The following is a 121,896-nucleotide window of genomic DNA, read 5'->3' as shown; positions in this document are numbered from 1 at the left end:
AAAACAGTTCACAAGTTTTGTTTCATTGATAGGCTAATAACTAACTGCAGTTTGTCTGCAAACGAGTTTGCTTACAGAATTCTTGTACAGACCATAATTTAATGCTTCTCGTGTGTACAGGGCCCATATTATACTGATATGACAGAGTATATTGAACTTATACAATAAAGGGAAGTACAAAATGTTTGAAGCTCATGTGACAAGTATGAGAGTTTAATGAAGTTGTTGAAGGTCTTAATAACAGACAGGATAGAAATATATCATAATTTCCACGATAACTCTCTTAGGCAACTCCGACAAGCTGGTTCCGGAGCTGAACTTATGAATAATCTGAAGTCCCCTTGGCGTAGATCCTGTAGGCACATATATCGTGAAAATAAAATTAGGTGTATGGGCAGAGATTTTCAGGTGCAGTATCTGTAAATATAATGGACAGAAACCTTAAATATTTATATAATAAAAATAAATCCTTGGCTAAACTGTAGAAACACTGAGGCAAAATAAAATAAAAATTCGTACATAACTCTATTACTTTTAATACTTTATAGTGATTATACTATATATTATACTATAGAAGTAGAAAGTATTTCTTGCTGTATCTATATATTGTTTGGTAGCGTTTCAGTCATTATACTTATTATAGTTTTAGAATAATAGAGAATGCATGAATTCACGAGAGTGAAAATGCTAATAGGCAACCTTTGTTTGATTCAAGGGCACGAAATGGTCTATCTTTGTAGCTGTTTTATTCTTTCATGAATGACTTTATCAGTAGCCTTTGTTTACAGAAATGAATTAACGTATATATAAATGTTTAGCAAGAACATTGGTAACTGACACCAGTCGTAGCTTTATCACCTTTGATTGACGTACTGCCGTGTATTGTACGTATAATATCTTTGCGCGTAATGTTTTGTTTCGTGATTGTCAAGTGGGAGGTGTTTGTAAGTGAACCAAAGAGTGTCGGTATTAATGTTGTACAAACAATTGTACACTTTTGGTGGTGAAGGAAGCTTATTGGCTTTTAGTTGAATGAAACGAATACGTTATCAAGAAAACTGTGTTAATTCGTTAATGTTACTGTTACGAAAATTGAAGTATGCTGCTTCATGAAGCAAATGTTCTACAGCCTTGAACTATTGAAAAACTACACGATAGAACTCGCCGTGCCTTAGTTCTCCAACTGAACCACAGCTTTTAAAGCTGTACAGTCTGTATGGTTAGCGAATCCCTGTAAATTTGTTCATTCACACCCTGTCTCTTGTAAGTTAAAGTTTGTGGAGGATCATATTTGAAGAAATTAGAAGGGTACCATTGACAGGTGATGCGTTTGTTTTGTGATTTCTTATTTGGCAACGCCCATATGTGGTAATTATGAAACATTAACAATAATTTGTATTTGTCACTTAGCTGGTGTGTCATTTTGCAGTATGTCGCCGGGAGTTTCAACGAAGGATTTATACAACATTCTCAATCCATTAGAAAGACCTGCCAGAAACGTAAGAATGGATGAATCGGACGGTTATACGGAGCATGCAGACGTCCCTCAGAATATGTTAACTCTTGGAGCTTCAGGCCCACAGAATCACCTTCACTCAAATTCTGCGGAACGAGACAGTTCTCCATGCAATGTAAACGGTTTTTCTGCATGTGCAAGGCATGGCAGTGTCAATAGTAACGGTAGCGCATCAAATGGAATGTCAGTAGCACAAAGCCTAACGAATACGTCGGCCCACAGTTCAAATAGTCATACTGTTTACAATTGGCAGGCAACGAAAACAACTGTGAAAGAGCGATTTGCTTTTATGTTTAATAATGAAATTCTTTGTGATGTCCACTTTATAGTTGGACGTGATATACAGCAACAGCGTATCCCTGCGCACAAATTCGTTCTTTCTGTGGGAAGTGCTGTGTTCGATGCCATGTTCAATGGTACATTGGCCACAAAAGCTGATGAGATTGAATTACCTGATGTGGAGCCTGCGGCTTTCCTTGCCTTGTTGAAGTGAGTATGATGAACCTTACAGCCTGAATGTAAGATAAAAGTTTGTGTACAGAATGTTCAATTTACAGTAGTTTTTAAACTCCTATTAACATTTTTTAAGCTTGTTATGTATTTGTGCAATAGAATCTTTGAATCACATTAAGTATGTTATGAATGAATTCTTGTTTTGTGGATATGTCAGATATTTGTACTGCTGTTCGTGATGAGGGAATCAAATTGTCAACAGTTGTACTTTTGGATTGTGCAGAGTGAGATTTAGTGGTGCTTAACTTAATAATGTTGTATTTAAATATCCTACGGGTTACTGTGAAATCATATTTAATACTTATCAGCAAGTATGATTGTTTGGTATGATAGACCTAAATACAGTTTTCTAAACGTAGAGCAAAACCACACTTTTACATTGCCATGTGTATTTACTGCTTTCTCCTCTGTGACTACATATCGTCATTTGATGTGATTGGTTTAAAGCACTAGGATTGTGTTTGGGAGGGTGCATTTAATATCCTTGTTTGGCAATCCAATTTCTTTGCCATATCCCTTAAGGCACAAGTAAGATTTTCTCCTTTGAAAAGCTAGATAGTTGATTTCCCTCCCAGTTCTGACCTATTGAGCTCATGCTAAGTTTGTAATAACCTTGTTAAATTCTAGTCTCACTTTTTTTCCATACATATTTTCTGCTTCTGGGAGAAGGATAGTGAACTGCTGTTTGCCATCATGTACATACGTAATTTAACTACAAACCGTGGCTTTACGCCTTTACCCTTCCAAAGATGTCATTGCATTACATGGCCATTTTACACTCTTATAAAGGACTACTGTGAGTAGAAGTATGGATTGTTTTGTTTGTGGATTTCAAAAATCAAAACAGCGTAAGTTATTTGAAAGTTAAGGATAGTTTTAGATAAAGTCCACAAAATTACACAAGAGATTCAGACTTCTTAACTTTTATGGTTTTGTTAAATACAATTTCACCCTACTCTAGACAGGGGTATGAAATACCATGGATGTTCAGTACTGTTCTTTATCATCAGGAGCCATGATCTCATGGGGATTTTCAGTACATAAGGGATTACAGGAGCATCTGATACCACCTGTCTGCTTTGACCCGTGACGTCATCAGTATGGCAGAAATGACTATTCTTAGCATCTCCAATATGGCGCCTTAGACATCACTATAGAACACGACAACAAACATGAAAATACATGTAAGTACAATATCATGTCCTTCCAAAAATATAATGAAACTAATGGGACAAGCACGTTAGGAATTGGGAGTTTTAGGATGAGAACGAGCTAAATATAAACATAAAAAAACACATACCACAATCCTAAACCACACAAAATGATGACATAAAAAACCCACACAAAAAATACCCACTTTCCGCTACACCTACAAAATCCACAGGATTTTCCCCTCACCTATATAGCTCAACTGCTAGTGTCAATACCACACACACACACACACACACACACACACACACACACACACACACACACAAAAACCTAAAAATACAAAAATTGGGATCTGAGACTTCCCTTGATGTATATACGAGGGTCACTCCGAAAGAAATGCACACTATTTTTGTAAAAATGCAGTTTTCATTCTGCATCTATGAAAGTTTTGCAGTGTGTAGATACATCCTGCCTGCTTGTTTTCAAACTTAGTTCAACCTGTTCCCTTGAGTGGCGCCGTTACAGCATGTCCTCAAGATGGCTGCTACACTTGACGTTAGTCAGAAGCAATGTGCTGTCATAGAATTCCTGTGCTGTGAAAACGAGACAGTGGGAAACATCCACAAAAGGTTGAAAAAGGTGTATGGAGATGGTGCTGCCAATCGCAGTACTGTTAGTCAGTGGGCAAGCAGGTTATGTGATGAAAGTGGGCACGGCAATGTGGAGGATTGTCCTCGCAGCGGCAGGAATCGTACTGCACACACTCCAGACAGTGTGCAGAGAGTTAATGAATTGGTGACTGCTGACAGACGCATCACAGTGAACAAATTGTCACACTAAGTTGGGATAGGGGAAGGATGTGTTTGCAGAATACTGAAAGTGTTGGCGTTAAAAAAGGTTTGTGCCAGGTAGGTTCCCAGGATGTTGACAGTGGCTCACAAAGAAACAAGAAAACTGGTTTGCAGCGAACTTTTGGAAAAGTACGAGAATGGTGGAGATTAATTTCTTGGAAGAATTGTGACAGGTGATGAAACATGGCGCCATCATTTTTCACCAGAGACGAAGAGGCAATCAGTGGAGTGGCATCATGCAAGTTCACGCAGGGGGGGGGGGGGGGGGGGGAGATCAAAACCACACCTTTTGCTGAAAAAGTTATGGCTACGGTGTTTTTCGATTTCGAAGGACTCTTGCTTGTGCACATCACGCCAAGTTGAACCACCATAAATTCTGATGCATATGTGACGACACTGAAGAAACTTCAAGCTCAACTGAGTCATGTTTGACCACATCAGCAAAAGCAGGATGTTTTGCTGTTGCACGACAATGCATGGCCACATGTCAGTCAAAAAACCATGGAAGCAATCACAAAACTCGGATGGACAACAGTGAAACACCCGCCTTACAGTCCTGACCTGGCTCCATGTGACTATCATCTCTTTGGGAAACTGAAAGACCCTCTTCGTGGATCAAGGTTTGAAGATGATGACTCCTTTGTGCACGCTGCCAAACAATGGCTCCAACAGGTTGGTCCAGAATTTTACCATGCGGGTATACAGGCGCTGGTTCCAAGATAGTGTAAGGCAGTTGAGAGGGATGGAAATTATGTGGAGAAATGAAAATGTTGCTCCTAAAGGATCTATCTACACACTGTAAAACTTTCAAACATGTAAAATAAAAGATGGATTTAAAAAAAAAAAAGTGTGTGCATTTCTCTTGGAGTGACCCTCTTAGCTCAACCGCAACCATTGATACCACAAGCCCAACACCTAAAACAACAAAAATTGGAATCGGGCACTTCCCTTAACCTATATAGGTCAGCTACAGCTGATGACACCAAAACATGAACACCTACAACTGAAACAGTCAGAACAGTGCCTCTTCCTCCTCCCTATGACTCATTAAACCGCCCTCCAAAGCCCTGTATTGTATTAGTACAAGCTCCAGTTTCGTAATTTTTAAACTCTAAACTATGGTTTACAACTAAATCATCATAACCCCTCTTCCCCAAACTCCTGTATGACGAAAAAGCGCCTGAAACTACAGTATTCCCCTCCTCAGTATACTCTTCAATTAACCCCACCAATTCGCTCTCTCCTCCAAATCCCTGAAAACACTATCAGCATACACAACCCCCGAAATAGCAACCCCCCACACCCATAAACCAACCGGAGACTCACCCCTCCCATAACGTCCTCTTCCCAATCCGTGATTCGTATGTCTCAACCATCATCCCCGACCCGCCCAACTTATCCCTATACTTAACATACTCAGAACACACTTCCCTACAAAAAGAAATCCAATCTAACACCGTCCTCTCACTCACTCCAGTCTCATGTTCACATAAACTAATAGAGGACATATAACAAAAATAGTAAGTCATCAAAACAGTCTCTCTCATGGCCAATCTAGTTTCTCAAACCAGGTACCGTGTCTAATGCAGCACCAGAGGTTGTCCTTTAGACACTGCCACATGTACTTGTTCCTGGTATGAGACACCAGAACTCTTGCCAACCTCATATTTTCTCGGCAGACACTACATTTGACGATCTTTGCTATCAATCCAAACATCTGCAGGAACTTAATCGAGGACATTATGTCCGCCCGCAACCTCGCGCTATTGAACTTTATCATCATATCCATATCCTTGGATCAGGTATGGGGTCTCATATTGGTGTGCTTCCTTTTGACTCTATCAGTAGGTGGGACTGTACTAGGCATGGCCTTCACGTCAGCAGGAAAGGGGAGCAAAAACTGTCGGGGCTAACAGCAAATAATTTAAATGGGGCACTATCACAAGTGTTAAAGTATCTGTGGTTACAATAGTGGTTTTTTGGGGTAGGGAGGGCAGAAACAAAAGATCTTCAGAGACAGGCTGAAAATGACATTCACACTGATAAAACAGGCAGCCAGAAAGCAAATTTTGATGTACACAAAAAAAAAATAAAAAATTATGCAGACAGCCTCTGATTGAAACTGGGGGTGTTCAAAAATTGACAGAAAAATTAGTTTCATCCAGTTATAATTCAGCCAGTACACAAAATCGGTATTGCATCAGAATATCCAAGGACTAAGGGGTAAGTTTAACGAGTTGCTTATTTTTGTTGAAGAATTAGATTTGAGCAAAACAGTTAATATAATCAACTTAAGTGAACATCATGTGAGCACTGGTATAGATATGCAAAATGTTACAGGATTCGAGTTGGCTTCTGTAGAGAATACATGCAGAAAGGAGTTGTCACATTTGTCACAATCTGTTTTCATTTCAAGAATATTAATAAATTTTGCTCAGAGCAGCACTTACAAGCTTGTGCAACAGTAGTAGTATTTCACAATAAGTCCTTTATAATGGTAAATATATACAGAGCACAACTTTAACCTCTTCATAAAAAATCTGGAAGCTTTGCTGTCCTACCTCACTGTAGAAAACAAGGAAATAGTGGTTGCTGGTGATTTTAATGTAGATTTATTGAAAATTTCTGCCAGTGAACAATTACTGAATGAGTAATTCTGCCATTCAATTTAATTCCTACTGTGAACTTCGCAACTTTTCTCAAGTCATCAGTCTTTTGACTAGTTTGATGTGGCCCACCCCCAATTCTTCTCCTGTGCAATCCTCTTCATCTCCCAGTAGCACTTGCAAACTATATCCTCAACTATTTGCTGTATGTATTCCAATCTGTATCTTCCTTTACAGCTTTTGCCCTCTACAGTTCCCTCGAATACCATGGAAGTCATTCCCTGATGTCATAACATGTTCTATCATCCTATCTCTTCTCCTTGTCATTGTTTTCTGCATATTCCTTTCCTCCCCAATTCTGCAGAGAAGTGCGTATTCCTTTCCTCCCCAATTCTGCACATAAGCACCTCATTCCTTATTTTATCAGTCCACATAATATTCAACATTCGTCTGTAACACTGCATCTCAAATGCTTCTGTTCCATTTTTCCCACAGTCCATGTTTCACTACCGTATGATGCTGTGCTCCACTACCGTATGATGCTGTGCTCCAAATGTACATTCTCAGAAATTTCTTCCTCAAATTAAGGCCTCTGTTTGATACCAGTAGTCTTGGCCAGGAAAGCCCTTTTTGCCAGTGGTAGTCTGCTTTTGATGTCCTCCTCCATCCGTCTGTCATTCATTATTTTTCTGCCTAAGTAGTTTAATTCCTAACTTCGTCTACTTCATGACCATCAATCCTGATGTTAAGTTTCTTACTGTTCTCGTGTCTGCTACTTCTCATTACTTTAGTTTTTCTTTTATTTACTCTCAGTCCGACTGTTCATTCCATTCAGCAGATCATGTAGTTCTTCCTCACTTTCACTCAGGATAGCAATGTCGTCAGTGCGTCATATCATCAGTATCCTTTCCCCTTGAATTTTAATTCCTCTCCTGAACCTTTCCTTTATTTCTATCATTTCTTCTTCAGTGTACAGATTGAACAGTATTGGCGAAATACTACATCCTGGTCTTATACCCTTTTTAATCCAAACATTTTGTTCTTGGTCATCCACTCTTATTATTCCCTCTTGGCTCTTGTACATATTGTGTATGATCCCTCTCTCCTTATAGCTTAACCCTATTTTTCTCAGAATTTTGAGCATCTTGCACCATTTTTCATTGTTGAATGCTTTTTCTGGTTCTATAAATCTTGTGAACGTGTCTTGATTTTTGTTTAGTCTTGCTTCCATTATCAACCGCAACGTCAGAGCTGTCTTTTGCATGTCTTTACCTTTTCTAAAGCCAAACTGATCGTCATCTAGCACATCCTCAATTCTTCTGTATATTGTTTTTGTAAGCAACTTGGATGCATGAGCTATTAAGCTGATTGTGCGATAATTCTTGTACTTGTCAGCTTTTGCAGTCTTTGGGATGTGTGGGTGATATTTTTCCGAAAACTGATGGTATGTTGCCAACCTCGTATATTCTACACACCACTGCGAATAGTTATTTTGTTACCATTTCCCTCAATGGTTGTAGAAATTCTGTTGGAATGTTATCTATTCCTTCTGCCTCATTGATATTAAGTCCTTCAGAGCTTTTTTAAATTCCGATTCTAATACTGAATCCCCCATCTCTTCTTCTATCACATCAGACAAATCCTTCCCTTCATAGAGGCCTTCAGTGTACTCTTCCCACCTATCTGCTCTCTCCTCAGCATTTAACAGTGGAATTCCCATTGCGCTCTTAATATTACCACCCTTGCTTTTAATTTCACCAAAGGCTGTTTTGATTTTCCTATTGGCTGAGTCAGTCCTTCTGACAGTCATTCCTATTTCGATTTCTCTACCTTTTCCCTGCACTTCCTATTTAGTTCATTCCTCAGTGACTTGTACTTCTCTATTCCTAAGTTTACCTTCTTTCATTGATTAACTGAAGTATTTCTTTTGTTACCCATAGTTACTTCGCAGTTACCTTCTTTGTGCCTATGTTTTTCTTTCAATCTTCTGTGATTGCCCCATTTTAGAGATGTCCATTCCTCCTCAACCATACTACCTACTGAACTGTTCCTTATTGCTGTATCTATAGCCCTAGAGAACTTCAAGTGCATCTCGTCATTCCTTAGTACTTACGTATCCCACTTCTTTGTGTTCTGATTCTTCCTGACTAATCTCTTAAACTTCAGCCTACTCTTCATCACTACTACATTGTGAACTGGGTCTATATCTGCTCCTGGGTACGCCTTACAATCCGGTATCTGATTTCAGAATCTCTGTCTGACCATGACGTAATCCAACTGAAATCTTCCTGTATCACGTGGCCTTATCCATGTATAACTCATGCTCTTGTGATTCTTGAACAGATTATTCACTATTACTAGCTGAAATTTATTACAGGACTCAATTAGTCATTCTCCTCTCTTGTTCCTTGTCCGAAGCCCATACTCTCCTGTAACTTTTTCTTCTACTCCTTCCCTTACAGCTGCATTCCAGTTCCCCATGACTGTTAGATTTTCATCTCCATTTGTGTACTGTATTACCCTTTCAATATCCTCATATACTTTCTCTTCTTTTCATCTTGAGCATGCAATGTCTGCATGTGTACTTGAACTATCATTGTCAATGTTGGTTTGCTGTCGATTCTGATAAGAGAAACCCTGTCACTGAACCATTCTCCGTAAAAAACACTCTGCCCTTTCTTCCTATTTGTAATGAATCCTATGCCCATTATACCATTTTCTGCTACTATTGATATTACCCTATGCTCGTATGACCAGAAATCCTTGTCTTCTTTCCATTTCGCTTCACTGACCCCTACTGTATCTGGATTGAGCCTTTGCATTTCCATTTTCACATTTTATAGCTTCTGTACTACATTCAAGCTTCTGACATTCCTTGCCCCAACTTGTAATACGTTATCCTTTCATCGGTTATTCAGTCTTTTACTCATTGGCCGTCCCCTGCCAGAGATCCAAATGGGGGACTATGCTGTAATCTTTTGCCAGTGGAGAGATCATCATGACACTTTTTCAGTTACAAGCCACAAGTCCTGTGGAGACATGTTACGTGTCGTTAATGCAGTGGTTTCCACTACCCTCTGCATTCTCATGTCATTGACCATTGGTGATTCTTCCACCTTTAGGGGCAGTTTCTCACCCAAAGGACAAGTGTGTGTGCCCCGAACCCCTGTCCGCTCCTCCATCCTCTTTGCAACTGGGATATGTAAATACTCAGAGACTGCTATTGATAATATTGTTGTAGACAAATCTAGGAAAAAAATCATGTCACAAAACTAGCGGTAAATGGATTATCTGATTTTGACATGCACCATCTTGTGTTAAATGTTGAAACTTGTCAGGATTAAAAAAAAAAAAAATCTATTAAATCTGAGTATAGGAGGGCAATAAACCAGTAAAAAATTGAAAATTTTAGAGATTGTTCAATGATATGAACTGGATAGATGTTTACAATACTTCTGACTCAAATGGAAAATACAAAGCATTCATTAGTAAAGTTGCTTCCTCTTTTGAAAATTGTTTTCACCTAAAGGTAACTCAAATCAAACAGAAGCCTAAAAGTAAACCATGGATTACACAAGGAATAAATATATCCTGTGGGACAAAAAGGAGACTGTATCTACTATGTAGGAACATCTCTGATGTTAGCATTGTAATGCATTACAAAGAATACTGCAAAATATTGAAGCAAGTAATCCAGAAGGCTAAGCAGCTTTGATATGAGAAAAGAATATTAACATCAGGCAACAAAATAAAAGCTATATGGAATTTAGTGAAGACAGAGACAGATAGGGCCAAAAAGGAAGAAGAACAGGTACAGTAGCTCTAAAAATAAATGAGACATTGGTAACAAGTGCATGTAGTGTTGCAAACCTCTTAAACAAGTTTTTGCTTCTAGTACTGACAGCTTGGGGTTATCAGGTTTGGGCCACGCAGGGTAGCCTCATGGATTGAGGCGTCTTGTCACAGCTCGCGCAGATCCTCCTGGCGGAGGCTCGAGTCCTCCCTTGGGCATGGGTGTGTGTGTGTTGTCCTTAGCATAAGTTAGATTAAGTAGTATGTAAGCTTAGAGACCGATGACCTCAGCAGTTTGGTCCCATAAGATCTTACACAAATTTCCAATTTTATCAGGTTTGGTAAACAGTGCAGTGGAGTACCTGAGGCCAGTCTTTACAGTTAACTTCAGTAAAAAGGAAATAACACTCATGTCTCCCAAAGAAGTAGCATCCATCATAAACTCCTTAAAATCTAAATATCCTATTTATTGGTTATGATAAAATATCAACAGCATTGATTAAAGAGTGCTCACAAGAGTTGAGTTCTGTCTTAATGTATTTGTTTAATGAATCTCTTAGTGGGGGGGATGTGGGAGATTTGAACGTGGATCTCTCCCATCGCAGTTCAGTACTGCGACCACATAACCACAATGCTGTGGCTAGCACTCTTGAGCTTGGACTGTTCATTGTTTCTATTTCGCTTCTTTTTCCATAGTTCAGTACGCCTTCTACCTGTTTTTGTGCTTAATTTGTGTTCAGTTTTTAATTAACTAACCAGTGGGTGGGCCATATTACCATTAAATCGGAAGGGGGGGGGGGGGAGATGGGGAGTTTCCCTTGTGAGGATCTATCTGTTGACTTTACATGTGGCAAAAACATCCTAAGATTTCCTAACAGATCTTTTTTTTGTACCATCTAACTGCAAACTATTGTAGGCTACATCCGTAGCCTTTCTCATAGAAGAATGAGATACTATGAAGTTTTCTTTATCAATTTCTCTACAGTCATTGTTTTACCAACATTCTTAGAAAAGCGTCATTAAAGCCAGGGTGGACCTGTGCCATCTTATGTTACATTGGTAGTATTTTGTATATATGGGTGAACAACAGCTGTGAATTTCTTGAGGGAAGTCATTTACCTGTGTGGGCTATTGTTTTATTTTTAAGTAACCACTTTATTTCATAAGGTGACACTTAGGATTTACTAACTCACAACTCTACTTAGAAAAATGGTAGATGTCGAGTATGTAGCCATATTTTCATATTAATGTGTAATTTGATTGTAAAATGACTCATTCCACATAATTTTACTAATTATACAAATGAAACATGCTGCATGAAACTGACTATCAAACACTTACATGGATTTTATAGCTACACTTCGCTACACTGCATTACATTACATTACAATAACATATTTTAATGTGTTGAATGCTGGCACAGTGACAAAAGCCCATATAAGGGTTGCATTTTACTTATGGATTTCATGTCTAATATATTAGTTTGATAATGTCCAAGTTGGAAAAATTAGCTAATCATTAAATTATGAAATAAAGTAGTTGTTTCAAAATAAAACTGCAGCCTACACAGGAAAATGACATCCCTCAAGAAATTTAATTAATTCACTTTATATGTAGTGACTGCTTACAGCTTGATTTACTCCAGAAGCGTTTTAAAGCACTTCAAACCTTATTCATCATCTTATTACAGAATAGTCTTGCTTAATAGTCTGTATCTCTTAAAGGTATCAGTTCAACCATGTGACAAATGAAACTTACATGAAAAACTTTTTTGCATATTTAGTAATTTGCTGTCATAATGTGCATCTGTGCTGACTGAACTTCCCCATGTTTTGGCAAAGGTAAAGTGTGCTGTATATGCATACCAAATTTCATGGAAAACTAAAATATAAGCTTTTATTAGCAAAAGATTATGATCTTTTGTCAGCTGCTTATATTTCTAAAGTAAACCTAGTGTTTCATTTTTTTGTAGGTTCCTGTACTCAGATGAAGTGCAAATTGGACCTGAAACTGTTATGACCACTCTTTATACTGCCAAGAAGTATGCTGTACCTGCACTCGAACGCCACTGTGTTGACTTCTTGAAACGGAATTTAGGTAGTGATAATGCATTTATGTTACTCACTCAAGCACGCCTCTTTGATGAACCACAGTTGACTGCTCTCTGCTTAGAGATGATTGACAAAAATACAGCAGAGGCTTTAGCCGCTGATGGTTTTACAGATATTGATCTTGACACACTCAGTGTTGTTCTCGAAAGAGACACACTTCGCATTCGGGAAGCTAAACTGTTCCAACATGTAGTCAGGTACGTAAAACAGTTCAGTTCAGTTTTTTACAGCTGGTTTGTACTGTATTAGTACCTATCAACCACTTTATTTTTTACAGTTTTATTTTATATTTTCTGTCAAATTATAAGGGTGGAATGGGCCAGATTATTCCAAATACGGGAAAATTAGGGACAGTATGCTCAGAACCTTATGCACTATTTGGAACGTGAGATTTTCCTTTTTAAATAGTTTCTCTATCCTCTCTTCGCCCGCCTCCCTTCTCTTTTCTCTGACATATGCAAATGGATTACTTAAAAAAACAACAATAATTAATATCCAGACACTGTCTGGTAATACAAGATAGTAGACAATAATTAGTATCTGGACACTGACTGGTAATACAAGGTTGTAGATACTACAGTTTTAACAATTTTCAAATAGGTGGTCTTGCGTCATGGGTTACATTTTTTGCAAATAATCTGCTATTTTCAGCACTGCTTTCTTTTGCTTTTGCATTCTGTAGAAGTGACTGTAATACAGTAACAAGATTTTGAAAATAGTGATGTAATAAGTGATGCTATTTTTGAAAATTTTATATTGTAAAAAAATTAAAGAAAGTGCATTTTTAAATACAAGCATTTTATTTCTTTGCACTTAGGGTGAGCTTCATATCAGTTCTTAACACAAAATTGTATTGTTTGTGTTGTGGATGTTGAAAAACATGTCTTTAATACACTAAGCAAAACCTCATTGCTGTCATTGATATTGTATCTTTAAGAGCCATGAGAAGCATACTTTCAGTTATGGATTATACATGTTGCAGACAGTGCATCTGTGTTCATATTACGACAGTTTTAAATTTTACAGTTCTACTAGTTACTTGTTGCACATCATTTTCAGTGGATGATGTCAAATTAACACCTTTCAGCCCTCAAATTTCAACCTTATTTTATTAAGCAACCCATTTCAGTATTTTATTACACCATCTTCAGGCCCCTGACTGATATGTAGGAATAATCTACCTCACTTGTGATTGAAGTAGGGGCCAGCAATACTGGTATTAGTAGAAATATACTTGCTATAGTGATCACTTCAAACATCACCCGCAGGTCGGCACATTACATACTTTGTTACATATAAACAACAAATAAGTATACATAATAGAATATTAACAAAGAACACAGGAGTTCTTTTTGTGTAAATGGGAATCACCATATTTTCATCCAAATACAAAAAACCTCCACCCGAGGAAAAAAACTAAAGCAGTGCTACAAATGTACAGTGTAAAGTGACCACTCTTCAGTTTAGACTATTTACAAATAAATTCACATCACTCTGCTGGTGATGCCCTCAAACAATTTCCATGCTAAGACAGACTGTATACGCATGAAGTACTTGTCATATAGTTTTTTTGAAGAATTGGAAATTGAAAACATAGTTTGGTGATCTCAGAATCCTTACCATGTGTTCATTATATTAATTAAAACTGCATTTGTGCCTCAGATTGAATATTATGTGCATTAGTACAGTAACTTTGAACCTCTTAATCGTGGTAATGGATAGTGGTTTTGAAAAAAGGTTCAGGGTTCCCTGAGATCATCTTTAAGAGAATACAGCAAAAATTTTGACGATTTACCATGAATATAAATTAAAAATTTGGCTATATCCACAATTTTTTGTGATTTTCTCAGAAACTGCCCATGAACAAAAGGTGCCTAAGGTCCAACTTAGACCATACCCAACGCAGAAGAACCAAGTGATTTGCTCAGTTTGCCTGGAGCAAGTGTGTAATGTTTAAATTGTGATCCTGTACTTTAGGGTAGCTGCAGTATGCCCATTCTTCCAGTCAGTATGCAAATAGTCACAAGGCTAAGGGCTATCAAATACTCTTGATCCCTTATATCTGTGACCAATAGAAGCCAAGATATGACCCCCTGAAAAATTTTGCTTGGCTTTTTGGAACATAATGGTACCATGCACTGTTTGCATGGACTGATTTAATAATTGAAGTGGCTTTAGCACAACTATCTTCATTTATTTGTTCCAAATGACACATTTTACCTTCTGGGTAATGAATGTGAAATATTATTGTTACTCCGTTTCATTGCCAACACATTGATATTACATCTTTAGATGATTTCATGTTTTTTCATGTTAGTTAACTAAATGTTTGGAGATTGATCTTAATCTGCTTACAGTACCTGCAGCTTAGGTTCCGTCTTGAGCTATATGCTTGAAGAAATGTGAAGTTGGCTGAAATCTGGCGTTTTTTTTTTTTTAAAAAATGCTCCATGTGTGTGCTGTCGTTCATAATGTCCAGCAAGTAAAATATTTTGGTGGTCAGACATGTCACCATCATCAGGTGGGCTGAAGATCTGAGCTCCTGGGGGCATTCAGCCGATGTGTATCCCCTCCCACTGCAAGTCATTCCCTACATTGTCCATGCCAAGGGTGCTTGTTGGCAACCATGGAGGCGATCGATCCAGTGCCTGAGGTAGTGTAGGTGTAGTTACTCTGTCCACACTGGCCACCAGATCATTCTGTTTGCTGAATGACTTCTTAATTGGACGCAGTGCTGGCTCCCAAGACTTGTTGAGATTATGGCCACAGTCCCAGTTGATGAGATTGGCCCTGGTGTGAATTTTGATGGCTTGTCTACCAACGCTGTCCCAGTATTTTGAAGTATATGCTAAAATCATGGTACATTCGCATTCCATCACATTTCTTGGAGAAACAGTTCTCTGCAGCTGGTGGCTTGTTGGGGTACATTAGTTGAGTGTGCTGCTGGTATTTTTGGCATTGATTTTCAATGGTGATCACTGTTTGTCCAATGTATCTCTTGGCACATTGGCTTGGAATCTGATATACCCTGGCCTTTTACAAACAGAGGTCATCTTTAATGCTGTCCGATAATGCATTTTTCCAAATAGTGCACAAATGTACTGTGTGTAAAAGCAGTGGTTACCTCTTCCTCTGTCACTACTTCCATCTCCATAGTGATGGAACAGAGAGCATGCCTAATCTGCCATTCTGAGTAACCAATTTTTTTTCCCCGGAACAATTTTCTGAGGTGTTCCAGCTCCTGGGGCAGACACTTTGCATCAGAGATGGTGTGCACTCTGTGTAGAATGCCAGTCTTCTGTGCAGGATTGTGACAGTTGTCTGCCTGCAAATACAGGTCAGTTTTCTTCCAATATACACTGTGGCCTAGGTTGCCATTAACTCCTCTCTTGACCATAACATTCGTGGATGGTAATCTTCCTTCTGCTTCAGTCTCTCTTGTGAATTTGATGTTGGGATGTGTGGTATTCAGATGTGCAAAAAATTCAAGAAGTTTGTCTCGTCCATGGGGCCAGATGACATATATGTCATCCACATAATGGAAAAAGCAGTTGGATTTCCATTTGGATGACATCAGGGTTTCTTCATCGAGCACAATCACAGTTGAGAGTGGGCTGCCCATTACTCTGTTCATAGTATTCTACAGCAAATAGAAAATACATGGAGGTTAGGACATGCTTGAAAGGGCTGGTGTCTTCCTGTCAAATTTCTGGCCAATGAATTGTAGTGACTCTTATTAAGGCATCATGGTGAATAATGAAATGACATTAAAGCTCACAAGGATATCTTCGAGTCCTTCAGCCTAAAGTTTGAGGTGATTCACAAAATCAACAGGATTGCAGATGATATGTGGCCATTTACCCACAAGAGGGCTTAGTATTTCTGTTGGGTGTTTCGCCAGCAAATATGTGGAAGCTCTGATGTTGCTGACATTGGGGCATAATAGTACTCCATCTTTGTGGATCTTAGGGAGTCCATAAAATCATGGTGGAATGGCTTCTTTGGGTAACAATTGCTTGACGATCTTCTCTGATAAATCCAAGTTCATGAGACGTGGTCACGTCCTGTTCTCCATCTTCTTGGTGGTGTCAGCACTTATCTTCCTGTAAGAGTCATTTAGCAGGCACTGGATCCTCTCAGCGTAGTCCTTGTGGGAGAGAACATCAGTAGCATTGTCTTTGTCAACAGTTCTGACAACAAACTCGGGTCCCTCTTTCTGTAGTAATGTTTGACTTTGTAGGCTTAGTTCTCATCAGAACATGACAAGTTTCACAACACACTTCTTTAGCAGCTTTAGGTGGTAATTGTGCTGCAATCTTCTCAGCTACACTGGTGATATCTGCGATGGCTGGGAAGTCTCCTCCCCAGAACACAGAGTAAATGCACCTATACTACTACAGAGAGACAGACATCATCATCTCTGCAGCTGCTGATTTGTGTCCTCAGGTTTGGATTTTGTAGGGAATGGCTTGTGGATGGAGGGGTTCTAAGTCTGCCGTGTGCCCACATGAGCTCAGTTCATCAGTGTACATGTTGATGTCTGATTGCATAAATATTGTCCCCACTGAGCACTATAGATTGGCAGTACACTTGTGGACTGTTTGATCAAAAAATATGCAGGGAGAAGCTGAAGAATCAGTATGAAGAATTGGTATGACTGTTCAGCAGTTTATGGGCAGATACCAGCCTCACAACAATTTATCAGGCATTGTTTGAGAACCTCCTTTGACTCGTGCCTCAAAATTTATTACATAGTCACTACTTAGTCCAGTACAGTGTGCAGCCTTATCATGTTTATGTGGTCTTTTCACAAAATCTTGCATGGTCATCCATGGACATATTTCTTCATTTATTGTATTTTCAGAAGGATGGTATGTCAAAATACACTTCTCTATGAGACTATTGTAACAGGTGTAATCTCCCATCTTCCTTCCTTCCTTCTTCCTGCTATTGTCCACATTAAGCAATGCCCAGTCCGAGTCATTAATAAGCAAAGTCTTTTATGAAGATTTGAGAGGAGTCAAGACTACAGTAAACTTTCAAGTTAATTTAGCTTGTTTGGTTGACCTAGGGGTCTGATTCTTGAAGCTGAAAATCTAACATCAGGTCCTCATGGTTGGTTTGAACTAAATAAATTGGAAGATTGTTGTTGTGAAATTTTTTATGTAGATTTTCCATTGATTTTCTCACATTTTAGTATATCTTACAGTATTTTGATTTTTTCACATTAACTAAGCTGAAATTACATTCTTCACATCTATTACACAAAAGTACATCTGATCACATCAGAGGCAAGCTTAAGACTCTCACACTTCACAGAAATGTCAATATTCCAGAGGATTTACAATTTTTCTTAACAAATGAATTCCTACTAGTTTTCATTATATTATTAATTTCAATTATTATTTCATAAATGAATCCAGAAATAAGCATAGTTAACAGTACATGATTGTGTAATAGAAGATTTAAGTGTGCAAATAATTTGTAATTCCAGATATTTAAAAAAAAATTGAACTGTACATTCAGAACTAGTACTTATCAATTACAACATTGAAACTAAAATATTTTATAAAGTAATTCCTTTTCATAAGTTTTAGCCGTCAGGTGGCTTGCGGAGTATGGATGTAGATGTGTAAAATTATATATTGATCTGTCCAAAATTTGAAAAGTAACACTGATATCGACAACTACTGTTGAGGAAAAGTAATGCTAGAGGAGCATGTCCCATTACACATGGAACACTTTGAAAAATGAATGAAACTCTTCACTTGTTGTTTTTTGTCTAAAAATGTCAAGATCAGATTATCGTAGTATAGTTCAAACACCTCTTATCTACTGAACAGAAATTACTCATCATGGGATTAGTGCTCCAGTGATCATCAGTTATTGTCCTACTTGGGATGGGTCAAAAATTATTCCCAAGAGACTTCAAATACTGACTCCATGTACTCAATGATTATTGAGATTTTAGTTTGTTTTACTATTTTGTTATTATTTGTGACACACACAGCTTTATTTGGCTCTTTTCTCTAATGTCTTAATTTGTTTATAAAGAACTTTTATGTAAACCAGTACTGAACTAATGAATTGATGCTTGTGAAAATCTCTCTCTGCTTTGTGTTGATGAGCGGAAGATCCAACTCATAAACCCCAAATGTCAGGTTCCACAACTGAAGTGGCAGACTGTGCATATTATAACAATGAAAATAATCAATTTTTGACAGTATAATTGGATAGATAAAAAAACCTACTCACCAAGTGGTGGTAGGACATCACACACACAAAAATATTTTACTTACACAAGGTTTTTGAGCCAGTGGCTCCTTCTTCCAGCATAAGGGTTGAAGAGGGGTGAAGAGAAAGGAACAGGAGAGGTTTAAGAAAAGGTGTAGAGTTTGGAAAAGTCACCCCAAACCCCGGATCATGGGAGACTTTACCGCATGGGATGAGAAGGAAAGTCTTATCTCCAACAATTAGTCTTTCCTTCTTCTCCCGTCCGGTAAGTCTCCCATGACCTGGGGTTCTGGGTGATTTTTCTGAACTCTACCCCTTTTCCAAAAACTCTGCAGTTCTTTCCCTTCACCCTTCTTCCTTCCCCTTCAACTATTCTGCCGGAAGGAGGGCCACTGGCTCCAAAACCTTGCATAAGTAAAACCTTTTTTATGTGTGTTTTGTCCTGCCGCCATTTGGTGAGTAGATATTTTTATGTATCCAATTAAATTAGACTGTGCATTTTGATATCTGTGATCTGTACTTATAATATTTGTGTTGTTCAATAGGAACTGTGATGCTGCTGAAAGCAAGGGGAAACTAATCATGTATTTTATGAAGACATGGAGGTCTAAACTGCGAGTAATGAAATGTAGTCAGATTAATTTTGAAATCCTAAGTGAATTATATCGGGATGCAACACTTAAATTAGTAGATGAGTTTTGCTATTAGGGAGCAAAATAATTGACAGTAGCTGAAGTAGAGAAGATTTAAAATGCAGACATTTAGTTGCAAGAAAAGCTTTTAAAAAAGGAATAGGTTAACATTGAATATAAATTTAAACATTTCGGTATCTTGTATGAAAGTATTTGTCTGCACATCTGTGCACTTTTAATGATTAATATAACTATTATACCCTTGCAGTTATTTGCTTATGGCAGTTCAGTTATTTATGTGAACAGTGTTTCATGCAAGTGCTCATTTAGTATATAAACCTGCAAAGTATGTCACTGATGTGTGGAGTGAGAGAGTGGAACAAGGAATGTGGAAGGGATGGAGGGAATTGAAGTATGATGCCGGGGAGGCAGTGTCAGCAAGGAATGAGACTAGAATGGGACATTGGTGTTTCTACCCAGTCACAAAATGCGGGGGAAGTTGGGTATGGAACTTGAAGTAGAGGAATGAGTTTGGAAGGTTGGAGGAGAAAGGTGGAACAGAGGACAAGAAAGACTTCAGAGGGAATAGTGTGACTGGGTTAATCAAGTGACTTGGGAGGCATGGTGACAGGGCTGGAGTTGGATGTAAGACGTACCTCCCTCTTCACTCCTTTAAATGGTAATACTTTCCTTTCTGCTGTCTCCGTAGTCTTGTGCTGTCGTGTCCTCCTGCCCCTACCAAACCCACTATTTTACATTGTGTTCCCTTCCTTTCCTATTGTTTCCCTTGGTGTCTCTGCCTTCAGCTGTAAACTAAAGAGTTGGTGTGTGGAAGAGGGATGTTGTGGATGCTGTAGGTGGTGCTAGAGCTGAAACTTAATAAAACATTGTCATGTTGCTCTGGTGGTATCATCTGGTAATGGTGCAGTTGGAAGATAGTCATCAGTTGCATTGGAAATGGTGATTTCGTTTGCAGGTGTGATAGTGACAGCAGAGTGACAATGATTGGTGGTCATGGCAGCCAACATCAATAACGTCATTATTACCAACTTCTATCCTGGCATACAGTAGTTTACAGAATTATTTTAGGTGTATTTTTTGTAGTAACTGCAGTTCTCTATTAACAACAATACAGAAGTGAGCTGAGCACAGCACTACACAAGCAACAGAGAACATTAATTGCAGAATACAAGTCCAAGATCACGTGCTATGTCATCCTATAATGACAGGTAACTTCCCCAGTCTGTGAGATGACCCTTCACCTAGCACAGCTGTTGCACAAGAATGAAGCCTGCACTGCCGGTTTGCCACCGGGAACACTCATCACATGAAACAGGCACCCTCGTGTTGCCGCTTTGTGTGCAGCACCTAATATGAGTCGTCTGGTCAAGGTGTCTGTGGGCTGATCCTTCGGGGTGGGAGAAGAGAGAGAGAGAGGAGGGAGGGAGAGAGAGAGAGAGAGAGAGAGAGAGAGAGAGAGCGCATTTTCCTTAGTAGCACAATGTCTCCAACTTGTTGAAGCTTAACAGCATTCTCCCATGTAAAGTACACATATATTTATTGTTCTGTTGTAGCAGCACACTTGAACACTTGAACTTCTCTTCATGAATTCTGTAGAGACTCTTCCATAGTGCCATGAGACTAGCACCTTGAAGGGAAATTATGAAGGGGTTTCCAGCTTATGCACAACAGAATTGAAGTAATTCTTAGTACACTGGCTGAAAAAGGCTGTAATCTGGATGGAATGCCAACTTGGCATACAGTTTTCATGTGCCACATTGTGAAGGTCCTAAATCATCGCACATAAAGATATTTGTTTTTAGTCAAACCTGTCATTATCTACTTTATTAAATTATCAGTCATGGGAATATGAATCTTTTAATTAATGTAGTTGAGAGAGGTGGTGGCGGCATTGTAATGCACCCAGTGGTCTTGTTATAACATGCAATTGAAGAGAGAGAGGTGATGTAACTAAATAGCCTTTGTAATGATTCAGTTGAGCTATAATATTTGTGCACTGGTCTGGAGGAATAACACAGAGTACTAAATTGTATGAAAATGCAAATGAACAGGCACATACATGGATCAGAATAACACGGTGATTGACAGGTAGTTGTTAACAAAAGAGTTACTGTAACAATGACCAACCAGAGAATGAGATGGTCACAGCTTCAGTTTTGTTTGCCATTGTCAGATCACTCTGCAGACAATAATTACAACCATCAGCATAACCCTTGTGATTTGTTTTCATTATGCTTTGTTTCATTGTGCTGATTTATTATAATACACTAAGAATGTTTGCAAATTACAGCAAAAGTAAGTACCAAAGTGTTAAGGTTCTATGGCCCTGCAAGGGGACCTCTGTACTGTGCTGGTTAACCAAAAACATACAAAGGAATTTAATTAATTATTTATGTATTTATCTGCCTTCACTCATCCAGTCATCATTTCACAATGATACAGGGATTAGTAATGAAAGGGCATAATTACAGTACCCTGTCGCATTTCAATACATGATGACAGTTTACTGCTTTCTCTGAAACCTCTAAGTAAACTTCAATTGTGTAGTGTGCATTGGTTATGAAGAATGTTTTAGCTCCCTTTTTTTAACAGATGTATATTTTTCATTCCCTTTGGATGTTTGTTCATAATTTTGTTCTACGGTAGAAAATGCTGTTTAGAGTTTTTTTTTTTTTTCCTAGGTAAGTCCACACTGTCTCTTGTTCCATCATTATATATAGAACTATTAGTTAAATAATTGGTAAGATTTTTTCTGCTGTGTACCACAGACTGGAGGGTGCAATAACTTGGTGCAACAAGTCTGCCCAATTTTTTAAACAGCTATTTACAGTGAGTCCAAGTACAACTTCTAGTTATTATTCATATGGTTCTTTTACGCAGTTCTAAAACTGTGTCCATGTTTCGTGCCTTTGATCTCCAAAAAAGAATCCCATAACTGAGGGTTGAGTGTACATAGGCTTAGTATGTTACAAGATATTGGCTGTTGCAAACGGGTTCTAAGACCGTGAGAGCATAACATGCTGATGATGTTCTTTTTGCCAGTATCTTTGTATTCTCATCACATGTTAGTTGATAAGCTCGTGCCTGAAACTTCAAGTTTGTTAAACAGTTTATAATTTTTTCATATATGCTTAATGTGACAGTTGTTTTTCTCTCATTATGCTGAAGTGCAAATTTTGTTTTTTTCCTTTTATATTCAGTATTAATTTGTTACATGTTGCTAATCATATTACATGTTCGAAGGTTTCATTTACTTTCTGTAATAGGAGTTACAATATGTTGTGATGTTTTCATTGAAGCTTCATTTCCATAAAAGATAGTATACCCCTAAGATGCGTGGTGGAGGGAGGGGGGATACATTGTTTATATATTTACAGTTTATGTACTCGGTGTTGCTAACCTTTATATGTAATGTGTCGTAATGTAGATGCTTATAATTCTACTCTCCAAGTTCGAAATTAACCGTTACTTAAAATGTGACAGGTGGTCTGAATGTGAATGTGCAAGACAACAGCTGCCTATCACCCCAGAAAATCAACGATCTGTACTTGGCCGTGCTCTGTCATTGGTACGCTTTCCTCTTATGACAGTGGAAGAGTTTGCCATTGGGGCTGCACAGTCAGGATTGCTTACTGACAGAGAGGTAAGTGGAGTAGTTTAATTTTGTTCTGTTATGCCCTGATTCATTTCATAGGCTATTTGTTTAACTTCGGGCTCATTACCTGCTAAATAATGTGAAAACCCCCCATGAACCATTGACCTTGCCGTTGGTGGGGAGGCTTGCATGCCTCAGCAATACAGATAGCCGTACCATAGGCGCAACCACAATTGAGGTGTATCTTTTGAGGGGCCAAACAAACATGAGGTACCTGAAGAGGGCCAGCAGCCTTTTCAGTAGTTGCAGGGTTAACAGTCTGGATGATTGATCTTGCCTTGTAACATCAACCAAAACGGCCTTGCTGTAGTGCTATTGCGAATGGCTGAAAGCAAGGGGAAACTGCAGCTATAATTTTTCCTGAGGGTATGCAGCTTGACTGTATCGTTAAGTGATGACGGTGTCCTCTTGAGTAAAATATTCTGGAGGTAAAATAGTCCCCCATTCGGATCTCCAGACAGGGACTACTCAGGAGGACGTTATCAGGAGAAAGAAAACTGGTGTTCTATGCATCAGAACGTGGAATGTCAGATCCCTCAATTGGGCAGGTAGGTTAGAAAATTTAAAAAGGGAAATGGATAGGTTGAAGTTAGATATAGTGGGAATTAGTGAAGTTCAGTGGCAGGAGGAACAAGATTTCTGGTCAGGTGAATACAGGATTATAGATACAAAATCAAATAGGGACAATGCAGGAGTTGGTTTAATAATGAATAAGAAAAAATAGGAAAGTGGGTAAGCTACTACATATAGCATAGTGAAAGCATTATTGTAGTCAAGATAGACACGAGCCCACACCCATGATGTGAAAAAAGGAATTATTCAGATAGTTAAGGGAGACAAAAATTTAATAGTCGTGGGGGACTGGAATTCGATATTAGAAAAAGGAAGCTAAAAAAAAGTAATTGGTAAATACGGACTGGGGATAAGGAATAAAAGAGGACTGCCTGTTAGAATTTTGGACAGAGCATAATCTAATCATAGATAACACTTGGTTTAAGAATCATGAAAGAAGGTTGTATGTGTGGAAGAGGCCTGGAGACACTGGAAAGTTTCAGATAGATTATATAATGGTAAGACAGAGATTTAGGAAACATGTTTTAAATTGCAAGACGTTTTCAGGGGCAGATGTGGACTCTGACCACAATTTTTTGGTTATTCACTGTAGATTAAAACTGAAGAAAGTGCAAAAAGGTAGGAATTTAAAGAGATGGGACCTGGATAAACTGAAAGAACCAGAGGTTGTAGAGAGTTTCAGTGAGAGCATTAGGGAAAGAAAGACAGTAGAAGAAAATAGATAGCTTTGAGAGATGAAATAGTGAAGCCAGCGGAGGATCAAGTCGGTAAAAAGGTGAGGGCTAGTTGAAATCCTTAGGTAACAGAAGAGATATTGAATTTAATTGATAAAAGGAATAAATATAAAAGTGTAGTAAATGAAGCAGACAAAAAGGAAACAAACGCCTCAAAACCAGGATCAACAGGAAGTGCAAAATGGCTAAGCAGGTATGGGTGGAGGACAAATGTAAGGATGTAGATACACATATCACTAGGGGTAAGATAGATAGTGCCTATAGGAAAATTAAGAGACCTTTGGAGAAAAGAGAACCACTCAGATGGAAACCCCATTCTAAGCAAAGAAGGGAAAGCAGAAAGGTGGAAGAAGTATATAGAGGGTCTATACAAGGACAATATTGTGGAAATGAAAGAGGGTGTAGATGAAGATGAAATGAGAGGTATGATACTGTGTGAAGAATTTGACAGAACTGAAACACCTAAGCTGAAACAAGGCCTCGGGAGTAGACAACATTCCATTAGAACTACTGACAGCTCCCCCTGCGGGTTCGGGGGGTAAGAATAGGCCCGCGGTATTCCTGCCTGTCGTAAGAGGCGACTAAAAGGAGTCTCCAACATTTCGGCTTTAATGTGATGGTCCCCTCTTGGGTTTGACCTCCATTTTTCCAAATTTCCATTGTTAGTGCGTGCCATTTGGGGAAGGACGCCTTACGTGGTGTTTTCCTATTGGTCCATCATGCACCACCGTCTTGCATGCTACCTATTGTCGTGTGGCGGGATTTACACCCAACGTCTTCTGGGTTGCCTCCTTCTCGTCTTGTGCACAATCCCCTTCTTAGTGCCCCCGACAACTGTGGACCCTTTCAACACCTAAAATCCAGAGCGGTAGCCAGTCCGTTGTGGTGGGGTCGTCATGTACCCTCTTGGTGGTAGCCCCCTGACCACGCAGGGATCGCACTACAGATGCCGGAGCTGTTTCCTCCCCATGCATGCCAAGGAGTAGTGCCCATCTTGTCTGGGGCATGGGGACTCCGGGCAACGGGATATTGGCCAGGTACCCATTGCTTTGGCTGGGTGGCGCCCTTGGGGAGAGCCCTCGTTCAGAGTAGGTGGCATCTGGGCAGATGTGGCGCAATGAAGCGCAATAAATCACACCAAGCTAGTGGTCACACAGCCACTGGCGTCTCTAAGCGAGGCAGAGTTGACTTTGATGCTGCGCAATATGACCCTCAGTCGTTCCCCTCGTTGGCTGCGCCATGGGAGGGACGCAGATCTAGTGCCAAGCGGGAGCCTTACGTACCACAATACCTTGTCTGCAGCAGGACTGATGGTGACTCCTTTCTTATGACGAAGCCTCTGTTTTTTGTGGAACACCTGGAGGATAAGTTTGTGGAAGTGGCGGGGTTGTCTAAAATGAGGAATGGGTCCATCCTCCTCAAGACGTCCTCCCCAACCCAGTCACGAGCGTTGCTCTTGTGTGACAAGCTGGGTGACGTCCCTGTTACTGTCACTCCCCACAGTAGCTTAAATATGGTCCAGGGGATTATTTACCATCGTGACCTCTTATTACAATCCGACGACGAGCTGATTGCTGACTTGGAACGACGTAGTGTACTTTTTGTCCGTCGTGTACATAGAGGACCCAAGACTAACAGGGTGGCCACCGGTGCCTTTATCTTGGCCTTCGAGGGTGATGTCTTGCCCGAGAAGGTCAAGCTAATGGTTTACCGTTGTGACGTCAAGCCATACGTACCTCCCGTGATGCGGTGCTTCCAGTGCTGGAAGTTTGGGCACATGTTCTCCCGTTGCCCATCCAGCGCCACATGTCAAGATTGCGGACGCCTCTCTCATCCCAATTCTCCATGTGCGCCTCTGCCTGTATGTGTCAACTGTAGGGAGCACCACTCTCCATGCTCGCCGGATTGCCCCGTTCTTCATAAGGAGCGGAAGATAATGGAATTTAGGACCCTGGATCAGCTTACTTATCGAGAGGCAAAACTGAAATTTGAAAGGCTGTCTCCTGCTTCCCTTCGAACATCTTATGCTGCAGCCACGTTATCTTCGCCCTCGCGAGCGGCGGTTGTCGCCTCATCTGTGCCGCCTTCAGTGGGCCCTCGGGGCCATGCTTCTCTGTCTGCCCCCCTCGTGTCTGGGGGCAAGCCTTCCTCTGTTGCCCCCTTAGCAGTTGGGGACAAACCCTCTTGTGTCGCTCCCCCCACGCTTACTTCAAGAGTGACATCTGCTCCACAACCGAGGGGCTCGATCCCTCCCCCTCCCTCTCCGCCGGCGTTGCCTCTGCCGGTTCCTCTCTTGCGGAAGGGGTCCCTCGGGGCTCTCCCTTCCTCCGTTTCTTCGCCTACCCAACCGGATGTCAGCCAGTGGCTGAAAGTTCCGCCACCTGCTGGTTGTAGGGCTTCTGCGTCGTCGTCCGCCTCCGACGCTCCTTCAGAGAAGCTCTTTCAGCCCTCTCACCCTAAGGGCAGACGCGAGAAGAAGGAACGGAACGTGTCCAAGAAGAAGGATGTTCCAGCGGTTTCAGTACCGCCTGCTGTACATAGTCCTGGCTCCGGGGATGAGGTGGAAATCCTCGCCTCTGCCGCGGATCTCGCCCTCACTAAACCCTTGGGGGCCTTTCCTACGGACACAGCTGACTCTCCCCCAGTGGCGGCAGTAGGCTCTGAGGCACCGTCTGCCTCTTAGTTGCCTTCACGCCCTCCCAGTCCCTTACTGCTTCCATTCTCCAGTGGAACTGCGGCGGTTATTTCCGCCACTTGCCTGAGCTCCGGATGCTTCTGAGTGTTTCCCCTGTTCTCTGCATTGCTCTGCAGGAAACTTGGTTTCCAGCAATGCGGACCCCCGCCCTTCGCGGTTATCGGGGATACTATAAGAACCACGCTGCCTGTCAGTGTGCGTCAGGTGGGGTTTGTCTCTTTGTTCACCACTCTGTCTGTAGCTCGCCAGTACCCCTTCTGATGCCTTTAGAGGCAGTCGCTGCCAGGGTTAAGCTCTTGGCGGCTATTACTGTTTGCTCTGTTTACATTCCTCCGGATGGGGAGCTCCCCCGACATGTCTTGGCTGCGCTGCTGGCTCAACTCCTGTCACCATTGCTGCTTCTGGGCGATTTCAATGCCTGCAACCCTCTATGGGGTGGGACTGTCTCCGATGACCACGGTCGTGCCATGGAGCATGTGTTGGCTCAGCTCGGCCTTAGCCTCTTGAGCACCGGTGCTCTCACGCATTTCAGTGTGGCCCATGGCTCGTTCTCGGCCATCGATCTCTCTCTTTGCAGCCCCGGACTTGTCCCATCCCTCCACTGGAGAGTGCATCCTGACCTGTGTGGTAGTGACCATTTTCCCACCTATTTGTCACTGCCCCAGTGTCATTCTTCTGGGCGCCTGCCCCGCTGGGCTCTCCACAGGGCTGACTGGCCGGCTTTTACTTCCGCTGCAACCATTGAGTCTCCCCCACAGGGTGACATTGACAAGGTGGTTCGTGTCTTAACCACGTCAATCATTTCGGCGGCCGAGGCTGCCATCCCCTGCTCTTCTGGACTCCCTCGGAGGAAGGCTGTACCCTGGTGGTCGCCGGAGATTGCTGAGGCTATTCGCGACCGTAGGCGGGCTCTCCAGCATCATAGGCGGCACCCGTCTCTAGAGACCCTCATCGCATTTAAGAGGCTCCATGCCTTGGCCCGTCGTCTTATTGCACGGCGTAAGCAGGAGTGCTGGGAGAGGTATGTCTCATCCTTGGGCTCCCGTGTCTCCCCCTCGCTCGTGTGGTCCCGGATCCAGCGGATTTATGGATACCAGACCCCTATGGGTGTCCCTGGGATCTCCTTGGATGGCGCTGTCTGCACGGACGCTGCCGCCATTGCTGAACACCTCACTGCGCACTTTGCTAAGAGCTCTGCGACTGCAACTTATCCCCCCGTCTTTCGCTCTCTAAAGGAGCGAGCCGAGCAGACGCTGTTATCATTTCACACGCGTCGTTCTGAAAAATACAATGCTCCTTTCAGCGAGAGGGAATTCCTCGCTGCCCTCACCGACTGCCCTGATACAGCACCAGGACCAGACTGCATCCACGCGCAGATGCTGAAGCATCTCTCCAGGGACTGCCAGAGACACATCCTCACCATCTTTAACCGCATTTGGAGCGAGGTCGTGTTCCCGTCGCAATGGCGAGAGGGTCTTATTGTCCCCATCTTGAAGCCCGGTGCGGACCCACTGGCGGTGGACAGCTATCGTCGCATTACCCTCACCAACATTTTGTGCAAATTGCTCGAACGTATGGTGGGGCGGCGTTTGTGTTGGGTCCTTGAGTCGCACGGTCTCCTCGCTCCATCCCAGGGTGGCTTCCGTCGGGGCCGGTCTGCTGCGGCTGGAATCTGCTATTCGTACAGCCTTTGCCCGACGTCAGCATCTCGTTGCTGTATTTTTTGATCTGCGGAAGGCGTATGACACCACATGGAGGCATCACATCCTTGCTATGTTGCATGAGTGAGGTCTTCGTGGTCGGCTCCCGGCTTTTCTTCAAACCTTTCTATTGTGCCGCTCTTTCCGGGTGCAAGTCGGTGCCGCCTCTAGTTCATTTTATACACAGGAAAATGGGGTCCCGCAGGGCTCGGTGTTGAGCGTCTCCTTATGTCTAGTGGCCATTAATGGTCTGGCTGCAGCCATGGGGTCGTCGGTGTCTCCTTTGTATGCCTACGACTTCTGCATCTCCTTTAGCTCCACGACTACGGGAGTCGCCGAACACAGGCTGCAAGTAGCCGTTCGCAAGGCAGCATCATGGGCTCTGACTCGTGGTTTTCAGTTCTCTGCAGCCAAGACTCGAGTTATGCACTTCTGCAGGCGTCGGACGGTCCACCCTCATCCTGAACTTTACCTCGACGGCCACCTGCTTGAAGTGGTGGACACTTGCCGCTTCTTAGGACTCGTCTTTGATGCACGGCTCACATGGGTTCCTCATATTACTCAGCTGAAGCAAAAGTGCTGGCGGCACCTCAACGCCCTCCACTGCCTGAGCCACATGTCTTGGTGTGCAGATTGCTGCAAGCTGTTGCGATTGTACAGAGCCCTTGTGCAGTCCAGGTTTGATTATGGGAGCCTGGCCTATGGGTCTGCATCACCCTCAGTGTTGACGTTGTTAGACCCCATACACCACTGTGGGGTTCGGCTTGCAACTGGTGCTTTCCTTACGAGCCCCGTGGATAGTCTACTGGTGGAGGCTGGGGTTCCCCCGCTGCGGATTCGCCACCATCGACTGCTCACCGACTATGCTGTCCACGTGCATTGCACGCCGGGCCATCCCAATCATCTCCTGCTTTTCCCTGCCATGGTCCTCCATCTGCCCGAATGGCGACCTCGGTCTGGGCTTTCCATAGCTGTCCGCGTCCAGTCCCTGCTGTCGGAACTGGGGTCATTCCCTCTTCTGCCTCCCTTCCGGGTCCGTGCACCTATGCCTCCCTGGTGTTTGCCCCGGCCATCTGTCCGTCTGGACTAGGCACAGGGACCCAAGGACTCGGTTCCACCTGTGGCCCTCCGTCGCTGTTTTCTTGCGCTCCTCGCCTCATTTTCAGGCTGTGAGACTGTCTACACTGATGGTTCCCTGGTTGATGGTCGCACTGCCTACGCTTTTGCTCACGCTGCCCATGTTGAACAGCGCTCCTTGCCGGCTGGCTGCAGTATCTTTACTGCAGAGCTGGTGGCCATATTGTGCGCTCTTGAGCATATGCGTTCCTGCTCAGGTACATCCATCATCATCTGCAGTGACTCCCTGAGCAGCCTCCAGGCCATCGACCGCTGCTATACCTCTTCTCCTCTGGTATCCTCTATTCTGGAGTCTGTTTCCGCCATTACCCGCTCTGGTCGTTCGGTGGTCTTTGTTTAGACACCAGGGCACGTTGGCATCCCGGGGAACGAACGTGTTGACAGGCTGGCCAAAGGGGCGATCGACGCCCCAGCTTTGGAGATCGGCCTCCCGGCTCGTGATCAGCAGTTGGTGTTGCGCCGTAAGGTGCTTGGGATGTGGGCTGATGAGTGGCGTGGCCTGACATCCCCGAATAAACTGCGGGCTGTTAAGGAGACGACCGATGTGTGGCGGTCCTCCCTGCGGGCTTCTCGCAGGGACTCTGTCATCCTGTGTCGGCTCCGCATCGGCCATACCTACCTGACGCACAGCCATCTTTTGCGTCAGGAGGATCCCCCCCTGTGTCGGTGTGGGTCCCGGCTGACGGTCGCCCACATTTTGTTGGAGTGTCCCCGACTGCGCACCCTCCGGCAGTCTTTTAATCTCCCGGGCACTTTGCCTTTGGTTTTATGCGACGATGCCTCCATGGCTGATGACATTTTAAATTTTATCCGTGGTAATCCTTTTTATAGTTCCATTTAGGGAGGTCCTGCACCTTTCCCTTTCTGTGTCTCTTGTCCTCAAGTCTCTCATATTTGGTTGCAGATTTTAGTGTGTAGTCAGATGGTTGACTCTTTCCCTTTTTTTGTTCTCGTGGTCAGTCAAGCAGTCTCCGGCCATCTTCTTTTCTTCTGTTTCTTTCTGTCTGGTGTTCATCTGTACTCTTTTTGTCTGTAGTGTTCGTTGCCGCATTTGTGTTCTTTCAGTGCCTTGGGGGGGAGTCTTCTTCCCCTTGGGGTTTTACCTGCACCGCAAATTTACATCTCGCCTGTTTTTGGAATGGGGGACTGATGACCTTAGCTGTTTAGTCCCCCTTAAACATCCCAACAACCAACCAACCTACTGACAGCCTTGGGAGAGCCAGGCCTAACAAAACTTTACCATCTAGTGAGCAAGATGTATGTAGACAGGCGAAATACCCTTAGACTTCAAGAAAAATATAATAATTCCAATCCCAAAGAAAGCAGGTGTTGACAGATGTGAAAATTACCGAGCTATCAGTTTAATAAGCCACGGCTGCAAAATACTAACACGAATTCTTTACAGAGGAATGGAAAAACTGGTGGAAGCCGACCTCGGGGAAGATCTATTTGGACTCTGTAGAAATATTGAAACATGTGAGGCAATAATGACCTTATGACTTATCTTCGAAAATAGATGAAGGAAAGGCAAACCTATGTTTCTAGCATTTGTAGACTTAGAGAAAGCTTTTGACAATGTTGACTGGAATATTCTGTTTCAAATTCTGAAGGTGGCAGGGGTAAAATACAGGGAGTGAGAGGCTATTTTCAATTTGTACAGAAACCAAATGGTAGTTACAAGAGTCGAGGTGCATGAAAGGGAAGCAGTGGTTGAGAAGGGAGTGAGACAGGATTGTAGCCTATCCCCGATACTATTCAATCTGTATATTGAGCAAGCAGTAAAGAAAACAAAACTAAAATTTGGGGAAGGAATTAAAATCCAAGGAGAAGAAATAAAAACTTCGAGGTTTGCTGATGACATTGTAATTCTGTCAAAGAGAGGAAAGGACATGGAAGAGCAGTTGAACGGAATGAACAGTGTCCCAAAAGGAGGCTACAAGATGAACATGAACAAGGATAAAACGAGGATAATTGAATGTAGTCAAATTGAATCAGGTGATGCTGAGGGTATTACATAGGAAATGAAACACTTAAAGTAGTAAGTGAGTTTTGCTATTTGGGGAACAAAATAACTCATGATGGTTGAAGTAGAGAGGGTATAAAATGTAGGCTGGCTATGGCAAGGAAAGCGTTTCTGAAGAGAGATTTGTTAACATTGTGTATAGATTTAAAGGTCAAGAAGTCTTTCCTGAATGTATTTGGAGTGTGCCATGTATGGAAGTGAAACATGGACAATAAATAGTTTACACACAAAGAGCATTGAAGCTTTTGAAATGTGGTGCTAAGAAGATGGGTAGATCATGAAGCTAATGAGGAGGTACTGAATAGAATTGGGGAGAAGAGGAATTTGTGGCACAACTTGACTAGAAGAAGAGATCGGTTGATAGGGCACTTTCTGAGGCATCAGGGGATCACCAATTTAGTACTGAAGGGAAGTCTGGAGGGTAAAAATCGTAGAGGGAGACCAAGAGATTAATACACAAAGCAGATTAAGAAGGATGTAGTTTGCAGTAGTTACTCGAAGATGAAGAAGCTTGCACAGGATAGAGTAGGATGGAGTGATGCATCAGATAAGTCTCTGGATTGAAGACCAGCAATAATGCGAAAACAAATGTTAAATTTTATCATTTTATTTTTATGCGCGTAGTTGTGGTCAGTGCACTTTCTTTCAGCAATCTAGGTTGAAAGTAATACTCCCCATTACATGTTTCTGCATTTCATAATAATAACTAAATATGTGCCATATGATTGAATTTGGTCAGTTGCCTCCCCTGTGGTAGAGTGAACAATGATCTATGACACTGAGCATATTCTGAAGTCTGGGACACAGTATTTGATTATGAGTAAAAACATTGAGTGAGTGCTGTAAATATGGAGATAAAGTTAAAAAAAAAGGCTAAAAAAGGATAAATCTTCTGTTTTTCATTCCAGCAAGTAGAGTGCAGTTGTGTATGGTGTCCAGATAAATTTCTCCTGACCATTGAAAGTTCTTGGCTTGTGAAATTTTTAATATTTGTGAATTTTTTTTTTTGCTAGTATTACATTCTCCAAAATATTCTGATGTCTTCCTTTGAAGCTTTGCACGGTACACTTCTTTCAAAATATTATCATGGTATTCTATTTAAAGGCCGGTCTCTCTCTCTCTCTCTCTCTCTCTCTCTCTCTCTCTCTGTCATTAAGATCCTGTATCCCTTGGCAGATACATGCTCTTTGTCAGCACAGTCTCCATTAAGTTTCAGACAATTGTGCTAACAATCTCGTAACCTCTGTTGACCCTCTTCTAACCAGTTTTTCGGAGTACATCATACCCACCACAGGACAGCTACTCGCTGTTCCAGGACATCTGTGAAATTATGTCTGTTCCAATTTTCCTCATAGCTACAATCAGTAGTGACAGACAGAAAGGGCCAACTCAGGAGAATACGACGAATGTGGCAGTATGGGGAAGCCACTGTTTGTAGTGGCAGCCATTGTTCTCCAACTTGTATGGGGAAGAGCATTATCTTGTTGCAGGAGCACTTCTTTCATTCATTTCCTTGGCAGTTACTTTTGAACTGCACAATGCAGCCTCCGAAGAGTCTCAACTTACACCATTCTGTTAATAGTGGTCCCTGTTTCCATCCTTGTTCCAAAAGGCTGTGGCTATGTGTTTTCCTACTGAAGGTGCTGTACAGAACTACTTCAGCTGATCCTGGCTGTACGCCTACAGTGCATTCATTGGCCTTTGCTCTCTGGCTCATAGTAGTGGGGCCAAGTCTCATTGCCATTCAAGAGTTTGGATATGAAACCTTGTGGATCTTGGTTGCAGTATTGAAGGTCATTGCGTACATCCTTGCATTGTTGTGTTTGTGATGCATTTGGGGATATGGAACACCTTTCTAAGTGTAAGTTTTTAATGCTCTGTCTAACACTACATTAGTACTCCACAAGCCAGCTGACAGTGTGTGGCGGGGGTACTTCTGATACCACTAAGTGATTCCTCCCTTTCTTGTTCAGCTTGTGAGTGGCATGTGGGAAGATTGATTGTTCGTAAGACCCTGTGTTTGCTCTAATATCTCAAATTTTCTCATCACATTTTGTGAGATGTAAGTGGGAGGAAGTAATATGTTGTCCGACTCTTTCCAGAGTTTTGAAATTTCGATAATAAACCCCTCTGCATTGGATAATGCTCTCTTTTAGCATATGTGACTGGAGTTTGTTGAGCATCTCTGTGCCGACTGAATGATTCTGTGATGTAGCGTGCTACTCTTCATGGTATCTTAGTTTCTCTCTTCTATCACTCCTACCTGGTACGAGTCCCAGATTGATGAATAACACTCACGAATCGGTCGAACAAGTGCCAGGTAAGCTTTGGTGGCTGAGTTGCATTTCTTGAAGATTCTTCCTATGAGGCTCTGTCTTACATTTGCTTTCCTTACTATTTGTTTCACATGCTCATTCCACTTAAGGTCACTCTGGATAGTTACTTCTAGATATTTTATGATAGATACTGTTTCGAGCAATTTGCCATCAGTAGTTGTGCAGTAGGGGATTTCTTTTCCTATGTATGCTCAATATGTTACATTTATTTCATTTCAGGGTTAACTGCCAGAATCTGCACAGTTCATCAATCCTCTGTTGGTCATTCTGTAAATTGATACTGTCCTCTGGCAAAGCTACTTTCTTATAGACAACTGAATCATCTGCAAGCAGCCTTAAAGAGCTTCTGACGCTTCCTGCTAGTTTATTTATGTAAATTGTAAACAGTAACAGTCCTGTCATAGTTCCTTAGGGTACTCTGGAAATTACCTGTCCATCTCTCTCTCTCTCTCTCTCTCTCTCTCTCTCTCTCTCTCTCTCTCTTTCTCTTTTTCATAAAACAGCAGTGCCGGACAGTGTCAGATGCCTTCCCAAAGTCAAGGAACATGAGCATTATTGTCTACAACATTAATCATCTTATGGAAGAACAGAATGAGCTGAGTTTTTCATGATATATTTTTGGAGAATTCATGTTGATTTTTATAGAGGAGATTTTTGTTCTCTAAAAACGTAATAATTCTTGAGCACAAAACTGGTTCCATAATTTTACAGCTGATTGATGTCGATATACGCCTGTAATTACGCAATCTGTCCTACGACCCTTCTTGAAGAAAAAAGAATGACCTGTGCTATTTTTTTCAGTCTCTAGGTTCCCTTCATTTCTCCCCTGTTCTATGATAAACTGCTGCTGTAAGAGGAGCATGTTCTTTCACATAATCTTTGTAGGATCTTGCAGGTATCTCATCTAACCCTGATGCCTTGCTACTACTGACCGATTGTAGTTGTTTTACTATTCTGTGTTCGGTTATCTCAGTATCTGCCATTTTGACATTTGTCTGATGATTGAAAGGATGGACCCTATTACGATCTTCCACGGTGAAACAACTATGGATGATCAAATTCCGTATCCGGTCTTACCTCTGTTATCTTCCATTTTGGTGCCTTTATGGTCACTGAGGAACTCAATAGATCATTTAGAACCATTTACTGGTTTTATGTAAGACCAAAACCCTTTCAAAGTCATTGAACAGACGTCTTGTTGCTCTCCTTATGCTCATTTTCATGGTGCAGAAAGCTTCTGGAAAGTCCTGGGTCTGCCTCCAATCTTGTGAACGTGATATGCCTCACCTCCTCCACTCCCTCTGCCGTCTACCCTCCCTCCTCCCGTCCCCGTCCCATCGTCCCATAAGCTCTTTTGTGGCTATGTGTGTAGTGCACAAGGGGTTCTGAGTTGTTGCAACCTCTCTTCTCTCCCAGGCTGCTTTCCCATCCCGATGTCCACTGCTTTCCATCCTAGCTCCTCCCCTTCCACCCCCTCTATCTCCCTTGGTGTTTCCCTGTATGACAACCTAGTCATTCCTTTATGCTCTTGTCTTGCTTATTCACTCTCCCTTTTATTTTTTTGTTTTGTCTTTTTCAGGTTGCCCTTGGTGTTTGACCCCCCCCCCCCCCCCCCCCCTCTCTTTCTAAACTGTTTTGATAGTGTGAGCCACTTGGGGAAGAACTCGATCCCTAGCAACTCCAGTGTGGGTTGCTCCCCCAGCCAGGCAAGTACCACGATGCCATGTAGCCCTGGCTGCGACTGGGTGGCACCCATGGGGTGACTCTTGATCAGAGTGGGTTGTACCAGGCCAGATGCTCTGCACATGTAGCATGTTAAGCTCCACACTTCTGCCCACTTGTCTCGTACCATCTCATCAGAAAGGAACAGTTCTCTGCCTGGCCCTACTCTTGGTTCCTCTGCCTTCTCATCACTGGCCATCCCCTAGGAGGAAGACCAGGTCTGCCAGATCGGGGTGAAATCCTTTTCCCCTTACCTGGTTTGTTGCAGGACAGATGGGGAAACTTTCACCACTATTGAACTCCTCTTTTTTGTTGAACACACAGAAGATAAGTTTGGTGAAGTAGACTCACTCAGTAAGATGCGATGTGGTTCCCTACTGATTAAATGAGGTTCTGCCAGTCAGTCAGCCTCTCTTTGTGTTTGTGGGCACTTACGACATCCTGGTGGTCATCACTCCTCATTAGTCCTTAAATATGATCCAGGTTATTATCTTCCATGCGGATCTCGTCCTTCAGTCTGGTTAGGAACCAAGGACCAATCTGGCATTGCACGACATTCATTTCATCTGGCGAGTCCAGAGGTTCTAAGGGACAATTGTGTTGATACTGACACTTTCATTCTGGCTTTTGAGGGGGATACCATCCGAAAGAAATAGAGTTTATGGTTTACCATTGTGACGTGAAACCCTTTATCCACCTCAATATGCTGGTACCAGCATCTCTGTTTTGGTCACACGTATTCACAATGTGATGAGGCAATTGTGGGCGCACTCTCCACATGGAGAGCCTCACACCCCACCATCCAAATGCATGAACTGATCTGACTTTTACTCTCCTCACTCTCTGGATTGCCTGAGCAGTGAAATGGAAAGGAAGGTTCAAAATAGAAAACTCTTGACTGTCCACCTTACTCTGACCCGGTGTCTTTAATGTCACCCTTCTCTTTTGTTGCATCTACATCTACATCATACTCCGCAAGCCACCTAATGGTGTGTGGCGGAGCGAACTTTCGATACCACTATCTGATCCCTCCAACCCTGTTCCACTCGCAAATAGTGCATGGAAAGAATGATTGTCAGTAAGCCTCTGCATTTCTCGAATTTTCTCCTTGTGGTCAATATGCAAGATGTGTGTGGGGGTAAGTAATATGTTGTATGACTCCTCCTGAAAAGTGCTGTCTGGAAATTTCAATAATAAATCTCTCCGTGATGTACATCACCTCTCTGGTAATTTCTGCTAGTGGAGTTTGTTTAGCATCTCTGTAACACTCTCTTGTCAGTTAAACGATCCCGTGACGAGACACACCACTCTTTGTTGGATCTTCTCTATCTCCTCTATCAGTCCTATGTGATAGGGATCCCACATAGATGAAAAATACTCAAGAATCTGGTGGGAAAGTGCCTTATAAGTCACTTCTTTCATGGATGATTTACATTCTTATGATGAATCTGAGTGTGGTGTCTGCTTTTCCCACTATCTGTTTTATATTGTCATTCCACTTAAGGTCGCTCTGGATAGTTATGCCTAGATATTTTACAGCAGGTGCTGTCTCCAAGTGTTTGTCTTTTCCTATGTATGCGCAATATGTTACATTTATTTACATTCGGGGTCAACTGCTAGAGACTGCACCATTCATCAATTCTCTGCAGGTTGTTCTGCAAATTCTTACTATCTTCTGGCATTGCTACTTTGGTATAAACAACTACATCATCTGTGAATAGCCTTAAAGAGCATCTGACACTTTCTACTAGATCATTTAGATCATTTATATATATTGTAAACAGCAGTGGTCCTATCAAACTTCCTTGTGGTACTCCAGATACTACCTTTACATCTGTCAATTTAGTTCCATTAAGAGCGGCATGTTGAGTTCTATCTGCAAGAAAGTCTTGAATCCAGTCGCAGGTCTGCTCCGATACTCTGTAAGCTCGTCCCCCCCCCCCCCCCCCCCCACTCCCCATTAAACGAAACGGCAATGTGGGACATTGTCAGATGCCTTACTTGAAATCGAGGAACATGGAAAACCTGAGCACCATTGTCCACTGCACTGTGGATCTAATGGAGGAATATAGCAAGCTTAGTTTCGCAGGATCTCTGTTTGTAGAATCCATGTTGATTTTTATAGAGGAGATGTTCATTTTCCAAGAATGTCCCAATTCTTGAACATAAAACATGTTCCATAATTCTACAACAGATTGACATCAACGATGTAGGTCTACAATTGTGTGGATCTGACTTATGGCCTTTCTTAAAAATGGGAATGACCTGTGCTTTTTTCCAGTCATTAGGTACCATTCGTTGCTCAAGCGATCTATGATAAATTACTGCTAGAAGGGGAGCAAGTTCTTTTGCATAATCTTTATAGAATCTTATAGGTATCTCATCTGGTCCCTGAAGCCTTTCCACTACTAAGAAATTGTAGCTGCTTTTCTATTCTGCATTTGGTTATTTCAATATCTGCCATTTTGATGTTCACACGACGATTGAAGGGAGGGACAGTGTTACTATCTTCCGCAGTGAAACAACTTCGGAAGACCGAATTCAGTATTTTGGCCTTCTCTCCTTCGTTTTGGTGCCAGTGTGTTTGCTGAAAGAATGAATAGATGATTTTGACCCACTTACTGATTTTACGTACGACAATATCTCTTATGGTTTTTACTCAGGTTGGTTGATAACGTCTTACTTTCAAAATCATTGAGTGCTTCTCTCCTTACACTCATTTTTGCTTCGTTCAACTTTTGTTTGTCAGCTAGGTTTTTACTTATCTTGAGTCTGAAATGAAGGGCTCTTTGTTTATGTAGTGCTTTTCTAACATTGCTATTAAACCATGGTGGGTCTTCCCCATTCCTTAAAACCTTACCCAGAACATAGTTGTCGAGGGCATATTGAATGATGCCTTTGAATTTTTTCCACTTCTTCTCCACATCTTCATCCTCATCATTGAATATTTGGTGCTGACTGCTGATAGATTCTGAAATTTGTATCCTGTCACCCTTGCTGAGCAAATGTATTTTCCTACATTTCTTAACATTCCTTGTAAGACCTGTCATCATACATGCTGTCACAGCCATATGATCACTGATACCTTCCTCTACGTTAAGTGATTCAATAAGTTCAGGTCTTTTTGTCGCTTGGAGGTCTAAGACATTACTCTCATGAGTTGGTTCTCTATCTACCTGCTCAAGCTAATTTTCGGGCAAGACATCCAGAACATTGCCACACGATTCCCTGTTTCTGGCACCAGTTTTGATGGCGTATAATACTCCCAATCTATACCTGGCAAATTGAAGTCACTCCCTATTACAACTACATGGCCAGGAAAATTACTAATGATATTCTGAAAGTTCTGTCTGAAGCACTACAGATCCTAACCCAGGTGGTCTGTGAAAGCATCCATGATAATAAAATTCACCCAGATTAATTCACATTTGGAATCCATGATAACCTCGCTAGATTTTGTCTAATTTTTTACTGCAATAAACACGCCGCCACCTATGGCGACTAACCTGTCCTTACCATAAACATTCCCGTCCAAGTGCATGCCACACGTACTCCACTTCCTGCGTGTAGTGCACACCTGACCTTTTAAGGGGAACCCTAAAATTCTGCAGCCGATAGTGGAGGTTGAGAAATTCGCACCCGATACAATCGCAGAGCCGTGTGAGCCTCTGGTGTAGAGCTTCCACTCTGCTCCAAACTAGCGGACCACAATCAACCCTGGGTACGATGCTACAAATAGGCATTTTAGCCTACACCCTATGTGCGTTGCTAGTTGCCTTCACCAAATCATCCATTTGCCAAAAGGAGCCGAGGATGGCCTCAGAACTCAAGTGGCAGGCATCATTCCTGTCAACATGTGAAACTACATGCAGCCAGTTGCACCCAGTGTGCTTGATAGCCACCAGCAGGGCCTCCTCCACATCACAGATGAGACCTCCCGGCAAGCGTACTGAATGCACACTGGAATTCTTTCCCACCTTGCCTGCTATCTCTCTGTGGTGCTCCTTCACCTGCCTAACATTGTAGCTCCCAATGACTAGCATACCCACCCTCTGTACTTGTCTGGAATGGCAGGAAAATCGACCGCTGATCCAACAGGAGAGGCATCCCATGCTGGCTCAGAGTTATCAACAACACTGGGAAGCACCTGTACTTGTTGCTAAGTGTAGGGAGCCAGCCTATTCTCACTTTCACCTTCTGCTCAGTGACACGCAAACCCTCCACTGTCTGCCACCCACTCTGGAGTGAGGACAGGCCGGTGAGATGTTGTGCATCGGGAGCCGCAGCGACATCTGGGTCACCAGGGGATTCCAGTGACACCAAAGGTGTCACAGGTTTTGTCACTGGCGCCCCGATGTCACTGCAACTTCGAGCATTAACTAGAAGCTTGTCAATGGTAGCCAATGCAGCTTCCAGCTGTTTATGGACAGCAGCCAACCCTCCTGTGTCTGCTCACAACAAGCACAGTCCCTAGCCATATTGTACTGTGTATAAAATAGATATAAGGTCTCAAATGGTAAAATAGGTATAAGGTCTCAAATGGTGCTACTGACTTTGAAAATATACCAAAGGAGAATAAAGCAACACTAAAAGTTGGTGTGTAGATTTCTCACTGTTCTCTGAGACTGCAAGCTATTAAACAGAAATAAATTTCCCTACACGGAAAATTTAAACTACGAAGCCGCCCTGCACAAGGATATTCACAAGACTTACACAGAAACAAAAACTATGGTTAATTTTCTAACACAGTAAAATACACATGTACAGGTCACTTCTTTGCAGAAGCACATGAACAAAAACCAAAGACTAAATTAATTTACAGTTTATCACACAAGTGCTGCTGCTGCACATCCTCTCGGCTCGGCGGCTGCTGCTACACTGCATCCACATTGTCGTCGTCGTTGTCGTCGTCCTCTCTCCTATACCCTATACCCCATACCTCTTCCCTTTCCTCCCCCTGAGTGGTTCCCATTCCCTCCCCTCATGGAACTGCTCCTCCTCAGAAGAAACCCTCTTCTGACACCTGCCAAGGATTTGTCTCCCTCAAGAAGTCCCCCTCCCTGGCATCTCCAGAACAATAAGCATATTCCCAGAATGAGATTTTCACTCTGCAGCGGAGTGTGCGCTGATATGAAACTTCCTGGCAGATTAAAACTGTGTGCCAGACCGAGACTCGAACTCGGGACCTTTGCCTTTCACGGGCAAGTGCTCTACCAACTGAGCTACCCAAGCACGACTCACGCCCCATCCTCACGGGTTTACTTCCACCAGTAATAAGCATATTACTTCTGTGGGTCCGGGAGTAAGAATAGGCCCGAGGTATTCCTGCCTGTCATAAGAGGCGACTAAAAGGAGTCTCACATGTTTCGGCCTTTATGTGATGGTCCCCTGTAGGGTTTGAACTCCATTCATCAAAATTTTTCCAAAGAGCAAGCCAATTGGGGAAGGGCGCCTTACATGGTGCATCATGTCCATAGTGCCTTGAGATCTATAGCCCACTTTCTCGTAGTCACATTGCAGTCCCCTCATTCTCCATCTCTTGGGCAAGCACACCTTCCTGTGTGCATTTTCCACCATGCACTCTGCAGTGTTGCTTTATGCGCCGACGATGCACCTAAATCCAGCACGGTAGCCAGTCCGTTGTAGTGGGACCACCATGTACCCTGTTGGTTGTAGCCCTCTGACAACAAAGGGAGTGCTCTGCTGATGCCTGCGCTGTTAACTCCCCAAGTATGCCAAGGAGTAGATGCCTGTCCTCCTAGGGCATCGGGACTGCCAGCAATGGCCATCCTGACAGGTGGCCTTTGCTGCAACTGGGTGGCACCCGTGGGGAGGTCCCCTGGTCAGAGTGGGTGACATCAGGGTGGATGATGCGCACCACATCATCACTTGCTGGTGATCAAACACCAGCAGTCTCTAAGCGTTCTAAGACTCAGTACAATGCAAGGAAGTACGACCCTAAATCATTCCCCTCCCAGGCCACACCAATGGGAGGAACGCCAGGCTAAGCATGGCAGCGAACCTTATTCACCGCGGTACCTCTTATGTACGAGAAATAATGGGGACTCTTTTGTTTCGATGAAGCCACAGTTTTTTGTAGACCATGTAGAAGACAAGTTTGGGGGGGGGGGGGGTAGAGGGCTTGTGCAATATGTGGTCAGGGCCAGTCTTGATAAAAACAGCATCCTCTGCCCAATCACGGGCGTTACTTGCTTGTGTCAAGCTGGGGGATGTTTACGTTACCATCATGCCCCATAAAAGCTTTAATATGGTCCAGGGTATTATATTCCACAGGGACCTTCTTTTGCATTCTGACAGTGAGCTGTGCGTAAACTTAGAGTGACGAGGCATTAATTTTGTCCGGCGCATCCGTCGGGGTCCGATGGGTTGCCACCAGTGCCTTCATCTTGGCCTTCGAGGGTGACACATTGCCCGAGAAGGTCAAGGTGATGGTCTACCACTGTGATGTAAAGCCATGTATCCCTCTTCCTATGCAGTGCTTTAAGTGCTGGCCATATGTCTTCCCGCAGTACTCGCAGCGTCACTTGTCGAGATTGTGGTCATCCGTCACATCCCAGTAGTCCATGTGCCCCACCTCCCATCTGCGTCAACTGCAGAGAGCATCATTCCCCTTGCTTGCCAGACTGCAGGATTTTACAGCGCGAAAGGAAAATCATGGAATACAAGACCCTGGACCAACTGACCTACACTGAGGCTAAGAGGGAATTTGAGTGTCTACATCCTGTGGCTGTGACCTCCTCATACACCGCCACTACGAGAACAGTTGTAGCCCCATCTGTTCTGTGAATTCCCATTGACTCTCCAAGCCAGAGGACTACACCTGCCCCCTTGATGGTCTGGGGGACTTCCCTCCCTGTTGCTCCCACACCACCTACCTCGGGAGCTGCATTGATTGGTCAACTCCCTAAACCTTCCATACTTTTGGGAGATTTTAACACTCATAAAGCCTTGTGGGGTGGCACTGTGCTTAGTGGCAGAGGCAGATGTGTCAAAAATTTACTGTCACAACTCGATCTCTGCCTCGTAAATACAGGTACCCCCACAAATTTCAGTGTGGCACATGCCACATATTTGGCCATTAATCTCTCTGTTTGCAGTCCTGGCCTTCTCCCATCTGTCTGCTGGAGAGCACATGACAACTTGTGTGGTAGTGATCACTTCCCCATCTTCCTGTCACTGCCCCGGCGTCATGCCCATGGGCACCGGCCCAGACGGGCTTTAAATGAGACGGACTGGGAAACTATCACCTCTGCTGTCACCATTGAATCTCTTGCACCTGGTAACATCGATGTGATGCTTGAGCAGATGACAACAACTATCATTTCTGTGTCAGAAAATAAGATCCCTTGCTCTGTAGGGTGCCCATGGCGAAAGGCAGTCCCTTGGTGGTCGCTCGTAGTGGCTGAAGCAATTAAGGAGCATTGGCGAGCTCTACAGCGACATGAGCGGCACCCTTCCCTGGAACACCTCATAGCTTCTAAACAGCTCTGTGCCCGCGTTCGCCATCTTATCAAACGATGGAAGCAGGAGTGTTGGTAGAGATACGTCTTGACCATTGGGTGCCATACGTCACCTTCCCAAGTCTTGGCAATGTTTTCGGGTACCAGACCCCAACAGATGTTCCCGGTGTTAACATAAATGGCATGTTATCTATCGATGAAAACGCGATTGCTGAGCACTATGCTCGAGCCTCTGCATCAAAGAATTACCTCCCAGCCTTTTGCACTCTCAAACGGTTGCTGGAAGGGAAAGTGATGTCGTTCACTACATGCCCCATTTACAGAGTGAGAGCTCCTCATTGCCCTGGCACATTGCCCCAGCGCATTGCCCCAACACAGCTCCTGGGCCAGATCGGATCCACAGTCAGATGATTAAACATCTCTCATCTGACTATAAGTGACATCTCCTTGTCGTCTTCAACCGGATCTGGTGTGATGGCATCTTTCCATCACAGTGGTGGGAGAGCACCATTATTCCGGTGCTCAGACCTGGTAAAAACCCGCCTGATGGATAGCTATCGGCCCGTCAGCCTCACCAACGTTCTTTGTAAGCTGCTGGAACATGTGGTGGGTTGGCGGTTGGTTTGGGTCGTGAAGTCACATGGCCTACTGGCTCCATGTCAGGGTGGCTTCCACCAGGGTTGCTCTACCGCTGATAATCTTGTGTCCCTCAAGTCTGCCATCCGCACTGCCTTTTCCTGATGCCAACACCTGGTTGCCATCTTTTTTGATTTACGAAAAACGTATGACACGACCTGGCGACATCATATCCTTGCCACTTTATACGAGTGGGGTCTCTGAAGCCCGCTCCCGATTTTTATCCAAAATTTCCTGTTGCTTCGTACTTTCAGTGTCCAAGTTAGTGCCTCCCATAGGTCCATCCAAATCAAGGAGAATGGAGTCCTACAGGGCTCTGTATTGAGTGTCTCTCTATTTTTAGTGGCCGTTAATGGTCTTGCAGCAGCTGTAGGGCCATCTGTCTCACTTTCTCTGTATGCAGATGACTTCTGCATTTCTTACTGCTCCTCCAGTACTGGTGTTCCTGAGCGGCGCCTGCGGGGAGACATTCACAAGGCGGAGTCATGGGTTCTAGCCCACAGCTTCCAGTTTTCAGCCGCGAAGTCGTGTGTCATGCACTTCTGTCGGCGTCGTACCATTCATCCGGAACCAGAAGTTCATCTTAATGATGATCCATTCACTGTAGTGGAGGCATATTGATTCTTAGGACTGGTTTTCGGTGCCCGGTTGACTTGGCTATCTTACCTTCGTCAGCTTAAGTGAGAGTGCTGGCAGCACCTCAATGCCCTCCGCTGTCTGAGCAACACCAACTGGGGTGCAGATTGCTTTATGCTGCCGCAGCTCTACAGAGCTCTTGTTCAATCCCACCTTGACTATGGGAGTGTGGTTTATGGTTTGGCAGCGCCCTCGGCGTTGCGTTTACTCGACCCAGTGCACCACTGTGGGTTCTTTTAGAACGAGTCCAGTAACCAGTGTCCTGGTGGAGGCTGGAGTCCCTCCATTGAAGGTTAGGTGTGCACAACTGCTTGCCAATTATGTTGCACACATTCATAACTCTCCTGCGCATCCGAATTACTGTCTCTTTTTCCCACCCACGGCAGCCCGTCTCCCACATCGGAGGCCCAGCTCAGGGCTAATGATTGCAGTTTGCGTGTGATCCCTACTGTCTGGACTGGAGTCCTTCCCTTTACCACCTATACTTGAGGTCCATTCACGTACACCTCCATGGTGTACACCTAGGCCGCGGCTTCGCCTGGACCATTCACATGGCCTTAAGGACTCAGTTAACCCCGCGACTCTCCACTGTCACTTCCTCTTGGTTCTTGACATGTACCGGGGCCATGAAATGGTTTACACTGATGGCTTGATGGCTGATGGTCATGTTGGCTTTTCTTATGTTCACGGAGAACATGTAGAACAGCACTCCTTGCCCGATGGCTGCAGTGTTTTCACTGCAGTGCTGGCGGGCATATTTAGTGCTCTTGAGCACATCTGCTCATGCCCAGGTGAGTCATTTCTCCTGTGTACTGACTCCTTTAGCTATCGACCAGTGCTGCCCTTGTCATCCTTTGGTAGCGACCATCCAGGAGTCCATCAGTGCCCTGGAACGGTCCAGTCGTTCAGTGGTGTTTATTGGGACCCCAGGTAAAGTTGGAATCCCAGGCAACGAACTCGCTGAAAGGCTGGCCAAAAAGGCTATGCGGAAACTGCTTCTGGAGATGGGCATCTCTGAACCTGACTTGCGTTCCGACTTACACCGTAGGGTTTTTTGGTTTTGGGAGACGGAATGGCATAACAGTACGCACAACAAACTATGTGTCATTAAGGAGACTACGAATGTGTGGAAGTCTTCCATGCGGGCCTCTTGCAGGGAATCAGTTGTCCTCTGCCGGCTCTGCATTAGCCACGCTTGAGCGACCCACGGTTACGTCCTGCGCCGTGAAGACCCGCCTCAGTAACGGTGCGGCGCCCGGTTGACAGTGGCGCGTCTTCTGGTGCACTGTCCCATGTTGACTGCCCAGCAACGGAATCTTGGGTTACTGGGTTCATTGCCACTAATTTTATCTGACAATGCCTCATTAGCTGATTTAGTTTTACGGTTTATTCGTGAGGGTGGGTTTTATCATTTGATCTTAGTTTTAGCGCATGTACTTTGTTCCTGTGTGTCTTCCACCATAGTGCTTTTAGGGTGGAGGTTTCAATGTGTTGCAGAGTGGCTGGCTTCTCCTTTTTATTCTCGTGGCCAGCCATGGGCATCTGCTTTGTTGTTTTACTCTCTTCATCCCATGTCTTGCGTTTCTGTGGTTTTCTTGTCCCCCTTTTGTCCATTTACGTGTTTGTTGCCCTTCATTGTTCTTGTGATTTTTCCTTTCATTCCGTTTTGTGTTGTCAGCCTCGTGTGTTTTTTTTTTCTCACACTTGAGGCATTGTTTTATTTGGAACAAGGGACTGATGACCTCATAGTTTGGTCCCTCCCCCCCCCCCCCTCCCCCTTTTAATTCAACCAACCAACCTGTTACTTCATTCAGAGTCAGAATGGGAATCTTTCTCTGTGGGTCTCAAGGCCACTCATTCTGTTTCATGTCTGGATACTGCTGCAAGTTGCTTCTTCTAGCCCCTCAAAGGAGGAGAAGGAGATGCGTAAGGCACAGGTGAAGTCCCCCCCACCCCCCTATGACATTCCAGAGGATATTGTCCCCTCCATCTCAATCAGGGTCCGATCTTACACTCAAGGATGTCACTCCATCCTTACCAGTGATGGACAGTGACGCAGCACAATGATCGATTTTGGCCCATTTGACATCCACCCACATGTTGTACTATCCTCCTCCAGTGGAATTGTAATGGTTACTGAAATGTCCAAACATAAGAGGGACAAAGGATAGGAGACGTGGAAGGGCAAACCCAGGTTGAGCACATCATTTTTCCTTAAGAAATTACAAATCAGTTTCAAAATATGCCAATGGTCAGAATAAGAATTCAAACCACAGTCTTCTCTTGAACTTGATTTATAATAATGAACAGAAAGTTTCTCTTTCTTAAGCAGTCTTTTAAAACAAGACAAATATCAATTTAAATGACAAGCTTCACTTACACAGGCAAATTTAAAAGGGAGAAACAATAATAGAAATAACTACTGTTTATCACAATAAGCAGGCTGAAGCCACCCTTACCCCTGCAGAGGCCACTCTTAAAACTCAGTAGACAACAAGTTAAAGTAACCCAAAATTTAAATGGCTGTAAGGCCCTTAAATAAATCCCACACAAGTATAACAATGGAATTAAGTAAAGGTTTCTAAATTAAATTACACAACAACCAAGAACAAGAATCAGTCCTCCAATAAAGAAGGTGAATTTAAGTTTGGTAATCTTCCAAAGAGTTAAAGGAAGTGTGCAATCAGTGAATTAACGATGGAATTTAAACATTTGAAAACTTAAGTACAGTAAATGTTTTTAAACTCAAGCACAGAAAATAGATTCATAGGTTTGTTACACTAGCTCACAAGACAGGGCAAGCCTGAAAAGCCAGTTACTTAAAACCACCCATCAAATAGAATATCTGGAAAACTTAAGTTGTTCAGTAGCTGCAGCTGTGTTGAAGGCAACGCATTTCCTGAGTGAGCGAATTGTTGCAGCAGTGAAAGCTGGTGCCACCACTGAGAACTGGAGTCATAAGCTTTGAAGATGCAGTTGTCATCCATTGTCCCCCCCCCCCCCTTCCTACCCTCCCAAAAGACAGCCACCTGCTGGAAAGGTGACACTCACCCTGTTCTTTGATTACCAGTACCCATTGCATATTGATTTCAGGGAACCTGTTTCTCCTTACTGGGGAACAGGGATATGTAAAGCTGGTATAATCATTGTGTACAATTAGGATGAAATATCTGGGAAAACTGTGACAAGTGGTGCTGGTGCTTCATGATAATCCATGTCCCCACACCACAAATTTCATAATGCAGAAGTTACACTAACTCAACTAGGAGACACTTGAGCACTTGCCCTAAATTCCTGATCTCTCCCCATGTGATTATCATGCCTTCGGGCCATTACAAAAGGCCTTGATGGCTCAACAATTCCTGTTAGACAAGGATGTGCAGCAGGCAGTTATGGACTTCTTCATCCAGAAGGATACAGCGTTACAGCAAATGGGTATCTTCAACCTGGGGCATTGGTAGGATTATTGTCTCAGTGCTCACGGTGATTTTCCTGCTTGGCATAATGATACTATACTGTAAAGACTTCAAATGGAAACTTTCTGATCACACTTTATACTATTTGGCATTATTGATATTTTGGCTTCCAATTCTCGAGGCAAAACCTAAACGCTCTCATTTGCTTGTTCTTTGATATAATGATGGTAACAGGTTACAAATGATATGGTACAGCTTGTACTATTTACTTTCATGTATTTGAATCTCATGTCTCAGTGTGTACATCTTCAGTATTTGTAATTCCAGGAAATAGTGTATTCAACATTTATTGAAGATGGAAAAGTATGGTTAGGTTAATAGACCATATTAACATAGTTTTCTGTGAAGTGTGTGATTTTGATCACTGTTTTTCTCAGGTGGTATCACTATTCCTTTATTTTACGCTTAACCCAAAACCAGCAGTTGGATTCCTTGAAGCACCTCGCTGCTGCATGACAGGCAAGGAGCAGGTAGTCAATCGTTTCCAGGTGGTTGAGAGTCGTTGGGGCTACAGTGGCACAAGTGACCGCATCAGGTGAGTCAAAGATTAATTAAGGTCACATTATTATTGATACACTTTGTTATATTGAGAAGGCCTACGACATTTTTTTGTATATTATTATATAATTTTTTGGACCAGTATCCAGCATACACTTATCAGACCAGTAGAAGATACATAAAAATAGTATGTAATACATGTTGTAGGATATATGCTATGAGAATTGGAGTGTGTTTTTAATGTTATGTTAGACGGTGTAGTACTTACATATATTTTGCTTTTAATTCTTCGTATTAGTTTTTGCTGATCGTCTATGAATATTATACAGTTTCTACCACATTATCATGTGAGCTTAAATGAGCCTCATTGTACTTTATATCAGTGACATTTTGTTGTTGATGGTAACAATTCTTGTGTACTTTATCTTTGTTTTGGTTATGTATGTGATCTGTGTTTTGCACATTGCTAACAAATATATAAAAATATAGGTAGTGTAAAAATAAATTGTCTCAGCATAAATTGTATAAAGTCTGTTTTGTTTTGTTTAAAAGATTGCTTCATTGTTGGATGAAGATATTTGTAAATTTTTGATAAAATGTTTAGTTTTTAGGTCTGTTTGTTTATTTAGATTACCACTTGGATATTTTGTCATGTGAGTAAAAATTACTGTCTGTTGTTGTTGTTGTTGTTGTTGTTGTTGTGTGTGTGTGTGTGTGTGTGTGTGTGTGTGTGTGTGTGTGTGTGTTTTATATGTTGCCTGCTTTTGTATTTTATTGTTTATTTTTACTGTATTTGCATCATACCTATTCTTCTATGAAATTCATTTTGTAGTGTTCAGTTCTTCTGTGTGTAGTCATGTTTATTCATAGGTGTTATATCCAGTTTGTGTAGTAACTATCTAAAACTGGCCTCCTTATGAGTTATGGGCTGATTGGATTGGTCATTATCCATAACTTATGACTTACTAATGTTGGTGCTTGTGATTCCTAGAAATCATGAAGTCATGTTTGGGGTTTCTCTCATATATGGTGAGATCCAAGAAATTTAGTTTTTCATCTGTTTGTGTTTTAATAGTTAACTGTATTTATGGTTGGATAGTGTTATGTCCTCCTGAACTTCTTTAATAAGAAACTGTGATTCATCTGTTAGACAAATTATATCATCTGCATATCTGTACCAATATTTTATTTTGTACTGCTTTGGTTTAACTATTTTGTCGAAGATTTGATTTTCTATGTGATTGATGGAAATGTCAGCTAAGAGGCCACTGATTAGGCATCCCATAGGTAGTCCTTCTTGAGAGTAAAACTTCTTGCTGAATGTGAAGTAGTTTTGCTCTATGATGAGCTTCAGTATGGCTGATATTTCTTGTATGTTTGTTGCAGGTATGTTTCCTTGTAGTTGCAGATTTCTATGATGTTGATGGTTTCTCCTGTTGGAATGTGTGTGTACATGGTAATTATGTCAAATGAAATTAATGTTGCTGTGTTTGATATTTTTTCATTTCTTATTTTTTTCTGTTAAGTCATTTGAGTTCTTTAGGCATCTGTTTTCAGTGTGTTTGCATATTGTTTGTAGCAACGTGTCTGTTTGGCTAAGTAGTATATTGGTGCGTTGGGAAAGTTTATTATTGGGCATAGTGGTATACCTGATTCGTGAATTTTAGGCAATGATTTTAGAGTGGGGGCCTTGGGATGTTCGTGTATCATTCTTTTAATATCTGTGTCTTTGAAAATTGTTTCTGTTTTTCAAAGTTTTTGGTAAATTTATTTGGTGTTGCTTTGGTGGGTCACTTGTTAATTCTGTGATGTTGTTGCTTTGGATGAATTCTAATGTTTTGTCAGTGTATTCCTTTTCTTTTAAAATAGAATTTAATTACCCTTGACAGATTTTGTGGTAATGGCGTTTTCCTGTATTAATTTTTTTCTGTAGGTTTTTTGTCATTGCATTTTCTGTTACAGTGATTATGTTGTCTTTGTGTTTTATTTCCTCAGCGACTAGTTCTTTTGTTACATTTGCATTTAATTCAGGTGTGTTCAGTCGTTGTTGCTTTGTGATGTGTTCAGTTTCTGTTATGAGATTCTGTGTTGTTCTATGGGACCATTGTGTTTGTTATTTTTGGGATCCTTTTCAGTCGGACTGCTTTCTTGTTCAGAGAAATTTATCTGTTAGATTAATCACTCTTTTGTGAAAAGTGTGTTTGTTATATTGATGTTGTGATTGATGAGCAATTGTGTGAATTATAATTTTGGTGTTTCTTTTGCGGGATTATTTGTTTTCTTTCTATTACAGTATCTGTGATGTTCTAAACCTGTGCATTAATTCATCAAAACTGGTGTATACTTTATATGAGTTGCTAGCTCCTATAAGCAGTATGTATAGTTCAGTGTTAAATGCTTGTTCTTCGGAATACAGAGACCGGACTTCTTGCTTTATCCATATGATTTCAGCTTTATGTCTTGTCTGTTGTGCTGCAGATGGCATGTTGTTTACAGTTGTGATTATATAACTGGGTGTTACTTTTAGGCCAAACATACTTTGTTGAATGTTATGTCAACCCATTGGCTACTACAGACACGCTGTCTGCATTCCACACTGAGTGCAGCTTTGTTGTGGCTGTTTTTCTTGCCACATAGTGAAATGTGGTGAGAGATGGCATCCTGGCTCTTATGAAATACTTATCACCCAATATTAAGAAAACTGTTTGCTGAAAAAATTGATTTTTGTACATCTTACACTCTGATTACTTTGCTCAGTAAAGGACTGAATTTCTTTTTGTTATTCTTCTTAGTTACTGTATTCCATCAAATTAAGTAAAACATTACATGCTATTTCAAAGAGTTTACAGAGGTAAAAACACATTCCTTAAACTTTGCTTTGTTGCTTTTACCACATAAATTGCAGCATGTAGATAAGATATTTAAATTTTATTTAAAATTCAGAGCAGAACAATATCTCATTTCATGCTCCAGTTGTTGATTTTTATATCCAATGAACTGCACAAAAAATCCATTACCATCCCTGCAGGTCAGGAATTATGTGGTCATAACAGTTGTCATATTTCATTAACCATTGGAGATACTGAAATTAATATTTTTGCAACTGATAGCATGCAAAGAGGGACATATGTTGTGTGATAAATATTTGAATCTTTTTATTCACCAAGATATGGATGTAAGTCATCCACAGCATTGAGTGGACAGTGGCTCAGGGTGCATACCACAGTCAGTTGTACAATAGGAAATCCCAAACGGCACGCATATACACTTCCACAGCACCTGGGGAATGCCAGAGCAGGATATGCATATACATCCACAGCAGAGAAAGGGTTAAGTATAGTTTTCTGAAATTTGATTGATATATTGTGGAATTTGTTGAAGAGCTGCGAAGAAAGGACCTTGCTTGGCATAGAAATGATCATCTCATGACTGCTGCAGTTCTTACTTCTGTGCTAGCTAAGAAAAAATGGAGAGGAATTCTGCTTAATGAAAGACACAGTTTTGTAGTTTTGTTTTCACCCAAATATGTTTCAGAACTTTTTGCATTATCGTCAGTGAGTTTATTAGTTTACTTTCTTCGTTGCCTCATGTTAACCTGTAAGGAAACTTTTGGTTCAAAATATTTACATTGGTGAAATGTGCAATGGTTGACAAATATCTTACATTCATTTGCATACAGCATAGAATTGAGACATGTATCACTGAGTTGAGGCATTCTGTATTGTTTATTTGTGATATGTGTAAAGGTACTAGCTTCATAATAGATTTGGAAATCAAGTGGATGTATACATTTATATAGATGCCTGACATGGTTGGTTGTTTGTGCTGGTACCTTTAAATCTTCTACACAATCTACAGCTTGTCATCTACAAACAGCTAAGTGATTTGTAACTGTATGTGCAATTGTAGCTTTTTTGAAAATGTTGAAGGTATGTGCTGAATTTTCTTTACGTGTTTCTAGGTCTAGAAAATTTATTTTGTTGCTCTCCTCGTGTTCTATTGAGAATGTGATTTGGAGTGTAGGTAACTGAATTACAAACTGAATGTGTATCTTTCTTTTTTAGTTCCACTTATTGTGACTAGTGTTATCAACATACCTTCAGTAGTACTGTATATTATTGTACCTTTCTGCATGCCTGATCAAGATAGCATTTTCAATTTTGTCAAGGTATATATTTGCTAGACTGCCAGCAAGATAGTTTCCGATTGTAAGGCCTTTGTCTTGTCTGTTGCATTCATTGGTTGGTAAAAATAAAATCAACTAAGTTTAAGTAGTGAGATAAATTGATCTACCTTGGCCCTGCCTCCAAATTCATCTAGCTTGGTTCTGCCACAAAAGTTTTTTTCAGTATTGTGAATAGTTTCATGAATTTTCTGTGATTTTATGTCTTTTACTTGATGAATAAAGTCTGTTGAATTTTTGATTGTTTGTTTGTCACAAACATAACTTTGTATACGAAATAAAGGAATGGGAAATGGTGGTTGGGAAACAGTGACTTCCAGTCACACTGGGCATTTTGGAAGTGCGTTGATGAAAGTTGAAAATTTGTGCCAGACTGGCACTCAAACCTAGGTTTACCCTTTCTCATGAGCCATGGACCTTGCCGTTGGTGGGGAGGCTTGCGTGCCTCAGCGATACAGATAGCCGTACCGTAGGTGCAACCACAACGGAGGGGTATCTGTTGAGAGGCCAGACAAACACGTGGTTCCTGAAGAGGGGCAGCAGCCTTTTCAGTAGTTGCAGGGGCAACAGTCTGGATGATTGACTGATCTGGCCTTGTAACACTAACCAAAACAGCCTTGCTGTGCTGGTACTGCGAACGGTTGAAAGCAAGGGGAAACTACAGCCGTAATTTTTCCCGAGGGCATGCATCTTTACTGTATGGTTAAATGATGATGGCGTCCTCTTGGGTAAAATATTCCGGAGGTAAAATAGTCCCCCATTCGGATCTCTGGGCGGGGACTACTCTAGAGGACGTCGTTATCAGGAGAAAGAAAACTGGCGTTCTACAGATCGGAGTGTGGAATGTCAGATCCCTTAATCGGGCAGGTAGATTAGAAAATTTAAAAAGGGAAATGGATAGGTTTAAGTTAGATATAGTGGGAATTAGTGAAGTTCGGTGGCAGGAGGAACAAGACTTCTGGTCAGGTGACTACAGGGTTATAAATACAAACTCAAATAGGGGTAATGCAGGAGTAGGTTTAATAATGAATAAAAAATAGGAGTGCGGGTAAGCTACTACAAACAGTATAGTGAATGCATTATTGTGGTCAAGATAGACACGAAGCCCACGCCTACTACAGTAGTACAAGTTTATATGCCAACTAGCTCTGCAGATGATGAAGAAATTGAAGAAATGTATGATGAAATAAAAGAAATTATTCAGATAGTGAAGGGAGATGAAAATTTAATAGTCATGGGTGACTGGAATTCGGTAGTAGGAAAAGGGAGAGAAGGAAACATAGTAGGTGAATATGGATTGGGGATAAGAAATGAAAGAGGAAGCCGCCTGGTAGAATTTTGTGCAGAGCATAACGTAATCATAACTAACACTTGGTTCAAGAATCATGAAAGAAGGTTGTATACATGGAAGAACCCTGGAGATACTAAAAGGTATCAGGTAGATTATATAATGGTAAGACAGAGATTTAGGAACCAGGTTTTAAATTGTAAGACATTTCCAGGGGCAGATGTGGACTCTGACCACAATCTATTGGTTATGAACTGTAGATTAAAACTGAAGAAACTGCAAAAAGGTGGGAATTTAAGGAGATGGGACCTGGATAAACTGACTAAACCAGAGGTTGTACAGAGTTTCAGGGAGAGGGTAAGGGAACAAATGGCAGGAATGGGGGAAAGAAATACAGTAGAAGAAGAATGGGTAGCTTTGAGGGATGAAGTAGTGAAGGCAGCAGAGGATCAAGTAGGTAAAAAGACAAGGGCTAGTAGAAATCCTAGGGTAACAGAAGAAATATTGAATTTAATTGATGAAAGGAGAAAATATAAAACTGCAGTAAATGAAGCAGGCAAAAAGGAATACAAACGTCTCAAAAATGAGATCGACAGGAAGTGCAAAATGGCTAAGCAGGGAAGGCTAGAGGATAAATGTAAGGATGTAGAGGCTTATCTCACTAGAGGTAAGATAAATACTGCCTACAGGAAAATTAAAGAGATCTTTGGAGAAAAGAGAACCACTTCTACGCATATCAAGAGCTCAGATGGAAACCCAGTTCTAAGCAAAGAAGGGAAAGCAGAACGGTGGAAGGAGTATATAGAGGGCGATGTACTTGAGGACAATATTTTGGAAATGGAAGAGGATGAAGATGAAATGGGAGATATGATACTGCGTGAAGAGTTCGACAGAGCACTGAGACCTGAGTCGAAACAAGGCCCCGGGAGCAGACAACATTCCATTAGAACTACTGACGGCCTTGGGAGAGCCAGTATTGACAAAACTCTACCATCTGGTGAGCAAGATGTATGAGACAGGCGAAATACCCTCAGACTTCAAGAAGAATATAATAATCCCAATCCCAATGAAAGCAGGTGTTGACAGATGTGAAAATTACTGAACTATCAGTTTAATAAATCACAGCTGCAAAATACTAACGCGAATTCTTTACAGACGAATGGAAAAACTGGTAGAAGCCGACCTCGGGAAGATCAGTTTGGATTCCGTAGAAATATTGGAACACGTGAGGCAATACTGACCCTACGGCTTATCTTAGAAGCTAGATTAAGGAAAGGCAAACCTACATTTATAGCATTTGTAGACTTAGAGAAAGCTTTTGACAATGTTGACTGGAATACACTCTTTCAAATTCTGAAGGTGGCAGGGGTAAAATATAGGGAGCGAAAGGCTATTTACAATTTGTATAGAAACAAAATGGCAGTTATAAGAGTTGAGGGGCATGAAAGGGAAGCAGTGGTTGGGAAGGGAGTGAGACAGCGTTGTAGCCTCTCCTCGATGTTATTCAATCTGTATATTGAGCAAGCTGTGAAGGAAACAAAGAAAAATTCAGAGTAGGTATTAAAATCCATTGAGAAGAAATAAAAACTTTGAGGTTCGCTGATGACGTTGTAATTCTGTCAGAGACAGCAAAGGACTTGGAAGAGCAGTTGAACGGAATGGATGGTGTCTTGAAGGGAGGATATAAGATGAACATCAACAAAAGCAAAACGAGGATAATGGAATGTAGTCAAATTAAGTCGGGTGATGCTGAGGGAATTAGATTAGGAAATGAGACACTTAAAGTAGTAAAGGAGTTTTGCTATTTGGGGAGCAAAATAACTGATGATGGTCAAAGTAGAGAGGATATAAAATGTAGACTGGCAATGACATGGAAAGCATTTCTGAAGAAGAAAAATTTGTTAACATCGAGTATTGAGTTAAGTGTGAGGAAGTCGTTTCTGAAAGTATTTGTATGGAGTGTAGCCATGTATGGAAGTGAAACATGGACGATAAATAGTTTAGACAAGAAGAGAATAGAAGCTTTCGAAATGTGGTGCTACAGAAGAATGCTGAAGATTAGATGGGTAGATCACATAACTAATCTACATCTACATCTACATCTACATTTATACTCCGCAAGCCACCCAACTGTGTGTGGCGGAGGGCACTTTACGTGCCACTGTCATTATCTCCCTTTCCTGTTCCAGTCGCGTGTGGTTCGCGGCAAGAACGACTCTCTGAAAGCCTCCATGTGTGCTCTAATCTCTCTAATTTTACATTCGTGATCTCCTCGGGAGGTATAAGTAGGGGGAAGCAATATATTCGATACCTCATCCAGAAACGCACCCTCTCGAAACCTGGCGAGCAAGCTACACCACGATGCAGAGCGCCTCTCTTGCAGAGTCTGCCACTTTAGTTTGTTAAACATCTCTGTGACACTATCACGGTTACCAAATAACCCTGTGACGAAACGTGCCGCTCTTCTTTGGATCTTCTCTATCTCCTCCGTCAACCCGATCTGGTACGGATCCCACACTGATGAGCAATACGCAAGTATTGGTCGAACGAGTGTTTTGTAAGCCACCTCCTTTGTTGATGGACTACATTTTCTAAGGACTCTCCCAATGAATCTCAACCTGGTACCCGCCTTACGAACAATTAATTTTATATGATCATTCCACTTCAAATCGTTCCGCACGCATACTCCCAGATATTTTACAGAAGTGACTGCTGCCAGTGTTTGTTCCGCTATCATATAATCGTACAATAAAGGATCCTTATTTCTTTGTATTCGCAATACATTACATTTGTCTATGTGAAGGGTCAGTTGCCACTCCCCGCACCAAGTGCCTATCCGCTGCAGATCTTCCTGCATTTCGCTACAATTTTCTAATGCTGCAACTTCTCTGTATACTACAGCATCATCCACGAAAAGCCGCATGGAACTTCCGACACTATCTACTAGGTCATTTATATATATTATGAAAAGCAATGGTCCCATAACACTCCCCTGTGGCACGCCAGAGGTTACTTTAACGTCTGTAGACGTCTCTCCATTGATAACAACATGCTGTGTTCTGTTTGTTAAAAACTCTTCAATCCAGCCACACAGCTGGTCTGATATTCCGTAGGCTCTTACTTTGTTTATCAGGCGACAGTGCGGAACTGTATCGAACGCCTTCCGGAAGTCAAGAAAAATAGCATCTACCTGGGAGCCTGTATCTAATATTTTCTGGGTCTCATGAACAAATAAAGCGAGTTGGGTCTCATACGATCGCTGTTTCCGGAATCCATGTTGATTCCTACATAGTAGATTCTGGGTTTCCAAAAACGACATGATACTCGAGCAAAAAACATGTTCTAAAATTCTACAACAGATCGACGTCAGAGATATAGGTCTATAGTTTTGCGCATCTGCTCGACGACCCTTCTTGAAGACTGGGACTACCTGTGCTCTTTTCCAATCATTTGGAACCTTCCGTTTCTCTAGAGACTTGCAGTACACGGCTGTTAGAAGGGGGGCAAGTTCTTTCGCGTACTCTGTGTAGAATCAAATTGTTATCCCATCAGGTCCAGTGGACTTTCCTCTGTTGAGTGATTCCAGTCGCTTTTCTATTCCTTCGACACTTATTTCGATGTCAGCCATTTTTTCGTTTGTGCGAGGATTTAGATAAGGAAATGCAGTGCGGTCTTCCTCTGTGAAACAGCTTTGGAAAAAGGTGTTTAGTATTTCAGCTTTATGCGTGTCATCCTCTGTTTCAATGCCTTCATCATCCCGGAGTGTCTGGATATGCCGATTCGAGCCACTTACTGATTTAGCGTTAGACCAGAACTTCCTAGGATTTTCTGTCAAGTCGGTACATAGAATTTTACTTTCGAATTCACTGAAGGCTTCATGCATAGCCCTCCTTACGCTAACTTTGACATCGTTTAGCGTCTGTTTGTCTGAGAGGTTTTGGCTGCGTTGAAACTTGGAGTGAAGCTCTCTTTGCTTTCGCAGTAGTTTCCTAACTTTGTTGTTGTACCACGGTGGGTTTTTCCCGTGCCTCACAGTTTTACTTGGCACGTACCTGTCTAAAACGCATTTTACGATTGCCTTGAACTTTTTCCATAAACACTCAACATTGTCAGTGTCGGAACAGAAATTTTCGTTTTGATCTGTTAGGTAGTCTGAAATCTGCCTTCTATTACTCTTGCTAAACAGATAAACCTTCCTCCCTTTTTTTATATTCCTATTAACTTCCATATTCAGGGATGCTGCAGTGGCCTTATGATCACTGATTCCCTGTTCTGCACATACAGAGTCGAAAAGTTCGGGTCTGTTTGTTATCAGTAGGTCCAAGTTGTTATCTCCACGAGTCGGTTCTCTGTTTAATTGCTCGAGGTAATTTTTGGATAGTGCACTCAGTATAATGTCACTTGATGCTCTGTCCCTACCACCCATCCTAAACATCTGAGTGTCCCAGTCTATATCTGGTAAATTGAAATCTCCACCTAAGACTATAACATGCTGAGAAAATTTATGTGAAATGTATTCCAAATTTTCTCTCAGTTGTTCTGCCACTAATGCTGCTGAGTCGGGAGGTCGGTAAAAGGAGCCAATTATTAACCTAGCTCAGTTGTTGAGTGTAACCTCCACCCATAATAATTCACAGGAACTATCCACTTCTACTTCACTACAGGATAAACTACTACTAACAGCAACGAACACTCCACCACCGGTTGCATGCAATCCATCCTTTCTGAACACCGTCTGTACCTTTGTAAAAATTTCGACAGAATTTATCTCTGCTTCAGCCAGCTTTCTGTACCTATAACGATTTCAGCTTTGGTGCTTTCTATCAGCGCTTGAAATTCCGGTACTTTACCAATGCAGCTTCGACAGTTTACAATTACTATACCGATTGCTGCTTGGCCCCTGCATGTCCTGACTTTGCCCCGCATCCGTTGAGGCTGTTGCCCTTTCTGTACTTTCCCAAGGCCATGTAACCTAAAAAAACCGCCCAGCCCTCGCCACACAACCCCTGCTACCCGTGTAGCCGCTTGTTGCGTGTAGTGGACTGCTGACCTATCCAGCGGAACCCGAAACCCCACCACCCTATGGCGCAAGTCGAGGAATCTGCAGCCCACACGGTCGCAGAACCGTCTCAGCCTCTGATTCAGACCCTCCACTCAGCTCTGTACCAAAGGTCCGCAGTCAGTCCTGTCGACGGTGCTGCAGATGGTGAGTTCTGCTTTCATCCCGCTAGCGAGACTGGCAGTCTTCACCAAATCAGATAGCCGCCGGAAGCCAGAGAGGATTTCCTCCGATCCATAGCGACACACATCATTGGTGCCGACATGAGCGACCACCTGCAGATGGGTGCACCCTGTACCCTTCATGGCATCCGGAAGGACCCTTTCCACATCTGGAATGACTCCCCCCGGTATGCACACGGAGTGCACATTGGTTTTCTTCCCCTCTCTTGCTGCCATATCCCTAAGGGGCCCCCATTATGCTCCTGACATTGGAGCTCCCAACTACCAGTAAGCCCACCCTCTGCGACCGCCCGGATCTTGCAGACTGAGGGGCAACCTCTGGAACAGGACAAGCAGCCGTGTCAGGCCGAAGATCAGAATCAGCCTGAGACAGAGCCTGAAACCGGTTCGTCAGACAAACTGGAGAGGCCTTCCGTTCTTCCGTTCAGCCCTCCGGAATGTCTTTCGCCCCCTGACACACCTTGAGACGACCTCCCACTCTACCACAGGTGAGGGATCAGTCTCAATGCGGGCAGTATCCCGGGCAACCAAAGTCGTAGTTCGATCAGGGGATGCGTGGGACGAGCTGGCCGTCCCCGACAAACCCCCATCTGGACCCCCACAGTGATGCCCATTGGCAGCAGCCTCAAGCTGTGTGACCGAAGCCACCACTGCCTGAAGCTGTGAGTGAAGGGATGCCAACTCAGCCTGCATCCGAACACAGCAGTTGCAGTCCCTATCCATGCTAAAAACTGTTGTGCAAAGAATGTCTGAACTAATCTACAGAGAGCGCAAACAAATCGACACAAAATTTAAACGGTTATTAAAATACAAGATTGCCTAGTAAATGCAGTAATGCTGCTACTTGCGCACTGCTGACACACTGCTTGGCGGCGGAAGGAGACTACGCGATTTTACACTATTCAGGTACTAAAACGCGATGCTACAACTCTCAAATACTATAATACGCCCGAAATTTATGAATTAAACAATGCAAGTACCAAAAACAAGCAAAGAAATTATGAATTAAAATATGTAACAAATGAGTGAGCTAGGAGTATACGACTTGCTGCTGGCAGCTGCTTATCCAACGGCGGCAGGGAGGACATGTTGAATAGGATTGGGGAGAAGAGAAGTTTGTGGAACAACTTGACTAGAAGAAGGGATCGGTTGGTAGGACATGTTCTGAGGCATCAATGGATCACCAATTTAGTATTGAAGGGCAGCATGGAGGGTAAAAATTGTAGAGGGAGACCAAGAGATGAATACTCCAAGCAGATTCAGAAGGATGTGGGTTGCAGTAGGTACTGGGAGATGAAGAAGCTTGCACAGGATAGAGTAGCATGGAGAGCTGCATCAAACCAGTCTCAGGACTGAAGACCACAACAACAACATGAGCAGTTGACTTAACCACTTCAGCCATCTGAACACGGCCCGTGAACGACCCAAATTTCCAACTTGCCGCATGCTGCAAAATGGCATCACTTGTCCATTAACCCCCTACTCATAAATTATTCACTCCCATAGCGGGTCAGATGATATTAGTGCATGCCCACTGAAGCAAATGTCATGGAGGCATCACAGGAGAGAGAGAGAGAGAGAGAGAGAGAGAGACTTGGTCAGTATGTTTTTGTTTTTTGTTTTTTTTATATATATTTTTTATTTGTGCTCATAATTTAGGAGTGAACCCATCATTGCTTAACAGTTTTGTTGAACAGGGTGCCAGTCTTGTTTGAAGCTTTCTAAATAAGTGCTGAAATCTGTCTATTGGTGTTTCTTGCCAGTACATTTAATTTTGTTCTTACTAAAAGTTCTAATGTTTTATTAATGTATTCTTGTTTTCTGATTAGTATGACAGCGTTTCCTTTGTCTGCTTGTAGAAGCATTGTTCTTTTTTGTTTTCTCATTAATAGCATTTATGGTTTCAGTTTCACTGGTCCGAGGACTGTTACTGTATTCTAGAATGAGCTTTCCACTTTGCAGTGGAGTGTACACTGACACGAAACTTCCTGGAAGATTGAGACTTGGACTCAGAATCTTTGCCTTTCGCAGGCAAGTGCCCTACTGATTGAGGTACCTAAGCTCAACTTACGACCTGTCCTCACAGCTGTACTTCCATCAGTACCTCATCTCTTACCTTCTAAACTTCACAGAAGCTCTCGTGCTGAAACTGAAAGGCCAGCACACCTGGAAGAAAGGTTATTGCACAGACATAGCTTAGCCACAGCATGGGGGATGTTTCTAGAATGAGATTTTCCTCTGCAGCAGAATATGCTTTCGGTAGAGCATTTGTCCATGAAACGTAAAGGACCTGAGTTCGAATCTTGGTCTGGCATAAGGTTTTAATCTGCCAGGAAGATTGTTATTGCATTGTTTATTACGTTTTTGATTCTTCATGATCTTCTTCTTCCTCTTCTTCCTGAAACATTTCTGCTTATAAACAAATTCCAGCTTCCGTAACATATCACCTATATAGCACGTATCGTGTATTATTTTTTAAACAATGGAAAATCCAGGGCAGAATAAGCTTTGTTTGACAGTCATTTTGTTGTGTGTATCTGCAACTTTTCATAATATTGTCATACATTATTTTTATGTGTCTTCTGTAAGACTGCTGATAACGAGCAAGTGCCGGATACAAGTCCATTAAATTAAAAAATATAAAAAGCAAGCAGCCTTGTCTTTGTAAACAAATAAGAGTTGTTTGTGAACCATTTGAAAGTTGCAAGACACATTGAGTACAAAACATTTGTAAATCTGGCAATCAAGGAAAAATAGGTCTCTGAATACTAAATTTATATGTAACACGCCTAAAAAAAGGTAAACTACTACAGAACCAGTATTTGTGATTATGATGACCATTATTGCTGCTTATGACAGAAATGGACAGGAGAAAGATTAGACATTGACACAGCAGGAAATAGAAACTCTGCTAGCTACCCCATGAAACCAGGAACAAATTGCAATTCAGAATTTCATTTCTGCAAAAGATTGTCAAATTTTAATAAATTTAATTTTATTTAAATCACATGGCTATTTGTAGGACACTGTTTCAATCAAGGCAGTATTAAATCCAATCATGTGAATGGTTGTGTCTGTTTCTTGCCTGCTCCTTCCGTTTCATAACATCTAACGAGCAGCAAATATAAGCAAGACTAGCACTTAAATAAACATGGCCTAGGCACAAGTACATCTTGTAGATCAAAGTAAATTAATAAAATAGGTGGCCACAAATAACAGTTACTTACAATCCATAAATGACTGTGTACTTTTATCACAAATAATAAACAACAAAAAATTGAAATTACAACCTTAGTAGAAAACAAGTGCCAAAAGCATAAAATGTTGTAGTATTCCCTTCATTCAGAAACCTGTACAAAATTACTAGTGAATTACAAAATATTGCCTAAAATGAAATTGCCAAAAAAAAAAAAAAAAAGTAAGTTTGTGCTTCCACTGGCCATCACTACTGTAGATCGCCAGACACGACTTCAAATTTGCCAAATGGCATCACACCGAGCAAGAACGTGCCATGTGTGAGGGAATCTTAGGTGGACTGCCATGGCTCACTGCAGCAGATTTTTTCACACTAGAAAGGTGCAGAGCTCTTGGACCTGGCGGAAATTCAACTGGACTGGCTGAGCCACCAAAGTCCACGTGTTTCCTTACACACAGCAAAATTTGGTTTGGCAGAGTACTATTTGGCTTGCTGGATTGTTCATGCATGGTGGCCTTAGACTATTTGGACTACTCTTATCCTCTAGACTTGACAGTTAAAGAAGAAAATATTATTATTACTACTGGTACTGTTACTTTTACCATTATGATAATTATTTTTCTGTTGTGTTAAATTCGCGTTCATATTTCACCTCAGGTCACAAAATTCTGAGTGTCTCGTTTTGCTTCACACAGACAAACGCCACATATTGTATGGGGATATCGCAGTTTTCTTGAGTATTCCTTAAGTTGTTAACTGGATAAAATTGCTACTGTAAGGGTTTTATCTTTCCAATTCTTTACCTTTGTTAACTTCCTACTCTTCGTTGCTTTACTCTTGTTCATAACAGAAAGGCCTGGTATTCAAACTGACCGCGCAGTGACTCTACTTTGGCTGACCATCACTCATTTCTGGACATCAGATTGTGTGTTGTTAAACATTTTAGGAGTGAGCTTGAATGGCTTCCTAGTTCCATTTTCCTCCTTATTTTAATACTTTGAGGTCTGCCTGCTAAATTGGAGAGAGATCTTGTGATAATTACTTTATTTCAGCTATCATCACTGAACACCCACCTATAATATTCACATCAAACTTTCTTGACTTTACAATAACTTCAATATGCGATGGTCAGCTAGTTTGTCTTGGGATGGATCATTGAGCTTGAGAAGTGGAAAAATCCTCAGTAACATTTACTTTTTCATTGCATTCTTTCCTCTTTATGCAACAGTGGTTTCTGGTTTGTTCATAATGTATTTGCCTATATGGTACTTTCCACTTCTCCAATTGTAAGCCTTGCTGTTGTTTCCATTATTCATGTTTGTGTGTTATTAGTCTCTGTTTCTGCTTCCTTGGCTATCAGGTTGATTTTAGTCCCCAAGTGATCTTTATTGCTGACTTACTTCTGAGTTTTCATATTATGTTCTAAACCACAGAAAAATGAATAAAATGTGCATTACAAGGGGCGTTCGAAAAGTCCGTGCAAAGTCCGAGAGATGGCACCACCGGCTTGTATCGAGGTCATGTTTAATTAGTAGCATCTTTGAAAGGAATGCACACCAAGTTTCAGCCATATTGGTCTATTTCTTTGTGTTTGGCATTCGTGTGAATCAAGGAAGGCGAGTGATTCTCAAAAAATGGACGAAAAAGAATTTTGTATGGTGATAAAACATTACTTTATGAAAGGCAAAACGCCTCAGGAGACTAAAGAGAAGCTTGATAAACATTTCGGTGACTGCACCTTCGATTAGAACAGTTTATAAGTGATTTCAAAATTTTCAGAGTGGCCATATAGGCACATGTGATGCTGAAGATTACGACTTTAGAAATCATTGATAAAATCCATGATATGGTGATGGATGACAGAAGAGTTAAGGTGTGTGGGATTGCTAAGTGCTGTGGGCATGTCGAATGAATGGGTACATAATATTTTGCATAAACATTTGGACATGAGAAAGCTATCCACAAGAAGGGTTCCGCAATTGCTCACGCTTGACCAAAAATGGAATCCTGTGAAGTGTTGCAAGCATGGTTTGCAGCTGTTCAGGAAGAATCTGTAGGACTTTAAGCATTGTTTCATCACTGTGGATGAAACATGGATACATTACTATACTCCTGAGACCAAACAAAATCTAAACAATAGGTTACCAAGGGAGAATCAGCACAAAAAAAGGCGAAGACCATTCCTTCAGCTGGAAAGGTTATGGCAACTTTCTTTTGGGATTTGCAAGAGATAATCCTCATTGACTATCTGGAAAAGGTATAATTATTGCAGGTGCATATTATTCATTGTTATTGGACCATTTGAAAACCGAGTTGCAAGAAAACCCCCGGAGATTGGACCACAAAAAAGTCCTTTTCCATCATGACAATGCACCAGCACACACCTTAGCAGTCGTGGTCACAGAATTAATGGAAATAGGTTTCCAACTCGTTTCACATCCCTCCTATTTTCCAGACTTGGCTCCCTCGGACTACTACTTGTTCCCCAATTTGAGGCAATGGCTGGTGGGACAAAGGTTTTATTCAAACGAGGAGGTGATTGTACCAACTTATAGCTATTTTGCAGTCTTGGACAATTCCTATTATTTGGATGGGATCAACAAATTAGAACAACATTGGATGAAGTGTATAAGTCTAAAAGGAGGCTATGTCAAAAAATAAGAAAGGTTTACCACAAACACATAATTAGTTTTTATTTTTGCACGGACTTTTCAAATACATCCACACGCCCAGCACTATAAGGCAGAATTTAAGCAATACATTCATTTAGCTACATGAATGCAGTGCTTCAAGGTGACATAGTCATTATTAGATATGTAATTACTGTTGTCATACTGTAGCACTGTTTACAACTGCCCATTCACTAGCATAGGAAGTGATGCATAGTCCCTCCCCTCCCCTCCCCCGCCTGCTCGCCATCCCCTCCCTCCCCTCCCCCTCCCCCCACTGCTCTGCCTCCCCTACCCTGCTCTGACTCCCCTCCCCTGCTCTGCCTGCCCTGCCCTGCCCTGCCCTCCACTGCTCTGCCTGCCCTCCACTGCTCTGCCTGCCCTCCCCTGCTCTGCCTGCCCTCCCCTGCTCTGCCTGCCCTCCCCTGCTCTGCCTCCCCTCCCCTCCCCTGCTCTGCCTCCCCTCCCCTCCCCTGTTCTGCCTCCCCTCCCCTGCTTTGCTTCCCCTCCCCTCCCCTGTTCTGCCTCCCCTGCTTTGCTTCCCCTCCCCTCCCCTGCTCTGCCACCCCTCCCCTGCTCTGCCTCCCCTCCCCTCCCCTGCTCTGCCACCCCTCCCCTGCTCTGCCACCCCTCCCCTGCTCTGCCTCCCCTCTCCTCCCCTGCCTCCCCTCTCCTCCCCTGCTCTGGCTCCCCTCACCTCCGCTGCCCTGCCTCCCCTCACCTCCGCTGCCCTGCCTCCCCTCACCTCCGCTGCCCTGCCTCCCCTCACCTCCGCTGCCCTGCCTCCCCTCACCTCCGCTGCCCTGCCTCCCCTCACCTCCGCTGCCCTGCCTCCCCTCACCTCCGTTGCCCTGCCTCCCCTCACCTCCGCTGCCCTGCCTCCCCTCACCTCCGCTGCCCTGCCTCCCCTCACCTCCCCTGCCCTGACTCCCCTGCCCTGACTCCCCTGCCCTGACTCCCCTGCCCTGACTCCCCTGCCCTGCTCCGCCTCCCCTCCCCTGCTCCTCCCCCCCTCCCCTGCTCCTCCCCCCCTCCCCTGCACCGACACCCCTCCCCTCCTCCCCCACATGTTCTCCCTCCCCTCCCCTCCCCCCACAACCTCCCTCTCCCTCTCTCTCTCTCTCTCTCTCTCTCTCTCTCTCTCTCTCTCTCTCTCTCTCTCTCTCTCTGGTACATCACTGTGAATGAGGCGGACTGTGCTCTTAACGTTCTCCACAGATAAAAATGTGTCAGTCATGCCTTAAACCCCATTACGCAATGTTACTATGGCATTTAGTGTTTTGAACAACAAGATGTTTTTCTTAAGTCACTACCTTTTAATGTAAGAGCAGTTCACTGAAATTATAATTCTGTAAATTTTTCCAGGTTCACAGTTGATCGTCAAATATTTGTTGTTGGATTTGGTCTTTATGGCTCAATTCGTAATCCAACAGAATACAGTGTTAATATACAGATAATACATACTGGTTCTGGTGATCTTCTGGGCACTAATACTACCAGTTTTAGTTCAGATGGATCCAGTTCAACTTTCAGAGTAATGTTCAAAGAACCTATTGAAATACTTCCCAATACAAGTTACATTGCGTCAGTCACATTAAAGGTATGTATGTAAAAAATATTGAAATAAAATGCAGAAACAATTTTTATTTTATAAAAATTGTATGTGTTTAGGGGTACACCAAAATATTGTCCATAAGACATAATACACTTATCCTAGCATTTTTAACATTAGTGTAAGTTATAATATTTAGTGCCTCCAGCAGCATTTGTTGTCTTGAGAATGCATCTTCATTGGGTTTATTTTTATTCTTCTTAATAAAGGAAAGTCACTGGGGACCATGTAAGGTGAGGAGGGTGGGGGAGCAGCCATTTTCAGTTGGGTTTTGACCAAAAGGTGCTGTGTGAACACAGTAGTGTTGTGATGCAAAAGCCAATTAGCTGTGGTGCTCTGTGAAATGAATTGCTTGCTTAGTCCCTGTCATTCCCTCTGAAACATAGGGCCTGGTACGATTTCCAGCAAGTCTCTTCACTTCACTCCAGGTTTTTCCCATCCTCTGCAGCTTCTCTCTCGATTGTCTTTTTCCATGTCTGTTTGGCATGACCACATTTTCTAACTCCTTGAGGCTTCCAGTCCAAAGCCATCCTCACTTGTTTCAGCTTGCTACTCTCCCTCAAGGTTCGTATATTCCAGAAGCCAATTTCGTTTTCCTTTTCATACCAAAGGTCATTACCAGTATCCATCTGGTTTTGTATTCTCATCTCGGTTTCAGTAGTCAGGTTATTTAAGAAGGGCAGGTGATTGGCCCACCACTTCCGATTGCCTTGGTGGGGCTGCCACCTTATCTCCGAGGCACTGACAGTTTGCCAGATGTTCGGCATATGGGCTTGGCATTTCCTCCGCACCCCTATACATGGTTTAACTGCCATCATTGGTTATTTGGGGGAAATGGGAAGGAAAAGGAAAAAGGATGGGCTAGGGATGGGAAAAGGATAGGAGACAGGTTTTCGATTGGTCGTTGAGGGACACACTTGGTCTGGCTCCTCCCCTTCAGCCTGTCCGGCATGGGTGACCGTGCTGGTAGCTACGCTACCGCCGGCATAGCCCTCTGGATGCAGAGCACGCAAACCTCCTCAGCCGCACGGACAGTGCTACGTTAAGGCGGTGTCCCCTGAGGAGGTGGAATGGATTAATGGTGGACCTTTCCCTTTGGTGTTGAACAAAACAAACTAACATTGTCTTCACAAGGGATCTCACCTGCTTTGCTTTCTTGGTGATGAATCCGCCCACTGGCTGGATTGTTGCTTAGTTTGTGGGTTCTATCCATAACACCACGATTTGTCGCCAGTGATAACTTCGGCATCAAACATCATATCAATTTCTGTCTGTGGCTTTGTGGTTTCAGTTCTCAGCACATGCATGAATGATTGGCTCTCTGGGCATCAGAAAGAGTACACAGAACAAAGCTTGCTGCAACATGTTTTCTCTTCAGACCTTCAGTCAGAATTCACTGACATGGGCTGTAAGATATCCCAGTCATTTCCATCAATCAATTGTTCTACAATGATCAAGCATGATTTTTTCAAATTTTTCGTCTGTTCTGGAAGTTGAGGGACGTTTCAGTCTTGATTCATCTTCAATAGCCTGACTCCAAGCTTCCTCCCCAAAACTGTCCAAAGCATTACAGTAGTTTCTGCTGTTGATTTCCCTAACTGGAAATGGAACCCAATGTTGGCATTTCAGTATGTGAAAAAATATTGAACACATTGGAACAGCATTTGCAGAAACAGTCAAACTGACCACAATACTATTTGCAGACAAATGCTGCTCTGGCAAGTGATACAAAAATGGTGTGTTGCAGGAGACTTCAGAGCTAGTGTTCTACCAACTGACAGAGAGAAATTCTCATTTGGGTTCCTCTTCATATATGAATTAACAGCTAATACTTGACAAATTATTCAGTGCATATCACACTTTGACACACTCGACAGCTTGTTCATTTAATTGTGTACATTATGCATTGCTCTTCTGAACATAAACAAACAGCTGCGACTTTTGAGGTGTCGAAGTGTTTAAATCACTCAGTATGGTCTGTACTTTTCCATGCTTGTCTAAGTGAATGGGGGATCTGTTTCATCTCTTCCACCCTTAAATTAGCATGTGCTGAAGTATATCTCAATGAAGTTTCAGTTTTGTTGTCATGTTTTACAATTTTCTTTGGTGAAATTTGTCAGATTATTTTTGAGTCAGAAAAGGAAGCAGTTCAATTTTTTTCCTCACTTCCATAGTTGAGAACTGAAGAGTTGAACAAGACATGTAATGTCAGAATGAAGCCTCAGAAAGAACTGAGCAATAGAGCTCTTCTGTATTTTGAAATCCCAGCTTTTGGGTTGCAGGCTATAATGGACACACTGCAGTTCCCCACCTTCTGTTAGAGGTGGCTAAATGGAATCTTATACCTTTTACACTGACAACTCTACTATTATTAGGATACCCCTCAATTTTAGCTCATTTCACAACCTTTTGGGCTTAATTACTTTTGTGGTCCCCTTGTAGGATGTGACCTCACCTGTTCTAAATGTCACAGAACTGTGGGGGGTAGAAATTATTTTTGCATCAGAAATCCAGCATGGTAGCCAGTGTTTCTTCTTTTTGTGTGGGGGTGGGGTGTCATCAAATGCCATCACAGCTGTAATCCCCTAGGCTCACATGAAATCAAGCTGTAACCTGCTATATGCTGAGGAGTAGGTGTTGCCCAGTCTGGGACAACAAGATGAAGTGAGTGACATCAGGAAGGGCGAGCTGCAATGAAACATATTGAACTCGTTGTACTGGTGGCCATGCCAAGAAGGCCATCTCTTGCACACAGTAAACAGGATTCACACAGTTCTTGGTGTGCTCCAGAACTGAATGAGAATGTTTCATGACAATGAACCCACTGTTTTTCATTGAAAATATTGAGGATAAGTACAGAGGAGTTCCTGCAATACAAAAAATGGGAAATGTATCTCTTTGAATCAAAACTTTGACTTTGATCCAATCACGGGCACTTCTGACATGTGACAATTTTGTCTATTCACCAGTTATCATCTATCTTCATAACAAACTCAACAGAATTAGAGGTGTCATCTTCCATTGGGACCTATCACAGGAGATGAAGAACTTCACACTAATATAGTGGTGTGGTACTGGCATTCAGAGAGGACCTAAGGATAATATGGTGGACACTGGAGCTTCTATCCTAGTCTTCGATGGAAATGTTTTATTTGAATAATTGAAGGCCATGGTTTATAGATGTGATCTCAGATCCTGTTTTCTTCCTCCTACGAGTTGAGTCAGGTGCCAGGGATTTGGATACATGTTCTCTCACTGTACTAATGAGATTACTTGCTGGACATGTAGATGGGGAAAACCCAAGGGCAGACCTTGCAAACATCATCCTACAAGTGTGAATTGCCCACATCATCATCCCCTTATCACCCAAAATGTTCAGTTTACAAGAGGGAGGAAAAAAAATCCAGGAATATAAAAAATTGACCACCTGTGTTATCTGGATGCTAAGAAAAAGTTTGAACAGCTCCGCCCAGTCAACATGACTTTGTACCTCACAGACTTATGTCAAAATGTACACCTGGCATGATTACAAGGTCTCAGATAGCAACTCCTAGCCCCAGACACATGTTGATGCCAGTTCTTCAGTTAGGGTATGGGATATCAGTTTCCTTGCCGCCCACCCCCACCCCCCACTCCCCCCACCCCAAACCCTCAGCTGTAGTGGTAACACACCAACGGCACAGCTCAAGAAGTGGCAGCCCTCTCCAACATAACCAGGGAACGAGGACAACTACTACCGAAGTGCTCGCTCTTGAAATGAAACAGACCAGCGGCTGAAAGAGCAAAAGGCTGCATGTCATAGAAAAGAATAGTCCTCTCCTGTCTCAGAAGTCAAAGCAGGAAAATCTTTGCAGAAATCAAAAGGACAAGAAGGAAAAATAGAAACTTAAACTGAATTCTGCTGCTCCGGTCAATCCGGCCTCCATCCCCCTAAGGTTGGACATAGGAATACCATTGAGTGGAGCTTGAGTCATTGGCACATTGTCATTCCTGTTTACCCTTTACTGCTTTCTCAGATCCCAATCTGATGTTCCTTCAGTGGAATTTGTGACAGTTACCATTGCCACCTGGCTGAATTTGGGCAGCTGTAGCCACTTACTCTGCGGTTGGTGTGTCACCAGCAGACACAATTCACAGAAACCCAACTCCCAACTTAAAAATTACAAATCCTACAGCAAAAGTTGCATTAACATCAGGAGGGCATGTGGAGGAGTCTGCACACTCATAACTCTGTCGTTTTCAGTGAACAGGTGCCACTGAACACTGCATTAGAAGTTGTAAACACTGTGTTAGAAGTTGTGGCTATTCATGTCCACCAGTCACTTAGGGTAACTGTATGTAATATTCATCTACAACCAGATAGGTCTGTCCATGTAGGAGCTAGTAGAGCAGATGCCTCCACCCTTCCTTCTACTTTCTACTGGTACTAGTGGACTTCATTGTCCACAATCCTGTGTGTGTCAGCAAAAATGCATGTAGTAGGGGCAATATAATAGAGCTATTAATTTCAGAAGTGGATGTCTGCCTACATAACACTAGAGCTGCAAGACATTGCAGTACAGCATGGAACATATTCAGCCATAGAAATCACAGTCTGCAGCTGAGCATCTTCCCCTTAATCCAGTGGGATGTCCATTATGACCTCTGTGATGGTGAGCAGTTTCCTATCACTTTTTTTTCTCAAATAACTTATCAATGGAATATGCATGATGTTAATCACTTCAGAAAGCCAACTGGTTAGCTTTCACCCCAAAGCAATTTTTGAAGCCAGTCAAGAGAAGGATATGGAAAGGGTGGTTCTAGATAGTATTGACAAATTATTTGTGCTGCAGAGGCAACAATACCCTATACTTCGGGCCCTCCCTGCCAGAAACCCATGCCACGGTGGTCTGAAGAAATGGCTCCAGCTATCCAGAGTATCAAAAGGGACATCCATAACATGAATGCCAGCTGTCTACTCAACATTTAATAGCATTCAAGAGACTTCAGCCTCAGGCAGGGGTTTTAATTAAGAGAGAGAGAGAGAGAGAGAGAGAGAGAGAGAGAGAGAAAACAAGAGTGTTGGGAACAATATGTATCTTCTGTAAGAGGCTTCAACCCATCATCTCATGTATGGACCGAACTCCGCAACATTTGCAGCCACCAACCATTCACAATAGATGCAGGCATGTCCCTCAGTGGTGGTATCTGTACTGATCCCACAGGCACTCATGAATGTTTTTTGGTGCACTTTGCCAAGTTTTCCACATGCGGTAACTACCATCCTTATTTCCTGACCTGAAAATGCCTGGTGGGTTGAAACTACTTATCCATCCTCATCCAAGGCTTTGAATCATAGAATGTTCCATTTAGTGAATGGGTATTCAGTGTTTCACCAGTGTGTTCAGTGTGTTGAGACACAGCTCTTGAACCCGATACAATCCACAACTAAATGCTTAAACATCTTGGCAATGACAGCATAAAACTCATAGATCACATTTGGCAGGAAGGGAATTTCCATCCAGATGATGGGAGGATATTATTATTTCTATCCTAAAACTAGGAAAAGACACTCAAATTTTTACTAATTATCAACCAAGCTCTCTCATGGATAGCCTGTGTAAATTATTTGAAAGAATAATCACACAGCAATTGTTTGTGCCGGGAAGCCAGAGTGCATTTGCACAACTTCGAAATGGGTTTTGGGCACACCGGTCCACCACAGACCAAATGATTTGACTGGAATCAGCAGTGTGCACTGCTTCCATACATCACCAATGCCTGATCTCAGTGTTTGTATCTGGTGGGTGCTTAACCATTTCCTATTCCTCCAAATGTTACAGGTCAGGATAGGTTCAATCCTCAGAACCCAATATGTGCAGGAAACTGGCGTTCCTCAGAGATCATTTCTGATTGTAATAACCCTCTTTGCCATCACAGTTGTGGTATCTTGACTGCAGTGGGACCCATGTCCCGCCATGACTGTATGTGGATGACCTGTGTCTGTATTACAGTTCTACATCATTGTGCTTGGCAAAATGCAAACTTCAGAGACCACACAAAAAATATCTGACTGGACCTGAATCTTGGATATCAGTTTTCTATCATAAAAACTCAGGTGATGTGCTTTTATAAACTAGGGACTGTGCATCACCACCCAGAACTTTGTCAGCAACCATTTACTTGAAGTCATTTAGAAGTTCAAACTTTCAGGCATTTTATTTGACAGTAAGTCCACATGGTTACCCCATGTATGCCAGCTCAAGGCAAATTGCACAGGGATACTTAACACACAGATTTCTCAGGGGGCACAGTTCTGAGATTCTAAAAAGCTTGATTTTATCCTGCCTGTACTATGGATGTGTTACCTATGGGTCAGCAGTATTATCAGTACTGAGCTTGTTAGACCATGTCCACCTCAGTGATGTGCAGTTGACACCTTGAGTTTTCCATATTAGCACTCTAGATGGCCTCTTGGTGGAATCTGGTATACCATCTCTGAGGGTCAGGTGCCAGCAACTCCTGGTGCAGTCACATTGTGAGATGCCTGCCCATCCCTGTTAGTTGACTCTTTTGTCTGTGTACATTGAGTACCCTCTCAGCACTCCTCATGATGTGTACCCAGTCACTTGATTTGGGTGGACCTCTTCCATGGCCATAAGGAAAATGCTGACCCCAATATTGTCAGGCACATTTTATATTCAGTTCTTCACGACTATCCCAATTTGACATGCATGTACACAGTTGGATCAAAAGTCAATGACAGAGTTGGTTATGCTTTTGAACGCCCAAGGAGACATGATAAGTGTTACCTGCAAATCACAGGCAGTGTATAGACTGCGAAGGTGCTTACCATATCTTGCAATACCTTAAAATTCTCACTACAAAGGACTTCCTGGTTTAGAGAAATTCCATGAGCTGCTTACACAGCATATCTCAGTGCTGCTCCAGAAAATTTTTGGTTGCCAACAGCCAAGATCAGTTAGTTGACCTCCATGGCTCCAGAAACACTCTAACATTAATGTGGACACTGTGTCATGTCAGTATTCTGTAAAATGAACTCACTGACACATTAGCTAAAGAAGCAAACACAGGAGACAAACTTAACTTTGGAGTACAGACCTAAGATTGCAATTGTTACATCAGATTTTGGAAACTTGAGATATGGGTCAGTAGGCTACCTTAACCCTCAACAAGCTGAGAGTTATCAAGGGGACCTCCAAAGCATGGCAAACTTTACTCCAGGCTTGTCAGCCATTTTACTGTGCCGACTACATATCGATCCACATGTTCCTTTAATGTCGAGTGAGTCACATCATTGGGAACTGACATTCATTCACTTTCCCATCTGGATCCACTTTCCAGAGTGAGGTGGGCACTAAATAGTTAACTGGTTATTTCTCAACAGATCGTACAGAGTTGGGCGATAGTAAGACCTGAAGTGCAACTGGTGCATCTATTCCAGAGTCCTACAGCCAGCTTTAGAAGCAATGCAGCTGTTGATGAAAAAAGTCATCCCACAATCAGAGCGAGGGAACCAGCTTTGGAATGAGTCGAACACCACCAGTGTTCCAACCTAACAGACTATTAACACTTTGGAGACCAAGCCTGATCATAGCTCTATCCACAATTTTGTGTTAAAAAGACCACACCTGAGTATAGGTCAAGCCATGACTTTTTCAATGTGCAAGCCATCTGTCACTCGAAAACTGGACTCATTTTGTATGAGAACAATGTATCGTATCGCATCGCGCTCTTTGACTGGTGATATAATTTCATTCAAGTACTCATTAGGTTTCCCAGTTTGCTGTAATTCTGCTACAAATATGTCGCTTAGTTGAGTGAGTGTGAAATTTTGGAAGCTCGAGAGGAAGAAATTGCTCAATAACTCGTACTTCTTTCTTGAGTGGATAATTATACTTTCTGTGGTCATTATATTAAAATTTGTAGTCTCTCAAAGAACTGAAATGAATATGAAAAATAAAATTTGGAGCTTGGACATTTTTTAGTATGTATTGCTCTTGAAGGTACATCAATTACTTATGTTCCAGTAACACTTTAAATAATGTAAAGTGAAAGAGATGGGTTTGCAGTGGCATACATCAGCTGGTGTCTGTGCTTCATATATTTTTGTGGTGTAAGATCTGTCAGTTATCTGTTATAAAGGTTGCTGGTGAATGGTCATCTTTAGAAATTGTTCTGGTGGTCCAGCTACTCTTTCCCCCCACTATGTACGAACTTCCTTTTCTTCTGTAGTTGGGGGGTGGTGACGAAATGTTAAGGTACGTTTACACAGGGATACATGTATCGCGACATGTATGAGCGACATGTCAATTTGACATGTCGCGATACATCACCTCATACAAAAATTCACGGAACTTGTATGCGGACCCTCGAGCTCATACATGTCGCGTATACATTTTGTATATCGCTTTTTGGCCATATACGCGACATGTATGAGCGACATTTGAACTCGCGCATGCGCAGTACTATCATTTCCTGTCGTCTTGTCGCCTGCCGCTTATTTTGATGATTAGCGCATGCTGTTTGAGTTTTGGAGGTGCCGACTATCGTTTCGACGTTAATGTATCTGCATAGAACATCAAAAAGTGCCATATGCAACATTATTCTTCGTGTTTGCGAGGCCATTGTGCAAGTTTTATGCCAAGAAGTGAAGGTAAAAGTTTTATATATATCAGAGTATGTAATACATTCTATAATTTTTTCATGCATCTGGCACGTATATCAATTTTTTGCTATTATTCCGGCGGCCTCGCGTGATAATGTTGACAACGGATGCCGACAATCGTGTGTGAGACGTTGGCATTAGCAATCGCGCGACAATGCAAATGTTTTGCAATGAAATCTTAGTTTCAAGAGCAATCCCAAGTGGCCAAAAAACGGAGTGTTACTGCCAACTGATCCTCTGGTGGAATCGCTTCCCGAAAGTTTGTGTTGGTTTTGGACACAAGAGGAGCCACAAGTGATAAGAAACCACGGAAATCCTCCATACTCATCCTAACATAATTTCTGAAATATGCGCCATCCTTTAGCATTAATTCGCGAGAAACTCTCTCTGCCACCATCTACGCTTCCTCCGCCTTTTCTTCCTATCATCTTCCAAAAGAGCAAGTGTACCAGCACATAAAAATGTGAAATCTTCCAAATCGTCGTCGAAAGCTATCGCACAGTGATACATATCAACCAGTGTAAACGCACGCTCATACATGTATGAGGTTGATACTTGTCAACTCATACAAGTCGCGATACATGTCGCAAAGTCGCATATACGTGTATCTCATACATGTGCCGATACAAATAGCAGTGTAAACGCAACTTTAGATCATGACTACTACTAAATTAACTCTGAACCTTCATTTGCACTTCTATGTATTTAAAGTCCTCAAATCTCACAATGACGGAGCCCATTGATTGACACGCAGAATAGCACATTCTGACGTACAACATCTGACACTTAGGCTGAACATCAAAGTTCCTTATAACATAAAAGTGGTTCATTTGTTTTGGGTCCCCATTGACAATGTCAATGGCCCTCTTACTCTGAACCGTTGACGACACTGAGAAATTGAAGTGCCAAAGCATATGTATAGACCTGTGCAATAAGTGAATGCCATGCATCACACAGCTGCTTGCTGCTGCCCTTGTTGTTACAGTGCACCTAGATGAGGGTGCATAGTATCTGCTTTGTTCTTATTAAATATCCATGCTCATGATCATCTTTATCTGGTACAATTACCCATAGTGAACCAGGATATTTGATAAAACACCCTCTTACAAATGGCATAAATGGCCAATTTCATAGGCCCAATATTCCTCTAAGTGGCTGGTCTCCAAAGTGTTAAGAGCAGTGTTATGAATAACAATTGGAGAAAGAAAGAAAGTCATGGCAAGTGTTTTTAGATACTCTGAATCATGCCATTGGCACTATAAATGTGTGGGAAGTAAGTAGGTGGGGTTCTGGCAAATATGGGTCATCAATAATTGGTGTCTCCACACACCACCAGGAATTGGCTGCAGGAGAGTGCAAAGTGCTGATGTGTGGGCAGTCTTGCAACCGGGCCATAGCATTCGAGGCCATACAACACTGGTTGTGCAATTTTGGTCGGGGTGACCAAACAAATTGCACATGTATAGAACACATGCAATTGGGCCGTGTAGCAGTTAGCCTACATTATCTGCTGCTGCTTGCAGGTGTGTTGAGGGACAGGCATGGGTGTTGGAACAGCCTGTCCTAGAGACATTGTCTAACAATGACAAAATACTTCACTTTGGTCATCCTGACTGAAAACCAAGAGCCAGCATTACACTGTAGTCAGGCATAAACGAAGAGGAAATGCTGGAACTTGAGTTCCATCATCACCGAAGAACAAAATGCCTGTTTGCTGTATGGAAATCATTGCAGGACAGCAAATGAATGAAATTTCAATCACCAATTTTCTCCTCCAATTGCAAAAACATTCTGTTGGCACCCACCTACATAGGGAGAAATGATCATCATGATAAAATAAGAGAAATCAGGGCTCGCACAGAGAAATTTAAGTGCTCATTTTTCCTGCGCGCCATTCGTGAGTGGAATGGTAGAGAGACAGCTTGAAGGTGGTTCATTGAAACCTCTGCCAGGCACTTTATTGTGAATAGCAGAGTAATCACATAGATGTAGATGTGAGACTGGTTGATATGTTCTCTATTTAGGTGCAGGGTTTATGATCCGGATGATCATCATACAGAAATGTAGAAACAGTGAGGTACCAGGTCACATTTCTGGCATGCGACGAATTTCTTTTATGTGCTAACCTCTTCACCTCCAAGTAGCAGTTGCACCCTACCTCCTCAATTATTTGCTGGATTTATCTCCCCCCCCCCCCCCATCTCTCTCTCTCTCTCTCTCTCTCTCTCTCTCTCTCTGTCTCTCCTCCAGTTTTTAACCTTCTCCAGCTCCCTCTAGTGTCACGGAGGCTTTCCTCTAATGTCTTTAACACATGTTGTATCATCCTGTCCCTTCTTCTTGTGAGCATTTTCCACATGGTTCTTTCTTCCCTGGACTCGCATTCGGGAGGACGACGGTTCAATCCCGTGTCCGGCCATCCTGATTTAGGTTTTCCGTGATTTCCCTAAATCACTCCAGGCAAATGCCGGGATGGTTCCTCTGAAAGGGCACAGCCGACTTCCTTCCCCATCCTTCCCTAATCCGATGAGACCGATGACCACGCTGTCTGGTCTCCTTCCCCAACCAACCAACCAACCAACCAACCAACCAACCAGCCAACCAGCCAACCTTTCTTCCCTGAGTCTGCAAGGACCTTCTCAGTCCTTATCTTATCAGTCCACCTAATTTTCAGTGTTCTTTTGTTGCACCATATCTCAAATGCTTCAATTCTCTTCTGTACCAGTGTCCTCACTGTCCATGATTTATTACCCATACAATTCTATGCTGAAAATGTACATTCTCAGAAATTTATCCATCAAATTAAGTGTTATGTGTGTACCAGTTGACATTTCTTTGCTAGGAATGCCATTGTAGTCCATCTTTTGTGTCATCCTTGCTTCATCCATCATGTGTTATTTTGATTCCAGGTTAGCAGAGTTCCTTCACTACTTCTTCTTTGTGATCACCAATTTTGATGTTCAGTTTCTCGCTATTCTTGTTTCTTCTATTTCTCGTTACTTTTATCTTTTCCTTGTTTACACTCAATCCATATTCTGCACTAATTAAACTTTTCATTTCATTCAACAGATTCTGTACTTCTTGTCCCCTTTCACTGAGGATAGCAGTGTTGTTAGTGAATTATATTATTATAGCCTTTAACCGTGGATTTTAATCCCACTGTTGAACCTTTCTTGTATTTCCAACTTAACTTCTTCAGCGTAGAGACTGATCAGTAGGAGCGAAAGACTGCATTTCTGTATCAGCCCCTTTTTAATCTGAACACTTCGTTCTTCCAGTCTTATTGTTCCCTCTTGCCTCTAGTAAAGTTTGTATGTTATCTGTCTTTCGCTATAGCTTACTCTCATATGTCTCACAATTTGAAAATCTTGCATCATTTCACACTGTCAAAAGGTTTTTGTAACTCAACAAAGCCAATGACGGTGTGTTAGTTTTCCATCGATCTTGCTTTAACAAGCACAGTGTCAGAACTGCTCGTCTGGTGCCTTTTCTTTGTCTAAAGCTAGACTGATTGTTGTGTAACAGATCCTCAATTATCTTTTCCATTCTTGTGTATATTTTTCTTGTCAGCAGCTTGGATGAATTAGCTGTTATGCTGATTGTGTGATAGTGTCTCTGAATAATATTAAAAACATTCTGGTTCCCAACTTTGCACTCGGCCATTGCTTAGACTTATGGTATAAGGAGTCACTCTGGTTCTGCCTACAGCCCTGTTCAAGAGCATAGAGGAGGGGATGGAATTTCAGAGCAATCTCATGCCCTAGGGGTGAGGAACTGCCCCTAAAAGGTTGAAGAATCAGCAATGATCAGTGAGGATACAGAAGATGGTGGAAACTATGGCATTAAAAGGACATCATGTCTATCCACAAGACTTGTCGCATGTAGTTCAAAAGTGCCATGAAGATTAGGGATAAGCCCTCATTTATATCTCCATAGTGGACTACCAAGGAGGAGGAAATCATGAGAAAGAGATTGAATAAGTAACAAAAGGGTATTATAACGTGAGTCGGAGTGGGGAATGTCAGAAGTTTGAACATCATAAAGAAACTAGAAAATATGAAAAGGGAAATTCCAGGTCTCAAAGATAAATCTATCTGGCCGTAGGAATATATGGTAATAACACCAGCAGTAGGATTCACTATGAGTAGGAAGGTGGGGCAGATACTGAGTTGCTGTGAACAGGTTAGTAACTGGATTGTTCCCATCAGAAATAACTGCAAACCAAGTAAACATAACAAGCTCTACCGGAGAGCACTAGCCTGTGAAAGGCAAAGGTGTAGAGTTTGTGTCTTGGTCCAGCTCACAGTTGTAATTCGCCAGAAAGTTTCATATCAGAGGCACTCTGTTGCAAAGTGAAAATTTCATTGTAGAAAGGAAAAGACACACACACACACACACACACACACACACACACACACACACACACCACACCACACCACACCACACACAAACGAACAAACAAGCACACCTCATGCACTTAGGACCCTACCTGTGGCTGCTCTGGCCAGAATACAACTGTGTTGTGTCAAACGGAAGTAGCAGTCATAAATAGGGCAGAGAAAGGGGAGGGATAGTGGGGTACAGGTATTGGGGGGGGGGGGGGGGGGGGAGTCGGCATTGCCTGGCAGAGTGTGCAGGAAGTAGATGGTGGCAGAACAAGGCTGCCAGGCAAAGAGTTGGGAGGCTGCGAGTGAGGTTGTTGGGTTGGAGGGGCAAGAGGGCACCATATCAGGCTGCTCCACAACCTGAGCCATCTGGATCCTCCCCTCAACCACCAGCATTCCTGAACTGCACAGATAGGAGTTACCCTAACAGTACATTTTCCGCTCTCAAAATTATCCTGACCTCAACCTATGGTAACATATTGACACCACACCCTCCAACCCCGTATCACCTCCTCGCAGTCCATACCTGTCACCCTTGTTGTGCACCATTCTCTGCTATTTCTCCCACCGGTCTGTTTCACTGCTCTGCTCCTCTCCTTTTCTGCTCCCTTCTCCCCTCCTTTTCTGTTCCCTTCCCCCCCCCCCCCCCCCCCCATCCACCAATACCCAGCTATCTCTGTCCCCTTCCCCACCCCACTCCATATTGCTGCCTCTATTCAACAAGCTGCAGTTGCATTCTGGTTGGAGTAGCGGAGGTAGTGGTCATGTATGCGTGAGGTGTGCTTAGGTGGGTGTGGGTGTGTTTTGCTTTCCAAAGAAGGCTTTGGCCGTAAGATCAACATGTAACATTCTACTTTATTGTGCCTGTCTGAAATGCAATGTGTTGTCTTTATGGTGTGTAGCAGTCTATCCTTTTTACACTGTACAAATAGATACTGTTAACCAGATGTATTTGCTGATTAATTTCCTAAACAGTTTTGCTGTGGTGGTGCATGGACAAGGGAAAAAAAGTGGTAATTAAGGTAGATTTCTGGCACAATATTGTAGAATTTTATTGTCAAGTGGATACCCTTGCACTTTCTTCAAGTAGTTTCACAATGTTTCATTTTGTTGTGGAGGAAGGTTAACAGATACTAGCTGATAACATTATGTCTCTGATTTATTTGTGTCTTCAGTGAGAAGAACCAAGTCAGTTGACAGATAATGAAGACAGCAACAGTGATCCAGTTTTAGGCTAAGTCATATTGAAGCACCAGGGGAACAAGACATAAACACTCTGGAAAACCAAGCAGTGAAATTACACAGATGTGTGTGTGATACATTACATTTACAGCCTATGATGCAAAACAGAAGTGTGACTGTGTAATATTGTTGATGGGTGTAAAAGCTACATTAATGGATATAATAAATAACTTTGTGATTGACATCAGAGTGATAGAGGTCATCCGCCAGCAAACTGCCAGCCAAGTGCAATGTGTTCATCCGGTTGCCTGTTTGGTAGGTATCTTCAGAGCCTTGCCAAGATGTAGCTGGCTGCACACCAGTAACAATGCCTCCAGCTACTGCAATCTGTCAATCACTCAGTTATTAATTTGAGCCATAGACAGTTCTGTGTAGTTGCCAGGAATTACCAAAGTATCGGAAAAACTCCACCTGCTGATATAGTTGTCATTTCAACTATTTCTTTGTATTTTCCCTGTGTGTTTACCATAATTTCTTCAATCTTTTCAGGGTCCAGAATCTCACTACGGCACAAAAGGTTTGAGGAAGCTGGTGCTTGACTGTCCAAGTGGCGGCAAAGTTACATTTCAGTTTTCCTATGCTGCTGGGAACAATAATGGAACCTCAGTTGAAGATGGCCAGATTCCAGAAATAATATTTTATACATAAGATCACTTTTTAAATAGTTTTTGATGCTGTGACTGAAAGTGTGTGACTGTATTTTAAGTAGGAAGTTTCCTCTCTCACATTAAAGGGTAAATATCCTACTTCTTGTGATAAATATTAGTATTCTCTTTGTAAAATAATAGGAATGTTCATCATTATTATATAATTCTGTCCATTAAATGTGTTCTGATTTAATGGTGCATTGTGCTGGGCACACTAAAAGAAAAAAACATCCGAGCAATAAACGGAAGAGAAATTAGTAGAGACGTAACTGTGATATGACATGTTAGTTTACAATTTAAATTTTTCAAATTATGTCAAACTAAGATTTGATGTTGGCTGGTGCATACTTATTTGTTCAAACTTTGTCTGTTAAAAGAAAAGGAACAAATCAGAGTAGATGACATGCAAGTTGAAAGAAGAAAATAATTACAAAAGAACTTAACAACCTAAATGTAAAGAAAGGTTGTAATTTGTGTATGGATGGGGGAATGTGTTTACATGGTTGTTAGGAGATTGAATGTTGGAAAAACTGCGAGCACGAGTCCGTAAAATATGACACAAGATTTTGTCAAGAAGACATAAAGAGATCGAAGTGGTGAGACTTTTGTAAATGTGAAATGGTGTGATTGCAGGTGCTTAGCCCATGTTAAATAAAAGTCCATTTGATCAGGATTCATGTATAAACAATCTAAGTGCATCTTACTAGAGTAAGCTGCTTCTGCATGACTCCTCTTTCTTGTAAAGCACTCTAACAACAGACATTAGTCAGTATGTTTATCTAGATCTTGCTGTTTATTGAGCATAGTTTTGTCATCCAATTGTGTGATGTTCTTTTATTTACAGTTTGATTTTTTTTTTAAACATGAATGGGCATTTTGTTTTATTCTAATATATCATGTTTTGAAATCAAGGCAGCGTGGAAAACGGTTGAGACATCAGTGTTCCAGTTTTTCCATTCAACTCTTAACAACACATTGTGAGCAAATTGCCCAAATAGATCTGTGCTTTACAAAATAGTATTAGAATGAGACCACACAGACAACAAATTAAATCGGTCAATTTTTTTCCACATTTAACCACCATTAAGTCTGCATCAAAAGCAGCACAGCCACAGTTTAAAGTTACTTTTGACTTCAACCCTTCTGCAAATACCCTTTTCTGCCCTGTTTTTCATCGTTATTCAATGAAAGAATTTTAGAAACTTCCAATAGCTAGAAATTTAACATGTGCTGCTTTAGTTGTTCCTGATCCAGTGAACTCTGCCCACTTTTAAGGAGCCAATTTGGGTTAAATTCTTCTCTTAATTGCTATTTCTACTTGTACCAGTCATTCTCAATTTTGTCTACCTTTTAAAGCTTTCCCTGACAACTCAGCAGTAATGTGTAAAAAGAGATGTATATAAAATATATGTATTTGTAAATTACTTTCTTTAAAACATTTCACGCATATGCATTTTAAGGCTGATCTTTTTACATTATTATCTGTTTTAATCATGATGGCTGTTAATTAGTTGTTTGAAGTATGAAGTATTATGTTACATTAGTATCATAACTGTGGAAAGGAGAATTTAGTCATAACTCACTTGACAGTGAAAGTTTGTATATGGCTGGCAAACATGGCTCAGTATCTTGTAGTATTAGCTAGCCAATGAAGACTTACTCTACTAGTGAGCTAAAGTTGGTGTCTACTCTCCACATTTAATTTTTTGCCATTGAAATCTGCTTCGTTTGCTAGTATTATTACTTCAGTTATTCTTTAGTACAGAGGTGATTCACGCATATGATTGTGTACAATTGTTCAGTATTTTTTGAGTGCAGTGTAGACTTAGGCAGAAATAATGTATTTAAAAAGATTTATCGAGGAAAGAGCACTTGCTTTCTGTAATCAGAGCTGTATTTACATTGCTCAATAAATAGTACAGAAAAAGAATTGTTGCTTGCTTTTCTTAGAGACCAAATTTTGTAAATCTTGATTAACAAGCTTCATCAGTTGACAAACAAGCTTCATCAGTTGATTAAAAATAATTTTAGGTATGTGTTAAAGATAACATTATTTCATTGTTGTAAACAGTAGATGTGTAATGTCAGTGTCAAGTCCCATTAAATGTGTCACTAGTTTTGCATTAGGTCACTGTTAAACACATGGTCATGGTAGAGTTCCTATCTTGTATTAATGTTTTAATCTTTGAACCAACTAGGCCCACTACCATAAGGAAATACTGTGACTGTTGTGCAATTAATAATATTAGTAGTAGTAATAATAATAATAAATGATTATTATTATTATTTCAGCCTCAGGTCACCTAAGTGGTATAATTACAGGTTTCACCTCATTAGCAAGTTGTCATCAGGTAATCTTTTAAAAAAGAAAGAAAAGGGACATAATTAAAGACTAGAAAACTGAATTACAAATCAAGTTAACTTACATGCACAATTACACATACTTGAATATGTTACATAGTAAATGGTCAACTGAAGAGGCCTTGAAAGGTATTCCCAGTGTAAAAACGTAACTGTATTCTGTTTCTTGGAACTGAAGGCTAAAGTTGACAATGTAACAATATAAAGTTAACAACTGTTAAAAAAACTAAAAAAAAAAATACTTATTGCTACCATTGTAGTGTGGACTAAGGGGCTAAATGATCCCTACATGTAAATGTGATCCATGAGCAGTAAAATAGAATCTTAGAACTACTTTCAGGTCTATTGTGATGTCTCTCGGTCATGTCTGAACAGAAAGACATGGTAGTCGTAACAGTCTTTGTTGTTACGTAGTGTGCCTCACCCTCACCATCACCATAAAGAAAATTTTAATAAAACTTTGGCAATATGCATCGCTAGACATATAGATCATCTCAGCACACCCCCTATTAGAGTGTGTGTTTGACTACAGAAGTGGAGTGTGATGGAACTTGGCAAATATTCCTCACAGTCAAAACTATATAGCGTCAAATTTTCCTGTATGTTTTTCATAATTAATACGTTATGAGACTTATCACACTTCACCTGTCTTGGTAACAGAGGACTTCCAGATGTGAAACAAAATGCTTAAAATTTCAAAGTATTTTGTGTAAAACAGCTGGTGGAAAAAAGACTGACCAGGAATCTGGAGACCCATATGGTTTCCACTGACTTTAACAAGGCTTATGATAACTCTCCTCTTCGTAGATTGTGGCCTACAGTGTTAGTGTGTGAATGAGTTGCTTATGTTCAATCTGACAGACTTTATATAGCTATCTAGAGAGATTTCAGTGACTGATGTGTAATGCCAAGGATGTGCAGTAGCACCTCCAGGATTTAAAATATGCTTGAACTCTGCCTTAAGGTTATGGAAACATTCCTGTTGTAGTATGAATGTGTCTACAAATAATAAGCTATTCAGTTTGCATTTTGCTCATGACAAAGTTATTTGAGGATGAGAATAGCACAAACTAAATGAGTAGAAAGGTGCATAGAGAATATCAGAAATGGTGTTTAACCATTGATTTAGAGAAAACACAGTATTTGTTTGCTGTAGAAATGTGTCAAGACTTCATAACACTATAGGGGGATATTAACTTAGTAATTCCACCCTAGAATGCTATCTCTTGACCAGGATTGTTTAACTGATCATGTACTATTTCATCTCCAGCATGAGCTAAGTATTGGAAGAATGAAATGTGTTGTCATGGAGTACAAGTATATGGTAATGCACAATAGAGACAGTCCCCAGCCCATATTACACAAAAGTAATTTAACCCTTTGTTGCCTGACGGTACTTAAAAGTACCAGTAAGTTTTTACTCTCATTATTTTCTCGTGGTGCAGTTTCGTGATCTGAGAGCCTGTCGGTACGTAACAGTAACTCTGCTCCACTGTTTCATAGATGTTATTGTGCAATACATAGACCTCTCTGGCGGTCAGAGCTTGAAATTATTTTTCGCACGCTGCTGTGAAAACAGAAGATTGTATGTGCTTGTTTCCATGGTGTTGCCTGAATTTGTGCGCAATTTATTGAAACTTCCGTTGAGTTGTCCATTGTACATACTTATCTTCTTTGTTTTTTTATAATAGTTTGAAGCATTACGTTACATGTGAATGAGATAAAGTGGAAAATATAAGGCGGACTTATTAGTACCGTCAGGTTGTGTGAACACTTTATTGTAGCAACAATGCGTTACCTCTCACTAGTTGTTCTGTCCACTTTTTCTCACATAGAAATCGGTAAATACATTTGCCTGTGGAACAATTAGAACAAACAGGAAAGGTTTGCCAGGCAATTTACCTAAAGAAAAATGTCTAAATCAAATCACAGAGAGTCATCTTTAGACCTAACAGTATTTCAATGGAAGGAAAATAAAGTAGTGTATTTTGCGTCAAACTTCCATGGCACTGAACAGAGCGTAGTGACAAGAAAACAGAAAGATGGAACTAGTATGACTATACAATGTCCAGTTATTGTATGTGATTACAATAAAAACATGGGTGGTGTGGATCATGCAGACAGATTACGTTCAACTTATGGTCTTGACAAGCGATCAAAGAAATGGTGGCACCGTCTCTTCTGGGGAGCAATAGAAATTGCTTTTGTCAATGCTTACGCCATTTCCAGTGATCTACATGGGGCACTGCCATTGCTGGAATTCAGGCGTGCTGTGGCACTAGGGCTAATGAATGAACAGCAAGTGCCAAATCTCAAAAAGAGAAACTCTGGTAAAGATGAAATAACTCTACCAAAGAGAAGGAAGGATAACTTTTCTGTTTCGAAGGATGTACGTCTTCGCAACAGAGGAAACCATTTTGTAGTGTTCAGTTGTAAAAGAGGACGATGCGAAATGTGTGCGAAAAATAAAATTCAGTCGAGACCACATTCACAATGTAGTACATGTAAAGTGTATTTGTGCTGCAATGAGAAAAAGAACTGTTTCCTACAATTTCATGAGGTATCACTAAATATGTGATATGTATATACTGTCAAAAATGTATAGCTAAGTTACTATGTATTGTGAAGTTGCTCTTGATTAAATCTATGTGAAATTTTAAAAAAATTCAGAAATATCATGTTTCTGTTAATTAATTTTCTAATGTTAAAATATTTAATATTTATGTGGAATAAAGTACAACTTATAAAAATTGGAGCATTTCTCTGCGCATGTTGTGATTCTGTCCATGGAGTCTGACGGTACTTGTGAGTACCAGGAGAGAAAAAAGTTGTGAAAAATAAAACAAAATTTTACAAAAAATCCTACCGTCATTTGAGGCCACAATAGCATAAATTCTGCAAAGAAAATGTTAAAAAGTACATTTTTTCTTATGTCAGGAAACAAAGGGTTAAGGCTGAAGTAAAGCTAAACCAAGGGAGAGCAACCCCGGTATATCTCAAAGTAATAAACTATTTATCTGAGTGTAACAGTAAGTAGAAAATACTTTTTTGCAAACTACAGCACTGCAGTGACTATAAAAGAATTGGGAGTACATGCTCCACCAAATTTGCTGCAACTTCCTGTGCTCTTCGCACAATAGCTAATGATTTGGTTTGCCAAGAGGTATTTCAAGCAATGTCATGTTCTAATTCAGGAGAGAGGGAAGATGGGGTTCCAAGTCAATCTGCAGTTTCCTAGTGGTTAGGAGCAAATTCAGAAAGACGAAATTCTAGTGAAGGCACATTGATTGTTTGCAGTAGTGCCAAGCACTTTCACAGGAAATAGTGAAGAGTGAGATGAAAGCTCCATTGTGTTTGAACACAGTGAGGAAAGAGCCTCGATTACCTCTGCCAGCTCTACACAGAGATCAAAGATAATGAAAAACACTGCAAAACTCCCTTACGACGTAGCAAATTTATTTATGTGAGGCACACTAGGTAACAGCAAAGACTATTGTGACTATCGTGTTTTTCCGTTCAGACATGATAAAGAGACATCATAACAGATCAGAAAGTAGTTCTAAGATTCTATTTTACTACTCATGGATCGCATTTACATGTAGGCATCATTTACCCTCCTAGTCCATACCTATAATGGTAGTAATAAGTAATTTTTTTAAGTATCCACTCTAAGAAGGTTTTCCCCATAATCAGTTTTACACTGCCAAGAGTTTGAAATTTATATTTGTGTTTGAAGAGTTACCAACTATATATTGTTACTTTGTCAACTTTAGCGTCACTGTCCTTCCTCTCATGGCCAGAAACAACTGTGTTTTACATCTCTTGGCACTGCCCAGTGGCCTTTTGTCAGTGGGGACTGCTACTGTAGCACTCTACAACAGCATCTAGGCGGTGGAAAGAGTTAAGAGTAATTATTTGAAGAGAAATTTCTCCCCTGGGACAGCTGTCCAGAATGTCTGCAGTTTGCAGTTATTGTTGATCTCCAATAACCTACCACTTTTGCCTGATCTGTACTTTACCTTGAAATGTTGTTGGTTGCTTCCAGCAATCTTAACACTGTGCAAGTTATTACGTCGGCAATATATATCTCCCCTACGTGAAAAATTTAATGACAACGCAACTAACACAGGCACGACTGCAGTCTCAGGCAACTGAATCCAGGCATCAATACATTCCCAGGCTTCAATTACCAGAGACTGCAGTCGTGTCTGTGTGATTTGCGTTTATATGCACACGTGTGTGCACTTGCGTGCATGTGCTTGTGTGTTTGTTGGTCTATTTTTGACAAAGGCCATACTGAATGAGATTTTCACTCTGTAGTGGAGTGTGCGCTGATATGAAACTTCCTGGCAGATTAAAACTGTGTGCCCGACCGAGACTCGAACTCAGGACCTTTGCCTTTCGCGGGCAAGTGCTCTACCATCTGAGCTACTGAAGCACGACTCACGCCCGGTACTCACAGCTTTACTTCTAACAGTACCTCGTCTCCTAGTTTGGAAGGTAGGAGACGAGGTACTGTTAGAAGTAAAGCTGTGAGTACCGGGCGTGAGTCGTGCTTCAGTAGCTCAGATGGTAGAGCACTTGCCCGCGAAAGGCAAAGGTCCTGAGTTCGAGTCTCGGTCGGGCACACAGTTTTAATCTGCCAGGAAGTTTCAAAGGCCATACTTGTGACAGTCTTTTTGTTGTGGCTGCCTGCCACTCAGCATCTCTGCTATATGGTGAGTGGCAACTTTCTTTTTCATAATATTTTTAGAACTAAGATGTCTTTCCCACAACTTTCCTTTTTATAACATTGTTACATGGCATCCTGGATTCTGCATTGTTTAGTTCTAAAAATATTACGTACATTCTTGGTTAATCACTTTAGTCATTTTTACATTTTGCACTTTGCAAAGTTAATTTTTCACTGCACTTTTGCACACATCATGTATACATCAGTACAAAACATTTTCATTTTTCCCTTTATTTCACAATTACATTGAAACCTCAGTTTAAATCATTGGCTAAATAGCTTGTTTCTTCATATCACAGATGCATAATATACGAGGTGCGACAATAAAGTAATGAGACTGATGTGAAAAAATGTTGCTTACTGGTTTAGTCAAGTTTAGTGTTGTCTCCTTCAAAGTAGTTCCCTTCTGATTGCACACACTTTTTCCAGTGCTTCTGCCATTGATGGTAACATTTCTGGAACTCGTCTTCTGTAATATCCTCCAAGACCCTCGGCACAGCTTTTTGGATATCTTGTGTTGTTTGAAAATGGTGTCCCTTGACCGCCGTTTTGACTCTTGGAAATAGAAAAAAGTCACACAGAGTGATATCTGGTGAATAAGGTGGCTGTGGTAGTACTGAAATTTGTTTTGAGGTTAAAAATTGCTGTACTGACAGAGCAGTATGGGATGGCACATTATCGTGATGCAGAATCCAATTATCAGCAATGTTGGCACGGACACAAAGAACTCTTCTATTAAGTCTTTATAAAATTTCTTTGTAGTAATATTGGTAAACTGTTTGTCCAGGATGCATGCACTCTTTATGAACAATTCCCTTGGAATCAAAGAAGCACACAATCATGCACTTCACTTTTGCCTTTGACATGTGAGTTTTTTTTTTGGTCTGGGTGATTCCATTGAGCACCATTGAGAACTTCGGCATTTTGTCTCTGGATTGTACTGAAAAAACCAACTTTCATCACCAGTGATAACACAGCTCGACAATTCTGGATTGATTTCCGTTTGCTCTAACAGATCGGCTACCACATTTTTCAGTGTTTCTCGCTGTTGTGGTGTGAGATTTTTGGGGACTATTTTTGCACAAATCTTTCTCATACCAAGATATTCAGTTATTATTAGATGAACTGTTTCTCGGTTGATGTTCAGTTCTTCTGCAATCATTTTCATGGATAATCTTTGATCAGATTGTACGAGTTCACGCACCCAGGCCAAGTTGACATCCTTCCGTGAGGTCGTCCACTGCGGTCTTCATCTTCAACATTTGTTCTGCTTTCATTAAACATGTTATGCCAACGAAAAACTTGAGCTCTTAACATAACCTTCTCTCCAAAAGCCTTCTGAAGCTTACCATAAGTTGTCGTCGCATTTTTACCCAATTTAATGCAAAAAGAAATGGCGTACCATTGCGCAATATTATGGGGTTCCATTTCCGTGACGAGAGACACAAAGACGTGTTAACTTATTACAGCACAACTTGCGACTGAGCAGTTGCATCGATGTGCCGCTTGGACTAGTATCTGCTTACAGACCAAGGTCAAAGATGTTGTGCCTACGCAAGCCTGCAGGATTGCCACATCTTGCAAAGAAAATCAGTCTCAGTACTTTATTGTCCCACCTCGTACACAAGCAAAGTAAAATATTTTTTCTCTCTTTTTTTTCACATTTCATACACACATCAATATTTATTTATTTATTTATTTTTCTTCACATTACATGTACATAAACACTTCAGCACAGAACATTACATATCATCATTACAAATATAAATCGGAGAAAGAATACATAAGATCCTTGTTTACATTTTCCTTATGTGATTCGCAATAGTAATTTGCTACCTAGTAAGGGACTTTTGCAGTGCCTTGGATTATCTTTGATCTCTGTGTGGAGCTGGCACAGGTAACGGTGTAACACGCCCGGGAGTACTAATGGGTGGGGGGTACTTTATACTGTTTGTCGCTCCTGGACCATGCGCCCTGTCCACACCACGTACCTGGTAATCCCGCGGCGGTCGTAGTGTTCTGCTCCACACTGCTGTTGGCTTGCCTGAAATTATCTATCGAAATATGCAAGCGGGTTTAGGGGAGCCACTTAACGTTAAAACACAACATATTCTGAGACGATAAAAGAAAGTTGCAGGTTGCACTGTTTACATTCTAATTCAGAAGTGTTATCCCAATTAATGGTTGAGTAACAGTCCACAATATCATTCGGATGAGCGCACGCGTAATCAACACGACGCGGGTGATTGTTGACGATGCGGAAGCCGAATGATCACACAAAAGTTCTTACGCTCGCCACGCATACACAGATATTTGGTACCAGTCCTCCTTGACACTAGTAATGATATGGCACTGTTTGTAAAGTTAATTTTTCAGTTCTCACTTGTATGAGCGTGCGCGTAACCGTCGCGGCATGGCTGATTGTTGATGATGTGGAACGCGATGATTGAACGCACGTTCTCAAGCTCGCTACAAGACACTGGCACTTAAATGCTCTCTTTTGTGGTAAATAGTATTACTGATTCACATTAGTTAATTCTTGGAGACCGAACACGGTGTGGATGATTGATACTGTACGGTACGACACACAACGGGAGGATACACAAATACGTTAGCAGCAGCACTGCTCATTTTTAAATTACTTATTGAAGCTCTTTCCTCTGAATCATTTGCTTATTTTATCACTTTAGTGTAATAGCGTCACTTCAACTTCCATACTAACAATGCCTCTCACATGCAGAGCTACACACTACACAACATAACAGTTCCGTGTCCCGTGTTCGACTCTCTAGACGCTGCTGCCCGCAAAGATACTCCACAAGTAAACCAGTGATATGACAGTACATTTACAACGGGGCTCTTTCCTCATTGTGTTCAAACATAATGGAGCTTTCATCTCACTCTTCACTATTTCCTCTGCTTGACTGAAGAGGCCACCTTCTACAAATATATGTCATCACCAACCCTACACAGGTGAACAGTGAAAGTAAAGAACTGTGAAACACAAATGTGCACCTGTCGGCTACATCATTTAAAGTAGTCAGTGTTGAACTTCCACCCCCCACCCCCCACCCTGCATTTTTAAGCAAGTATAGCAACACAGTACGTCGACACCGAGGACAATCAACAATGAAATAAAGCAGGCAAACGTCACAGAGCAGGTGCTCATAAGCCACACATCATGCCAGTAAATGCCAAGGAACACCTCGCTTGGTGTAAGGAGCATAAACATTGGATGACTGAACAGTGGAAGAACGTTGTGTGGAGTGACAAATCACGGTACGCAATGTGGTGATCAGATGGCAGGGTGTGGGTATAGCAAGTGCCCGGTGAAAGTCGTCTGCCAGTGTGTGTAGTGCCAACAGTAAAATTTGGAGGTGGTGGTTTTATGGTGTGGCCATGTTATCCATGGAGGGGGCTTGCACCCTTTGTTGTTTTGCATGCCACTATCACAGCACAGGCCTACATTGATGTTTTAAGCACCTTCCTGCTTCCCACTGTTGAGCAGTTTGGGAATGATGATTGCATCTTTCAAGATGATTGAACTACTGTTAATAAGGCACGGCCTGTGGCGGAGTAGTTGCACGACAATAATATCCCTGTAATGGACTGGCCTGCACGGAGTCCTGACCTGAATCCTATAGAACACTTTTGGGATGTTTTGGAATGCCGACTTTGTGCCAGGCCTCACTGACCGACATCGATACCTTTATTCAGTGCAACATTCTGTGAAGAATGGGCTGCCATTCCCCAAGAAACCTTCTAGCACCTGACTGAAGGTATACCTGCAAGAGTGAAAGTTAAGGGTGGGCCAACATCATATTGAATTCCAGCATCACTGATGGAGGGCGCCAGGGGCTTGTAAGTCATTTTCAGCCAGGTGTCTGGATACTTTTGATCACATAGTGTATGCTGCTCTTGGAAAGTTATACCATCTTCTATTTCTGCTATTTTATGACCTGCTACTTTAGATCATCTAAAAGTTATGTTATATGTTCCAATGGTAGGTCTAACTGTAACTCAGAAATGTTCCTCTTTTCCCGATTTATGATACAACAATTAGTGTCCTTGTTTATAGCTTGCACTATGTCTTCACTGGTCACATTAATTGTTATTATTTGTTCGGATTGAATGAACACCTGTGTTTCACACCGTTTACATCTTCCATAAATGTTAGTTTTCCTGTACCTTTGACCAACATGTCTGTTGGCTTGTTGTCATTACACTAAGTTGTCAAGCCTTCCACCTTTGGAACAATGAATAACCATTGGTCCTGACTCGGTGGAGTCTAGAAACTATTATTTAGTTTCACAAATCTCTCGAAACAATCCTTGGGAATTTCCCATATGGTGTGCAACATCATAGCTTCACACATTTTGTGATCATATGGAGAAATTAAAACAAACTTTTGTTTACAAATTTTGTGAACGCGATTTATTTCTTTTCACAACAGTTGTTCATTACTCAGTTTTGCATAGTACCACTACAATTAATCAGTTGACAAATAATCTTTCTGTGGTTGTGTGTACAAAAATGACCTTTGATTTCCATCATCTTTGGAAGGTTAAAGTAAACAGCTCATTTTCTACTAATGCGACATTCAAGACATAGCATAATGTATGGCCAGAAATAAACACATCAGCATCAGTTATGCATAACAACTGATATCTGCTCTGTTCTGTGAGAGCAGTTGGAACTTCTTGTCTTTAATATCATCCCAAATTAAATGCAAGTATTTAAGTTTGTGCACTAGATTAACTATATGAATTTCCAGTACAGTGAAACCCCTATTTTATGTTTGTGTGAGGTCCGGACTTAAAAACAGCAAAATTGAGTAAAATGTAGAATTGCGCCAAATGTTAAAACTCTCAAAATATGAGAAAAAATCGTAATCTTCACCAATACATTCTATAAAATCTGTACAAGTGAAGGAAATTAAATGTCAAATACAAAGTTTATACAATAGTTTGTGGTAATGAATTTCATCAGTTCTTAAAAAATCACAGATGTGTAACACCAAGTAAAAACTTGTCAAAAAATTGAAATTGTTATCCAGGTGCAAGGTAATGAAGCTATTTTACGATGTGTTATGGGCACAAACTATACATCAAAACATGCGTCTTAGGTATCTTTCCTTTGTGTTCATCCAAAAAAAAGTAAAAAAGAATTGATGAAGATGGTGGATTAAACTGAAAAATGAGAAGTATGATGAAAGGCATCATAATCTATCATGTGGAGTGTGTGTTTTCCTTCAGTAGCCAATGCCAGTTTAATTGGGTTGAGTAGACTTCAAGGCACATACACACTAGGCTTGAAACATGTTTTCCAAACATATGTCTGGCTTCTTGATGTGGACACAATTTGTAAATATCTTTTAAAACATGGAAACATCTATCCCTAGCAGTGTCCGTGTAGGTCAAAGGAAACTATGTTTCAGGCCAGCTACGACATGTCATCACTGCACAGAGCAAGTGTATGTATGTGTGTTGCATTGTATCACCTGCTATATAGAGGTCTTTAGGTGTTTTGTTTTCATATGTTGTATTAAATTTTTCTGGGATAAAAAGTGCAGGGAAGAGGTAGCAGACTGTCGAGTTGTCATTGTACCAGCCTGACAGGTGCTTGTGGAACATATGAATCAAGTAGTACAAGAACAGTAATAGAACAAGACGCTCTGCAGAAAATTGCCGCTACATGTAGTAGAATACTGAGAAAGACTGCATAGAAAAGAAAAATAAAGTCGTTTCTTGTAGCTTGCTTTGAAATGTGAAATAAATTCTCAAGGCTCTAAAATTGACAAAAAAGTAAGGCTAACAGCATGTCGTGTTGTGATTGTTTTCCTGAAATGTCTATCTTTTCTTTTTAAAGAGACAGTGATTGCCAGTATTTGCCAGAAATTCAAATTCATTAGATGATATCCAAGTCATATTACGGGCACTGGAGCTGTCTTCCATATTCAGTTTCTACATGTAGCAAGTTTTTCCCCCTAGTTGTTCTACAGTATGTTTTCACTCACAAACCAACAAATCAGTTTCATACTACAACTAATCTGATTTTATCATGCATCACCAGCTGCTCTACAAACTCTCCATCAAAATAATATCATAGTTTTTAAATCTATTCCGAAATTTTTTGATAAACACAACCTTACGCTGTGAAACTATAAAACAATGAAAGATGCTTATGGCCTTCAGGTCACAAGTCACTATAAATATATTTTAAAAAATGGACGTGATGTCTTTCATTTTGTTTGACTGAGCCTTCAAGTATTAATAAGGGAGCAGCACATATTACAGTTTCCTCTTCTCTAGACATGACATGGCAGACAGTACCAAAACAATACAGCAAATAGTGTTGCAAACAATTGAATACACCGAGAAATGTTTGCTGCCAGCATGGACAGAAATAAAGACAAAAAACTAAGTAGTAAACAGATGCAAAACACTGTAGGGAATAATGTTTCCAACAGGAACATGTTTTCAGTGTCATTGTTGAGGTGGCTTCACACTGCTTTCTGCAGTGGTGATGTCACTAGTAGGCTTTTGACTATCAACTTTTGCCAGTGCTTGGTAATGACCCCTGTGTGAACTTTGTGCATTTCAATTATTCATTTCTTTCATAGTGTGTGCCATATGCCATTTCAAAACAATGTTGTATATATCACAAACATCACACTACCATTAAATGTCGCTCATTAAAGCATTAATGATGTGAGGCTTCAAGAGATTCTATGGTAACTAATGCCCAATGCCTGATTCACAGGAGTAAGCTGTAATGTAGTGGATAACGTCATGATTACCTGAGTTAGAGGTTACAGGTGCACAATTCCCCCCACCTCGTGGCATTGCTATCATGCTATCACATTCAGTATGATTATAACACAATATGTTCTGCAATATTCAGTGTTGCTAAACATCTCTGTCTGGTTAGAGAATGAAGGATGAAATAAATATTTGCCTGTTTATTTCTGAATGTGTGGTCATTTCAGACTGTGTGATTAGGTAAATTTATGCTAGTGAAATGAGCAGCAATAAAATTCATAGTCTTCCTTGTCACAAATACTTCACTGTTTATTTCTGAATATGTCGTGGTTTCCTAGTGTGTTGTTAGGCAGGTAACTTAAGACAACAGCTTAAATTGCTGCAAGTGAAACGATGAGCAATAATGCTCATATTCTTCCTTGTCACAAATATTTCGCACTTTGTACAACCACAGACATATTCCCCTAAATAGTACTTGCTACAACTAAGGTTCTCTTCTCACTAACACATCCATAATATATATTAACTTGACGCTATAGTGATCGACAAATCAATAGTCTCATTCCTGGTCACCTTCACAGCACCACCACGTCACGATTATGTCAGTAGTGTGAAACATACTCAACCCTTCATCATTGAGCGGCAAAGCTAAACGTTGCAAGTTGTGTTGGCAATGCCAGCTGTGGATTATGTCAGCATTTCCTCTCTCACGTCTCCCCCCCCCCCCCCTCCCCATTATCATCGTCATCATCAGTGTTTTGCCAAAAGGCAGGTTTTCACATGGTAGTTATCCAGGCTGTCTGGTCTTCTGTCACCCTCTTCAGGTCTGCATAATTTCCTCTTCCCTTTATGTTGTCTATCATCTTGTATCTCCTTCTTCCTCTCAGTCTTCTCCCACAAACCAATCCTTCCAAAGCATCTGCTAGCAAGCACTCCCTTCTCAATGAATGTCCCAACCAGTTCTTTTTCCTTTCTCTTACAACCTTCAGCAGACATCTTCTCTCACCAACCCTTTACAATACTCTTTCATTACTCACTCTTTCCATGCAGCTTATTCTCTCCAGTCTCCTCCACATCCACATCTCAAATGCTTCTTACCTTTTTTCATCCTCTCGTCTCAGCATCCATGTTTCTGCCCCATATAGCGCCACACTCCAGACAAAACATTTGCCAAGCCTTTTCTTTGGTTTTTTATATAATTTGCCACACAAGAGTCTCCTCTTTCTGTTGAATGCCTCCTATGCTATGGCAATTCGAGTTTTCACCTCCTGGTGACATCTCACATCTTCAGTTCTTGTGCTTCCGAGATATTTAAATGCACATACTTGGCTAATGGTAGATTGTCCTATTTTAATATTGGACAGTCTGCGTCTTGTACTGATGACCATACTCTTTGTTTCTGCTGTGTTTATTTGCATTCCATATTCCACACAAGCTTCATTCAGACCTTTCAGCATGTTATTCATTGTCCGCTCACTTTCTGCCACTGATACCATGTCATCAGCAAATCTTATACTTTCTATTCTCTTTCCACCAATACATATTCCTCTTTTCCCATCTAAGTTTTTCGCAATAATCTCTTCAAGGTATACGATAAACAACAGCAGGGAAAGGCAACAGCCTTGTCTAACACCTCGTCCAATGCTGCTTCCTTCTGACTTTTCATTTCCAATCCTTATCCTTACTTTCTGGTGTAAATATAGATTCTGTATCAGTCATCTCTCTTTCCAATCTACTCCTTTCCTCTTCAAAATATCCATCAGCTTGTTCCACTGAACTCTGTCAGAAGCCTTTTCTAAATCTATGAAAACAGCAAAGATTTCTGTACCTTTTTCCATATACCTTTCCCCTATAGTTCTTAACAGACCAATAGCGTCTCTTGTTCCTTTTCCTCTTCTAAATCCGAACTGCTCCTCTGCAATCCATTTATCCAGCTTGCCATATAGCCTTCTATTCAACACTCTCAGCAAGACTTTAGCTACATGAGAAATTAGACTGATGGTCCAGTGCTCTTCACATTTTTTAGTGTTTTTCTTTTTCTCTATTGGTACCATAACTGTTGCAAGGAAGTCCTCTGGCCATTCCCCTTTGTCGTATATCTCATTACAGAGGCAGACTATTTCTTTTCTTGCCTTGTTTCCCAGACTCTTCAACAGTTCTGCTGGCAAATCATCAATTCCATGTACCTTCCTATTCTTCATCTCCTTCAGTGCCTTTTCTGCTTCTGCTTCTATCTTCTGGCACATATGGCTCCTCTTTGACCTTAATTTTGCTTTGCATTTCATCCCCCTTATACAGACATTCAATATATTCTTGCCATCTGTTCAAAACCTCCTGTGGTTCTTCTGCTAGGATATCATCCGCTCTTTCTATTTCCATGTTATTCCTCTTTCTTTTATGTTCAAAAACTATCTCACTAGCCAGTCTATATATCATTTCATACTTTCCCTCTTTCTCCATTTTCTCTATTTTGTCGCATTTCTGTTTCATCCATTTTTCTCTTGTTTCTTCAGTTTATCTTCTTAACTTATTATTCAGTTTCCTGTACCTTCTTTGTCAGAGTCCATGAGTCCTTCCCTCATTTTTATCCATTTGTCATTAACAATTTCATCAACACTACCTCTTTGCCATTTTTCCATAAATCTGTTCTCCAAATCTGTTTCCTTCCCTACCTCTTTGAGTCTTTCTATATTTAGTCTTTCCTTTGCTTTACCTCTTCAGACTTTTATCAACTTCACTTGTATTTCTCCCATTACTAGGTTGTGGTCTGAATTTATATCCACTCCTGGATAAGCTTTAGCATTCTTCAAACAGTTCCTAAACCTTTCTTGTATCAGCATGTAGTCCAACTGATATCTTTTCCTATTCGAATTTGATATCCATGTGTAACATCTCCTTTTGTGCTGTTCAAATAATGTGTTACTCACTGCTAATGCATTTTCTTTACGGAAACTAATTAGTCGTTCACCTCTCTCATTTCTTATTCCTAATCCAAATTTTCCTACTGCATCTTCATCTCTTTTTTCACCCACCACTGCATTCCAGTCCTCCATGATGATAACGCAGGCATTTCTATTTTCTTTCTCGATGAGTTCTTGTATTTTCTCATAATATTCTTCCACTTCCTCATCTCTATGCTGGCTGGTTGGCATATATACCTGTATTAATACCAAATCTTTTTAACTACCCTTCAGTCATATCATCATCAGTCTTCCATCAATATATTGTACCTTCATTACCTTATTTTTCAACTTTTACCCTATCAATATTCCCACACCGTTTTCACCACTCTTGATTTCCCCTGAGTAGAAGAGCTTATAATCTCCACTTTTATCTCCCCATTCTCTCCCCATCTCATTTCACACAAACCGAGAGCATCTAATCTGTTCCTTTTCATCTCCTGTTTTGCATTCTCTAGCTTTCCTACTTGCAGTAGTGTCCTCACATTCCATGTTCCAGTCTTTGTCTTTCCTCCCTTCACTGTCCCTTTCTTCTTTTCAAATACATCTACTCTCAATGTGTTCCCCTCCCGGAGATCCGAATGAGGGGAAGTTTTAACTCCGGAGTCTTTCACACGGAGAGACATACCATGTACTGCTCGGGAATGTAATGCAGTAGTTCCCCGTTACTTTCCACATAGGCAGGAGGATGCTCAGCCTAAAGCCAGCCGCTCACCATGAGTCAGACGCTGTCTGTAGCTACCCCTCTGGGTTTCAGTCGCTACTTGTACTTTTTTGTACCCAAAGAGAAAAGGTCTCTCTTCTGCTAGCTCTGCTGTACCGAAGTCCATCTTCTCTGCCTTTGCTGCCGTTGAGGTCTCCCCCCCCCCTCCCCCCCTCCCCCCACAACAGCCTAAAATATTTCCTTAACTCCCCCATTACCCATGATGTGAACCGTCTGTGTTTTGTCACTTATAACTCATTCAGTCACCTCAAATGTCGTCAATAGGGAGAAAATGGAACGAAGTCAGGTGAGATGTTGAGTAAGAAAGTATAACTGAGTAAACATTACCAGGAAGAAATGTAAAAGCAGAGAATTTTTAGTATTGGTCTTATGGGTTTTTCATAGGGGCTATGAATTTACGGTGTAGAATTGTGAAAAACGTAAAATCAGAGAACGAAAACTCAGAACTCCACTGTATTCCTTTTTGTGCATTTACTATAGCAGAAATTAGCATATCATATTGTCTTTAAAACTTTGTGTAAATTGATACCAACTGTATTAACTGTTCATTAACAGTGGTGATCACAGCTAAATGCTATATCTTCTGATCAGTGCTATTAGCGTATTCATTCATGTATCTATGGAGATTTTCCATGTTTTTAAGTGTCATTTCCTCTTTATGTGAAAGGCTAACTACTGTGTGACTGAAACTTTTCGAAGTTCTTTTAGAACTTTTACTTGCTCTTTGGTCAACTTAAGCAATTGCTTCTGTTCATTTTCAATTGAATCAATTATTGATTTGAAATAGGAGGCATCCCGAACAATATTTTACTAATTTTACAAAATTTAAACCACATCTCTTCCTACAGGTCTCATGTCTTGTTAATTGTCCAATTAGACCTTGCAATTTCTGGATCTTCTTGATATGCCATTCTAAAGCTTGCTCTGCAGCAGTACACTCCTTATTTGCTTGTCCCAAACAATCTTTTAGTCTCATCAGCTGTTCCTTGAAGTTCTCCCAGATTAATATAGCGTAGATTTGTACCTTGCTAGTACTAGTACTATCATAATATAAGACTTGAAATTGTTCAAGTGTGTACACTGCTGCAGTACAGCTCACCGGGTGCAACAGTCATGTCAGTTTCCACATCTGAAACTCAAGAAAAAGTTCTTTTTCAGTAGAACTACTTTAACCTATTGGCATTCATCATTAAAAAATTTGTTTCTCTTTAAACAAATGACCACATTTGGGCCTTTTGTCCTTATAACAGTGTATGGGACATGCCACTGCATGTCTAGCTTATGGCTTCTGCCCCTTCCAATGCTTCCATCATACAACAGAACTTGCACCTGTTTTAAAATCATCCACAGCTCATGGTCTAGTGGCTGGCATTGCTACCTCTGGATCAAGGGGTCCTGGGTTTGATTCTCAGCCGGGTCGGGGAATTTCTCTCCTCGGGGACAGGGTGTTTGTGTTGCCCTCATCGTCTCATCATCATTTGGGAAATGACAAGATTGGAACTGGAAAGATTGGGAACTTGTATGGGTGCTGATGGCCACAATGTTGAGTGCCCCACAAACCAACATCATCATTATCGAAGACTATTTACAACGTATCCACTGGGAAAGCTTGAAGAATCACATCATCATCATCATTTTAAAATCTTTCACATTCTGGTCTCTATCATAGTACTGTTTGTTCTTCCCCTTATACTGTTTATTATAATCTCTGTTACAATGGTGCATCTATCTCATTTCTTCTTTAATTTGAGTACATAATCATCATAATTGTATGTAACATCTGAGGATCTCTCTGCAATATCCCTGGTATATTACATGCTGTAACAAAAATTAACTCGTGGTGTATAATTTATGGCGCTATGGGGTGTGGTATTATACACAAGTCTGTGAATGGAACCAATCATCCCAGTTTAATTGAGCCCTGTTAATATAGTGTCTCTGGAATTCTGTAATAGTTCACTGTGATATTTCCAATAGTCCATTTGATAGGTGGTGGTGGTGGTGGTGGTAGGAGGCCTGTAACCTGTCAATCCTTAACAATCTGCACACTGTCTTTAGTGTGTCACTCAAAAAATTTCTACCATTGTCACTGAGTGTTAGTGAGGGTATCTCAAACTTTAGAATGATTCTGTTCACTAGGTCATGTGCCACTGTATCTGCTGCCTGCTTTTCTGTTGGTTCTGCTGCAGTGAACTTTGTTAAAACATCCTGGAATGTTAGCATATGTCTCTTATTTCTGTCTGATACAGCCAGGGGACTTACGATATCAATATTGCACCATTCAAACACTCATCTAGTGTTGGTGTTACAACCAAAACCTTTTTTAAAATATTTGCTTTATCTTCTTTTTGACACCTAATACATTTTCTGATGTAGTCCTCAACAGCCTTCTTCGTACTGAATCGCGTTTGGTATTTCCTAATTCGATTGTAAATTATCACTTTTCCCTGATGACCACCTATGGGTGCATCATATAATTCCTGCAAAATTTCTTCAGCAGTTATCTCCTGCTGTTCATCTTCCTTGACTATCAGCCATTCCCCACTTTCATTTGCCCCAGTTTTGATATCAACTGATTGTTTTTCCATTATCGTGGACAGTGCCTCTGCTACACTGTTGTTCATGTTCTTTTTGTATACAATTTCATAATAATACTTGTCTAATTTCAGTCTGAACATCATTAAATGTGAGGACAGATTGCTATTATTTCTGACCCACTGCAATGGTTTTTGATCTGTACAAATGGTAAACTTAGAACCAAACACACGTTATGTAACTGTCCAAACTATGGCCAGTAACTCTCTCTTCTTGTGATATAATTTCGCTCTGCCTTGTTCAGAGTTTTGGATGCATGTGCAACTGGAAGGTCTTTACCTACCTCCCCTTGGCTAAGAACCGCACCAATGGCGTCCTGGCTCATATCAGGCATGATCATAAACTTTTTTTAAAAAAATCTGTGTACCACAATGTAGGGGGATTGAGTACCTCTCCTTTAGAATTTGGAATGCATCTTCTTGCTTGGCACCTCACTCATACTTAACACCTTTCTTCAACAACTCATGAAGTGGTTTTGTCACTTTACTAAAGTCACTTAGGAAATGCATATATTGTATTGGGCTGGGAATATTCCAACACTGCTATTAACTTGTTTGGATCTGACTTTAATCCATACTCAGTTAAGCCATGTCACATATATGTGCCCTCTTTCCTTAAAATTCACATTTATCCACCTGTAATTTCAAATTGTGTTGCTATAGCCTTTCGAAAGCCTCGCCCAAATGGAGATTGTGTTCTTCCAGTGATGGACCAAAATTACTACATTGTTTAAATAAAGAACCCTGTAAACCCATTGGAACTGAACTCATCAATTTTTGGAATGTGGAAAGTGCAGAATGGAATTACATTGGCATCCTTTGGCATATGGTGTACTAAAAGCTGTAAGTTGTCAGTCCTTTTCATCTAATAACACCTGATGTGATGCCTTTGGCCAAATCAAGTGTTAAAAATATTTTGCCTTGCCTAATCTATCCAAAATTTTATTGGTATATATATAGGAGTGGGAAGACTGTTGACAGGAATGTCATTTAGTTTTTGTAATCGGCTACCACTCTCTATTTCTTTTTACCAGATGCACCCATGTTTTTGGGAATCATGATTAACAGGAAATTCCAAGTGATTTTTGAAGGTACTCTTATATCATCCTCCAACATCTGATTTATCTCCTGCTGTAATGTTTCCTTCTTCACATCTGGTATTCTGTAAGGATGAGAGCAAATTACTTGTCCCTCTGCTTCAGGAATCAGTTTTATTTGATGCCAAATTATGTCTGTATATTCAACTTATCTCCTGGCAAAAGAAAGATATCATTATGCACAGAACACACTTCTATTATGGATTGTTTTTCTATGGAATTTAAATGACCTAACTGCAAATTTTCGGCGTTGGACTTGGGTTAAACTGCACAACTTCTGCCACCCTAATGCAAGGCATCTCAGTAGAAACCACCTTCTCTTGTGTGTTTAACACACTATTAAACAAGCGCTTTTTTGTACTCCCGCCAGTGCTTTAGTAGGTACATACCTTCCTGCAACTTTTTTTTCAACAGTTCCATCTCTTGGGCTAGCAGTATGTGAAATCTTTATCTTAAAAATACTCTCCTCACAAGGACCTAACTTTATTCTAGCCATCTGGCCTACCTTAGGCTCTGTAGTGTCGTTTCCTGTCAGGGACACATCTGTCTACCAGTACTTCGCCATTTCTTTCACATACTTTGGTCTGCTGGCTTCTCTGAGTTACTCAGAGAACTGTGAACTATACTGTATTCACATTTTGCAGTTTCAAAAACTGATATTCTAAGCTCTTGCTCCTGTGTATTTGTGCCTTGTGCTTCTGTCTCCATACATAATTTAATGGGCATGCCCCCAATTCACAGGGTTCCCTTGGCGTAATCAATTGCAGCACGATGCTTTATAAAGAAGCCTTTACCAAATAAATAACCATAGGAAACACCCAATTCCCCTCCTACCAGATGAAACTTATGTTTCTCTCTTGATTTCTGATCTATTCCAACATCTAAAACTGTTGTCCCATACGTGCATATGACCAGACTTGTAATACCTTTAATCTTCATACTTTCTTCAGGTCTATTCATGATCTGGCTTGAAAGGTACTTCATACTGAACAAGCTAATCTATGCTCCATTACCTAAAAGAAATTTTAATAGACTTTCTGTACTCTGTGAGGAGTTCAATTCTACAAACTCATTTTTACTTTCACAGTCGGCTTAAAATATCTTTTCCAATTCAGTATAAAGGTGACTATAATGTTATGTTTTTCGATATTCCCAGCTTCTTGTTTTTCACAGAATACACTGTATTCTCAGTACACTCTCTAGCCATATGCCCTGGGCTGTGACAAGCAAAACACACAGCTGGCTTCACTTTCTTACAGAGATGTCTGTGTTTCAATAAATTGCGAATTTCTCACCTGCTGGTTTTTGGCCTCCCACTCTCAACATGATTGAGCCGATTCTACTTTATGAATTCTTTTCTCAAGTCTGCAGTCCCTCATTAAATATACTGATTTGTTACAGGTTTTACACTTAACTTTACTTCTCCAGTCCTGTACTTCCACACGAGATAATCTTAAGGGTAATCTTTCCAGTTTTGCCCTGATGATTTTTTCACCAAATCCTTTTCTTTGGTGGACATAATTGCTGCCCCTTCCACAGAAGCTACCTGAACAGCCTCCACCAGGGTGATGTTTTTGCCCCTTGCAAACACAATTGTCTGTATGCTTTCATCATAGATCCCCTGAATGAATATTGCTCTGCTTAATTTTTTTATTAATGACAATGATACCACCAGCTCTGATGCTAGCATCACAACATGGACAACCACAGGAAATTTATGTTGAAGTGTATCTACTTTACTGACCCAGTCTACAATCAGTTTTCCCTGTGATCGCCTACTAGAAAAATTTTACATGCATAGAAGTCAAAAGCACACTTATATGCTTAATTTTCCAAGAAATTTCTTACTTTTTATGGAAGAGCAGTTTACTTCATGTGGGACACCAAGTATGGGTTTTTAAAACCATTATAATATTGGATATGCACTAGTTCAAAGCTATGTCCACATTGTTTACAAGCTCGTTTAATGCAGATTTTGTACCATCAAATGTCTTGTGTTGTTTGTACTATGTATGTTGTTGTGTTCCATTCTGTACCTTCATGTGGTGTGCTTTAATTGTGTGTACATGTGCAGTTCATTAAACTGTATGATCCGTAGGCACATATATGTATATTAAACATCAAATGACGCCGCAAACACTAAAGTGACAACAACTTATCGTGGGCAAATTACACAGTCTTTTGTTTTATGGAAATGTGAAACACGTAAAGAATGGCGTGAGGCACTGTACTAGCTCTTATATCAACAAAATAGCTCAGGTTCTTTTTGCATTACAATTTCATTGAAATTAACACTGCTTTAATGTCATGTGTTTGTGCAGAGAAATATTACTGCGTGGCATGTTTATTAGTAATCATTTCCGAGTAAGTTAATTTCTGTGAATGTAGGGAGCTGAGATAAAAGATAGCTGTTATGCAGCAACCACAAGAATTTAAGAAAAACTGCAATTAATCTTTGCAAATACATTAAAATGACACAGAAGTTAAATAGTGTAATTCAAATGCAACTTTGTAAGTTATTTCTGCAGCTATGTGCTGCTCAATATTGGCAATATTCAAATAAAACACTGCGGCCGTGCAACTGGCCGACAACAATCAATCATAGGCTCACACTGTACTGCACGTCCTGATACTCTGAACAAGTAAATTATTAGTTTCCTGACATGTAGGTATGCTAAATACCTAATAAAGGTTTTAAGAGAAAAAGAATACATACATTTAACCAAAAATGCAACATAAGTACACTTACAATGACTGACATCGTTCCTCATCCAAGATTAAGACCAGAGCAGTTAATCACATAAAATAATTCAACTGTTTCACAGTTATTAATATTTTTAATGTAGAACAAAGAATAACATATGAAATAAATCACTATTGTTTTTCAGTACAATTATGTTGAATGAGTGATGTTTTTTCTGTACATTTTTATCCATGTCTTTCAAGAATTATAAAAGTCTTAATTCACTGCACTGTAATTTGATATGAATAAATATTGTTTTCCCCAAGGCAACCAGTGTCATGGCCCCCTGGGATTATTGTGCCATGAATGCACATCATTTTTGCGGACAGTAATTCCACTAGTACTGGTTCTGCACTGTCACAATTGATCACCTTGTTCGTCCTTGTGAAAGAGACACTTTACACTAGTTTGAGTTCATTATTACAGTGTGTATCATTTCCTTTTCAGAATGTTCATCATTAGTTAAGAATGATTACATTAATCGGGTGTTCAAAGTTTTTAAATGTCAGATGATGCTGGATATTACTTTTTATATATATTCTTTGCTTAATTATTTGAGTTTACATGGGCACTATATTCTTGACTTTTGGCCTCCTTATACTTTACAGTTAACGAAAACAGTCTGACAAATTTACATTCGGTGGAAAGGTAATGACTGACTTCCCCATTCAGGTTAGAGGCAACAGGAAAAACCAGGTACTAGTAAGAGCACTGCCCGTAGTCTTCAGACTGTGAATGACTGAACTTTACATAATAATTACCAAGTCCTTTACAGGTTATATTATTCCAATTATTAAGAATGCAGGGAGAAATAAAAATTATTTCATTATGGTTGTGAAATTTATAAAAGCATACTTGTTATATAAAGAAATTTACAACAGTCATTTGCAAGATTGTCTTATATATACCAGGAACGTGAATGAATTCAAAAGTCTTTGTCAAAAAAGCTTTCGTAAACAGTTCATGCTGATAATGTTTGCATAAGTATGAAGTTTTTACAGTCTTATTTCGCAAATACATAAATAATTCTTCATTAGTTACATCGATAGCGGTGGTGTGGAATAGAAGTCCGCAGTTTGATGTATGGTTGGCTGGTGTGGTGTGACAGCTCAAGTTCAGGATCCCACCCCTCTCGGTAAATCAGCTGTTGCAGCTGGCTCTGCCCCCAGAGACAGTCAGTTTGGTTCCACACACCTAGTTTTTTGCTGTGAATGCTGCCACAAGTACATGAAATAGCACCAAATACTAGATTAATATTTTATCGGCAATGGTAGTTTAGCTGTAAAGAAGTTCTGTTGTTCTGCATTCATTCCACAGTTATTCTTGTGTGTGAATAAATGCTCTTGTATGTAATACAAAGAAGTATTTCAGTCCAGGTTTTGTACACATTTGGGTCGTAGGAAATCATTATTTTCAAGAACATACACAAAGCACCACTTTTTATTTTGGCACAGCACTTCTGACATCTTGCACTGTCTGTAGACACTGTGGTGAGCATTCGTAACAGGCTTGTAGGGTTGTAGTGCTTTTAGTGTGTGGTTGGTGCACCTGGCATTGCAGCATTGAGATGTGTTATTTTTAACCGACACTGTCTGCTTTGCGAGTTAACATAGCTGGTTTCCACTTGCGTGATACAGTTCCAGTTGCTTTTTTTTGTAATGCACAAGTCTGGAGGTATAGACGTGTTTGGTGAATCATTGCTCCACTAAATACTTAACTGAATAATTGAACTCGCTGATAATTACATCAGTCACTTGATTTCTGTGATTATGCAGTTTTTGTCTGTCTGCATCACACACAGTTTGGCACTCGAATAGAGCATTCTTACACTTAAAGCACAATTTATATTCACAAATGCATACTTAAGATGTCTTCCACATCATTCAGTCTGTACATTGTACTTGATGAAAAAGCAGCACTATAAGTATATAAGTTCCTGCAGTTCATGAGCATATACGCAAAATGTGTCTTCCATTTGCATGTTACATTTTTTCATTTAAGATGCTTTAAACTGTCGTTACTTTTGATCACATCAGAAGTAATATAGCATCCCTTTATGCTGAAAACTGGACCATTTGGTCATTCTGGACTAATTCTTGTGATTTCATATTCATTCACACTGATCAATTCCGCAAAATACTGTCACATATAGGAAATGGCTGCATCCTGCCTAACTTTGCTATAATGTGCAGAAAACTTGCGTGCATGAGTGAACAGTTAAGAACATATGCATAGAGCATACAGATGCCCACAATCAGGACAAGTCTTATCCTGGATGAGACATTATTATAAGCAAGGCGAGAAACAGAATGATCTGATTAGTAAGTCGAAATCATAAAAGCAAAAAGTGCTCCTGGAGCATGTGATAGTTGCTTACTGAGGGCTCATTTTAAATTAAAATTGTTGATACAGTTTCAATACCATTGTGTCTCCTACATCAAAAAGATTGAACTGTCTGTGGCTTTAGTTACCACCTCAAAGTCAAACAAAACATTACACACACACACACACACACACACACACACACACACACACACACACACTGAAATAACTTTACACTACTGACATGCATACATGTCCAAAAAAATGATGGACTTCATTGAAAAAAAAGATTTACTAAGTTTAGCTCAACATAGGTTCAGAAGCAACAAATCTACAGAAACTGCAGTATATGATTGCATAAATACACCTTTAGAACTTTTAGATAGAAAACAACCCATAACAGGCATATTTCTGGATCTGTCAAAGGCTTTTGACACTGTTGACCACAAAATATTACTGGAAAAATTAGAACACTACGGTATCAGAGGAATTGCAAACAACTGGATTGCTACATTCCTAAACAATCGGATGCAGAGAGTCAGCATGAAATATACTAATAGACAAAGCAACTCAATAACCGAAATACTATCAAGTAATAAAACTGTAAAGCAAGGTGTTCCACAGGGCTCAGTATTGGGACCCCTACTTTTCCTCCTGTATATTAATGACTTGAGCCTGAATGTTGATGCACACAAAACAATAATTTTTGCTGATGACACAACTGTACTCCTCAAAGGGGAGAATACAGAGGCGGTGCAAAAAGCTGTGAACGTGGCTACTGATCAACTCAGCAACTGGGCAAAAATCAACAGATTAACTATCAACACCAAAAAGACAGCTTCCATGAACTTCCACACAACACAAAATGCAAATTCCTCTCAGCCATCTGTCACTATAAATAACCAGTCAATAGATACCGACTCTGTTTTCAAATTCCTAGGTCTGTGGGTTCAAGATAACCTGAAATGGAATACACATACATGAAAGGTAAATGCCAGGATTTGTACTGGCTGTTATGCATTGAGTGTACTGAAAACATGTGCTAGCCTGAGAACATTAACCAGTGCATACTACGCTTATATACAAGCCCACCTAAAATATGGTGTAATATTCTGGGGATATGCTCCAACTGCTCTGAGCACATTCAGAATCCAGAAGAGAGCATTGAGGATTATTAATGGGAGCAAACCCAGAGACTCCTGCAAACCCATCTTCAGAAAGTTAGAAATCCTTACACTGCCTTCCCTCTACATTCTTGAGACTCTAAAATTCTTCAGAAAACACATAGTGCCAACTGACCCTAGAGTCGTAAAAAATAATGAAATACATGAACACAACACCAGGAAAAACGCAAACCTGCATGTTATACGTACAAACACTCAACTGTGTAAAAAGGGAGTTTTCCACATGGGCCTCCAACTATTCAACAATCTTCCCACTAGTATTAAGTCCATCGAAGACAACATAAAATTTAGCGAAGCCGTGAAGTCATATTTGTTGTGTCACTGTTTTTACTCTGTAAATGAATACTTAGATCAGTAATCTTGCTGTTTGTGCTAAATTGAAAACATTGAGCAATATAATGCATTAGAATACTATAGGCTTACATTAATACATGTTAACAATGTTAAATGACATTTTCCGACATCTGCAACACTCTGTGTACAATCAGATCACATGGAATAAATAAATAAATAAACGTAGGTAACAATTAGTAAAACACAGAAATCATACTTAAACTACTATTGAAATGAGTAAAAATTTTGCTTATTCTGCCATACAACATGGCATATTAATATTCATTCATTCTGCAGTAACGAAAGGTTTCAAATCATGGCAAGGGAATAATCCTTTCAGACTTAAAATTACTTGGGTGTGCAAGAAGGCAGCAAGCTTCATGTGGTATCGTTACAATCAAGTGTGGACCTGTGTATAACAATTGCCACTTTTTATTGACTCTTTTTAGACTAGAGGCTTTTGGGAGAGTTGTCAGCAAGACAAGGTGACCCTCTCACTAGTCATGAGTAGTCCCCTGTTGTTTGTTATGTTGGGACTTCTATTTTGCGCCTATTTGCCTAATGACATTAAAGCTTGCTCAGTCTTTCCTTCTGTCATCACCTGCCTTGTTATCTCTGATCTCATAAGGTATCTCACTCCCTGGAACATCTGTGTTTGTTCCTCCACACTTTCCAGTCATGTTTGCACAGGAATGATTATCTTGTTTATGTCAAGCACAAGACGAATGCTACCATCCGACTTGGGGACTGTGACCAACTAGCTGCTATAAGGGGGATAAGAAGGTCTCTATTTTCCACCAATTTATCATTTGTTGTATCTCTTTGGATGCAACCTCTTTCTTGCTCCAAGGGACAGATTATGTAGCTCGGCAATATGTCTCATGCAGTTTAACTTGCATGTCATAAATGTATCCTTTTATTATGCCCTGTTTCTTTGAGGATTCCACTGTATAATGATTTAGCAGTTGTGCGAGTTGGTGCTGCTGACTTTTGTCGAGATAATTCTACTAGGTGACCTTAGTATCGATGTCCTTTATTTTGACTTCTATCTCACTCTCGCCGTTCCTACATATATGTAGGTAGTCTTCCCACATATACTTGCAGGTGATTTGCACTAACTTTGGTCGGTCATAAGTAACCTTTAACCCCCTACAATATTGTCTGTGTAGTGCAGTTGCCTTTATCATTGCCAGTTCTCTAGAATTCTGCATTCATACTTTAGTGAACAGACAGCCTGCGAAAGGTCTAGTTTTGCATCTCTCTCTCAAATATTCCCATCCCAGGATACAGGGGACTACCAGTTTTGTACAACTAGGAGTGAGCATTTAATTGCTTCTTTTTTTAGTTGTATAATGGCCTGCACCTGGTTCTGGATTCATTGCATTCATCCACGTACGCCACTGACAATTTTGCTGTTCTGCACCACCAATCACAGTAACTTATGTAACTGATTTATGCACCTGAATAAGTCATAATCTTTCAGGATACAGTTGCACCAGTGTCAATAATGATATTCACAGGCATTCCATGAGTAGTTCCCTTAAGTACAGCTTGCATCAGTTCAGTGTTCCACTGACCACATTTGCATGTATTAGTGCACAAATCCTCCTTCAGGTCCAACCCCTTTTTGTATCTGAGTGTGGATACATTTATTTGACGATTGCCCCCCCCCCCCACTCTCCCCCCCACATGTCCCTATGACCACATGCGGGGAGCTCATGTGAGTCAGTGGAGTTTGACACTTGTGGCATGCTGGGTGAGGGTTTGTAAACAACTTCAACAATCCTAACGGTATGAGGCTGCTGCTGCATTTGTGGTGACATCATGTTTACTGGTGGTATCCACTGTCATTGCTTCTTAGGAGGTGGCATTGGTATTACATTGACATTATTTACCAGGTGGTTTCTATCCCAAAGTGGAGTCAACTGCCAATTTACTGGCTAGACCTGTTCTTTGTCTAGGATGTTTTTAGGTTGAAACTGGACATTATAACCATCTTCATTCCACCTTTTTCTGTTAATATTACCATTTCGATTGCGGAAATGCTTACCGTTTGATTGGTTGCTATGATTGTTTTTATAATTAGGCTGATTTACAAGTCTGTTTGATTGATTTATTGTTGTTATTCCATGCATTGTAATCATTACGTCCCCTTTGAGCATTCTTATGTGGACTGTGGCCATTCTGGTGTTTATTTTATTGTAGTTGTTTTGACCACTGTTCACTGCTTCACTCTAATTTGCATCCTCTTGGATAACAACAAGAAAGTCAACTGTGGACATAAACAATTCAAAGTCTGTGTCAGGGACATGGACTATTTTCTCACATACAGTGGTCAGTAATCTACCTTTTAAAATTCTTAACATATTGTACGAAGACATGAGTTTATCCCTGTTTTGTTGAATTACTCTTAAAGTAATTGCACATGTTTCCTTGCTTTGGGTTTTGCGGCTAAGATTATGAACTTGCTTTCTTAAGCATTCTTGTACACACATTGATCAGAGGTGACCCAAGAATGCCTTCTCAAATTGGAAAAAATGTTTGGCAACTATGAGCAATCTCCATTGCCCACAGAGCTGCATCACCAGCTCTATATGAGGATCTTTTGTCTTTCAGTCCATGATGTAGGCAGTACATTCTGGAAAATCTTAATAAATATCATGGGATGCACAGTTTTTTCTCCTCAAGAAGGCTTGGAACAGGCAGTGTTTTATTAATGATTCCTCGTGTTTTATATGTGCCGATGTTGGCACCGCAGATCCAACACTCATTGCACCAACGCATTCTTCGCTACACTGGCTGTACGTAACAGCAGTACTACAATTCAATTTCTCACAATGCATAGCATTAATTGAACTATTTCCATATTAAAATCGTGTATGTAGAGTCTCAGTAATTTGTTGATACCTATTGTCATTATTCTCATGCTCTGTCCCAGGCATAAGCTGTGGCACTTCATGTCCATCCTGTGGCAATCATGTACGATGTTCATTTTCCTCACAACTTGCTGCAACATCCATACTCTGCAGAGTCACAGCTCCTTCGATTTCAATTTTTTAAATCTAAGGTGATAGACAAATCAGTCACATAATGTGCTTCCCTTAAGGTAGTGACTCATGAGTCTAGTTTGCTCACTTTGTTAGGCAGATCTTTGTTTTGTGTAACATGTTCCTTGACCTAGGTGCACATTTTATTTATTTCATCTTTAATGTGGTCAATGATCTGCTTACCTCATGCATCTAGGACCTTATTGAGCTGTCCTGCTGACCTCTTGTATCTTTCAGTTTCTCGTAGCCTTGCTTCTCCTTTGTGTTCCTTTTCCTTAGCCTGTTCCTTCTCCTCATGTTCTAGCTCGTTCCCAGCTAGCATTTCCTTTACAGAATGGCTTAACGTAAAGAGAAAGTCATTTCCTATGACCTTAGGTGATTTCACATTTCCTGCCACTACTGTGTGTTCGACATTGACCTTGGCATCAGCTGATCTGTTCCCTGTCTATGGTTCTAATATCTCCACATTAGAACCGGGCATTAAGTTCCCTAATTCAGGCTCTTTAGTTTCCAAAGCTTAGAATTCTGGGCTAATATAATCTTTATCAGTACACAGTAACTCCCTGATATTCTGTCTCCTCTAAATCTGTAATATTGTCACCTTCTCCACTATCCTTTCTCTTTGGACTGCCCATCTTTGCTGACTGAGTACAAAGTAAACACCATACCTACACAAATATAACACAAAAAATAGTATGACACTGAAAATGTTGCAATTAACTGAATAAAAAGTCTTTTCCCCCTTACTAAACCTACTCCCTAATTATCTATTGAAACAAATCTGTGAATGAAACTATCTCCCACAGCACTGCAGTATAAGCAGCAACAAGAAATACTTTTAGAAAAACGTGTGCAAACACAAGTCACTTATTGCATGTCCCCAAGGCACTAGTGCAAATATTATATAATCTAATCATACAAATATTTCTGGCAAATGCAGTAGGGCACCATTTTGTTGTTTTTAATGTGTATGTTGTTGTGTTCCATTCTGTATGTCAGGTGATGTGTTTTAATTGTGTGTAAATGTTCAGTTCATTAAACTGTATGATTTGTAGGCACATATATGTACAGTTGCTCATCAAATAACACCGCACACACTAAAGTGACAACACAGCTTATCACAGGCAAACTACACGATCCTTTTTTTATGGAAATATTATTTGAAACTTTAATGTCTGCAATTCGAAACATGTACAGAGTGGTGTGAGGCACCATACTATCTTGTATGTTAACAAAATACTCAGAATCTTTTAACATTGCAATTTCATTGCAATTAATACTGCTTTAATGTCATGGGTTTGCCTAAGGAAATAATATTGTGTGGCACGTTTATCACTGATCATTTCCGCACCTGTGGATTTATGTAATTGATATAAAAGATAGCTGTTACGTGACAACCACAAAATTTAATGAAAACTGCTACTAATCTTTGCAAATAAATTAAAATGACACTGAAGTTAGTAATATAATTAAAATGCAAACTTTGTAAGTTATTTATGCAGCTCTGTGCTCCTTAATGTTGGCAATATTCAAATGAAACATTGCAGCTGTGCAAATGGCTGACAATAATCAATCATAGGCTCGAACTGTGTTGCATGTTTTGATACTCTGAATAAATAAATTATTAGTTTCCTAAACTGTAGGGATGCTAAAGATACCTGAACAAAGGTTTTAAGAGCAAATGGACAGATACATTTACCAAAAATGCAACATAAGTACACTTACGTCTCTCACGTCTATCCTCATCCTAGATCAAGACCAGAGTAGTTAATCACACAAAATCATTCAGCTCTTTCTCAGTTATTGATACTTTTACCATAGAAGAAAGAATAATATATGTAATAAATTGATGTTGTCTTTAAATACAATTATGTTGAATGGTAAATGTGTTTTGGACATTGTTACATACATATTTCATGAATCATAAAAGTCTTAATTCATTGCAATGTTCATAATTCCATATGAATAAATATTGTTTCCCCTGGGCAACCAGTACAGCCTGTGGAATGAGTTTAAGGGCAGTGCTAGTAGTAATGTTAGTTGCAGGTGCTCCACTATCAGCAACTACTTTTTTAGTTGAGGTCATGACTGACTTTGGTTACCGATGAGCTGTGTGGAGGCAAGGTGAGGCAAGTCAAGTAGAGATAGCACCGCCATTGAAAGTGATGCACTGTGTTGCACTAAGGTGAGATGAGCAAGATGTGACTGTGCGATGTTTGCGGTGTCATGTTGCCTAAAGCTATGCTGAGCTGAGCCATTGTCTGCTGCTGGCTGCTCATTGTCTGCCACTGCTGCTGCTGCTGCTGAAGCTCGCAAACACTTTGCGTGCTCTCTGCTGCTGGACTGTGCTGCCACTGAGTGTATATGAAGTACTTGTCTATATCAAAAATCATAAATGATACCCCATACCTGGCACCTGAAAAATGTTTGCTTATGTTGTTTCCTAACTCAGGAAAAAGGAAAGATGGAGGTTACAGGTTACTCTGCAGTTTCTGAGTGGCTAGGATCAAATGCAGAAAGACAAACTTCCAGTGAAGGCTGTTTGTTTGTTTGCACCAAGCACTGTCAGAAGGCATCTACGAGAGGCACGGATTTTAAGACTTGATAGGATGCTTGCAGCAGAAGACTCAAGGATATTCAGTGGTCTAGTTAACAATGTTTATTTGCAATCAAACTAACTACTACACTGGAAGCCAGTTCCAAACATCAGAAAAAGCATAGGTTGCAACTGGTTGCACAACCGAAGTCAGTGTCTGATCCTATGGAGTGAGCATTGACAGAAGCACCTCACACTAGCAACATTTTGAGTATAAACTTTAAGAGCAGCACTCCAAGTAAGAGAAAGAGACATGTAGGAGCTCACCAAAGCTGGCAACGAGTGACACGGAGTTGGAGTCCCAATGATCTGACTCAGAAATCTCCCTGACTACAAAAAACACGGATTTTTAAAGTATTGCGGTAGCACGCCTATCTCCTGGCTCTCTACAGACTTAAGTCAAAGTTATGAATGGCTATGCACCTCCAGGCTGCCTCTGGCCAAGCAAATTCAAATTCCTCCCCTCCTACACAATAGGTAGGGATGTACCTGGACTTCACATTAACAAACTCCAAGTTTGGTAGCAGCAGTGTTCAACTGAAAGCTAAATGTCACTGCCCGTCCTTTTATGGCCAGCAATGACAGCATTATACATCACTTAGCTCTTTGGCACTTCCCAGAGAACTTTTGTGAATGGGGATTGATTTTGTAGTACTCTAACCAGTGTAAATCCACTTGCGTTGTGGTTCTCTAGGATACAGGACTGCCAACTCCAGCAGCTTGCACCAGAATGTCATCCTGGCCTGAGCTGCAAGAGTTGGCAGTCATGTGTGCTTGAGGTGTGATTACTTGTGTTAATGAATGGTGTTTGTTTCTCTTTTTCTGACGAAGTCTGTGGTTGAAAGCCCTGTGTAAGTGTCTTAATTGTTCCTGTCTGCAACTAAAAGTGTCATCTTAATGGTAAGAAGCAATCTATCTTTTCCTACATTGTGTAAGTGGTTAACATTGCAGTATCACAGGTTAATATAAGTCCCAGATAAGTCATTGCAAATGCAAAATGCTGGTATGTTAATAACCATTGTAAATGCCAAAATGTTGAATGCAAGCATTCATACATTGTGTTGTACAGGTGCCAGTTGTCGGTTTGTGAAACGGAGTTCCATGCCTATTGCACTTGATTGGTCAATACACAGATGGTTAATGCTGTTTAGGGATGATGCTGCAATTGTCATCCTATGATGTCCAATATGTGCTCAATTGGAGACAGATCTCATGATTGAGCAGGCCAAGCCAACACGTTGACACTCTGTAGAGCATGTTGGATTACAATATTGATATATCGGTAAGCATTATCCTATTGGGAAACACCCTTGGAATACTGTTCACGAATGGCAGCACAATGGGTCAAATCACCAGACTGATGTACAAATTTGCAGTCAAGTTGTATGGGATAATCAAGTGAGCACTCCTGCTGTCATACGAAATCACACCCCAGACCATAACTCCATGTCTAGGTCCAGTGTGTCTAGCACACAGACAGATTGATTGCAGGCCCTCAATCTGTCTCCTCCTAACCAGCACACGGCCATCACTGGCACCAAGACAGAACCAGCTTTCATCAGTAAAAACAACAGATTTCCACCCTGCCCTCACCCAATGACCTCTCACTTGACGTCACTGAAGTCGCAAATGTCAGTGATTGGGGGTCAGTGGAAGCCATGCTACAGTGCATTTGGCTTGGAGCTGTCCTTGAAGTAACTGATTTGTAACAATTTGTTGCATCACTGTGGCGCCAACTGTAGCTCAAATTACTGCTGCAGATGCAGTATGATGCACCAGAGCCATACACTAAGAATGATGGTATTCCCTCTTGGTACTGCCACATGGCCATCTAGAGTCCAGTCTTCTTGCAACCGTACATTTTTATGTCAACGGCTGCCAGCAATCATATAAAGTGGCTACACTCTTGCCAAGTCTTTCTGGAATACCTCAGAAGGAATATCTATCTTCTTGTAGCCATGTTTAACGAACTTGTTCAAACTCAGTCAGGTGTTGCTAATCATGTCTTTGTCCCCTTAAAGGCATTATTGACTAACATCAACTCACTGTGTCCAGTCTCAAAGGTAACTAATGCTCATAATCATTACAGCATGTATTTAAAGCAAACATGATTTGCATCCTCATAGGGGCACTACTAGCACCACTCTTATGTTACTGGTGTGAGATGTAATAGACATCATCTTTCAGATGCAGAAACATGCCTACCAACTTTCATTTATGTCACATAACTCCTTGATGTTATGAAGTTTTTTCTGTCAGTTTATTATTTTAGTATTAACTGAAATTGTGATCTTTAACTACCTATTTTACAGTCTATAAGACACTATGGACTATAAGATGCACCTTCATTTTTAAGTAATTAAAAAAGAAATTTATCATTTTTATTATTGGACTGCAAAGCCAGACTAAAATAAAGTCTTAGTTTACAAATCAGACCTGACCTCTAAAATCTGTGACAGCACCATCTGAACTTCATTGTTCTTCTTCTTCTTCTTCTTCCCATTCATCACTATTGCCCTCTTCATATACAAGATGGTTTGCACTGACACCAAGAGCTTACTTGTGGTGGACTTCTTGAAAGATTTAACAATAATGTCTTCTCTCACTCTAGATCATGACAGCAAACTTGACATTGAACAGTTCTGACCACAATCCCAACTCGATCCTCCACCACTACTCCAAAATCTTCATTTACAAGCCATCAAAAAATTTATCACATCCTTTCTAAGATCCCTACAAGATTACCATAATCTGTCCCCTGCAGAACTCCAGGCTCTACGTTCCCTAAAAGCCAATGGCTCCATCATATCCTCCCAATGGACAAAGGATCTACCATTGTGGTTCTTGGTCAACAGGAGTGTGTTAGTGAAGGTCTACGCCTGCTGTTTGACACCTCAACATACTGCATCTGTCATCGAGATAACATCCCTGTGATTCAAACTGATCTGCAGTCCCTCCTAAAAACCTCAGGTCCTTCACAAGGACTTATACCTCTGTAGAACTTTTTACCCCACCCAAGCCACACACCCCTGCATTTTATCTTCTTCTTAAGATCCAAAAACCCATCATCCTGGCCATACTATAGTTGGTGCCTTCAAAGAACCTGCTGAACTTTTATCTGTCTTAGTTGATCAACACCTGCAACCAATAGTACAAAGACCTGCCTCCTATATTAAAGATACCAATCATTTTCTAGATCATCTGAAATCCATGCCTGTCCCACTCCCACCACACACCTTGCTTGTCACCACTGATGCCATCTCCCTCCATACCAACATCCCCACGTACATGGTCTGTCTGTCGCTGAACATTTCCTCAATGCCCACCTGATTCCAGATCTATGACATCCTTCTTGCTCACTTTAACCAACTTTATACTTACCAACAATTACTCCACCTTTGAGGAGCAAATATACAAACAGATCAGGGGGGACTCCTTACCCTCTCCCTTAAAACCCACATCCTTTCGTCTTTCCCTCTCCTTCCCTCTTTCCTGATGAAGCAACCGTGGGTTGCGAAAGCTTGAAATTTGTGTGTGTTTGTGTTTGTTATTGTTTCTATCAACGTACCAATGCTTTTGTTTGTTAAGTTACAGAATCTTTGTTTTTAGATATAAATATTTATTGAGTTAGATAAAGAGACAGTCACATCACATCTCAAAGAGGAACTCAAATCATTTACTTCTGGGCAAGAACTTATAGCAAAGCTATGGATGAAGTTTAAAGTAATAGTTAATCATACACTAGGTAGACATGTAGCTAGTAGAATAGTTGTTTATGGGAGGGACCATCCATGGTGTATAGCCACTATAAAGAACCTAAAGAAACAGTGAGTTGTGCATAACAGACATATAACAAAACGTAGGACCATTGATAGATCCTAAATGAAATGCATGTAGCTTTCAAGAGGACAATGCATGAAGCCTTCAGTGCCTACCATAACAGAATCTTCTTGAAAGATGTCTCACAGAACCCAATGATATTCTGGTCAAACATATATGCTGTCATTGGGACCAAAGTAAGTTCCCAGAGACTTATAGATGACACAAAAACTGAAATTGAGTATAGTAATGTGAAAGCAGAAAAACTGAACTCCATTTTCAAATATTCCTGTACTGAGGAAGATAGTGATGTACAACCCCAGTTTATTTCTTGCATCACAGCAAATACAAGTATGGTGTCAGTTTGATGTAACAACTGTAAATTCAACTAGTCAGTTGTGAATGGGTAGTTTTAAGTACTGGACACATGACCATAGTGTGTGAGTGGTATTGTGTCAAAAATTGAAATGGAGCAGAATCTCTAAATCAGATGTTCAAGACATTCTTCAGAATGTTTTGAAGAGAAAAGTGTATGTAATGTTTGTCTCACAAATGTTGACTACTGAAAAAAAATGACAATGTATGGATGCTTGCCATAACTTGACTGAAATGTCAAACATGAACAATTCTTTTGTCAAAGAAATCATCACTGGTGGTGAGACTTGGTCTTATCAATACAGACTTACCAAAAAGCAACAAAGTGTTGAAATTCATATGAAAGGTTAATGCTTTGATGACATAACTGTCGTTCAAGCCAGTGTGAAGAACGAGTTGAACAAAAATGCAAAGAAGCACTTTTATGACAGTTTGACATTGTTATATGAACATTCTGTGCATTGTGCTCAATTTGGAAGAGTAATGTGTAGTGTTAATCCAAGAACATCATGTCAAAATCTATTCAAAGAATTGGGCATACTAACAACAGCTTCTCAATATATTTATTCCTTAATGAAGTTTGTTGTAAATAATACATCTCTTTTTCCAACTAACTGCTTAGTACACATTATCAATACTAGGAATAAGAACAATATGCATAAAGGTTTAAAATCACTTACTCTTGCCCAAAAAGGAGTCCAGTATTCAGCAGAACATATTTTCAATAAGTTAGCAGCAACTATTAAGAGTTTAGTTTCAGACAATTTTACTGTTTATTGACTGAGGATCATTAAAATTAATGAAACTCAAGTTTTTCTAATTACATTTTTGTAATGTGTTTTATCTGACATGTTCCACACCCAGGAGGATCCCCCCTTTTGTGGGTCTATGGAATGAATAATTAATCTAATCTAATCTAATCTGATCTGATATATATGGATCAATTAAAACCAAGATATTAATGTTTCTCTACTTTTTATTAATCTGGTTTCAAAATATTTTGGACTCATAGGGCAGATATTAGTGTCAGTGGCATTGACTTAACTTATACAAGATTCATGACCGATGACATCCCTGTCAGTCCATAAAGACTTTGTAGTGGTGTTAACCCCCTTGCCACACAGCATGGATTGTGAAAATGTTGATCACCCCAACTAGCACTTTTCTCACAAGATATTTTGAAAGCCATGGATCCCAGAAATCATGTGGGTGCAATACATCTTGATTTTTAAAAGCATTTGACTCATTACTGTGCCTATGCTTATTACGAAAACTATAACCATATGAGATATCAAATAAAGTTTGTGACTGGATGAGGATTTCCTGTCATTGAGGACAGAGCACGTTATGTTGAATGGAGAGTCATCGACAGATGTAGGAGCAATTACAGGGGTGCTTCAGGGAACTGTGATGGCATCTGTGCTCTTCATATTTTGAGATAATGCCCATGCAGACGATGTCAATAGTAACATCAGACTCTTCACAGATGATATCACAATGTGTAAGGGAAATAGTATTTGATAAAAGCTGCACAAATATCCAGTCATAATTTTGTAAGATCTGGTGCAAAGATTAGTAACTTGCTTTAAATGTTCAGTAACGTTAAACTGTGCACTAAACAAAAAATATAGTATTGTATGACTACAAGTTCAATGCTCAAAATTGTGACCAGTCAACTTATCCAAACATCTGGGTTTGAAAATTTGTTTGGGTATGAAATGGGATGACCACATAATGTCAGTCGTAGGTAAAACAGATGACAGACTTTGATTAATTGATAGACTGCTTACAATCACTTGTGCATCCCATGTTGGAATACTGTTTAAGTTTTTGGGGTACCAAATAAGACTAACAGGGGATACTGGATGTAAACAAAGAAGTGTGGTGCAAATGATCACAGATTTGTTTCACTCATGGGACAGTGTCAGGAAATGGTGAAAAACCTGAAATGGCAGACTCTTGGAGACCAACACAAATTATCCCATGAAAGCCTGTTTAAAAAATGTCAAGTACCAATACTAAGAGAAGAATCTAGGAATATCCTTCAGGACACTATGTATCACTTCTATTGGGACCATGAAAATAAGGTTAGGCTAATTACAGCACTCACAGTGACATTTAAGCAATCATTATTCCCACACACCACATGTATTGGGAATGGGAAGGATCCCTAACATGTGGTATGATGCTAAGTACCATTTTCCATGTACTTTGTCCCAGCCTTCATAGAATGGGTGTTGATGTAGAAGTCATTATTCATGATTCAGTGTTACAATACTTTTCTTCCATGATCTGTACCTAATTAGGCAGTATATATTATGTTAACATTTGAGCACTATGATTAGATATACCATTGCCTGTTGCCTTTACAGTTAAATCATTGCATTTTG

The 121,896-nt window shown here is 41.0% G+C and overlaps 1 protein-coding gene across 4 annotated transcripts; it reads left to right on the top strand.

Moving 5' to 3' along the window:
- The first annotated feature begins 889 nt into the window (after positions 1-889).
- LOC126094707 (BTB/POZ domain-containing protein 2-like) lies at positions 890-83,788 on the top strand. 4 transcript variants are annotated; one of them, XM_049909240.1, is made up of 7 exons: positions 890-1,219; positions 1,430-2,005; positions 12,403-12,738; positions 22,912-23,071; positions 48,610-48,767; positions 66,673-66,907; positions 81,701-83,788. In XM_049909240.1, exons 2-7 carry the CDS (start codon positions 1,431-1,433, stop codon positions 81,857-81,859), a joined length of 1,623 nt encoding a protein of 540 aa, XP_049765197.1. In that variant the 5' UTR covers positions 890-1,219; position 1,430; the 3' UTR covers positions 81,860-83,788. The 4 variants fall into 4 exon arrangements, with proteins under 4 accessions (XP_049765197.1, XP_049765195.1, XP_049765194.1 ...); XM_049909238.1 differs by having other exon boundaries at positions 891-1,321; positions 1,411-2,005; XM_049909237.1 differs by having other exon boundaries at positions 892-1,321.
- The last annotated feature ends 38,108 nt before the right edge of the window (positions 83,789-121,896 follow it).

This window comes from Schistocerca cancellata, chromosome 8 (genome assembly GCF_023864275.1).
Source record: "Schistocerca cancellata isolate TAMUIC-IGC-003103 chromosome 8, iqSchCanc2.1, whole genome shotgun sequence".
Taxonomy (NCBI): domain Eukaryota; kingdom Metazoa; phylum Arthropoda; class Insecta; order Orthoptera; family Acrididae; genus Schistocerca; species Schistocerca cancellata.
This window is presented reverse-complemented; position numbering and strand designations above follow the sequence as displayed.

Coding starts and splice junctions, on each gene's coding strand:
- LOC126094707 (XM_049909240.1), top strand. CDS start 1,431: ATGTCGCCGGGAGTTTCAACGAAGGATTTATACAACATTCTCAATCCA. Junction 23,072..48,609: donor GATTGCTTACTGACAGAGAG/GTAAGTGGAGTA, acceptor TGTTTTTCTCAG/GTGGTATCACTATTCCTTTA. Junction 66,908..81,700: donor TTGCGTCAGTCACATTAAAG/GTATGTATGTAA, acceptor CAATCTTTTCAG/GGTCCAGAATCTCACTACGG.